Raw genomic sequence first — 144,179 nt, 5'->3', positions numbered from 1 at the left:
TATTCCTTCTCTTGCTCTCTCTGCCACTTGTTTAGCAAAATACGTGATGTAACTCTGGGTTTGGAAGTTTGACCTTTCTTGGTTTAGCTATTCTGAAACCGAACTCGTTGCTGCAGCTCTCTACTGGTGACTTGCCGATCCGGGTCAACAGCACCACTTTCCTTTGCTCTATCAGAGGTCAACACCTTTACCTTGCCTTTACCTTTGAGATCATTGGCAGAGATCATATTCACAGAGAAAGAAATCATATTTTGTGGAAAAAGGCTGATCATCAATTTTCATCTTGCCATCAAACTTCAAATGTCCCTCTTGGATATCTTTCTGGATTCGTATTTTGAACACTCGGCAATCATTGATAGAGTGAGAATTAGTGTTATGGAAGCCACAATACTTTTTGTCTTTCACTCCTTCAGGCCGTAGCATAGGATGTCCTTCTGGCAGCTTGATGCGTCCTTCCTTTATCAACAATGCAAAAAGCCTGTCTGCCTTAGTAACATCAAAATCATAGGTTCTTTTTTGTTGTTTCAACCAGCGTTGACTAACTTGAGTGGGTTCCTTTGCCCAATTCAACTCAGCTGCAGCTATCTCATCTTCATCAATATACTCAGTCGCTTCCTCCAGAAAACCTTGATACACCTCATTAGTGGCATTGTTCTTCTGAAAGCAATTATCTCTCCTGAATCCTTGGGCCTGATTACTCATAGCTGCTAAACGCTGCGCAAGTTGGCCAAGATCATCAAACTCCATGCCGAACAACTTCTCCCTGATATTCGGCAACATTCCTGCTATAGCTATTCTAGGTAGTTGATCATCTGGTAAATTCAGAGAATAACACATATTCTTGGTCTCCCTAAATCTGCAAAGATATTCCAATGGGGTCTCATTTGTTCTCATCCTCAGACTCATGAGATCAACCAACTTCTTCTCATTAGTACCCATGTAGAAATATGAATGAAATTTCTGCTCTAGTTCTACCCACGTACTGATGGAATGAGCTGGTAAAGACGTGAACCACGTGAAAGCTGGTCCTGTAAGAGACAAAGGAAAATATTGAATCCTCCAAGCTTCATCTAAAGCAGCTTCTCCAAGCTGCATTAAGTACCGACTGACATGCTCTATGGTACTAGTATCATCTTGACCAGAAAACTTGGTCAAATCTGTTGGAGGCTTCACCCTTGGAGGTAATGCCACTCTGTTGTACCATTCTGGATAAGGAGACTTGTATGAATAGGATTGATTTTTTGGCTTCAAGCCAAACTGATTCTGCATCATATCAGCCATCCTGTGCATCAAAACATCAATGCCTGAATCCTGATTTCCTTGTACTTGCACTCCAGAAGGCAATCCTGAAATACTCCTATACCCTGGATTTGGTATAGCATTGATAGCACTGTAATCAGTAAATTCTTGATACCCATCTCCATACATATTCTTCTGCAATCTGTTTGATGCTGGAGAAACTCTATAAGCTAAAGGTGGCACTTCTCCTGTGGTACCAAATGTCACCTAGCCATAGGTGGGATGTGATTGCTTTTCAGTGTGAGTCAATCCACCTATATTTGAAGGCGACGCTACTTCTTTTCCAACAGGCTTCTCTTGATGCTTTGGAACATTGAAAAGCATCGGTCCACTAAGTGGTCCAACATTTTCCTCAAAGTATTTATCAACCATTAGACCAAAAGTACTGATCATGATTGCCCGAAAGGTATTCAGAAAAGCTATGTGATGGTTTGTCATGGTTTCTCCTATAGCTTTATATACTAGGGCTGCCATCTTCTGAGCATCCTCCTCTTCAGTGTAATCAGTTTGATGTGGAAGAAGAACCCTTAGCATTGACTGCTTTTGAAACACTTTATTGCTCTTGTTTTTGGAAAAAGACATCAAACACTTCCGTTGGTATTGCTCACATGCTTGTAGCACTAAATTCCTATAATTATCTGGCAATTCTGCCATGCTCACATCCAGAATATGATCATTGTTGATCTCAGACGCCATCTTGAACTAACAAATTGTCCCACCGGGCGTGCCAAAAAGTGTGTTGACACAAAATGTGACACATTGTGCCTCACACACAGCAAGCCGGAAAGCGTGGCTTCAATCGGGTTCCCGGGTGCTTCGTGATCCGGAAGCATGCCAGTTAGTTTGACCTGAAAACTAACAAGGGATAAAACAATTAAATGCCAAACCGGAACATGTCGGGTGAGACCAGACAGTTCCACATATATGGCCCTGAAGCCACTTACAACGACATATGGCTATAGAGAGCTGTCTGCCAACAAGTTTATAAACCATTCAGCTAATCGTAAGATGAATGCACGTAAAGACCTGATTGCCGAATGCATGTGCATGGGAAGACATGTTTGAAACAAGTGAAATTAATTATAAGTTAATGCATAACCAAGCTCAGCAGTCCAGCCGAATTGGGGTCCATGAAGAAGGAACGTGCAAATAAAAATGATTAAACTAATCTAAAACCTGCATCTGCCGCATGACACCTGGTTTCGTTAAAGCTTAAACGTGATTAACATGCATGAACCCGCGACATGTGACAATCTAGATTAAAATAACTCAGCCATTGTGAGCATGTTATCTATTTGCAAAGGTAGTATGAAAAGCAATGATCGTCGAAGCACGAATAAAACCATAAGAGAGAGCCGAACAATATCAATCTAGATTGGGCAGAAGTGTGTTACAAATATATAAAATATTTAAAAACATGCAACACTGGATAACTTAATGAATCTATTTAGATTTGCCATATCTAATAGAGCCGATAACTATCTTGCTTTCACTAAGCATATTGAGCAAACGCCTGCCGCACGGTATCTACCCATAAACAAAGCATAAGCAAAGACTTCTTGATTGTCAAGCAAAGATCCGCCGCATGACCATTGAAAACAAACAAGACTACTTGCATCATGTTTAAATCCACCGCATGATACTAAACATGATAACAAGGTTGTCGGAACTTACGGAGGTCGACGAATCGATGACTCCTCTCGAAGAACTCGACGACACGACAAAAGGACTCGAAAGTTGGCACGGGGCTGGTTGTATTGATTTGGTTGTGAACCCCCATTACAATGGTCGAGGGTCAATATTTATACCCTAGACAAAACACGAGTCCTAGAAGACTACGATTTACAAAGGAACTTTTAAACAAACTTGGAAACTTACGATTCCTTACCCTAAACTCTCAGAGTCCTTTATTATTACAACTTTCATCTTTTCGATCAGCCTCGCCTGCCATCTTCTGCTTTCCCGAATGGAGTCACCGCCTTCTGGAGTAACCGACCGCACAAGCATTTAGCCGACCGCTTGTTTTGTTTGCCGAATACCCTTCTTCCCGCATGTGGGTCCACCTGTCATCCTCCAGAATCGACCAAAATCTAGTGTTAACACAACCGGACGCGGCACAGCGAGGATGACCGGACACTGCAACGCCTGAGTTCGGTCATTTCTAGAGAGCTCCCCAAGCCTCTATTTTGAGATGGGACGTGTCTGCTCCTGCACAACCAGACACAGACCAGCCAGAGTCTGATCATTTCTAGAGAGCTCCCCAAGCCTCTGTTTTGTGACCGGACGTGTCAAGTCAATCACGATCAAACAAAGAACCTGAGTCTAGTTGTTCTCTGACTACCACACGTCACTGTTGTTCCTCACACCACCATGTCAGCGTATGTTAGCCTGACCAGACATAGGCCCTGCGTGTTCGGTCACCCTTCATGCCAGCGTCCGGTTACAAGACTAAGACCACGCGCTCAACTGTTCCTCTGACAGGACACTCCGATCCTACCAAGGCCAGCGTCCAGTCACTCACTGTGACCTCCTTTCGCCTCCTTTTCTTCATCGAGTTGATCCATATCAACTCCAACTTCTTCTCCTTTGTAAATGTGCCAACACCACCATGTATATGTGTGTTAGCATTTTCACAATCATTTTCAAAGGATTAGGCACTCAACTTGCCACACCCCTCGATCCTAGCAACGATGCAAAGTTAGATCACTCGAGTGGCACTAGATGACCGATATGCAAACAAGTTTGCCCCCTTGATAGTACGGCCATCTATCCTAAACCTGGTCATCAACTTCTCTACACACCTATAACCGGTGAAATGAAATGCCCTAGGTTATACCTTTGCCTTGCGCATTCCATTCCATCTCCTCCAATGTCGATGCAACACATGCACCAACATGATCAACAATGATATGATCCACTTCATATCATCATGTGATCATATTGGTTCATCGATCTTGACTTCACTTGCTTTTCACCGTTGCCTTTGTCCACCGATGCCAAGTCTTGCTCGAGCTTCACCGCCACACGGTCCATCGCTCTAAAGCCTCCAACTTGCCCTTCATGCTTGCAACCAGTCCATCAAGCCAAGTCATGTCTTGATCTTCTACACCTTGATCACATGACCCAATGTCATGTCTCTTGTGCAATGAGCTCTTTCATCATCACACGTGTGAGCTTTGCAACATCTCTGAGCCATTTCCACCTCCATGGCATATGTTGCTCACACACATGTACCTATGGACTAATCACCTATATATCTCACATAAACATAATTAGTTCACCTAGGTTGTCACTCAATTACCAAAACCACACAAGGACCTTTCACTATTTCACTAACTAGCCCCTCTAGGGGAGAACTATGCCTTCGATTCTATCCACCAGGTCCTATGAAAGGGGAGTCACTGCCGCTTCCATCTCCTCCAGCTCGTGGACTTCATAGCGAGGCATGAAGCCATGGCTCATCATCTCCAGATCGATGTTGTCCCCATAGTGAGAACGAGCAATCACGAAGGATTGATTGACCTCGACATGAAGGGCATTCCTCTCAAGCTGGCGCACCCACGCCATGATCTCGATGGCATGGGCTACGAGTGAGCTAGTCCCCTCCAACTACACCACCTCAAGGTCATCGTAGACCACTCCGAGGGCGGCGCTCAGGATACTAAGCTCATCGCTCTCCACCTGAAGATTCCTCCTCGCCTCGGCGAGGTCCACGGCCATCTTGGTAGAAACACCCTCGACCTCTAGCTTCTAGGTCATCATGTTTCTGAGCTCGATCTGGAGGGAGCCGACCTTCTGCTATGCGTCATTGTGCTCTTGGTAGGCCTGTTCATGCTCTTGGAAGGCCTAGTCACGCTCCTCGCAAGCTGCGCCATGCTCTGAGCAGAGCCTCTCTATGGTCTAGAGCAGCTCATCCCACTCCTTACACAGCCGGGCGACCGCCATGGCATCCGAGCTTGCCCTCTTCTCTAGGGCCACGAGCTTCTCCTTAGCCCCCAACTTTAGCTCCCTTTCCTTCTCAACCTCGGCCAGAGGGTTGAGGATCCACTGGCGTGTCTCGGCGTCCTTCTAGAGTAGCTCTTCCTGCTCCTTCCTAACCTTGGTTGCCTCCTCGTCGTCCCTCCATGACCTCACCGATAGGGCCTCAAATGCCTTCTCGACCTCGTCAGCGTCCTGACAGGCCTCGACCACCCATGACCAAAGACTGTCTGCCTCCTTGGTGAGGGCAGTTAGCTCGGCCACCCTCTGCTAGGCAGCAAGAAGCTGAGTGGTCACCTCCCCACATAGTCATGCCTCCTCGATGAGGTGGTCCTAGGTTTCCTTCTTTTCATGAAGGAACCAAGACTTCCCCTGGCTACGAGCGATGAGGGACTGAAGGGAGGTGACAGTTAGGATACAAAAATATATAGAGAAAGAAAAGGGTGAGAGGCAGGATCAAGCAAATACCCAGCTAGAGGGAAGGACAACGTCATGTAAGGCACCCCTAGCATGGTCCAAGGCTTCCAGCATGGACACGATCCCCGCATCGAGGCTCTCCTGCTCCATGCTCTTAGCGACATCGTCGAGGGTGAAGAGCGTCGACGCTAGATCCTATGGACTCATCCACTGAAGTAAGGGCTTGCCCCACATGGGCGAGTCATTGCCTATCAACTTTAGCGCCAAGGATGGCTCTTGGCCGGCTCCAAGCACCGCCGACCCTTCTCACCGTGACATCCTCATTGGTACACTCCCTCTAGTGATAGAAGAGGTCAATGGTACGACCACCAACTCCTCCCCTAGCACCACGATGTCTGGGGACCACTCGACTGCATCCCCCTCCATCTGGCCCATGCCAGGCGGCGTCGCTTGGGCCACCAATGGCATGGGTCGCACCGGTGCCTCAAGCGCCGCTGCGGTTGTGTCTGGCTGTGGCCCACCTATCATAGCTACCACCACCTCCACCTACATCAGTGGGGCCTAGACCGGCTATGTCACACCCACCACAATCGGCACCACAAGCGTAGTCGGTTGCCCCATCCACCCCATCGTCGACAGCGGTATCACCGCCATCACCGGCTACTCTATGACCTCTGAAGGCGCCCTTTGAGCCCCCGCATCACCTGTCCCACTGAGGGCACGGGCGTCACCATGGCCAGCACCTGTCTGGCCGGAGACACGGTCACACTGGCGCTGCTACCGCATCGCCTAAAGAGTGATGTTTTTCTTTGGCGCCAGCGCCAAAGGATTCCGCTGCCTGCCAACACTACAAGGGAAGGAAAAATAGAGGAGCTAATAACTCACCTCTGCGCCATTGGGTGGCAGATATGTTTGGGGGCAAACCTCTAACCTCTGCTCGGCCTCATTAGGGTGAGGCCATTTCGAGCCCACCCCCTGCTCCTGGGCAGAGGGGCTCGCTCCCCTTGACTCTTAGGACACGACGATAGAGCCTCCCACCTCCATCGACATCTTAGGTGTGGTAGCAGAGCTACCTGCCCCTATGGACTCCTGAGGGAGGCCAACGATATGTCCTGCCTTTGTCGTCTCCTCGGACATACCCTCCCCTCCATGGAACAGGAAGGGTCCCAACTCCTGCAAGGACAAACCGATACCTGTCAGTGCATCCTCATTCTCTAGGATGTCCCACTCAACATCATCGGCTACCTAATCATCATCGCCATCATTATCATTGTCGTCGTTGTCGGTGTCCACCCCCTATTCCCGTGCCTATACCTTCCGCTGCCTCTTCCTCTTCTTGTCCTCCTTCACCTTCCTCAGCCGCTAGCCCTCGGCACAATTCACCGCCCTCATGGATGAACCCCTTGGCAACAGCGCTAGGTGATCCATGAAGATGAGGTCCCTCGGCTAGTCTCGCCCCTCTCAAAGTTAGTATTAAGAGGTTTGGAAATCGATTGAAGAGAAGGCAGGAGAAGGGGAAACTTACAAAGATGATGTGGCCTGGTTCCGACCGCATCAGAGGATGCCTCGGCACTAGAAAGACAAAATTGAGGGGGGCACCTGCATCATCCCATGAGGGCTCCATGGCCTCCTTGATGCGTTGCACAATCTCAAAGTTGGGGAGCACGTCGTTCCATCGAACGACGCCTCGAGCACCATTGCATATAGTGGGAGCTCACGCATCATCAACGGCACCACCCTCCTTGCGTGGTAGGCCCCGATGATGCCCGACCCCTTCAGGCCATTCTCCTTGAGGATGTGGATGGCGGCAATGTGGTCTCGGATCTTCTTCTTGTCCTTCTCTAGGAAGCCCCACTTCCTCCACAACTCCGAGGCCTCTTCGATCAGGCGCCCGATAAACTCCAGCAGAGGAGAGGCGGCATCATTCTTGAGGTAGAACAACTACGAGTGCCACCCCTTGTTGGACGTCGATAGTCACATGGGCGGGTACTCGCCGACCCAATTGTTCCGAAGCTAGATGCCAGCGCACCCCATCGGCATATGCAGCTCCTGCCAACCGCTCTTCTCCCTCTTCTTCTAGAGGGTGATAGCAAAGAAGTACCTCCACAGATCAAAGTGGGGGATGATCCCTAGGAACCCCTTGCACAGGGTGACGAACGCCACCATGTGCTGGATCCCATTGGGGTTGAGATGCTACAGCTTGATCTTGTAATAATGCAGCAGCCCCAGAAGAAATTTGTGGACAGGGATCACAAACCCACACTCATGGAAGTGGGCAAACAACACCACATAGCCATCGGGCGGCGACGACAGATCCTCCTCGCTGGGCAGCAGCTAGTCCTCAGCTAAGGTCCACGTGTAGAGAAGACCACGACAGACAAGGTCTTCCATGCACTGGAAGGTGATGTTGGAACGACACCATGGATCCATTGGAGGTGGGGGCGGATGGATGCGAGCTCGATGGCAATGGGGATGCGAAGGTAGGAAACCTAAGCGATTGGAGGTGGTAGTTGTGGCTATGGAGGCAAGGATGCAAGGTATGGAACCCTAGGGGTGAACCCTTTTGGTTTTATAGGGATGACAGGTGTGAGGAAACCAACCGCCCACCTAGATCGCCGCGCCTACCATGATCTACCACCATGTCCTGCCATGGGACATGCGCACGCAATCTGTACCTGTTCCCTCAGAAAACTCGCCAAACGTTTTGCATCTCTAGATGGGCCACGACTCATCGTGAGTAAAAGGAATACGGATCTAAAAGTGCCTCTACAGCCCGACTGTGCCTAGGAGTTCATAGGTCAGCCCATCAACGGGTTTGACAAACGCTCCAAGCATCTTTAGGGTGAGAGGTGGAAAGGGATGGGCCCACTAGCGGCTAGTACCTAGGCGCATGAGCGCCGTGGGCATTCTGACCCACGTTTGACTCTCGGCCAGTTACGATCCATGGTTTTTCTTTGAAGAAAGGTACTTAGACCTCGGGACTAGTCGAACAGACCCGAGAACTATAAGGATTGACCAGTGAGAATCTGGGGTCAGTCACCAAGCTGACCTAAGCCGGATCCCCATGAACGGGATGCTAGGGGCCCCACTTAGACTAGCCCATTAATAGCTCACCGAGTGCCATAATTCATCCTTAAAGGAAAATAGTGGTACGGCTTGGCCCGTCTGTTTTTATCAGAAAAAACACTTAAGGGAAGACAATCGCAAAGACGAACCGATCCTCGACTAGGCCCCTACTATGGGAGGGGGCTCGAGGAAAGGGAATCACCACCCCCAGGTCATGCTGTGGGCAACAAAAGAAGGTCGATGCCTTCAGAGTCCTCCCATTCAAAAAAGCCTCCGAAGGAGTATTCTACTCCTCCACAGGCTCGGGGGCTATTGGTGGGGACCAACACTAGGGTACCTAAAGAGGAGTTAATAACCAACAACATTGATTCATCCGAGCAGTCAAGAGTGCAACTACGGCTCCAACTGACCCCTAGGTGCGCAAGCTCCACCTCGCCCAGCCTCTGTGAGTGGGCTCCGCCTCACCCACCACCGAGGTCATGGGCTCTGCCTCGCTTGGCCTCTGGGGCGGGCTCCACCTTGCCCAACACCAAGGCCGTGGGCTCTACCTCTCTTGGCCTCTAGGGGTGGTCTCTGCCTCGCACAACCTCTGGGGGTGATGTCGAGGCCATGGGCTCCGCCTTGCCCAGCCTCTAGGGGTGGGCTCCACCTCGCCTGACACCGAGGCACGAGCTCCACCTTGGTTGACCTCTAGGGGTAGGCTTCACCTCACCTGACCCTTGGGTTTGCACTTTGTCTCACCTAACCTCTAAGGATAGGCTCCACCTCGCCTGACATTGAGGCCTTGGGCTCTATCTTGCCTGACCTTAGAGGGCTAGCTCCACCTTGCCTGATCTCTGAGGGTGGGCTCCGCCTCACCCGACACCGAGGCCATAGGCTCTACCTCGCCTGGCCTCTAGGGGCTGGCTCTACCTCGCCCAACCTTTGAGGGTGGGCTCTGCCCCACCTGACCTTTGAGGGTGGGCTCTGTCTTGCTCGACCTCTGAGGGTGGGCTCCGCCTCACCTAACACCGAGGCCATGGGCTCCGCCTCGCCCAACCTCTAAGGGTTGGCTTCGCCTCGCCCGGCCTCTGGGGGACTCCACCTCGACCAACCCTGAGACTGGGGGATCCATCTCGCCCGACAAAGACCCATACCGCTGCCAACCACTCTATGTCCAAGTGAATGGGCCTAGGTCAAAGCTCTGACACTAAGGAGGTGATTGGCATGCCCTGATATAACCCATGGCTATGACGGGCCATACTTGTGGATTCATATTAGGAACAGCGTTGGGCATACTGGTGTTGTTCTGCCTAACCCTCATATGAGCACTGATAGGTCCATCAGTTCACCATGACACCTACCAAGACAGAGTGGAGCGCCATGACCGAGAGACGACCCCTGTGCATGGCACGACACCAATGATGGATAGGGCCACGATGTGGAGCTATCCTTGTTGAATTCTACAGGGTCGGCAGGACCCACGTGAAGGAAAAAGAACGACCCGATGATCCTGGGGGACTTCTTCTCTTTCTCATTCTCCTCTTTTCCCCCCACTGTAACCCGTGTTTTTCCTTGACCTATAAAAGGGAAAGCAGGACATCCCATAAGGGGAATCGCAACACATCGCATCAATTCTAACTAGAACCGATCAGAACACACAAGCACCTAGCTGGGAAGCGACCGAGCTCTCAGCACCCATTCGCTCCTCTCATCAGAGACTTGGGACACGTCCCTCTCTCGACCATTTATAACCCCTACTACAAACTTTTAGTACTAGTAACTTGAGCAGTAGCAATGAACTGGACATTGGGACATTCTGCCGGAACCAGTATAAACCTCGTGTCCTCTTAGCACACCATCTGAGCTAGATGCGCAATATTAGAAATTTAATAGTCAGTGATAACACGAAACATCGACAGAATCACTCCCCGGCTGCCAAACGGTTTTTTTAGAGTGAAGTGATTCTCTGTTGATTCTGTGAAGTGATTCTCTAAAATGAACTAAGAGTCTGAGAGCAAAAAAAGTAGCTTCTCCTGATTCTATGAAGTGATTCTCCATAGTGATTTTAAGAGTTTATGCTAAAAAATCAATGAGAATTATTTTCAGCCTTAGAATCACTTCACCAAAAAATCAGGGAGCATAGCTAGAGAATTAGGGAGCACAGCTCTGCCAAACGGACCCTAAGATAGAGTATGTATGTTTTACAATACTACCCCTTGGGCGATTACCATGATACGCACATGCCTCATTAAAAACTCTATCCGAAAACCTAGTGGAAAAAAGCGGTTCTTGGAGAAAAGAGTACATCGCATTCATTAATTGCATTGCACATGTTGTCTCATTAAAAACCTTGCGTGAGAAACCTTCAAATAAAAACTCACATAGGAAAAAAGAGTACAACATTTAACCTTCTTGGTCATGTATTCTTCAGGATATTCTATTATTCATGAATAGATATTTATCTTCATGATCTATGCATAAACTTCAATGTTTTAGCAAGTATGATCTACATGATCTTTGTAATTCTAGTGGTTTTAATTACCTTCAAGGTAGATTTACTCAAATTGCTCCCCCTTATAAAGCCATCCTTTGAACTTCATTGTTCAGTCCACACTTTTCATAAATATGTGCTTAATAATGGTATGCAGTACCATAATACCAAAATGTTGGCTTACCATTATTCAATAAATTATAATATGAGTAAATAAGAGCAATATGCTTCATACATAAATAACCACTTATTAGTTGTGCAAAACAAATAAAATTTATCCTTTAGGGTAAAAAAATCCTTTCAAAGGATTATGGGGGTAAATAAGTTACAATATTCAATATCTTCTAGATAGTGTATAAAACTTATACTAGAGTTTGAATACTTATAATTCTTTCTTAGTGGATTTTCAAATTATATGTTCTTCAAATCTTTAGGATTTTAATTGTACCATGAACTAATAAATCCAGTCTTTAGGGGATAATTCAATTGCCAAAATCATCGTTATTCTTATACCTTCTATGGTATTTAGAGGATATCAACACTTCATTTGCTAGCTTTTGATATGCACTTTCTAAGTGTTTATATGACACCTTTCATGCTGTTTAAGATTCCTCATGTTTCTTTCTCTTGGGTCTATATTCACTTCAGGGATCAATGGTGCTTATTCAAGAATCGACTGGTAAATCCTTCATGGATTAGTTCCTTCAAGGATGTTCTTATTTTCGGTGAATTACATTTCTCTTCCACGAGATATATTCTCTACTGCATGAGAGATTATTCTAAGATATACACAATAAGATAGTGTTATTCACTATAAAGTCATTCGATGACTCTATTACTTCTAGGACATGCTCTTCTTGAGACTTCAATATTCATATAGGAATATATATTCTACCTTATACTTCTTAATACTTAGTATGAGATTGAATTTCTATATGTTGCGATTTCTATTCTTCAGGAACTATATGGATTTTTAGAATCCACTTACTAATTGCATATTCATATCATTTCATTTGCCAGAGATATAGCAGAACATTTATTTCTTCATAGTAGGAGATTCAACCTCAATTGCTTTCTTCATTGACCTGATATAATCGCTACCGATGACTTTGCCATGGACTTTGTTTTCTAGACCTAGGTTCTCATAAGAGAAACATTTGCAATTATAAAGGTAGCGTTGTCGACAACTATTATTTTCTTCTAATATTCTCATAATGTGAGATTATTATATCTCTTTGTTATTTCCCAAACAAGAGATTATTTATTGTTCTGCACATCCAACACTAATCATGCACATGCTTAGTGTGTTGGATCTCATCTTCATGATGATCCTCTTCATGAGGTACCTAACCTTTTTCATGAGGTGTTCTCTTCATGAGAATGGAGGAGTTTGTTCTTATTTCATTTCACAAGTATGCACTAAACTAGAATCCACATGCGTCCCCGTAGATTTTAGCTTGATAGTATACAATATTTAGTTTACTACTAGCAAACACAACTTCTGGTTTATAACTTCAAGTTACTCTTCTCATTTTTCAAAAATATCTGGCATATGCTCTGCTTCATGCTTCACAAGAGCATTAGTCAAACTATTGTTTGATTTAGTGCGTGATATTATTTCTGCTTCAAGCTTCGAGGAATATTTTCTTTAGATCATTTTCCTTCTATGGAAATAATATTTGGCATTCAAAATAGGCTTTCTCTCTCTCCCCTTAATGCCAATATTAGATCTTTAATAGCATACTTCAAAAGATATCCCCTATCATGGGCTTAAAATAATTCAAAGTCATGTATCTCCATCTACAAGTGGAGGCCCATTCATGTATGCTATGATGAAGTTTTATGGGAAATATTCACACACAATTTAAACAGGGGTTATTATTCATTAAATGCAGCGAGCTAGAATACATATAGTGCACTTAAGAATGTTCAACATTCCTACAAACTCAGGGATGTTCTCCTCGGATTTGCACATATCATAGTTTAGAAAACTATTTCATTGTCTAGCTTCTTTATTGTTTAGCCAAAAAATTGATCCAAGTACTCATATATTAAAAAAATGGACCATACACTTCAAATGTATAAAATACGCAACATTCAAAATCACATGGAATGTCGTCTAGAAATTTCTAATTGCCATTAATACAAAATTTTCCAAATGCCTTTTCTTCAAAAAATCCCAAATCATCTAAGTGTGTTATCCACCATCTTAATTCCATAATCATTCATCCCATCAATTGGGTCACTTCTCCAATTAACTAATTTCAAATTAACCAACTCCCCCTGATCTTAGGCTACTTGGCCATAGACCAATATAATGCTTGTGCATGCAACGCATTGAAAGCAAAATATTCCTTAGTTCAACGAGAACTACTAGCGTGCTAGCTAGCTAATTTAATTATGAGGAAAAATATAGTAGCTATAAGCTACAAATATAGCTTCTATACTAATATTATGTAGGAGTGGAGATAGTTGTAGCTCAACAAGAGCACAACATAGTGATACACATTAATGTGTAACGTGGAATATTGATATTCAATCCAATGTAATAGATAACAACAAAATGCAAAGCTACAAGCTTACTTGCAATTAGTGCAATGTAGAGAAAATTAACTCGGCCGGAAGGGAGCGGCTAGAACTTCAAGTCCTGATATATGCACTTAAAGATAGATTTAGGAAGGCTATGCCTATTAAATATATATTACCCACATTTTATTATGCCTTTACCCAAAATTCCTCCCCCTTTTCATGCCATAATTACTTCAAGTAGTAATAAGCTTCATGCATCTATGAATAATCATTTTAAATATTCCATAGAGTTCAATCATACTTCTAGTATTCAATAATTATGGCATGAAATTGACATATCTAGTATACTATTATGTGCACAAAAATGGATTCAGGGTAAGACATAAACTTCTAGTTTCTAAGCTAAAGTATTAGATACTTAGTTTTAGGATTATATAATTTCTTGGCTAAATAGATCCTTCTAAGATCAGTTCATATGTCAGTTGAAAGCTATAGTTTGGTTTTGGTGAATTGGTGAAACCCTAAGTGCTAACCTAGTTTATCAAAGTGATTATAAGATAGGTAGCACTACTCCAAGTGGTGAAGCAAATGAAGATCATGACATGATGATGGTGTTGCCATGGTGATGATTAAGTGCTTGGACTTGGAAAATAAGTAAAGGAAAAATAAAAGGCTCAAGACAAAGGTATAAGTGGTAGGAGACACTTAGTGAGTGTGATCACATTTAGTTTTGATAGTCATACTATTAAGAGGGGTAAAACTCGTATCGAAATACGGTTATCAAAGTGCCACTAGATGCTTGAACTCATTGCATTTGCATTTAGGATCTAGTGGAGTGCTAACACCCTTGAAAATGTTTGTGAAAATATGCTAACACATGTACACAAGGTGATACACTTGGTGGTTGGCACATTTGAGCAAGGGTGAAGAAGATAGAGTTGAAAAGGAGTTAGTCGCGCTGGTCACAGAGGTATTAACGACCGGACTCTGGTTCAGTGGAGTGATCAGATGCTGAGGAGTTACTATTCAGTGTTCGGTCAAAGTGATGTGGCTCGGTACTTCATTATAGAGAGTGACCAGATGCGTCCGGTCGCCACACCGGACGCGTCCGATGTGAATCAGCGAGCCTTGGGTTTTTAGTGTTAAAATTAATCGAACTCTAGGAGCGTCCAGTCTAGTGTGACCGGATGCGTCCGATCATCCCAAAGCGGCTCTGGGAGCTCTCTAGACTCGACCGGACGCTAAGTCTCCTGCGTCCATTCCGGTGTGACCAGACGCGTTCGGTCAGCCCAGAGCGGCTCTGGGAGCTCTCTGGACTCGACCGGATGCTGCCCATCCTATGTCCAGTCGTCCACACCAGACGCGTCTGGTCACAGCTGAGCGTGGTACTCATGGTAGTAATGGCTACTTAGTTTTAATGAGACACGTGGCGGTCGGGCATCGACCGGACGCGTCCGGTCACCGACCAGACGCGTCTAGTGCACACAACCAGCACATCCGGTCAATGCGCAGTCAGCCCAATAGTTGATCCAACGGCTCTATTCATGTGGGCTCTCTATTTAAGCCCATGGCTAGTTCAAGCTCACTCTCTTGGCCATTTCATTGACATAGCAACCTTGTGAGCTTAGCCAAGAAGATAGATGAAGCATTGAAGGATGTTGATTGGGTGAATGCTATGCATGAAGAATTGAATAACTTCACAAGAAATCAAGTATGGGAATTAGTAGAGAGACTAAAGGGACACAATGTGATTGGAACCAAATGGGTTTTTAGAAACAAGCAAGATCAAGATGGGATAGTAGTAAGGAACAAAGCAAGATTGGTAGCACAAAGCTATACACAAGTTGAAGGATTGACTTTGGAGAAACATATGCCCCGGTTGCTAGATTGGAAGCAATTAGGATCTTGCTAGCCTATGCTTGTACCCACAACATTAAACTCTATCAAATGGATGTCAAGAGTGTATTTCTCAATGGTTACATCAATAAAGAATTATATGTTGAGCAACCTCCTAGTTTTGAAGATGAAAAGAATCCCAACCATGTGTACAAGTTGAAGAAGGCATTGTATGGCTTGAAGCAAGCACCTAGAGCATAGTATGAGAGATTGAGGGACTTCCTACTCTCTAAAGGGATCATGATGGGCAAGGTTGACACCACTCTTTTCATCAAGAAGATTGAAAAATATTATTTGTGTTGCAAATCTATGTTGATGACATCATATTTGGATCAACCAATCAAAACTTTTGTGAAGAATCTAGAAAGATGATGGCTAATGAGTTTGAGATGTCCATGATTGGAGAGTTAAGTTACTTCCTTGGTCTTCAAATCAAGCAATTGAAGAATGGTACATTTGTGAGTCAAGGAAAGTACATCAAGGACATAATCAAGAAGTTTAGCATGAGTGATAGCAAAGCCATTAGTACACTAATGGGAACAAATTGCAACTTAGATAGTGATGCAAGTGGCAATATGGTGGATCAAAAATTGTATCGATCTATGATTGGAAGCCTACTCTATATGACCGCATCAAGGCCGAATGTCATGTTTAGTGTATGCATGTGTGCAAGATTTCAAGCCTCACCAAGAGAAAGTCATTTGAAGGCTACAAAGAGAATATTGAGGTACTTGAAGCATACACAAAATGTTGGTTTGTGGTATCCCAAATGAGCAAAGTTTGAGCTAGTTGGTTACTCCTACTCAGATTATGCGGGATGCAAGGTTGAAAGACAGAGCACCTCAGGCACATGTCAATTGTTGGGAAGGTCACTTGTTTCATGGTCTTCAAAGAAGTAAAATAGTGTTGCACTATCAACCACCGAAGCCGAATACATATCCGCCGGTAGTTGTTGTGCACAAATACTTTGGATGAAGGCCACCTTGAATGACTTTGGAATCAAGTTCAAGAAAGTACCATTGCTATGTGACAATGAGAGTGCAATCAAGTTAACCAACAATCCGGTTCAACATGCAAGAACAAAGCATATTAATGTCTACCACCATTTCATAAGGGATCACCAACAAAAAAGGAGACATTTGTATTGAGAGTGTAGGCACCAAAGATCAACTTGCCAATATATTCGCCAAGCCATTAGATGAGAAAAGGTTTTACAAGCTAGGGAATGAGTTGAACATATTGGATTTCTCAAATATGTGTTGATGCACCCCCACTCATATGACATGCCTCTCCTTCAAGCAATCAAAGGTAAAAGTTGATTGGCACGGCATACATCCTTGCTAAGGACATATTTAGTGCATCTAGATATCTTTCATATTTAATAGGCTCATTCATGAAAATCAAATGAATTTGATGATTGTATGGTACCACTATTGCTTCTATGATTAATTTGGTCTAGTGGTAGCATATGACATGTTTGTGGGTTTGTAAACCTAGTGTTAGATCTAGAAAATGAGCTCTAAGTGTTTAACTCAACATGGTACAAGATAACCCTTATTTAGAGGTGTGAAGAAGCTTGTCCTTAGATCAAACCGAGTTAAATATCTTTGGTAAATGATCTAGATTGGACCAAATTTGGGAAAATGATCCTCACCACATTGATTGACATTGATAATCTCAACTTATCTACATTTTTAATCTTTGTGGTCATTGATTACAAAGGGGGAGAAAAACAAAGGGATAAGTGTTAAGGGGGAGAAATAGTGTACTAAGATAGTGAAAAGACAACAAGGTGTACTAAGATAGTGAAAAGACAACAAAGGGGAAAATTTGACATAGGGGGAGAGATATTGGCAAAGGAAGGGGATCAATTAAAATTGTGAGCACACAAGTAGGGGGAGCAAGCTCATGAACTTGTATGGTGCATTTAAATGTGTATTTCATATGTTTGCTTGCATGGCACAAGTTTTAAATTTCAATATCCATGCTTGTGTGACGTATGCTAGTTGTAGGTTTGGATGATGAAATGAAAAACTAGCATGCATAGGTTAAGTAACTTGACTTATGCTCACATTATGAAAACTAGACCCTTACTTCTAATGTTGATCTCATGGGGTATTCTAGTTTTTGTGTATGTCTAGTTACTAATGATGCTAAGGATGGTATATTGGTGCACTCCGATTAGTATCACGCTTCAAAGGTCTATCTTTTATACCTTAGCATCATTTGGTAGACATTGTCTCCTATATTTCCTATCTAAGCATATGTGCAAGCTACAATTCAAACTCTTAGCACATATATAGGGGAGCAATTGCTACCATTTGGGGTTCATAAAACTTATCCATATCTTTTTACACATGGTAAATATGCTTGGGCAAGCAACATGAATTCAATTAAATTTCAATTCATATCTTTGTGTAAGGGTTGTCATCAATTACCAAAAAGGGGGAGATTGAAAGCTCTAGTTTGGTTTTGGTGAATTGATGAAACCCTAAGTGCTAACTTAGTTTATCAAAGTGATTATGAGATAGGTAGCACTACTCCAAGTGGTGAAGCAAATGAAGATCATGACATGATGATAGTGTTGCCATGGTGATGACCAAGTACTTGGACTTGGAAAAGAAGTAAAAGAAAACAAAAGGCTCAAGGCAAAGGTATAAGTGGTAGGAGCCTTTTCATTTCTGTGATCAAGACACTTAGCGAGTGTGATCACATTTAGGTTCGATAGCCGTACTATTAAGAGGGGTGAAACTCATATCGAAATGCGGTTATCAAAGTGCCATTAGATGCTCGAACTCATTGCATTTGCATTTAGGATCTAGTGGAGTGCTAACACCCTTGAAAATGTTTGTGAAAATATGCTAACACATGTACACAAGGTGATACACTTGGTGGTTGGCACATTTGAGAAAGGGTGAAGAAGATAGAGTTGAAAAGGAGTTAGTCGTGTTGGTCATAGAGTGACCGGACGCGTCCGATATTAACGACCGGACTCTGGTTCAGTGGAGCGACCGGACGCTAAGGAGTTACTGTTTAGCATCCGGTCAAAGTGATGTGGCTTGGTACTGCATTGCAGAGAGCGACCGGACGCGTCTGGTCGCCACACTGGACGTGTTCGGTGTGAATCAGCGAGCCTCGGGTTTTTAGAGTAAAAATTGATCGAACTCTGGGAGCGTCCAGTCTAGTGTGACCGGACGCATCCGGTCATCCTAGAATGGCTCTAGGAGCTCTCTAGACTCAACTAGACACTAAGTCTCCTACGTCCGGTCCAGTGTGACCGGACACGTCCGGTCGACCTAGAGCGGCTCTAGGAGCTCTCTGGACTCGATCGGACGCTGCCCGTCCTACGTCTGGTCGTCTACACTGGACACGTCTGGTCGCAGCTGAGCGTGGTACTCATGGCAGCAATGGCTACTTAGTTTAAATGAGACACGTGGTGACCGGACGTGTCCGATCACCGACCAAACACGTCCGGTGCACACGAACTGCGTATCCGGTCAATGCGCAGTCAACCCAATAATTGAGCCAATGGCTCTATTCATGGGGGCTCTCCATTTAAACCCCATGGCTGGTTCAAGCTAACTCTCTTGACCATTTGCATTGACATAGCAACCTTATGAGATTAGCCAAAGCCCTCCTACTCATCTCCATCATTGATTCATCATCTTTGTGAGATTGGGAGTGAATCCAAGTGCATTGTTTTAGTGTTTGCATCTAGAGGCACTTGGTGTTCGTTTTTCGCTATGAGATTCGCTTGTTACTCTTGGTGGTTGCCGTTACCTAGATGGCTTAGAGCAGCGAGGATCATTGGTATTCATTGGTATTCATTGGTATTCATTCTTGTGATTGATTGGTTCATTCCTCGACTCAACGGTATAACCATTTTGCTCTCTCTCTTTACATTAACGCAAACTAGTTGTCAAGCTCTTTAGTGTAGCTAGTCGTGAGAGTTTGTTAGTTTGGTTAGTGTGGCTCTTTAGTTAGCTTTTGAGAGCACACTAACTTAGTGTAGTGACATAGCCATTGTGTGGATAGAGACTATAGAAACTAGAATTGAGGTAGGTGGCTTGCATTTTTAGTAGGCTAGCGCAACACTCGCTTTGCCTCATATTTGTCTAACCGATTTGTTAAGTGTTGTTGTAGAAATTTTTAATAGGCTATTCACCCCCCTCTAGCCATTAGGACCTTTTATCAGTATAGTCCAATTATTCATGTGTTTCTAGGAAATTCAGTTTCCTTTCTACCTACAAGGTAGTAGTGCATAAAGAACTATAACCTTCAAGGTTAATTGAGGCTTCTTTGTGGATAAAATTAATGCAAAATTTGTTTAGATAGGCAATAGGCAAATGTTTATATGTAAAACATATAAATCTAATTTAGTCCATGCAAAATTAACATATATTACTGCAAGTAAAAATTGCAACTAAGAACTTCATATTAGTCTTCAAGCTAATAAAGTAACCATTAACTCTTCTACGAGTTTACATAATTCACTTAATTCAATGGGAATTAAAACTTAAAGCACCACCACCACTACTATCAATACTTCAGGATATGAATTTCAAAAGCAACAAATCTATAAGCACAAGGTTTAATTTCTTCAAGAGAAACTTTAAATATTCTATTTTCTATCTATTCTTACATGTCTTAGCTTCAATGCTTGACATTTAGTAGCTTCATGCTTGCTTGATCCTTCTAGGAGTATAATATATGCAAGTCACATATTCTGATTTATAGAGCTATCTAAAAATTCTTAGTCAATTTCTACTTGATATTAAGTAATTCTGGATGATATTGGATACTTCTAGTATTTCAATGCTCTTGATCTTCTATTTCAAGAAATATTTCTTCTGGAATTAGACAAATTTGTCTTTATCATCTCGTTTTCTATGACTTCTAAGACAAGCTTCAAGCTAATTGTATTTGTTTATAGAGTAGCATTTATATCCCATATGGTCTTATAAGCTTGAAAATTCAATTTTCAATATTTCTAATATTATACAATCATCATAATATAGGATATCTTCTAGAATTTCTCATACAGTGAGTCCCATAAGACCTTTAGGATTTAGCTTGGTCACATATTCATTCTTTGAGAGTAATATCAGGAACTATAAAGCTTAAGGTCCACTCCACTTCAGTGGTAGTAGAATATCCTACTAGAATTTAATAAATGACCATATGCTATATAATTCTATCATTCAGAACAAGTTCAGGATATTCCTTCTCTCGTGAAGGGATGCATATATTATTATTATCGTAATCTTCATGTGCGTGTGAATTTACTACATGTAAACAAGTGGTAAAGTGCAAAAAGATAGCGGATGGTCATACAAAATACTCTTAGAAGCATCCTATCATTTTTTAGGATTATAGTATATGCAAATTTTCAGAATTAATACCAACCATTTATTCACCCCAAAAATTCATTATGCTAGAAAAAATAAATATGAGCCTCTCCAAGGTGATAAGTCTAATATCTCTAGGATTTAGAGAGCCCATACACCTTATATCATGTTTCTAATATAATCATTCAAGATTTTATTCTTGCAATTACATGGTATATAATTCATAATGGGATTGCACTAGCATTTTTCAGAATTAAATTCAAAATGTAGCAATTTTCAGAATTAATCTACTATTTGATTCGGAAAAATTAAAGCTAGGCAAAACAACAATTAAACTGCAAATTTAATGTCGTATACATGCAGGTATAAGAAAATATAGTAAATATGCATAAATGGAGGGTCTAGGTTAATTAATCGGAAAATTGCTTTAAAACTAAAATTTCTAAGGGTTTATATTCAAAAACACCATCAGTTCACAGTTACCAGAAAATAGGCATTATTCGGCCAAAATACTTGAGTAATGATCAATTCTGCAAGAATCGAGGTCTTGTTCATAAATTTCAGATTTATCAAACTCTTTCTTAATATTGCTGGGTGTTATGAAAATTTTTAGCGGCCTAATTCCTTTTAATTCTACCCATATTCTCGTACACGGTCCAAAATCCTTCAGGATCTCATACTACAAATTTTTCTTGATCTGTAGCTTTTCTCTTCCTGAGTTCTGAGTCCTGATGGCCGCCCATTGCCTTTCTTGGCTTCTTCTTGCTAACCATGGCGGCGGCAGCGGGACACCGAAGCCTAGACGTGCAGGTCCATCTTACGGTGGCAGGTGCGGAGACGTGGGCTCCGATGGTGTACGACGTGCCAACCATGGATGGCTATTGTGAGTCGTGCAGGCTGGTTGGCAAGCAGACGCATGATATGATGTTGCCTATAGCTTGCGGGCTATGTCCTCATCAACGGGATTCAGTCCGAGGTGAGTGGCCAGCGACGTGAGGTAATCGATACGCAGCAATCTGAGGAAGAGTCGAGTGCTGGATGGATTCGTGGCGTGCAAGCAGTGGCAGAGCCAGGATTTATACTCAGGGGGGCCGGCTCGGTCTTTTTCATTGCGATAATTTTATTATATAGTTGTGTTTTGTATGATTATATTATCTAGAAGATATTAATAGGTATATATGACAAGAATTTTATATAATCTCCCTCTTAATATAAATAAAAAATATTAAGTCATACTACTAATTTTTTTTGTTGTGAAACATTGGGGGGGCCATGGCCCCTGCCAGCCCCCCCTTGGCTCCGCTAGTGTTTGTTACAATCTCTCCCCCTTTGTCATTAATTTCCATAAAAGGTATGCTTCTTATTGGTACAAAGATTTGCAATTGGGGTAGATGGTTTAGGCTTGAATCTTGCATTTTTTATGGACATCACTTGATTATTGGAATGACACCACATGTAGATACCACTTGTAGGACTTCTTGAGATACCCCACATAGGATCTTTGATCTTGATACCAATTGGTGGGACACCTCCCCTAGGTCATTTCACGGGTCATCTATTTGATAGACTTGAGCTCTTGTTGGTGAGGGATGCATTCTTCATTTGATGATCACTTAAAGTTGATGATCACTTGTGAAACCATTGTCTTGCATGATTGATACCACTTGTAGATGTGATACCACTTGAAAGAATCTTCTAGTATGGAACCACTTGTTGGATTTATCAATAAAAACATTTCTTGAACCATTATCTTCATGAGTATCACTTATAAGATATCACTTATGAGTTGATCTAGACATCACTTGTGAATTCTTGATAAAATACTTGAGTTTAGATACCACTTGAAACAAACAAACTAGATATCCATTTGCATTGTTACTCTTATCACTATCATGAGATTCTAATTTTAACTTGACTAAATTGATTTGCCTAAGCTTCCAAGTTTGGTTTGAACCAATGACAAACTTCTTCACACCTCTTATAAGGGTTATCTTGCCAATGTTGTACTTATCACTTGTTTAACAATCCAAATTAAATCAAGTACTTGGGTTCACTAGCTCATGAATAAACTTATATACTACCATTAGATCAATTAAATATTCAAGCAATAGTGGTAGGCTATGAATTAAAAACATTTCATTTGTTATGCATGATACTATAAAAGCATGTACTATATGCACTAATCGCATACTAGTAAGGGATGAAATGATCATGCACATTACAATAATACCTTTGCTATGTTAGAGTAGAGGATAGTCACATAGATTCCAATTTATTACTCCAATAGCAATGTGAAATCCAATTATAAGCTTGGTGAAGACCAATCATGAATAATGAAAACCATTCTTCACCCATATGATTTAAGAACCACTAATAATCAAGTGTAATTTCTTATTATGGTTAGCTTGCTTCTTCATTTTATCTTTGCTTGCATGAGAGCATCAATGTGAGAATATCACTTGAAATATCATGATTAACTCTCTTTTGGGTGTTCCTTACTTTTCTTGATCAACCATTTTGATTGCTTCAACTAAGCATCTCAAATGTCCCTTGGATCACCACTTTCATGTTGGCCTTCCAAGTACCATACTTGGTTTACCTATACATAGGCGACAAGTCCCTATACTAGGAAGAAGTGACCTCTCTTTAAGAATCATTCTTGAAACTCACTTGAAATGAATTTATTGATTGACCCAAGTGATGGACTTAATTTGATGAGTAACATTGATTCCTTCTTTAAGTCCTTTTCTTTCTACTTGTTTAAGTCATTTTCTTTCTATCAAATGATTTTCAATAGTCACTAGAACTTAAACTCCATCTTCATCTTGAGTTTGATATTGATCTTTGAGTATCAAATATGTGCAATGTATACTCCACAATCAAATACCCTTGTACTCTTTGCTTGTCATGCTTCTAAATCATTTCAAAACCAAACTTAGGTACCTCAAATACTTGTAAACATATTTCTAACTTAAGGACCTTTCAATCAAAGTGACTCCAAATAAATTCAATAATTGTCACTTTTCTGACAGATTCTGTACTCATCAAAGAAAAATATATATCTCTCAAAGTACAAATCCAAATATCACGAAATTTTGTGGAGATGTGATTGACTAAGTTATCTAGTAGCTATAAAAATTTGAGCTTCATTTGACTTCTATATTGCTACCAGATTTCAATTCTTCCACCACTACTACATGCTGAAAACTGCTGCACTATATCTGTCAAGATCCACTCCACAACCGAAGCATCTCTTATCCAATTATCATGAAATTTGAACAGAATATTATACAATAAGTCTAGAGCATGTACACCAATTTTTATACCAATCCAGTAAGTTTTGATTACTCAAACATGGCTTAGATCACAGCTAGCTCAGATTTTCAATATAAGACAGATTTCAATCACTCAAGCTATACTTCATCAATTCTGAATCAAACTTGAAACCAACTTGTTTGAATACTTTCACAAGATATAAATACATTCAATCCACTCACTAAAAGTCATCTCATGAATTTATCCAACATAAATCAATCCAAACTTGATTACTAAGCAATTATCCATTCAATCATCTTATAGCAAGCAACATTGCATATTTATCCAATTCAATCAACTCATATGCACCCAAATGAAATGATCAACAAGAGATATACCTTGATTAGCTCATGATCATCCAACTAGCAAGCTTCAACTCAATTATTTGCAAGCCATCAAATAATCCAATAAATCATCACAAAAGTTTCTTCGCAGCGTCGGGCACTGCAAGAACCTACCCCAAAAGTGAGGGTAGCTCAATAACACGCTCGACTAGAGTTACTCTTCGCAGCTCCCGTGGGGCGAGCACAATACCCCTCATAAAGCTCTTCTTCGGAGCACCGCACAAGCTTCTTGCGGGCTTCAACGGAGACCACCACCAAGCCATCTAGGAGGTGGCAACCTTCCAGAGTAACAAGCACCACCGGCTTGCAAGACGACCACCTAGTGTCACTCGATGCAACCTCACAATGCAATCGCACTAGAATCGCTCACTCACTCAATCGGATGAACACTATCAAGCTAGAGTGAGCTAGAGGGCTCCCAAGCACCACCACATAAGCCACCAAGGCTCTAGTGTGCTAAGCTCTACAAAAGTTTTTGGCCAAAGGTCAACCACCACTTCTATTTATAGCCCCACGGGCTAAAGTAGTCATTACCCCTTCACTGGGCATTTTTTGGGACGACCGGATGCGCAGGTCGTGTGCACCGGACGCGCCCGGTCACTATGTCCAGTCGCAGCTATACCACCACGTGTCCCATTCAAATGAAATAGCCATTGCCACCCAACTGTCGATCGGACGCGTTCGGTGTGTCGACCGGACGTAGGACAGGCAGCGTCCGATCGAGTCCAGAGAGCTCCCAGAGCTGCTCAATTCCTACCAGACGTGTCCGATCACACCAGACCGAACGCGGAAGACGCATCGTCCGGTCGAGTCTAGAGAGCTCCTAGAGCCGCTTTGGGCCGACCGGACGTGTCCGGTCACACCGGACCGAATGCTCCCTGGGTCTGATCAATTATAGCGCAGAAACCCGAGACTTCCTTGTTCATAACGCGTCTGATCGCTTCTGTGCAATCCTGTGTCGGGCTATATCACTTTGATCTGACGCTGAACAGTAAGCTTACACATATGCATAGATTGAAACTGTGAGAGAGTAATTACTACCAAATGATGCTAAGGTGTATAGAATAAACTTTAAAGTGTGATACCAATAGGAGTTGCACTTTTAACACCATCCTTAGCACAACACTTGGAAATCAAAGCATTAAATATCTCGTGAGATCAACATTAAAAGTAAGGTACTAGCATTACTTGAAAAACATACCAAGTGTCTAGCTATCATCCTATGCATGCTAGTTTTCATTTCATCAATCAAATTTTATAACTAGCATATACCACATAAGCATGCATATTGAATTTAAAAACTAATGCAATTCAAGCAAGCACATGAATATGCACATATCAAATGCAACCAATAAAAGTTCATAAGCTTGCTCCCCTTACTTGTGTGTTTCTTTTGTTCAAAAATTTTGATCCATCTCTTTTCTTCAATGTTGCTCCCTCTTTATCCATATCCATATCCAACCTCTACTTATTTGTCTCAATCTCTCCCAAAGCTTTCATATATTTGTTACCAGTGGCGGAGCCAGGATTTATACTCAGGGAGGGCCGGCCGTCAGAAATTATACTTAGGGGGGCCGACTCGGTCTTTTTCATTGCGATAATTTTATTATATAATTGTGTTTTGTATGATTATATTATCTAGAAGATATTAATAGGTATATATGACAAGAATTTTATATAATCTCTCTTAATATAAATAAAAAATATTAAGTCATACTACTAATTTTTTTTTTTTTTTTGTGAAACATTGGGGGGCCCCTGGCTCCGCCAGTGCGTGCAAGCCACATGGCGGGGAGGCCGTGGCGGCGCTCAGTGGTGGCATGCAGGCCAATACGTGGAACGTGCGCACGTAGGCCGGACAGCTACGGAGGCGAATCATTGATGAGCTGCTGCTTTTTCTTTCCTGCAGGAAGGCTGGCGTGTGCATGGCTTCTGTTTGTACAAGCACAGGCATCAAAGATGGACGATGGCTTCGACGGCGACGTCGACGTCGACGTCGAAGAAGAGCTCGTCGGCTGATAACGTGTTATAAAACATGTTGATAGTGGTTAGGATCTTTTTCTCTTCATCTTTTATGACCATAGATGAAAGTAGAATATATAGACACAAGAGATATGTAGATTATTATTTATTTCTCTAAATATTGATGATTACAACATAGAGCTTCCATATATATATAGTCCTATCAAGGCCTAAGAGTTTGGTAAGAGCCCATATACAAATAGACTACTATTAGGATTCCATCTTCTCCTTTTCTTCTAGAATAGAGTCTGTATGTTTTACAATAGTATATACAGAGCGTGCTAGCCCGTGAATCTATTGACTAAATAAGTGGTAAACACGTGAGTTCACGGGCGAATTCGCTTGTACAACCTCCGTCCCTAAAAGAATGCAATTCTAGCACAGTGTCATATTTTAGTATCTTAGGTTTAACCAATTATAGATAAAAAAATATCCATGTTTATAATACCAAATAAATACCATCGGGTTAATTATGAAATGTATTTTTATAATAAATTAATTGAAAGACATAACTTTGAATATTATTAAAAAAACTGATCAAATATGAACCACTTATAGTTGTATTTTTTTAGGACAGAGGTAGTACGTAGGTATCCCTACTCCGGATAGCAAATGGTCACTGATGGCGTCATCTTTGCAGTAATTAATGTCATCAATTATCATTAGTCTTCTCGTGGATGTGAAAGCAAAGCAAAGCAAGCGAAAGGAAAGAATGCAGCAGTTTCCTCGTGGGGCCACAGCATCACACGTGGGTTTGCTTAGGCGAACAACTAAGAACAATGCTTCACCCAAGTCATGACGTTCAGCATAGAATAACATTCCAGTGAGATGGTTCGGTTGATGCTCTTTCTTTCCGGCCTTGGACGGTTTCAGGCCGTTTTCTGGTCCCTTTTCCCCTCCTCCGTTTTCATCTGCATTTTGTCAAATAATTGCTGCGTCTCTTCCCATCTTACCGACGACAGGACAGGACAGGCTCCATGTATTGTTGACGGATTCATTCCGACACCTGCATGTATTACCGGCTGGCCATTGAGTGATTCGTCGGTAATAGACGGCAGATAGACTTTCCAGTTTTCCAATCGAAGTCTACGATACCAGTATTTTTCCTTTGTTGTTTCGTTTTACGGTGGCTTTGGTACCATGATGTCAAAGAGTTTGCGTAGTTGGTATCGGATAAATACTTAATTGACTGGAAATTGGCATACTTTGAAACGCATTCAATTTAGTATATGCATTTTTGACCATATGACTTGAACGGGTAGCTTACTTGCTTGATAGTTGATATGTATGCATTGACGCACGCCAAATGCTTTACTCGAATCAAATGATCGTACAAGGTAAGCTAAGCTGCCGCGTTGCACGGGTAAAAGGGTCAATGCTAATATATTGTCCCCTTGGAGACCAGCCGGGAAAAAGGCAGCAGCAAAGCTCCGAAACAGAGGCCATCATCATGTAGTGGAGTACCGAGTGTCTAATTACCATCTAAACAGGCTGACTCTGCAGGCCAACAGATGCACGACACGACACGCTTCTTTCTCAAGGCTGCTCACATTTTGAATGACAGCAGACGCTGACATACAGAGGCACATTTTGACAAGAGAGGAAACATTGTAATGGCAAAATGTCAACACAGTTATGAATGGCTTCGGGCGAGTAGGTACAACACATCTTCATTACCTCACAAAAGAAAGTAGCGTACATTGTCATGAGGCCATGTTTTTGCGTGTATAGGAGAAAGCAGAGCAAAAAATGTCCTTGCCTGGTTTGATCATCAAAATCCCTCAACAATGCTATAGCCTATAGGACAGGAGTTACAACACGGTACGCTTATTTGTCACTTGTGGGGGAAGAGGAAAGCTGTGCCTGAGTTTTCATTCGAATGGAATGGGCGTGCCCTGCTTTTTGTTGACAATGGCCATGGTCAAGTACCTGGTGCCCATTCCAATTGGTGTCTGGTCCTCAGGGCCTTCCCAGAATGGGGCTTCCCCGTCTCCAACTAGTCGCCAGTAGCCCGTTCGCAATGATTCGGCCTGCTCCTCGGTGCAATTCTGCAGGAGAGCTTCTACCCTGAAGTTGATTTCAAGAGAACCCAAGAACTGGGATTGAGTCATTGGCCCATGGACTGAGATGTCATCTGCACATGTTATGAGATAATCTCATGTAAGAACTGGTAATGTTGCCAACAAAAACTATAGCCACGAGTTAATAACGCCAGTGCAGACCTGAAGCTTCCTCAGCAGAGTGCTTGATTGAAGCAAAATCAACATAGGCACTCAAATCAGCAGAGCCAGGATCATCTAATATGTCGACAAACTTGTGTTTACGGATGGCCTGCATTTATTATAGTTTACTTAGTGCCCAAACCATCCATCCAGAACAATAGCTATTTGCTATCATACAAGATATGTCAACCAAAAAACTCCATAAGGCTAGCTCTCTATGTGCCAAATAATGCATAAGTTCAGGGCCTTGAATTTAGCTATTACTCTTTCCAGTCTCCAAAAAGTAGTGCTTTATGAATCAACAGTCCCCAAAGCACAACTTTGATCATTTACTAATGCAGTATATTTACACAATCTATTAAAATCACAATATTGTCTTCAAATACCATTTTCCATGTACCCACAGTAAGTATTGTAAAATATTCACAACATCAGCATTTTTTTTTGTGTGATTGTGAGAGCATGTGCCTACGAAATCAACAAAGACTAGCTACTAGGCTTCAAGAATTTATGTTACAGTAGTACTAAACAGGCAACATTTTGAGTTTACTTTAGATACAGTGAAGTGATTTAAAATCCAAACCTGGAGACTATCAGATACTATTCCGTTTTTTCCATAGTCAATAATAAGAGCACCTCCGCCATCTGAACTAATTCTATCCGCAATTTGTTCAGTAAGCTCCATCGCTTTGGGGCAGACTTCAATATGCTCAATCTTCTCAAGCTCCTCAGAGCTAGCCCAACCACAACGCTTGGCGAGGTAAATTAAAGAGGGTGTGGGATGGGGAGATAGAACAAACCGAAACCTGCTGCAAAGTAAGCATTACACATTTCCTTATGGTTAAAAGTACATAAATGTAACCTGTAAAGCTTACGAGGAATCTTCTGCAAGATCCACCATCTTTTCGCACCAGCCACGTGATGCTTTCTGCAAAAAGAGAGAGAGAAGGATTGTTCAGCGCAATGACTATAAACTCAGTTGGTGAATGGATAAGCACAACAAGAAATTGTGGTAATTAATCATGGGAACAAACCTGAAACTGATGGATCGGTAAGGCATCATAGAATTCATGTGCAATGATTATGGTTGGTGCTGCATATAAGATAGTTACAAATACGAGAAACATAAAAGCCCCCAATCAAGAAGTTTAAAAAGAAACGAAGTTGACAAAAGGCAAATACACGAACTTAAACAGTTTCAAAATGGAACACTGTCCGATACTTGATACAAAGGGCTTAGACCATCATCAGGTTGAACAATTATTCATATTCCATGCATGAATTAATTAAACTAGCCGATCAGCAATGGCAAGGTAGATGCTTTAGACCAGTGACAAGGTGTACCAACACTTGTGTTCAAGTCTCAATTTTACCTTTACCTACAACTACAAGAGTGGGTTAAGTTTACTCCCATCAAAACTGAATTCGTTAACAGTATTGCACAAGCAAGGGTAAGGCTTGCCACTGACACTCTTCCCCAGACCCCGCACAGAGCGGGAGCTTTTTGCACTAGGTACACCCCTTTAAGTTGAGGCAAATAGCTGTTATTGTCGGTAGTCCTTAGAAAAGTAAAACCGCAGTTTCATAAACCAATATTGCTGCTCCTTGTCATATATGACGGCAGATTCCATACCCCAATAAAATATGTATGGGTGTCTGGGCATGTTTGAATTACCTACTTGTGATTTTTCATATTAACTATAGCTAGGGAATCGACTGACTCTGATTAAATAAGCAGACCCTAAAATTGTCACTAATCTCATTTGGTAAATGGCCTCAAATTTTTACCCAATATACCTTAAGATGAATGGTTGTGTAGAAGTCAATTATACAAGTGTTTATAACAATATCAACTTCTATAGAGATCATTAATTCAAAACCAAAAGGTTGAAGGTGAAAGAGCCAGTTCGAAATGAAAAGAGCCTCATACATCCTGAAGGAACCTGTTCGAGGGAGGCATGCCAACAAACGGGGGCTCCACAAAGCTTGCTAACTGTTCTCTTGCCATCATCAACAGGTTCATCTTCACATTTCAGAGTATTATACTGGATTTTTTGCAATGTAGGGCTACACTCGACTAAGTTAATGCTGAGTGCCTTGGTGAAGTCAACAAACTTTGCTGAGGCCTGTTGAAATAAGGCAACCGCTAAGAAGTAAGAACAACACAATGAAACTTCCATACATGATAGAAGCTAGCAATAAAACATACCCTGAGTAAATCAGCCAAGAGTGTTCCTCGTCCCGGGCCAAGCTCGATCAGATTCACCTTTGCTGGTTTTCCCATTTGCTCCAAGAGGCACATTGCCCATACACCAATCATCTGTGCCAAAGAAATGCAATAGCAGCACAATTGGTACATGAATCTCATTAATGCTTCGTTGGTTTGAAAAAGAGAGAGAGCACATCTTATGGTCGCAACGTTATACTTGAAACACACAGTTCATTACTGGATCGTGATTAAGTAACAAAATACAGCACAGCGCAATGTTCTTCACAATAGTGTTGACAAAGCAATTGATTAGTGATAATTAGTTTTACCTCTCCAAACATCTGGCTGACCTCCGGCGAGGTGATGAAATCCCCTGATTCCCCAAACACATCACGGTTGATATAGAATCCTGACTGTGGGTTCGTCAGCACCTCCTCCATGTATTCGGCTATGCTGATTGGCCCACTCCGAAACTAACGCCGCCATAATCACATCGAAATAGATAAATAGCATTTCCCCAATGCGAGCAACAGAGTCTAACATAGAAACAGAAGCTGGCACCTTTATGATGCTCTTGATGTGCTTGACGAGCTCGGAGTCCGACGACGGCTCGTGCGAGTGCTCTGCCACATTTTGGCACAACACCTACTATCAGAAACCCCAAACAGACACCAGTGCTCGTGAAAGAGAAGAGGCGGACGGAGCGGACCTGGAGGGTTGTAGAGGCCGGAGCGGTCCACGGAGATGCTGAGAGAAGCGCCTGCATCACCATTGGAGATCTCGGGGAGCTCTCTGTCCTCCGCCTCCTCGTCGTGGCCGAAAGCTGAGGACGAAGAAGACGGCGAGGAAGAGGTGGTCGGGGCAGACAAGAAGCGGACGTGGAGGAAGGAAGCGATGGGAGGAGGGAGGCGCCGGTGAGTGGTGTTTCCGCAGCCACCGCCCGAGACATGAGGGGCGAAGCGGCGGAGGAGGGCGGCGGAGCCACGAAGCATCTCGACGGCGACGCGGGCGAGAGAGAGAGAGGTGGATGTGTGAACGGATTGGGCCGGAGCGGGAGGAGAAGAATGCGTGGGTTTCGCTCGGGCCAGTTCACCGTCCAATTGGCCTGGCCCAGAGAGAATTTGCACATTGAGGTATTTCAGAGCGAAAAGTCCACGTTACCTCATCAATTTTTACGATAGCCTGTTTTTCCTCCCTAAACCCTATAACTAGATAAATCACTTTCCTAAACTTTTAAAAGAATTTGTTTTACCTCCCTAACCGGTTATAAGCGGTTTTCAAAGGCGGTTTTGTCTTTGTCTTTTTTATTTATTTCGGCTGAATATTTGAAAATCATAGTAAATCACAGAAAAATCATAAAATGAAAAATCCAATTTTGTTGTCGCAAATAGATCGTCGACCGCTCGGGCAGACACCACCGAGGCAGTCGTCTCCACACCATTAGATGGAGGAGGAAGGACAACTCTCGATCAACATTAAAAGATGCACAACCTCCACATAATTAAATTATTTCCAAAAAAATGTAATAAAATTATTTATGCAAACAAACAAATTGAATCAATTCTAAATAATTTTTGCATGCAAAAAATGGGAAGCTAACTATTAGCCACTTTAAAACTTGCTAGATAGTACTTAGTAGAAAGAAGATTAGGACCTCGTGCTATGAAATGAATGTGAATGAAGGAAACGATGAACTCCTTTTGTTTTTCTTCATGTAACTTTTTATGATGCCATGGGGAAGTGGTTTGATCCCCTACCCATTTTTGTAATTTCAAAGAAATTTGGGTATTATTAAGTTTAAAAAATTATAAACTAACTATAAAACATTTAAACTATCCGTCCAAATTTGTCTATTGTATTAAAATTTTAAAAATTACTCATATATTTATAAATATTTCTTTATATTTTATTTAAAGATTTTTTGTAGTACATGTTGTTCTAACAGGAAGTAATTCCAATAAATGGTAAAAATACATATAAATCCTCATAAAATATTATTTAGCAAAAAAAATATAAGTGGTTTATCTTGAATTTATATGAATTTAGGAAAATTAACTAAGTCAATCGGAGTTTGATGTGTCATATATGAATTTTAGAAGTTGGGTTATTTGTTTAATTAAAAAAAAGGAACGTGGGCTTCAAATCTGGAGCAAGCCTAAAATTATCGGGTAGACTTGGGACACAACCAGAGCATGCTAGCTTCGCCAGGGCCTAGAAGATTGAGCCCAGATAAGATTGAGATTTTCGTATTTAATTTGGCATCAGAATTTTATTCTAGATATCCAAAATATGTTTTTAATATATTTAGAATTTCGCGGAAAATCCTACGAAATTCACCAACATTACTTACCTATTGTGGTAAAGTTCGGATATTTATGGTGTTACAATTTTTACATAACATTTTTTCATGAAAAATGACATGTTATAATGCATTACTTACCTATAAAAGTTTTATTTTCTCAATTTTATTTATATAAGTGCGTAGGTTAATTTACATAGCATTTAATTTTGGAAATTAATATTTTCTTTAATAAAATTCACTTAAAACAAAATAAGGAAACTCGAGAGAAGGGGCTTGACTAGGCTGTTCATGGAGCTAAAGCAAAAAATAACGGCTTCTGGAGCCGTACTAAACGGGGCCTTGCACAATATTGTCATTTATATATTTTTTTATGAAAATAATTACTAGATTATGTGATAATCAGCCAAAAGTCATAAGAGGTAAGTTAGATGTATTATTGGTATGAAATGCATAGTCTAAGTATCCAACCCATGATTAAATTAGATTGGGAAAACATGCCCCTCTTTTCCCTAGATGAACACTTCATCAAACATGTTTTAATTTTTTTTAAAGCTTGATTTTTTTCAGGAGTTCGACTTTAGTGGAATGGTAAAATAGATGAACAATAGGGCATAGTGGCTGCAGATATCAGAGATCTGTCGAGTTGTCCACCATAGATGGGAAAGACTAGAGGAGCCAGGGAGGCAAGGGAGAGGTGATGACTTTGGTGAAGAGGGGTGAAAATGGTGTTTTTGGGAAGGGGGTGGAGTGAGTATGGGTGTGGTACCGACTTATATATGCCCGACACTAATAGCTTTTTACAGAAGATAGGGTGCATGTTCGCTTGGGAAGGAGGAAGGGATCGGGCCCTTAGCGGCCTTACCGTTAATAGTGCCGTGCCCATGCCAGGGTTGCAGGATGAAAGAGCAGTCGAGGGACAACCTTTTGCTTGGGCTGGAGCCTGATAGAAAATAGTACTAGGTCTTCAAGGGTTCAGTGTTTAGTAGGGTTGTGCCTTGTGTTGTCCATTAGACCGGACCCCTTTGACCATCTATAACATTGAGTACACCGTGACTGAACTAAAATCATGGTCACCCTCACAACCATATAGGATTCTACATGAGATGGACGTCTATTGTTTTATTGTTTTAGTGCATCTCACAACAAGCATAACCCACGAGTGTAGCACACAAACTCCGGAATAATGGTAACCATCGTGCTATCAAGCTCGACCACCGCACCAGACCAGAGGAGACAGGAACAGTCCCTTTATAGTTAAGTTATCTATAGCTATAGTTAACAGTAGGCAAGCCTATAACCAGATCTATGAGGATGAAAACAGATGGAAATGGAGAAAACCCCTCTCCCATCGTAATCTCTATATTTCTTCGGCAAAAATAGGACTGAGTGTGGATCGAAAAAGCCAGGATCGAAAACTAAATTGGGATACAGGGACATGCGGAAATAGACAAGTACGCAACGAGAGCTAAAAAATTAAGTTAAAATCACATGATTTAATATTTTCAACTATGCATGTATAAAGCCATATACCATTATACACATATGAGGATCGATATAATATATTCACTTGCATGCTATGTGTGTCAACACACTAACATGCATAATTGGTGGTTAGTAGGACATGTAATTGTTAGGTATATCCTGCATAAATTGAAAACATGATAAATATTGGTCCATTCTGGATGAAAACTGGATTCCGTAAAACGGTTAGAAACCCATTTTTTCTGTTTTCTCTTATACTACACAAACAAGAGATCCCGCAAATAGAAACACGGACAATAGAAAACGGGACGAAAATTTTCTTTTCATCCCATTCATGTGACAGTGACCAGCTACGAGGAGACTCGTCCGCGAGACAGATATAATGGGGAATTGGGGACCAACGTGTTTTTTTTTTTAAAGAAGAGGCCGGAGCACAGACCAGAGAGTACGAAAATTATTGGTTTCATCTTGATGGAGGTGTTTCGATTAACATATAGGTTAAGCGTCAAAGTGGTGTCTTACCGTACGGTAACCGTCTCTCACTCGCTTGGTCGCTCCTAATGACTTGTGCACACACGGCCGAGCACTTTTTAGTCAGGAAAAGGATGCTGCGTAACAGGATGGTCTGAAATACACGTTATGTTTTGGACTGTTCTGAACTTCTGATCAGGACGAGCTTGATAGGATTTCATTTTTCTCTTTATTCCTTCCACTTGATAGAAAACATACATGGCAACATAGGGATATAATTAGTCGCGCCATTAGCAATATAAGTTTTCTAGTCCTCTGGCAATTGAAATTTGTAGTTTTGAATAAAATTCATTCTGATTTAATTTATGAAAGAATCTCAACGCTCATTTGGATAATTTCATTTTGGAGAAATTGTAATATACTTTTGTGGACTAGGATATTTGGCTTGAAATATGACATTTAATTTCCCAAAGTTTAGATATAGACCTGTCTTAAATTCATGGAGTGAGAGATAAAAATAGACCCAAGGTCGGGTGTTCGTTCGATCGGACACCGCTTCCCGGGCCTACGCGTGCTACCGGCCCAACAAGCCTGGCTCCTCCTCCGTACGTCTCTCCCATCTCTTTCAAAAAATATCTTCCTACTCGCTCGTCCATCGCACGCTTCACAACGACGTGAGGCCGTCAGCCTACCCCACTCCGCATTCGCCGCAGCGGCCATCTCCTCCCGCGTGCCCTCATCCTACGCAACTCGCTCCACGCTCTTGTCGGTCGCGTGCCCCACCCGCGCGCTCTCGCTCCTTGCTCCTGCAGTCCCACCCACCGTGTGCCCACCCGCGCCGTCGAGCACGCTGCCCACCTCTGCTGGCGCTGGTGGTGCCGTCGCGCGCCTTAGGTTGGTCCCCATCAAGCCAAGGGCACCCACGAGCACGGCCCGTGCTGGTGGTGCTCGCACGCTGCCATTTAGCGCCGGCTCCCACTCCAAGGTTGGAATCAACCGGCCCTAGCCTCCCCCTCCCCCCTATGTTGCAAATGTATGTTCCAAGTGTTTCAGATGCTATCAGAGGTATATTGTAAGTGTTTCATATGTATGTTGTAAAAGTAGATCAGGATGTTGCATATGTTGCAAGTATTTCAAAGGCATGTTGCAAGTGTTTCAGAGGTTTGTTGCGAGCGTTTGTTCAAAGTGTTTTTATCTGTTTCAGACGTATGTTGCAAGAGTTTTTAATCCGGATGTTGCACGTGTTTCACACATATGTTGCAAGAGTATGTTCAAAATGTTTCAGCAGTTTCAATCTTATGTTGCAATAAGTGTTTTCATGTTACAAGTGTTTTATCTGAATGTTGCGTATGTTTCACACACATATTGCAAGTCTATGCTCCAAATATTTAATCTGCTTCAGACATATGTTGCATTCAAATGTTTCATGTTGCAAGTGTTTCATGTTTCAGAGGTATGTTCAGAGTGCCATGGGGGAACGATCCGGGCTCCGGGGGAAGGGGCGCGGCGAGCCGGGAGCCGGCGGACGGGGCGCCCGTCATGCCTGGGGTCCTACAGACGGGGCATGCTCGTCCTCATCCCGGCTCCAGGGTCCCGCCCGTGCGGAGAGAGAGAAGGTGGTCAGGAGAAAGGAGCGCCTAGCGCGGGGCGGGACGGGGCGAGGCGGACGGGGGTGGGGTACGCGTGCAGGGCGGAACGAGGCGGGTAGGGACAGACGTGCGCGTGCAACAGCGAACGGCGCAGCGCCAGGCGTGGGCGGGCAGGCAGGCGACCGAAGCTCGGGATGCGCGATGACATTTTCTGATGGACCGTTCTGCTAAACCGTTTCGGTGGGAGTGTGCCCAGGTTAACGTTCGACGAAATCATATCCCATTGGACGTCCGGACGCTGGCAATTCCCTTATGTTGATCCCCATAGTATGTTTCTGCCTCTTTGGTTCGCTCACCAACGTCATCAGTGCGGCGTATAAGTATCTTCCTATGTGATATGTGACTAACAACAGCATAAATGTATTCATCCATACCAACTTAAAGGATCCATGCCCAAATTATGATTATTAAAATATATTAGTATGTTTCGAGAGATCCAAACGGGACTTTCTATTTACGAAACACTTGAGGCATATATGTTAAGTAGATGCACCCGGAAGGATGGATCATTGGGACATTTCTGTGACCAAATGTTTGAAAATGGATCTCTCTCCCAGACTTTGTTACAACAATACAACATTATACAAAAATAAAAATACAAAAATCTATTAAACAACACTTACACTCCCCATCATATGTCTTCATCTCTTCTATTATAAAAAACAATCAAACTTGCGGTAGACTTACGGCGCATTAGCACACCCGTCCAAGTCCAACTAGAATACGTGAAGCCGATATAAACGAAACTAAATCTCGTTAATGCCGTATTGCAGCAACTAATTAACCGCGTACATATAGATAGATGACGCCATTTATCTAGTAGCAACCTTGGACTTGCGTGCCATGGTAATCACATGGACAAAGCGCTGTGCGTCACAGGGGACCTTGAGCACCCCCTGTTGCCCGTACCCAAACTGCTGCTCGGCCATCTCCAGCAACGCCTCCAAGCATGGCTCCTTGAGGTCTCTCACGCGCACCAGGACCTTCGTCTCCGAGCCACCTTGGTCGTCGTCGTCGCGAACCAGCACCAGGGGGAGGTACCCTTTCGGGATCCTCTGCTTGCCATTGTCGTTGTCACGAATAGCACCGGGCACGCAGCTGGCCAAGGCCTTGGCGCTGGCGGTGGCCTTCCTTGTCCAAGCGGCCATTGTTGTTCCTGTGATATGGACTATGGAGTACTGGTGCTGTGGATTTGCAATGTGGATTCTAGATAGGCTATGCGCCGGCCTGTTGTGTTTGTTACGATGACTTGATGCTCAAACTCGATGATGATCAAGAGATGCAATGCAGGGGTTTTTATACGGGAGTGCTGGTGGTGGGGATTCAAAGCCGATTCTCGGACTTTTTCCAGATCAGTAGACAGACGTGACTTGTGTCATTGGGCATCGTGACACTGACTTGTACGTGCGTACGTGTAGTGTAAAAATTGATGAATCCCGGTCTGTGTTATGTATTTGCTGTCCCGGCCCCATCAAACTTCGATAATCAAATTCAGTCAATGAAAGGCTCCTATATTGTATTCCTCTGTCATCCGTCAGTAGAAGTTTCACTCGACTTTCATCCCGTATTTACTAGATTTTTACATAAACATAAACATTTCTGATGATATGTATCGTTTTTAAGAAAAGAAAAAAATAATAATAATGGAGTTCCACGTAAATGAAACTCTCTTGGGCCGGTTTCTAAGTCTGAGTCATATGTTTATGAATAATAACAAAATGAAACCATATATTGAAGGTGGTTGCTTTATTCACATTTTATTGCATTCTACCTGACAGGATATTTTTTAAAATAACGCTATGAAACTCTCCACTAAGAGTGAAGCAGTCCCAACTAAGAAACCAAGATGGTTTCTATGGCCATTAATTAGGATGTCAACTAAGAAAAATAGTGATGTAACATTAGAATTAAGGAAGAAAAACTATGTCTACAAGAGAACTAATACAAAAAGAGATGTGGTAGGTGGATGATAGGAGAGAGAAGGCAGGTGATCGGACAAAAATCTATTTTGGATAAACTATCTATTGAGAATATGATTTTTTAGTATAGTATCTATGAGTTGGTAATTGCAGAAGCTATCTCATAATTTTTAGACCGGAACTGAATGCAGTTCTCGTTTTTTAGGGGTTATAAACAGTTCTAAATTTAACCAAATCTATATTAAAGAAGTACTAACATTTCAATTTAGTATTAATAATATGAAATATATTTTCATAATATACCTATTTAGAGTCATAAGGTAAATTTAAAGAAGCCTAACTCAATTTAAACTTAAAATTACATCTTTTTTGAAACGGATGTTGTAATGAAAACTGTGGTTTTAATTTTTTTTTCGTGAAGAAAAATTGCGTTTACACTTGTACATATGAGCAGTAGAAATAGCTGCTAGTCAGTCAAGGGACATCGTCTAACTACGATACTGTTGGGCTGTTGGCTGACTACCAATTCAGGTTAAAATTGAACGCTCCAATACAACCTGTTAGAAGAGAAATAAAGTCTGCTGATCTGTAGAGCTGGGAACCCCAATACTCGTACGCACGCCTACCAAGCAGGCCTTTGTTCTGAAAACGTTAAGCACACTTCTGCCGTGTCGGTCGGTTTGGTTTGATCAACGTGTACGAGGACCGAACAAGGACACACGTACGCACGCGTTGTTTAGCATGTTGAGTACTACGTATCTGTCAGTGAAGCCGTGAAGGGACGCTGCCTACCAGGATTGAATAGGTTCCATTTGTGTGGTTGAGTTGACAAAAGGAATATCACTTCATTTGTCTTCTCCGAAAAAAAAATGATATAATGGGTTAATTTCGGCAACATATCACAAAAGTAATATTAAAAATGCACTAAAAATATTTTGCATATACTAATTATTAGCCTGTGAGGAATGAGGTGACGATGGATCAACTCATTCCATTCCACGTAACAAATAAAAAAAGCGGAGTGAGAAAATTAACCACCTCATTCCTCAAACCAAATACGCCCTCAAAGATTGGCTGCATAAACAAGCTTGTGAAACGCTGTTTGATGTACAAACCGCAGTTTGAACTTTCTGCAACTATCATTTTTACAAATGAAGTCTTAACACTTCCAGATATCCAACAACACAGCTCTACCTGGATAACCCAGATTTGTAACAGTCAATGCTTGCTGTTGAGCCATTGACAATCAGAGATTTGTGACAGATATGATGTACAATGATGGCACGATGCCACGGTGGTTTGGGGAACTATATGTCAATAATCCTCTGGTATAATGATGACTGATACAGCATTGGCAACCAGGACTGTCATGGCTTCAAGAGGGGGTGTCCTTATTCACTATCGTCGCTATCATAGTTCTGGCATAGGGACTGGAGAACATTGGTTTGCTTTGCAGATTCACTTTTTTGTTCATCATCTAGGCCTTTCCCGTTGTCTTGGACAGCCATGGATTCAACCTTCTGTCTCTTATGAGGATCTGCGCTAGCAGACTTTGGTTTCACAATAAATTTGGGCATCCAGCTCTTGCTCCCTGCAATGCATGCCCAACAGTGAGTTTACACATGAAAATATGTCGCAAAGCTGTAAATAGAGGGGGCGAGGAACAAAAATATGGAGGCATAAATTTAAAAATTAAAAGATGACTGTTTTTAACAGGCAAAGGAGAACATAGCAGATATTCATCGTGAAATGCAAAATAAGCAGGTTTTATATTGACAATTTAGAATGATCATTGGCCATGGCCAAAACTTCCTAAATTCATAATATGACATCACAAGTTAAATGTGTAAAGTAGTACAACAGTTTACAGCTCTCCAAAAAGAAAATCAGAACCCTGTAACAGAGTACCTAATTTGTCAGTAGAATAAAATTCCAATGTAACAGAGTACCTAATAGATGTATGATGCATCCCAGTTTCAATTATGTATTCAATATAGGAAGACTGACGAAAACTCTGTTATATGGGGCGCTTGAGTCAGACTGATGTTACATAGAAAATTAATAATAAATCTGCTTAGTGCTTACCTTCTTTATTGGCACCCTCCGATTCGTTAGTTTTGCTTAAAACATCTGTTGGCTTTGCCACAGATTCAGAAGATCCATTGATCTGCAAAAAGTTTAGAATATTAACCAATCAAGAAAACAAACTCAAGACTTCATAAGTGAGGTGCATAATATTTTCATATGAAATGGTAGTGATAACTACTTGGCTAGCTACTCCACAGCAGCAACAATTCATTTCTAGGCTACAATTTGCATATTGCGCATTGCTAAATAACAAAGTTTACTGTTATCATTTATATGTTGAAAGGATGTTCACCTTTTTAGCTCTAAGAAGTTCCTTCAACCTAAAGAAAACTAGATATTCTAGAAACCTTACGCAGGACAATGTGTCAGTTTCAAAATCTAACATGTTAGCTTCTAATCGATTAAAAAATTAAGTGAAAAACTGCAAGGGTAATTTACCATTAACAGAAAATATGTGATGTAGGAAATGGTAAAACAATGCTTTTTTAGGTTACAAGTAATTGAACTGTAAATTAATGGTACACATGGCCATTTTGGCATAGCTCCAGCTCCGAAATCCAAGTTAGACCTATAGTTTGTAAACTAATAATAAAGTGTATTAAATATTTGTATTTAGTCCAAACTATAAACAAAATGGTTCATCTAAATATTCTCAAGTTACCTCCAGCTCCAGATCCAAGATTTCTTGGAGCTACAGAAACAAGGGCCGTAATATATATTATCCTATGCAATCTTAGGCCAGTCTCAATGGAGGTTTCAAAGGAGTTTCATTTTCAATTAATGCTGTGACACATCAGCAAATCTGCTGAGTTGGCAAGGTATTGATGAGAGAGAGGAAACGAGTTTCATCTGGATGAAACCCACCCGGCACCGATACCCAGGCGATGAAACCCGATGAAATCCCCACTGAGGCAGTCGAGTTTCATTTCATCACGTTCGATGAGATCTCCTGCAAGCTGCGACGCGCGCGATTCTCCGTCCCGCCGCCACCTCCCGCCTTCCCCTTCCTATTTCACGCCAACTCCCTCAATCCCCGACACTATATTTCCATCTCCTTTCAATCCGGCTGGTCCAAGTTCTTCAGGTGGGCGGTGGATCTCCATCGGCAAGCCGGAGGGGTAGGAGATATCGGCGAGCCGTCGCCAGTGCCAGTGCCTCGCGTGGCCGGCCGTCATCAACAACTGGAGGTCCCTGCGACGGCGCTCGACAATGTCGTCGCGCGGAGTTAAGAAGGGGGTGGGAACGAACGCAGCGGCGAGCGGAGGTCTCTGCGACAGCGCTCGGCAATGGAGACTCCACCTCGCCTTCCTCTTCACTGGGAGTTCCACGACAATCAGCTGCGCCACCACACGCATCGTCTTCCTCTCCACCTGGAGCCTCGCAGCCGCCATCTACGCCACCTCAGGCAACCTTCCCCAACTCTGCGACAGGGCTGTGGCCTGGATTTGACAACGGTGCAGGGCATTACCCACATGGAAATCAATCCACAAATCCGTGGTAAGCTCGTATCTTTGTGGATTTAATTCCTGTATGAGTAGGATTGAAATCCCCAAATCTTGTGAGATTGAATGTATGTTTATTTGAGGGAAGTTTCTGATATGTTTTAGATCAGCCTGTTGATCTGTGTTAGATCTAAAGAGAATGTCAGGAATTTCAATTTGTAGCCATAATTTTTTTCCTGTAATTGAAAAATAGTTACTGCAGACACACGCTTTAAGAGATGTATGCATTTAGATTGTCACTTAGATTGTTACTGCAGACACACGCTCATTGAGAACTAGCACTGGTCATTCGGAGACTAGCACTGCTCATTCAGAGTGGTGCATGAACATCCATTTGTATACAGTTAGGCTGCTACATCCAATGTGCTTTGTTTGCTTTGTATACATCCACTGCTGCTCATTCAGACTAGCTTTGTGTGCTTTGTATACATCCAGTGCTGCTCATTCTGCTTTGTGTGCTTGTATACATCCAATGACGCAGCAAGAGAAGGCTAGTCGAGATATAGCACTGGCTTCTATAACACAGAAGCTGTTTGGAACATGAAGAAGCGGCATAAGGTGAGTTCTGTGCAGGACAGAAGTAACCTTTTTTATTCGCTACATCTTCTAGATGACAACAGTAACCTTTTTTATTCACCACTTCATTTTCAGAAGCTGGAGTGCAAGCTGTTTGGGACTCAAAATGTGTCCTCTGTTTATTTGAGCACTCTGTAGTAACTGAGAACTAAAAATTGCATTGAGGAAGTTTCTGAGATCAACCCTATGAAGGTCCTGATCTGAAACTTAGTTATGGCTACATAGTTTACTTGGTACATTTGATCACAACACCATACATACATTAAATGCTGCAGGTTGTCTATGAAACAGTGAAATGAAACCTTCCATTGAGAGAGCCAGTTTCATTTCTTAGTCCCAGCCCACAAAGCTGACGTGGCAATCTTGGAAACAGTGAAATGAAACTCCCCATTGAGACTGACCTTAGTATCTTACCCTAATTGATGAGTTGGGATATAAACATCAACACAAAATAGCAGTGAAAAAAAAATCAGATACCTTTATTGTTTTACTCGATTGGCCAGGGACCAAATCGTCATCGTCATCATCGTCATCGTCATCTTCTATCCGCTTTACATAAAATCCAGAGTTCTGCATTAAGCAATAGAATCACGTCAAAAGGAGTTGCTTTAATTGCAAACACTTAAAAAGGTGCAGTTTCAGAAGGTAACACCCTCCATGCACATGTTATGCATGATGGCACTAATCGACATTGCGATGCAGAGATAGAGAATTACTCGAAAAGTGATTGATTTGATAAGTTCTTCATCTTCTTTATCAAGCTCTGCAATTGCTTTTTCCTCCTGTTATTGCATGAAGAATATCGATGTTAGTGAGCGTAGGAAACTACACTGTTGCCATAAAGTTATTCTAAACAACGAAAATGTGAAATGTTTTATTTCAGACATTTATTAAAACATGATAAAGCAAACAATGTTTTTAAGGTCTTACCTTCTCATGAGCAGAACACTTCAAAATTTCAAGCATCTGGTCAACAGAGACACCAGCATGTCTAGACTGTAGACAGCACAAGAAAACAATATTAGTAATCAGCAAAATCCGATGAAATAAGAACTACAGAACATCTAGTGGCCTAGAACTAGATCCAACCTTCATGGACCGCATCTCTTCCAAAGCAGCAAGAATGTCCATATCCTGCTTTGAATCCATTGCTCTATTTTCCAACACTTTCATTGCATCACCCATCTCCTCAGCATCTCGTTTCCTCTTTTCTTTGTCTGCTGCCTGAACAAAAGAATATGCATCATGGTGATCAAATTGAAGATTATATGCTTGGAACATGGAATTTGTCCTTCGAATATGCCCCAAAATCACTTACCTCATCCTGTTCCCGCCAAGGTTCAAAATTGCGACTAGCCCCCGATTCCACTGTGTAGTCAGAATTCTGAGGATCTGTTTTGAATGTGATCTCAGCAGAGCACTTAGTACACTTGAAGTAAAACCTAAATATTTGTATTCCCAAGTATGTCTGCGCCCAAAAGAAGGAACTAGCATTAGCAATGGGTTAGCATACAATCAGTAATCAAAATACCCACTAGTTGATACATATGAAATTCCACAGTTCCAAGACAACAGACAACCAAATAAAGCATTATGCCAGGCCATACAATGATGAAAAATAAATTCAAACCATGGTTGTAAATTCAAAAGCACAAAGATGCCTATGAAAAGGCTATAATGCTTAGTTAAATGAAGAGATGCAAGCGCTGAGCAGAAAGAATATAGGATGCAGAATAGCGAAGCTATCAACACTGCAGAACCTAGAAGAGCAGGCAGAGCACTTTTAGAAATAAGGACTCAGGACTGACAAAAATTCCGATATAAACTGGCATACATAAACTCAAACTACTCTAGAATAAATATAGAAGACAGGACATGTAGCTAGGAGACCAATGGGAGATTGAAATGGATGCCAGCTTTTGTTCAGATTTCATGTAAGCATATACACTGGTGGACCAAAACTGTGAATTGAATAGTACAAGAGTCTAATTTTGAAACCCTTTTTAGTAATTACCTAGAGAATTTATACAGCTAGAATCACAATTACATGCAGCATCTTCATAGTACTGCAGTGCTGCTACCATGTTAATTCTATCACCTCTTATTTCTGCCATTGTTATTTCAGAGTTAGCATATGGTTCAGATAGCTTATAGCAATAAATTTTGTGAAGCCGGGAAGTGTTTTACTGGAGCTCATGATACTTCATCTGCTCTACTTGCTTGTACTCAGCAAGCAATGGTACAGCCCTCTTCTTATATACACCGAACCACTCTAATAATGATTGTCCACAACCCATGTGTAGAGCACTAGATACCCTGTTGATTGTTGAATCATCCACAACCGATGCATGTACTAAAACCGAACTCTTGTCACCAGGATTCCACAATCACTGCCAGTTTTTAGGCACTCATTTCGTTTCTGTTTGTGTACAGCTAGATCTTGGAAGAGAACATCAACAAAACATACAGCAGATCACCAGCTAACACAATGACTTCATTAAGAAAAATGGTGTGGATATGGTGGGTAGCAAATTAGTTGCTTAGCAGCATGAAACTACCAGCCACAGATACGCATGTGATATATGTATCCTAACAGTAGCGAGGGATCCAACAATCTGCTCCTAGCGCATTTGGCCCTGATCAGAACAAGCAGGGCCAGGCATACTATTTTTCCCTGATGACCAATGCAGAATTTGCAAAGAAATTAGGCACCAACCAGTGCCCACAGAGATTTCAATTAGCGACCGTGCTTGTAACTAGGTCTGGGCGAGTATCCGGCCTACCTCTCCGATGACGTCCTCCTTTCTGGAGTTGAACTTGGTGCCCTTGTATATGTATGTCCCGCAGGTAGCGCACTGGATGCTCATGGGGAGCATCATGCGCACCTTGATCTGCTGGTTCTTGGGCTGCCGCCGTCGCGGGATCTTCGACGGGTCGAAGTCCGGCGGGTAATACTTGTTCAGAACCTTACGTTCACCCATCTTGCCGGAACCCTAAAGCCTAACCCTACTTAGGTCGGCGGCGCGGGATACGGAGATGAGGGGGGAGTGGGAGGGGAAGGGAGGGGAGGCTGGGGGCTGGGGAGGGCGGCGCTCGGACGCGTGCGGGAAGACGACGACAGGGCACAGGGGTCGCGCTCGCGCAGGCGCAGCGCCGTTGGGTAAACACGGAACAGGGTGGATCTGGGTTGGGTCGGTGGTTCGGAGGCGCGTTGGGCTCGGCCTTTTTGTGTGTGCGCGCGCGCCCGCTATCGAGTGGTGGGCGACGATTATTGGGGTCCTCGGACCCGGGCCCGATGGCGGTTTTGGTTAGGTGGGCCGGACGGGACACAAACTAAAACAAGCAAGCACTGGAACGTTTTTTGCTCACAAAAAAAAAAAGCACTGGAACGTTTTAGACTTGAATACTTGATTGAGAGTGACAGGCAAGAAAGGCGTATTTGGTTGAACGGCTAGGATGCTTAGGTCTGACATTATAAAAAGTTTGTAAAATAAATTAGGTGGTGTATAAACATATCCATTTGATCTAAGATAATAACCGGCATTTAATCTATAAAATAATAACATTTGTTCATCCATATGAATACCATGAATTGTAGAGCTAGTCATCGTTCGCTCTGAAAATTCCAGAACTGGATTGTCCCAAACAGGTGATCTATTAATAGATGGCGGCCTCAGGTGCTAGATTTGACTCCTCATATAACAAAAGTTCTAGAATTTAATGGTTTTGTGCTTTCAGTGATATGATAGGTGACATTTCTATCAACAACAAGGTGATTGTGGTGACTAGGAGTATGTATATGTGTGTTCATAGGGGTGAGTGTACGTATATTGTGAGCATCTACGCTGTATTATATTGTTATAAAACATGTTGCCAGCGGTTAGGACCTTTTCCTCTCCGTCTCAATATAGTTGATGAAAGTAGAACACATAGACACAAGAGATAGGGAGACTATTCTTTATTTATTTGAATATTGGTGATTACAACATAAAACTCCCATGTATATATAGCCCTGCCAAGGCCTAAGAGTTTGGTAAGAGCTCACATACAAACGGACTAGGATTAGGATTCCTCTTCCTCCTTTCCTTCTAGGATAGAGTCCGTATGTTTTACAACACTCCCCTTGGGTGATTACCACGATATGCACATGCCTCGTTAAAAACTCCATCCAAAAATCCGGTGGGAAAAAACGGTTCTTGCAGAGAAGAGTACATCGCATTCGTTAATTGCATTGCACATGTTATCTCGTTAAAAACCTTGTGTGAGAAACATTCAAGTAAAAACTCATATAGGGAAAAAGAGTACAATATTTAATTTTCTTGGTCATGTATTCTTTAGGATATTCTATTCTTCATAAATAGATATTGATCTTGATGATCTATGCATAAACTTTAGTATTTTAGCAAATATGATCTACTTGATCTTTGTAATTCTAGTGGTTTATCTTCAAGGTAGATTCAATAAATACATGCTCCCTCTCATAAAGCCAAAATTTGAACTTCATTGTTTAAACCACACTTTTCATAAATGTGTGCTTAATTAATGGTATGCAACACCCAATACTATATCTTTCAAAAAGTTAGCTCATAATTCTTCTATGAATTATATATGGGTATAAACAAGAGGAATATGCTTCATACATAATGACCACTTATTAGTTGTGCAAAATAAATAAATTTTATCCTTCAGGGTAATAAATCCTTTCAGCGGATTATGGGGGTAAATAAGTTAATATTCAATATCTTCTAGATAGTGTATCAAACTTATACTAGAGTCTGAATACTGATAACTCTTCTTTAGTGGATTTTTAAATTATATATTCTACAAATCTTTGAGATTTTGATTGTACCACTAAATAATAAATCCAGTCTTGCATTTGGCATTTAGGGGATAATTCAATTGCCAAAGTCACCATTATTCTTATACCTTCTATGGTATTTAGAGGATATTAAAACTTCATTGCTAGTTTTACAATATACACTTTCTAAGTGTTTGTATGACACATTCATGGTATTTAGGATTCCTCATTTTCTTTCTCTTGGGTCTACATTCACTTTAGGGATTAATGGTGTTTTTCAAGAATTGACCATAAATCCTTCATGGATTAATTCATTCAAGGATGTTCTCATTCTTAGTGAATAACATTTCTCTTCTATGACATATATTCTCTACTACAAGAGAGATTATTATATGATATACACAATGAGATAGTGTTATTGACTACAAAGTCATTCGATGACTATTCCTTCTAGGACATGCTCTTCTTGAGACTTCAATATTCATTCAGAAATATATATACCTTAGACTTCTTAATACTTGGTATATGAGATTTAATTTCCATATGTTGTGATTTATATTCTTCAGGAACTATATGGATCTTCATAATCCACTTATTAACTGCATATTTCATATTCATTCATTTCATTTGTTAGAGATATAGCAGAACATTTATTTCTTCTTAGTAGGAGATTTAGCCTCAATTACTTTCTTCATTGACCCGATATAATCGCTGCAAGCGACTTTGCCATGGACTTTGTTTTCCGGATCCAGGTTCTCTCAAAAGAGAAACATTTACAGTTATAGAGGTAGTGTTGTCGACAACTATTATTTTCTCCTAATATTCTTACATTGTGAGATTATTCTATCTCTTTGTCATTTCCCAAACAACAGATAATTTGTTGTTCTGCATACCTAACACTAATGATGTGCGCGCATAGTGTGTTGGTTTTCATCTTCATGATGACCCTCTTCATGAGGTGCTTAACCTTAATCATGAGATGTACTCTTTATGAGAATGGAGGAGTTTATTCTTATTTTATTTAACAAGTATATACTAAACTAGAACCCACAGGCATCCCCTGTAGATTTTAGTTTGATAGTATACAACATTTAGTTTACTACTAGTAAACACAACTTCTGGTTTGTAACTTCAAGGTACTCCTCTCATTTTTCAAAAATATCTGACATATATGAAAGGTCCTTATTTGGTTTTAGTAATTGAGTGACAACCTTAGGTGGACTAATTGTGTTTATGTGAGATACACATGTGATTAGTCTATAGGTACATGTGTGTGAGCAACATATGCCATAGAGGTGGAAATAGCTCGGAGATGTTACAAAGCTCACACATGTGATGATGAAGGAGCTCATTGCACATGAGACATGATATTGAGTCATGTGATCAAGGTGGAGAAGTTCAAGACATGACTTGGCTCAACGGACCAGTTGCAAGTGTGAAGGGCAAGTTGAGTGATGACTTAGAGCCGATGGACCGACGCAACAGTGAAGAGCAAGTGAAGTCAAGATCGATGAACCAATATGATCATGTGATGATATGAAGTGGATCATATCATTGTTGATCGTGTTGATGCATGTGTTGCATCGACATTAGAGGAGATGGAATGAAATGCGCAAGGCAAAGGTATAACATAGGGCATTTTATTTCACCGGTCATAGGTGTATAGAGAAGTTGATGACCGAGTTTAGGATAGATGGCGGCACTATCAAGAGGGGCAAACTTGTTTGCATATTAGTCATCTAATGTCACTTGAGTGATCTAACTTTGCATCATTGCTAGGATCGAGTGGCGTGGCAAATTGAGTGGCTAATCCTTTGGAAAAATGATTGTGAAAATGCTAACACACATGAACATGGTGGTGTACACTTGATGGTGTTGGCACATTTGTAAAGGAGAAGAAGTTGGAGTTGAAATGGGTCAACTTAGCGAAGAACAGGCGATAAGTGGTCACTGGACGTGACCGGACGCTGGCTCTAGGGGGACCTACGTGTCCAGTCATGCTCGGCAATGAAGGCATAGGCTTCGGTCTTCGACCAGATGCTGGCGTTGAAAGCGTCCGGTGGTTGTTGATGTACGCTGACATAGGCAGACACGAGAGGCCAGAGAGGATCAGACACACCTGTGCATCCGTTCACATGCGAACGAACGTGTTCGGTCGTGTTTTGGAGGCTCTAGGAGCTCTCTGTTGTTGATCGGACGCTAAGGTGTGGTGAGTCCAGTCAGGCTAAGCAACGCGTCCGATCAGTGGATGAAGGCGCGCGCACGAGATAGCCATTAGCGGCTACAGCTATTTCAAACGGCTAGTGCCATGTGAAGGTGGTACAATGACCGAACACAGGGATCGGCACGTCCGGTCGCCCTGAGCTATGCCTAGTGAAGAGGTACAACGACTCTATTTTTTGGGGGACTATAAAACCAAGCATTGCCGGCCTTGGGCTAGTTGCTAAGCACATTAGAGCCTTGGTGGCTTATGTGGTAGTGCTTAGGAGCCCTCTAACTCACTTAAGCTTAATAGTGTTCATCCGATTGAGTGAGTGAGCGATTCTAGTGCGATTGCATCGTGAGGTTGCATCGAGTGGCACTAGGTGATCGAGTTGTAAGCCGATGGTGCTTGTTACTCTTGGAGGTTGCCACCTCCTAGACAGCTTGGTGGTGGTCTCCATTGAAGCCCGTAAGAAGCTTGTGTGGTGCTCCGGAGAAGAGCTTTGTGAGGGGCATTGTGCTCGCCCTGCGGGAGCTACGAAGAGCAACTCTAGTTTAGCGTGTCATTGAGCTACCCTCACTTTTAGGGTAGGTTCTTGCAGTGCCCGATGTGCGGGCTTAGTGGGTGATGCCAATTAGCCACCGAACCACCAAGTGAGCAGTCGACACAACGGGGACATAGCGTGTTGGCAAGCACGAGAACCTCGGGAGAAAAATCACCGTGTCAACATTATTCTTCCCATTGGTTTGCAATCCCCTTACATAAGCTTGTAATTACTTTCATATACATTATGCTTGTGTAGTTGCTCTTGTAATTAGTTAGCTTATGTAGCTCACTAGTTACGTTCTTACTTGTGTGGCTAATTTGGTTTGTGTAACCTTATTAGTCATATTGCTTAGTTTGTGTAGCTAAGTATTTGCGCTCTCTAATTTAGCATTGGTTGCCTTTGTTAGTGAGCATTGTTAGTGAGCTTAAGAGCTTTGTGCTTTTGCTTACTAGAATTGTGTAGGAGCTCCCCAGTGTGTAAAATACTAGTAGCATAGGTTTATGTGACCTTGCTCCTAGAATTGGATAGGTGAGCTCTAGCTAGCTTGGCACCTTTGTTGCTTAATTAGGATCTTTGTAAGGTGCTAGAGAACATAGATAGAGGGGTGTTGTAACACCCTCGGTGTTACACTATAAATCTTTTGCTAAAACATGTCATGAGCATTATGGTTATGTGTTAATGCATGTGATATAGTATGTAGATCAATTTCTATCACTCGAAACGATCGTCGGAAACACGAAACGAAAGCTACATTTTAATGTCACATTATATCACTTAGGGTTTTAAATGAATTTTTATTGAACGAAGATGCTATAGAACACATAGACAAAACTTTAATAAAGTTTGTAGCACAAACTTCATAGGTGATGATGAAATACCTACGATCAAGAAATGAATTCCTTAGCTAGCATGGTTGGTAGCTTGGAAATCAAAGTTGATGCGAATCCGAGCAGGACTTAGTCAAATTTCTTAAGTCGAAAAATGGTTCGACAAGGCCAAGTTTGGCAATTTTTGTAGGAGATTCGGGTTAAGTAGTGGGGTGGCTTTAGGGCTGATTTTAATAGCTCAATATGCCCTCTTATGAATGTCATAGGTGGTTTAGCATTTGAAGCATCGAATTGGGTTTTTGGAACGCTTTTAAAAGCATGCATGGAACATTTTGGGCTAAGTCCTCATGTGGGCGCGGTCACCTACCTTAGCGCTCAGTGTCGCATGCATGCCCACACGCACACATGCCACCAGCACTAGCCAGGTCTACCTTTGGCTGCCGCGAGCCGGCTGTGCGGCTGGTGCAGCGCTGCTGGCCCTATCCACCCCGTTGCCCACTGCCTACACGCACCGCGCATGGCCCAGCTATAGCCGCGCTACCACCACGTAGCTAGCCTTGAATGCTATACTCTTCTTCTTCTTGTCTTTGTCTTCCTTCTTGTTATCCTTGTCAACCCCTTCCTTTTCACACGGTATGTCTCTTGTGTCATGACATCACCTAGTACTTAGTTAGGGGTAATCTCCTTTAATCCTCCTCTTATGATAAGCAATCTCAACATCTCAAATCTTGGAGGTAGGCACATCAAGAACCGATGAGAGACATCATCATCCTTGATCTTCTCTCCCTAATGCCTTCAAATCATTGATAATCACTTGCAATCGATGGAACATCTCTAGAATGCTCTCATCATCCTTCATCTTGAAGCTTATCAACTTATCCTTGAGGATGTACAACTTGGCACTCTTCACCACTAGTGTGCCCTCATATGTTTCCTCCAATCTTCTCCACACCTCATTAGCTCTTTTATAATCCTTGATTTGCTCAAACACCTTGGAATCAATGGCATTGTATATGGTGTTGAGAGCCATTGTATTGCATTGCTTGTTGGTCTTGTCTTGGTTGGTGGGATTGTCGGGATCAATGATAGCATAGTCATTCTCAGTCATATCCCATACTTGATCATTGATTGAACCAAGATATATCTTTATCTTTCTCTTCCAATAATCATAGCATGTGCCATCAAAGAACTGGTGGTTTGCCCCCAACTTGAGCCTATAATTTGACACCGTGGTTGTTAAGACTTCAATTAAACAGTGACCACAGCTCCTGATACCACTTGAAAGGTCCTAATATGGCTAGAGCGGGGGTGAATAGCCTATTTAAAAATTTACAAACCAACTAGAGCAATTTAATTAGTATGACAAATAGCGAAATGCAAACTTACTCTAGCTCTACAAGGGTTGCAAGCCACCTATCCAACAATTCTAGTTGCTATGATCACTACACACACAATTTGCTATGTTACTACTCACTAAGAGCTCTCACACTTGCTACACTAAAGAGCTCCACTAGATGAACTTAAAACAACAAAGCAAGCTCTCAATTCTAATTACACTAAAGAGCTTGCTATAACTAGTTTGCAAGAATATAAATGAGTGAGTAGAGTGATTATACCGCCGTGTAGAGGAGTGAACCAATCACAAGATGAATACTAAATCAATCACCGGGAGAATACCAAAGGGCAAGAGACAACCAATTTTTCTCCCGAGGTTCACGTGCTTGCCGGCACGCTAGTTCCCATTGTGTCGACCAACACTTGGTGGTTCGGTGGCTAAGAGGTGTTGCATGAACCTCATCCACACAATTGGACACCGCAAGAACCTACCCACAAGTGAGGTAACTCAATGACACAAGCAATCCACTAGAGTTACCTTTTTGCGCTCTGCCGGGGAAGACACAAGACCCCTCACAATCACCACGATCAGAGCTGGAGACAATCACCAACCTTCGCTCGACGATCCTTGCTACTTCAAGCCATCTAGATGGCGGCAACCACCAAGAGAAACAAGTGAATTCCACAGCAAAACACGAATACCAAGTGCCTCTAGATGCAATCACTCAAGCAATACACTTGGATTCTCTTCCTAATCTCACAAAGATGATGAATCAATGATGGAGATGAGTGGGAGAGCTTTGGCTAAGCTCATAAGGTTGCTATATCAATGCAAATGGCCAAGAGAGTGAGCTTGAGCTAGCCATGGGGCTTAAATAGAAGCCCCCACAAAATAGAGCCATAGGCTCCTCAGTCCACTAAAAAAACAGGGCGATCGGATGCACTGGTCGCACGATGTGTGCCACGTGGCCCTTGCTTCAAACATTGATCGCTTGATCTCAATGGTCATCAGTACATTTAAGTTGTGACCGAATGCGCTGCTTAAAAGTGACCAGGACATAGGACCTTAGCGTCTGGTCGTTTCCAATAAGCTTCTATTCATGAAAAATCATGACCGGTGCCTAACCAGACTCATCCAGCGTCTAGGTCACTCGGCGCCTCCTCTGTGCATGACCATGTCAGTAGGACCAGACACACCCTATCAGCGCCCGATCATTAAGTGACCCAGCGTCTGGTCGAAGACTGACGCCAGCGTCTTCATGCTTCCACTGATCAGGACGTGTCGGTCCTACCGAGACCAGCGTCCGATCACTTATAGTGACCTCCGTTTTTTTGTATAGTGCACCGGTGGCGCTGTCGGACTATCCGCACTCTATGGGCGGACACTCCTGTCAGTGAAGTTTCTAACCCTTGCTCAAATGTTCCAACCACCAAGTGTATCACCTTTGTGCACATGTGTTAGCATATTTTCACAAATATTTTTAAGGGTGTTAGCACTCCACTAGATCCTAAATGCATATGCAATGAGTTAGAGCATCTAGTGGCACTTTGATAACCATATTTTGATATGAGTTTCACCCCTCTTAATAGTACGGCTATCGATCCTAAATGTGATCACACTCTCTAAGTGTCTCGATCACTAAAACAAAATGGCTCCTACCACTTAAACCTTTGCCTTGAGCCTTTTGTTTTTCTCTTTCTTCTTTTCAGGTCTAAGCATTTGATCATCACCGTGTCATCACCATCATCATGTCATGATCTTCATTTGCTTCATCACTTGGAGTAGTGTTACCTATCTCATAATCACTTTGATAAACTAGGTTAGCACTTAGGGTTTCATCAATTCACCAAAACCAAACTAGAGCTTTCACCTACCTACACCATCGCCTTGCCGCATGTGGGGCTGCCCCCCTTGCGCTGTGCCATAATTTCACCATTTATGGCATCGAAGCCGTTGTCTACGTCCCACCTAGGTAGGACAAGCCGACCTCCGACCGATCCTCCCCTGCTCCTTATCGTTTCCACCCGATGCGATGCCCCCTGCGTCTGGTAGGGAGGAGTCACCATCACCTAGTGACCTAGCTTCTCTGGCTCCACATTTACTCCTCTAGCTAGCTAGATTTGCCTCTCCCTCCCTCTCTTGGCTCGTCGTGGCCATCGGCCAGTCTTAAGCCGAAGGTATCCCCATTGGCGCCAACTACCCCCTCCATCGAAATTCATCGCAATCTGATCACCTCCGTCCAATTAATCATGAACCCAACTAGCTCTAGTGGTTAGCTCATGATTGGAGTCGACCCAACAAGCCTTCATCCTCTAGTGAGGTACTGTGGAGCATTTCCCCATGGCGGTCCACCATGGCCATCGGGGTGGGTGCTCGACCAGGGAGTCGCTCCTTGCTCCTTTATCTCAATTGAGCGGTGCTTTTGCGTCTCCTTGACTTGGTTGCCCCTCTTCTAAAACAGAGTCACTAGGGGTGCAGTGAGTCATCGAGAACATCGTCGCCGTGCTTACCGTGAACCAGAGCAACCCCTGCGCACATGGCCAACCACCTTGCCTGAGCCTCACGACTTCGTCTAGCCTATCCTACACAGTCTATGGTGAGGCCCTCGTACTTCTAGGGTAGGTGGTTGAATCGGTTAAGGCCTAGGCTCGCCTGAAGGCGCATGGTCGTCATCGATGAATGCAGTTTAGGTGCCATTCCCATGGCCAGCGCGTTTGGGTGTTGTAGCGATTCAAATAGGTTTTCTAGTCTTGTTGCCTATAGCCTATAGATGGATAAAAGGGTAGCGGTAGAGGCATTGGGCTAGGTGATTTCCCCAGCGCCAGTGTTGCCATGGCCTAGACCCCGCCACGGCACATGGTACACATCTATGCGCTGCACCATTTTTAGTGTTTGATACCTCGATCGGTTGTGCTTTGCACAGTAGAGTGCTATGGAGGTGATGGTTGAGTCTGGGGAGGTCCGTGCTCACTGGTGTTTGGCCAGAGATGCTACGGCCTCTAATAAGATCTGGCCAGGGACCTTGAAATGGGAATTTGACTAAGGGGAGGGTGCTAGATGCAAATCCTTGACTCAGTTGGAATAGCATTGAGTTAGCTTCATAAAAAGGAAAGTGAATGGGGGCTCTTTAGCAAAAGGGCCAGCTCGTGCGCAGGCTCCGCCGTGGGCCACGTAGCATGGGCCACGTCCGCACGCCGTGCGCCTAGGCCACATTGGTGGCTCGCACACTATGTGAGCATGGGCCGAGCTATGATGGGCCACGTCGGGCTGTGTTGCCTTTCTTTTCTAACTAGTATTTTGCCTGTGCTAATGCTACGGTGATATTTAAGACAACACAAATTGAACAACCAAAATGATGTATATGCTTTGATGATTTTTGAAAAATCATCGATCACATATTATAATATTATAATAAAAAACATGATTCTGATGACAACCTGACATACCAAATAAAGACTACTTGCATAACAACAATGATATCAAAATATAGTGGATAGATACATAGGTCTTTACATGACAACAAAGATAGAGAATTAACATCAGCCAAAATAAACTGAAATTGTCATTAAAACTATAACAAAAGAGTAATACAGGCAAACATAGCTTGAAATACGCAGGCTAGCATAAGTCCAAATATATAGTCTTCAATTTGAGAACGATGAAGTACATCTCAAGGGTTGTGTTGCTGCTCAGAGAGCCCCAGGTGGCATCCCTACAAGTATCATCAAGAATTAAAGCCTGCAATGAAAGAGAAATACCATGTATCTGTCTCATATCCCCCCTAGTTCGATCTTTGTGATATTTCTCACCTTTGTGAATTCTTCATGTTCCCATAAATTGGCTTCATGCCGCTCCTCCTCATGTCCTTGCTACCAAAACAATTGAGGTCAAATGAGCAAGAAATATTTTTTGAACTGAATGCACAGAGAGGTCATGCTTCAACTAACATTCAGATAATAAATCTTCACATAACACTTAAGTGAAAATAGTAAATGTGTGATGAGACAGGAAAATTAAGATCATCACAAGCCACATACCTTTCTCCATAAGCCAGACACCTTAGAGCATCTCCAACCGAACCCTCAGCTCAAATTTTGACCGCCTATCCTTCAAAGTAGGGCTCCCTCATCCAGATTCCACCCCCTACTTTGTTGTGAACTCCATCCGATCCCTCATATTTGCCTCCCTACTTTCTCCCACCTCTATTTAATGCATACAATATCTTGTAACTAACAAATGAACCATTTTTAAAAGCTATATTTCTAACGTTTATACTTCTAATGTCTACATTCCCTCCTCTAGCCATGGCAACACCAACGTATTATCCTCTTTTACACTGAAATCTTTTGATCTCTTCTTGCTTCCTTTCGTAGACTGAGAGGCTTGTTCAACAACATTTTGTCCTTCAGGTGAGATACCAAAATAAGACATATCAAAATCAACCTCAGTGCTGTCCACATTGCTCCCAAAAACATCATTGAAGCTGGGCATTTCCATCTTCCTGCACTGCAAAGTACATTGCAAATCAATTCAATAAGGGTTACTGAATTAAACAAGCCAAATCAATTTATTATTGCAAAATCAATTTCAATATACGATGTTCGGTTGCACAAACCGTAAAAACATTTATTACATAAATGCTCTCACTCTCTCTTTGACCCTATATGCTCTCACGAAAAGGTTAAAAATCATTTGCCATGTGCTTTTAGCTACTTGTCTGAATTCTATGTCTATCATGTTTAATACCTACCTAGTGGCACAAGCAGCAAGCAGTCGTACCCTATTTTTTTCTGCTATCTACTTCCTGCTCTCCCTCTCTATCAAGATGGATGGCATAGTAGCACAAGTAGTAGATCCCTATCATCGCGTGCGGTGCTTGCTGCTCAGACTGATCGTAGCTTCTCCAACTGATCGTAGCTGCTCAGACTGATCGTAGCTGCTCTCCCTCTCCAACCAGCGTGCGAGCAGTGCTTGCTACTCCAACTGATCGTAGCTGTGTGGATCTATAATGTCCTCCCCATGATGGGATCTAGCAGATACGGTCTCTCTCTCTCATCATCTCTACTAGTACTCATCGTCTCTACTGATACTAATGTGATTGGAGGTTTGGCATACCTGGTCGATGATGTAGCTAGACGGCAGCGTCAGAGACTGGCAGCGTCGACGCAGAGTAGGCATGAGCGGACATGTTCGAGCGCGCGCGTAGGCTTGCAGTGGGTTTCCATCACCACCGTCTTGATCGGGGAGGGGATGTCATGCTTCCAGTCGGCGATGCTTCAGCCCACGGTGGTGTGCGTCCAGGTAGTGGAGCAGTGCCCGGACATGACCGACGCTAGTAGGAGGCGTGCCCCAGGCTGCGATGGGCATCGCGCGTGGATTAGGAAGGAGCGGTGGAGACTATCGCGTGTTTGTTGGGGGGATGGGGAGGGCTGAGGTCGGGGGCCTGGTTCGAGGTGAAGGCCATGGATCCTGATGGAGTGACGACGCAGATCGGGACAGGGAGGTTTGGAGGTAGGGGCGGCGCAAGGAAGATTTTTTTCTAAAAAAAGCAATCAGTGAAAAGGAGGGGGAGGGGATCGAACTATGGTTGCATGGGAGCGGGCGTGTGGGGCTAGGCGCGGTGTGGGAGGACATGCGAGCGATCCGTGGGAGGGTGATGGAGGGTAGACACACTAAACATGAGCCATCGGATTTGAATGAGTAATAAGAGAGAATGGCTAAGAGATAATCTGGTGCACCCGTTTTGATGGTGTTATATTTTCTGAGTGCATTCATGGGTGTGGATGTTTCATAGGTCATGACTGTGGAGTAGGCATATATTGTGTGGCTATAGATTTATTCTAACTGGTGTATTATAGGGTTGGGTAGATGAATTAGTTCATGCTTTTCTAAATTAAGTTGTGAACTGATCTTTGATAATTAGTATAAAATTATGTAAGTATCCAAAAATCATAAAGTAAATTTTGTTAGTCTCCTAAATTCATGATCTAGCTATTAGTGTATTTAGCTCATGCAGTTCTATGGTATCCTTAAGGTTACTTTATTTATTGTAATATGCTTGTCGTTGTTAGGATTATTTAGAGAAAGAGTTTATTGATGAAATGGTAGAAGTGCTAGCTCTGAAAATTTTACAGCAGACTCATAACATTATTAGGCACTCACTATAATTTTTGTAGCCCTAGAGTAGGTTGTTAAATAGAGTAGCTAGTACTCCTTATTTTATCATATATAGAGTAAATCGATATTAAGAATAAGAATGCCTTTAGTTGCTAAGATAATGTATGAAATGTCTCATACCTGTTTAGGAGAAATGATAAGTAACATAGCATCTTAGTCTATAGAGCTAGTTTATAGCTTGACAGATGTATTTTTATTTTAAGAGTTGCTATTGCCGTATTACTAAGTGTTGCATCATCATTTCATACATGTACATAACGAATTAGCAGAGTTCATTCCTGCGGGCGAACAGAAGTTCGAGGAGATCATTGAGGAGTACGAGGAGGAGATTCTCATATAGGAGAGAGCCCAAAACCATTTGTTGCTGACTTTGTTGACACACCGCCTACCCAAAGCAAGCCCCAGTGCATAACCCCTATTTTTGAATGATCATTGAATATATATATATGATGCACATTTACATTACAGGCATTTTATGAAAACTCCATGCATAGATATACTTACCTATGAGTCCTACTAGTATAGGTCGGGTAGCTGCTATGCTCAGGGTATCGGTAGCATGAGTAACCTACCGTTACTCACGATAGGTGAAAATTTTGATCACTCATGATAAAATGGTGGAAAGGAAAAATAGAGACCGAGCAGGGATATGGTTTAGGTATTGGTGGGTGTAAGAGGTTATGTCCTATGGCCAACAGGGCATAGCTTGGTTATACTTTTTCCCTGTCTATGTTGGTTAAGGACCGGCCATTGCATTGGGTTCTAGGCAAGTCACAGACTTATTATCCCGAGCACATACTTGGGTATGGGATTAGGGAAGACTTGTTGTTCTCTTGTCGTGGGTTCTGGCTCTTTCTGAACTGACTAATTGGAGGCAGTGATGGTGGAGGTCTAAGCACCACACTGAGTCCTAGGACTTAGGAGCGGGGGCTTGGAGTCCAAGTTTGGATGGGGACCTAGACCCCATGATAGGAGAGTGATGGGTTGGTCTTGCTTGTGCCTAGGGTACAAGCAGGCGTGTGTTTTGGGGTACCCAACTAGGCATATTGATTCGTGAATCGCTGAGCAATCCGGTATGGCTTGTCTACAGTCTAGCACCTTAGTAAGAACTAAAAGATGAAAGGTGATGAAATGGAACTGTTTACTCAACTCTTGCTTGAAAGTAGAACAGGTGCTTACATAGAATGGCTAGATAATGAATTAATCATGACTGCTAATAATAACATAAATAAGGATCCACTATTAGTATTGCTTTCTGCAAAAAGGAACCTAATAAACCATAAAGCTTATCATATTCCTTGGAGTCAGGAAATTATTCCTGCTAGTCAGATAAGTCTTGTGAGTACATTGTGTACTTAGGGTTTATTTACCCATATTGTAGGTACTACTTAAGGAGTAGCCGTTGTGTGAAGGATTTTTCTAGTGGGCACAGACAGATCCTTGTATACTATCGATAGATGTTTCGTTTCATTCCGCTGTTAAATTTTTGCACTCTGAATTTGGTAATGTAATAATGCATTTCTAAGAAATCTGGATGTATGAAATGAACTAAGTATTGTAACTCGTTCTCATTATTGGATCATTGGGGAGAAATGTGGATTATTCGGGCTCTCCCTTGGGGTGTGCCTGATGGAACTCGCCCGATGTAACTTGCTTTCGGGGTGCTTAGTGTCTGGTGGAAGACGAGCGCCTCTGAAGGTGTGTTATTTCGGGCAGTTCTGCCACAGGTGTAGTCTTGGCTAGACCGATAGTTTTAATTTCGCACTTATTTCGGTTAGCCGGTGCGATTAAGTTTTATAAAGGACTATTCACCTCCCCTCTAGTCCGCCATCTCGACCTTTTCAATATGCTCCGCTTCATGCTTCACAAGAGCATTTGTCAAACTATTATTTGATCTAGTGTGTGATACTATTCCTGCTTCAAGCTTCAAGGAATATTTTTCTCTTAAGATCATTTTCCTTCTGTGGAAATAATATTTGACATTCAAAATAGGCTTTCTCTCTCCCTAATGCTAATATTATTAGATATTGAATAGCATACTTCAAAAGATATCTCCTATCATGGGTTACAAAAATCAAATTCATGAATCTCCAACTACAAGTGGAGGCCCATCCATATATGCTATGATAGAGATTTATAAGAAATATTAATGCACATATTTAAACACAGGGGGTTATTATCCATTGATGAAGCTGAGCTAGAATACATAAAGTGCACTTAAGAATGTTTAGCATTCCTATAACTCAGGGATGTTCTCCCCTTATTTGCACATATCATAGTTTAGAAAACTATTTCATTGTCTAGCTTCTTTATTGTTTAACCAAAATAATTGATCCAAGTACTCATACATAAAAAATGGACCATATACTTCAAAAATATAGAATACACAACATTCAAACTCATATGGAATTTCTTTTAGACTTTCTAATTGCCATTAATGCAAAATTTCCCAAATGCCTTTTCTTCTTAAATCCCAAATCATTATAGGTGTGTTATCTACCATCTTAATTCCACAATTATCCATCCCATCAATTGGGTTGTTGACAGAATATCATCGGTAGCCCTCCGAGGGGTATCCCACGAAGGTAAATTGATTGGCAGAGAAGCGTGTGATCAAGAACAAGAAGGCAACAGAGACACACGAGTTAGATAGGTTTAGGCTGTCAGTATGATGTAATACCCTACTCCTGTGGTCTATTGGTTTGTACTAGCTATCGTATGATATTGCGTGCATTTGGAGGGGGTCCCTGCCCACCTTATATAGTCCCTGGGGGTAGGATTACAAGTCAGTTAGATCTAAGAGATAACTGGAAAGTAATAACAGATTACAGGAATCTTGGGATCATACATATCCTAACAGATCTTGTAGTATCTTTAGGATATCTTCCCGGTGTCTTACGGGAGGCGCCGAGCAGAGTCAGTGCCCCGCAAGGCTTTGTCTTGTGGGTTGGGCCACCCTAGGGGCGCAGCCCATGTGGTCTGGCATGGATATCTGGGGTTGTACCCCCCATAGCTAGTCCCCAAGCACCTTGTACTCATTGTGCAACACCGTCTTGAGCTTGTCCGAGCATGTGCGAACAAAGCCAAGCGGTCAAACTCATGGTCCAACCACCGCGATGAGTTGCTAAGCAGTTGTGAGTAGTTCTCGAGCAGCGTGAACCATAGTCAAGCAGCGTGAACCATAGCCAAGCAGTATAACCCAAGTACGGCTTGCCATAAGGGTGTAAGGAGCTCAAGTTTAGAATCAAAATTTCTTCGTAGTGGATCAAGTGTGCCCACTTAGAGTCCGACCACGAGAAAAGGCGATAGTCTTCTTTAGCTTCAAGAGGCGCAGAGTTCTCTAGAATAAAGCAAACACACTCACCGTGAGGTGAAGTGTGCCCACTTAGTCCCCGAGCCTGACAGTAGATGACATAGTCATATGGTGCCAGGGTCCAAAGTAGAAGAAAAATAGAAGACCAGCCGAGCAGGTGGCCAATCCCCGAGCGTAGCCCTAAAAATCACATTCCCTGCAAGGTGAAGTGTACCCACTTAGTCCCTGAGCCTGATAGTAGGTGATGTAGTCACATGGTGCCAGGGTCAGAAACAGCAGTCAACTTGGAAAAAAAAATAGAATCGTAGAGGCAAAACCCCAGAGTAATGGTTGTACAGTAGTAATTATTGAGCCATAACGGTTGGTAGAGATGTTGATGAATATTCGGTGAGCCATAACAAATTGCGGAGATAAATCAATGATATGAGCTAGGGCTATGCAAAGGCCCAGGTAACGGACCCACCTTCAGTTGTGGAGAATTCAGAGAAGCACAAATCGTGGGAATAGTTTCCCCCAACCCTCGAATGCAAAAAGGTGGGGGGAGTGCTTTATAACTGTGCCGCTGCACCCCACGCTCATACCTTCACCCCTTTGCCATTTCATCTTCTTCCTCAGCCATCGCATTTCTAGATTCACATTTGCTCCTACTTCTATCGCCAAACCCTAACCAAATATGAGAAATGAGGCTGAAGAAGGGAGCCATGAAACCAAAGAAGACGAGCCCCTAGAAGGCTGAGCGCCTGAAATCTGGCATGACAAAGAGTGGGTGCTATCATAGACAGGAGAGGCAAAGCTCAATAGATTGGTGGAGGTGGGCATTCTGCCAGACTGCAGTCATCGCCGGATGGCGTCTGGCCCTTGGTGAGCCCTTCCCCATGCCTCATACCGACAAAGTGGTGGTATTTGAGGATTATTTCTAGCGTGGGTTGGGATTTCCTGTTCATCTATTCCTGAGGGATCTGTTGGAGCTCTGGGTGGTTAGTCTATGCAACCTCCACCCAAATACCATATTACACATATCTATCTTCATCTATTTCTGTGAGGCGTATCTCAGAATCCTTCCACACTTCAATCTCTTCCAGTCACCTGTTCTAGCTAAAGAAGAGAGGCGGCGGTGGTTCCAAGGTGGTTGGTGGAGTGTATCTTCAGCTACGCTGATGGGATGGTGGGGGAATACCTTACTGTTCCACTAAGCACATCACTGAAGGGGTGGAACACCTAGGTGGTTCTACAAGTAGAGCCACCCTGCTGTCCGCTACAACACCGACCACATACCAGAGAGCTAGAGGAGCTGGTCGGAGATGCCAAGTAGCGTTGATATAGAGCAAGTGAGGGAGCTCCTTGGCATAATAAAGGGTGTGAAGACCAATGGTGGATTAGTGGTGGCAAGCTTTATAGTGTGCCGTATCCTAGCCCTGCAAGGAGAGGGCCCACCCTACCTTTGAGTTCAAGGGGGAGACCGATGGTACCCAGGAGAGGTCGGAGATGCTATCGAGGAATGTTGTGCAGGAGCAGGCCATAGAGCTGTTCACTCCAATTGCCTCATTCAACTTGCTAGGGTAGACGAAACTCTTTCACTACAAAAATCTGCCTCCTTAGGTAAATATCTCAGTTGTGTATTCCTGAAGCTTTTGTATCTTTTGTCATTGCCTAAGCAGTTGACTGATTTACTCATGCAAAAATCCATTCACAGGAAAGAGCAGTGTACTTCTCGGGCATGCCGAGGAGTGATTGGCTGAAGGGATTAGATTCTTGGCCACCGTTGCAACCTGAGGAGGAAGCCATCAGCATCTCGTCAGAGAGTCCATCCCTGGTGTTAGAGAAAATTTAGGGGAAGAGGGTAGCTGGCAAACGAGCCAGCCCAAAAGAAGAGAAAGATGGTAGCCGCTGCTCCCCTCAAACCGAGCGGCATCTCGCTTGGTGGTGGCTAGACCACTCGAACGTAAAGGACCACGGTGTTCGAGTGGTCGGATGACGACGAAAATTCTGGTGGCTCCTCTACCGAAGCACTAAAGCACCTCTACGCATAGAGGAATAATTGAAGAGAGGCAAAGAAGTCCCTAAGCAGCGGGTGAGGGGAGTCCCTACGTAGCAGGTGATGGGATCCCCCGAGCAGCAGGTGATGGGAGTCCTCGAGCAGTAGGCGATGGGAGTCCTAGAGCGGTGGGTGGAGGAAGTCCTAGAGCGGCGGGTAGAGCAGAGGCTAACAGTGGAGGAGGTGGGACCTCCACTCCAAAGCACGGAAGTCAACCCCACGGCCGCTCCTAGGGGCTCGGGTAGGCATCGCTAGTTCAAGAAATTATACCGACAGACCAAACCATAAGTATCTTTGCCTTGGAGTTACTTTGCTATCGTTTCTTAGCTTTTTTGATGATTAACAAGATGATCTGATGCAGTGCAAAGCATGCGGAGGATCTGGCCTCGCCCATCCAGACTATTGAGCAACCTAAGGCTGGTCCCCAGAGTAGAAGAGGTGCTGGTAGACCCCATCCTAGAGTCCCTGGTTGCTCGGCGGCCTACAGAGGAGTCAACCATAGCTGCTTGTGGACTTGATAACGGCGAGAGGTTGGCTTCGATGGCAAGAAGTTGGCTTCGACGGCGGATGGGTCGACGATGGTGTCAGAGGTGATAATGGAAACCATCGGGTCTTCGGGGGCAGAGGCTAGAGCCACCGATGCTGCGCCGATGTTCGAAGCGGAGGGGCCTACGGTGTCGGTGGGGCAGACGATGTTGCCTAAGGCATCAGAGGGTGTGGTCGGACATGCTATCCAGTGACTGAGCCCCTAGGTGGTGCCTCTAGTTGTGGCAGAGGAGGATGAGGTGGAAAAGATCGAGCGTGCTGAACCTCAACCCCTAATCTGTCCGAATCCTCCATAAGCGCGGCGATGAGGTGGTGGTTGTTGAGGAGGAGGACACCACCAGGGAGATAAGGAGACTGAAGTCCGCCCTTACTGGAGTGATGAAACAAATCGAGGTCAGTACTGCATCTGGATTGCTTGTCTTTGACGTTGGAGATCGAAGTTTGTTATTATCATTATGCATTTGTAGGGGATAACTCGGACTACCGAGTAGCGGCACTAGGTGATAAAGAGGATGGAGCCCCTCGCCGAGGAGAACAAAAAACTTAAGGAGGCGATGAACCTCACGAAGAGAAACATCTAGAGGGCCCAGCGCAAGCGAGACCTTGTAGAGTCCAACCTGGACCTGGTATACCAGAAGGGCATCCTATCCGAGCAGCTAGTGGCCATGTCCGAGTAGCTATAGAGCAAGTCCGAGCAAATGGCCACTATCTCCAAGCAACTAAGGGGTGCTTCTGAGCAGTTGGAGCAGCTGTGAAAAGTCTCCGAGCAGAAGAAAGGTATGTCCGATCGGCAAAATTGCTTGGCGTTGCTAAAGTATCATTATTACTGATGACTGTTGTGCTTGTAGAGCAAGATGCAGAGCTCGGTTAGCTACGCCAAGACATCGAGCAACTCAGAGAGGAGAAGCCGGATGAGTCTAGGCGAGCAGACAAACTGGCCGAGGAGCTAAAAGGTGAGTACTTCCTGGTCAGAGTTACTATTGAAGTAGTTTTCTTGCTTGATGGAATCTTGTAATGCTTGCAGACTACCGTTGGAGGGTCAAGGCATAGTTTGATGAGCTGGTGCAGGAGGCTAGGACCCAAAGGGAGAAGCTCAATGCCATAGTCATCGGAGCTAAATCGGTGCTCGACTACGTTGACCTAGAGGTGGCTCCTCAGCCCGATGGTAGGCCACCGCATTTAGACACTATCATCTAGAAGTGCAAGGCGGCGTGGGAGATCTTCAACCGCAACACCGTTGTTATCGCCATTACTCATGCCCTTACGGTGGTTTGGTCCCACTATCAATCCATTGACCTTTAGGCAATAGGGGCTAGATTCACCGAAGGGATGGGCAAGGCGGAGACCCAACAACTGGAGGATGAGGTAGAGGATGCAGCGAAAGAAGCTGGCCGGTGACATAGACTTGTTCGGCAAGATGGATGGCGATGGTAGAGGTCGGTGATCTGCTTGAATAATATTATCTATAACATCTGGAGAGGGTAGTTAGAGTGCGCGGGAGCATAGAGAACATTTATGTAATTGTATAAATGTTATAAAGTGCATGTTTATGTAGCTTGCTAGCATTTGTGGTGAAAAATCATTGTAGTAATAACCCTAATGCAATTATACGTAGTATAAGTAGCATCCAAGCAGTTAGTTCGTTACTGAGCTCTTTGGCCTTAGCTAGCCCATAGTCCATAACATTAAGCGCGGAGCCCGTGCACGTGTAGGAGGAATAGGCGTCACCAAGGAACCGTAGGCGACCACCCATAACATAGAGCACAAAGCCTGTAGCATGTGTAGGGAGAGATCAGAGACAAGATCTTCTCCATAGAGCGTAGAGGGAAACGTGTGCTGCTCAGCGATTGGTGAAATAACTTGGAGATAAACGTAGTATAAGTGGCATCCGAGCAATTAGTTCTTTACTGAGCTCTCGGCCTTAGCTAGCCAATAGTCCATAACGTCGAGCGCGGATCCCGTGCACGTGTAGGAGGGACATGTGTGACCAAGGAACCACAGTCGACCACCCATAACGTAGAGCGCGGAGCCCATAGCACGTGTAGGGAGAGATCAGAGACTGGGTCTTTTTCATAGAGAACAAAACAAAACGTATGTTGCTCGCTGATTGGCAAAATACCTTGGAGATTTGGAGAAACGTGTTCGATGATTTGGAGAAACCTGTTTGGCGAAATACGATGGCGATTTAGAGAAATGTGTTCGGCGATTTAGAGAAACATGTTCGGTTATTTAGAGAAAACTATTTAGTGAAATACGATGGTGATTTGGAGAAACATGTTCAACGATTTGGAGAAACGTGTTCGGCGATTTGGAGAAACGTGTTCGGCGATTTGGAGAAAACTATTTGGCGAAATACGTTGGTGATTTGGAGAAACGTGGTCGACGATTTGGAGAATTTGTTCGGCAAAATACATTGGTGATTTGTATTGGAGTTAATATGGAGTAGCGTAGAGCTCGGCGACCGTGAATGGAGATTAAACTATAATGGAGAAAAAGTGGAGACAAATTATGGAGACCAAAACATTATTCATCATAAAGTGGAGAGTACATATCTAGGGGCGTTTCAAGGATAAAAACACATAAGGTGCTCGATGTGCCATGAGTTGGAGACATCGATTCCGTCTAAGTCACATAGGCGATAAGACCCTGGTCGGGTAACCTCTTTGATGACTGTAAGGCCCTTCCCATGGGGAGGAGAGCTTGTGCATCCCTTCGATTTTTTGTTTTGTGCAGATAACGAGGTCGCCGACAACAATGAACGACCTTTGATGTTGTAGTTGTAGTACCTCCATAAGCCTTCTAGATATTTGGCTGTGTGGACATAGGTGATTAGGCGTTCTTCCTCGGCCCTATCGACGTCCTCTATCCGAATAGCTGCGGCTTGCTCTTCATCATAATTTTCCACTCTAGGTGCTCAGAAGGAAATATCCGCTGGTAGTATGGCTTCTGAACCATAGACCAAGAAATATAGAGACACACCAGTGCTGCGACTAGCTTGAGTGCATAGTCCCTAGACCACAACTCATAGCTCTTTGAGCCATATGCTTGGATGCTTTTCTTCTTTTTGATATAGCATCTTTTTGAAGGCATCAAGGATCATGTCATTTGCCCGTTCGACCTGGCCATTGGCTCTAGGATGGGCAACAGAGACATATTTGACGGAGATGCATCGGTCTTCATAGAAGTCCCAAAAGTGATGGCTAGTAAACGTAGTTTTGAGGTTGGTGATGATGCTGTTTAGGAGACCAAATCTGTGGATGATATCTTCGAAGAGCTTGACTGCTTTCTTTGCAGTAGCCGAGATCAGCGGTTTATACTCGATCCACTTGGAGAACTTATCGATGGTGACATATACATACCAGAAACCACCTAGCGCTGGCTTGAAAGGCCCAATCATATCTAGTCCCCAGCATGCGAAGGGCCAGGAAGCTGGGATGGTCTGCAACTCTTATGTCGGCACATGTATTTGCTTGATAAAAATTGACATCCTTCACAACATCGGACGAGGTCTTCTACATCGGAGATTGTTGTGGGCCAGTAAAAACTAGCTCAGAAAGCTTTGTCAACCAGTGTTCTTGAGGCCGTGTGGTTGCCGTAGGAACCAGAGTGAATTTCAAGAAGTAGCTTCACTCCTTCTTCTTGGGTGATGCATTTCTGTAGTATAACTTCCTTGGCACTTTTCCTCATCAAGTTACCGTCCACCAGCATATAATGCTTGCTTCAATGGATTAGGCATTTGGTTTCAGTCTTGTCGGTGGGTACTTCGGCGCTAGTGAAGTACTTGATGAACTATTCCCTCCAATAGGCGGCCGACGAAGGTACCATAAGTACCAACTGCTTGGCGAGCGGAGTTTCCTAAACTTCTTTCTCTTCCTTAATGGATGGCGCCAAGAGATCTTGAATGAAGACCCCCAGTAGAATTGTGGTGCGAGAGGAGCCTAACTTGGATAGGTGGTCGGTGAGCTGATTTTGATCTCGTACCACGTGGTGATACTCAATACCATAGAACTTCCCTTCAAGCTTCCTTATTTTGGCGCAGTATGCATCCATCTTCTCACTGGAGCAGGACTAGTCTTTGTTGAGCTAGTTGATGACTAGCACAAAGTCCCCATATACCATGAGGCGTTTGACGCCAAGCTCAACGGCTATACGAACTCTGTGGAGACATGCTTTATATTCGACGGCGTTGTTGGAGGCTGAAAAATGTATCTAGAGAACGTATCGAAGCTTATCCTTGGTCGGCATAATGAACAGAATGCCCACACCAGCACTGTTGATGTTGAGAGCACCGTCGAAGTACATCACCTAGTGCTCGAGGCAAGTGATGACAATGGGCTCTTGGATCTCGGTCCACTTAGCGACGAAGTCAGCGAGCGTCTGAGACTTGATGGTAGGCCTGCTTTTGAATTCAATGGAGTAAGTGCCGAGCTCAATCGACCACTTGATGATGTGGCTGTTGGCCTCTTTGTTGCAGAGAATGTCCCCTAGAGGGAACTTGGTGACCATGGCGATCTTGTAATACTCGAAGTAGTGGCGGAGCTTGCATGACGTAATCAGGATGGCGTATAGCAACTTTTGGACATGAGGATAATGAGTCTTGGGCTCGTTAAGAACCTTGCTGATGAAGTATACCGGACATTGCACCTTATAGGTGTGCTCGGCCTCCTCACATTTGACCACAATGGCTGTACTGACGACGTGAGAAGTAGCGGCGATATAGATCAGGAGGGTTTCATCTGGTTGTGGCACCAGTCATGATCGGAGGCTTTGTTAAGAACAACTTGAGCTGCTTGAAAGTTATGTCTGCCTCCTCTAACTAGGAAAAATGCTCAGAGGCCTTGAGGAGTTAAAGAACGGTAGCCTCTTTTCATCGAGGCACGATATGAAGCAGCTTAAAGCAGTCATGCAGCCTATAAGCTTCTGAATATCCTTGATGCATGTTGGTCGTTTCATGTTGGTGATAGTGAAGACCTTGTTGGGGTTGGGCTCGATGCCATGTGCGCTGACAATGTAGCCTAGCAGTATACTAGATGGAACTCCAAAGATGCACTTTGAAGGGTTCAGCTTCCATTGGTACCTTTTTAAGTTGGCAAAAGTTTCCTCGAGGTCGGCGATAAGATTGTCGACGGTCTTAGACTTGACGACCACATCATCGATGTAAGCTTCGACATTGTGGCCGATTTGTTGATCGAGGCACATCTGGATGGCCCTTTGATAGGTCACCCCAGTGTTCTTGAGTCTAAAGGATATGGTGGTGTAGCAGTACATACTGAAGGGAATAATGAACGATGTCTTGATCTAGTCTTCTTCCTTGAGGGAGATCTGGCGATAGCCGGAGTAACAGTCAAGGAAGGAGAGCAGTTCACATCCGGCAGTGGAGTCTACAACCTCATCGATTCGAGGCAAACCGAAGGGGTCCTTATTGTAGTGTTTGTTAAGATCAGTGTAATCAATATACATTCTCCATTCTTTATTCTTTTTTTGAACAAGAACAGGGTTTGCTAACCACTTAGGATAATACACTTCTTTTATAAATTGGCAGCTAGGAGCCATTTTATTTCTACCCTAATAGCCTCCATCTTGTCTAGCATGAATCGATGGAGTTTCTGCTTGATCGGTTTGGCGGTCGGTGAAGACATTCAAGGAGTGCTCGATCTTCTCTCGTGGTACCCCTGGCATGTCTGTAGGTTTTCAAGCAAACACATCATCATTGGCACATAGGAAGGAGATGAGCGCGCTTTCCTATTTGGAGTCGAGGTGAGCCCCAATCTTCATGGTCTTAGAGGGGTCGTTGAGGCCGAGGCCGACCTCCTTTATTTCCTTAGACTTGGTGGAGGCACGAGGAGGCTCTAGCTCTAGGATCTCCATGTCATCGGTAGGCACCATCTTGGTGTCGGTGACCACGCTAGCCATCTGGATGGAGAGGTCAGTGGCTTTGGCGAGCACGAGACTCTGTCTCATAGGCGTAGGTGATAGAGAGGTTGGCCCACAAGGTCAGGACTCCTACAGGCGAAGGCATCTTCAGCACCAGATAAGCGTAGTGCAGTACAACCATGAACTTGGCCAGAGCTGGCCGACCAAGTATAGTGTGGTAGGCGGTGTTGAAGTAGGCAACATAGAAGTTGATATGCTCAATGCGGTAGTTGCTTGTCGTGCTAAACTGTACTGGTAGGGTGATCTCTCCAGGCGGTTTGGATGCCCTGCCAGGTACCACACCTCAGAAGGAGGAGTCTGAGGGTGTGAGATCTGCTATCCCGAGGCCCAACTCCTTTAGGGCTTCGACGAAGAGGAGATTTAGAGCGCTCCCACCATCGATGAGCACTTTTCTAAAAAAGCACTTTCTAGACGGTTGCATTGAGGATGAGGGGGAAACGTCCTATGTAGGGGATGCCCGCCCACTGGTCGGCCTTGCTAAAGGTGATTGGGACCTTCGGACCATGGGCGATAGCTAGGGTTAACTGGCGGCATCTTCCATAGTGACGGCGAGCACCCACCGTGCGGTGAGCTTCCATTCTCTTCTACTCCCGGTAGAGGTGAGGCCCCCAAAGATGGTGGCAACCACCTTGTCAGTGGTCCTAGAAGACATTGTTATTGCCCCTAGGTGGTCGGTGGCCTTCAGCTCCGTCGTTGGTGTTGTCATTTAGCTTCTTATCCTGGAACTCCTTAGCCAAGCCGATGCAGTCCTTCATCTTATGTCTGGTGTTCTTATGGAGGGGACATGGGCCATTGAGGATATTCTTGTATTGCTCATCATAGTTGCACTTGGCGTGAGGTTCATTGACGGTGGTGACGATGTGGTCTGGCTAGCGGTGGTAATTTTGACCAGACTTGGGTCCTTCTAGCCAATCATGACCGCTGTCACGATGGTAACTATGGTCGTCGTAATGGTGGTCATTGTGGTGATGGTCGTTGGGGCGGTCGTCGTAGCAACGTGTTGGTCGATGAGTGCCCGCATCTTCGTTGAAGCGCACCTCGGCTTCCTCAGCGTCGGACGTACTGGTTGGCGGTCATGATCATCTCACCAATCCCTATGGGCAGCTTGTGGCTGAACTTGGAGTGAAAGCTCATGGTGATGGAGTCCTCTGATGAAGGCAGTGATGACCTCCACTTCCATGATGTTGGGAATAGAATTCCTCATCTCAGAAAAGCGTCTGATGTAGCTGTGGAGGAACTCGGATGGCTTCTGGTTGATGTGGTTGAGATCGTGCTTAGGTGCCCGGCCGAGTACACGTAGCCATATAGTTGTCAGTGAAGACTTTTTTTAGCTCTTCCCAGGATCTGATGGAGTCTAGGGCAAGGCTTGTGAACCAGCTCATGGCGGCTAGTGTGAGCATGGCGGGAAGATAGTTCGCCATGACATTAGTGTCTCCTTTGGTGGTGCAGGATAGCAGTGGCGTAAGCCTGTAGCTAATGTGTCAGGTTCATCCTTCCTTCGTAGGGCTCGACCCTAGTGATTTTGAAACCACGGGGTCACTGAAGTGTTCGGAGCACCCTTGTGAATGCTGGGGGCCCTTTAGGGTTGTCGGCGCCATCGTCTATAGTGTTGCTAGTGGTGAGCGACTCGAGAGCTGAGTCTGGGTTATCATACTCTTGCTCATACTCCTGGCGGTGGCGTACTTCTTCCTCATGGCGACCGAAGTGGCATTCATTGATACGCCATCGTGCATCTCAGAGATTGTTGATGTGCACTCGGACATACTGGTTGACCTCCTAGGTCATGTTGGCGGTGATGTTCGATGCGGTTGTCCTTAGCTCTACCCTGGAGGAGTTGCCTATCATCGCGGTGCTGGTCGGTGAAGCGATTTTGGCGGCAATCAGTTCTTGTTGTGGCTGATCGGCTGAATCGAGGTTAAGGAGTATGAAGGTCTCTAATCTTGGCGGATCTCATTGACCTCACAGTGTGCCTGCTTTAAGCATGGTGGCGACCTTGGCAACCTTAGGTGTTTGTAGGAGCCAGGCGAGCTTATTGGCGGCCACTACGAGATTAGTGCTTGGGGTCTTATAGACGTCGTGGCCGTCAACTGTGGACAAACTTGTCATCGAGGTTGTGTTGGAGTGGCTTTCCTTATGAGTCAAGTTGCTACTCGACCAGTTGCGAGAGCAATCTTGTTTGCATGGCACTGTGCATGGTTGATGTTTCGGTTCTCACGGGCGGTGTGTTTCTCCACTGGTTTCACTATTCTGAGGGGGGCTGTTGACTCTGATGTTGAAGATTACGCTACCATGGAACAGAGGGGGAAGAAGTAGCTCGGTGGTCCTTTCGGCGATGGTCTCTGTAGAGCCCTAGGACTCAGAGTCCAGATTCTCCTCTGGGATGGTCTAGAGGGACGCTCCAGAGCATCAGGCCGATGTGGAGCATGTTGACTGGTGGGCAAAGGCTGGTTCAGTGATCTGGTCGGCGAGAGGATGGACATTTCTAGCCTGGTCGACTGAATCTACCCATTAGGGAATTTTGGTAAGCGTCGATGGCGTTGGTGAACCCAAAGGGTAGGGCCGTAGCCCCTAGAGTTTTCTAAGTAGCCTCTGATAGATCTGGATCGGAGGGATGGTCAGCATTGAACCAGAGTGTCCTGAGCCAATTCGATGATGGAGAGGCAACCGGTGAGCTTCAGACCAACCTGATCGATAGATACAATCAAATCGTCATTGTTGATCTGCCTCTTCTAGTAGTGAGGAAGCTGGCAGCGAGTTGTTGATGAAGACGACCTTGGAGGTGGTTCTGAGATCGGTTCTGCAGTCGTAGGTGCGGGGGTGATCGGCACAAAATTGATCTACACCAGTTCGAGGAGCTCTCCGACTCCAGTCAGCGTTGATGATCCACAAGATCGATTCCGACTGTGAAAATCTAGCCGGACTGCTGGGACGGACAAAGTGCCTACGGAAAAAGCCATCTTGTTCGACAAGGAAACAGCATGCACACCCCTACCTAGCGCACCAACTGTCAATAGAATATCATCGACAGTCCTCCGAGGGGTATCCCACGAAGGTAAATTGATCGGTAGAGAAGCGTGTGATCAAGAATAAGAAGGCAACAAAGACACACGAGTTAGACAGGTTTAGGCAGTCAGTATGACGTAATATCCCTACTCCTGTGGTCTGTTAGTTTGTATTAGCTATCATATGATATTGCATTTGTTTGGAGGGGGTCCCTGCCCGCCTTATATAGTCCGGGGGGGGGCAGGGTTATAAGTCGGTTAGATCTGAAAGATAACCGGAAAGTAATAACAGATTACAGGAATCTTGTGATCATACATTTCCTAACAGATCTCGTAGTATCTTCAGGATATCTTCCCGGTGTCTTGCGGGAGGTGCCGAGCAGAGTCGTGCCCCACAAGGCTTCGTCTTGTGGGCTGGACCGCCCCTGGGGCGTAGCCTATGTGGTCTACCATGGATATTCGGGGTCATATCCCCCACAGTCTCTATTGAGCTAATTTCATATTAACTCACTCCCCCTGATCTTAGGCTATTTGGCCCTAGATCAATCCATTGCTTATGCATGCAATGCATTGAAAGCAAAAGATTCCTTAGTTTAACGAGAACTATATAGACATAGCGTGCTGGCTAGCCAATTTAATTATGAGAGAAGTGCAAAGATAGCTACTAGCTACAAATATAGCAGCTTATGCTAATATTCATATAGGAGTAGAGGCAGTTGCAGCTCATTGAGAGCACAACATAGTAATACACATTCATATGTAATGTGGAATATTGGTATTCAATTCAACGGAATATATAACAACAAAAATGCAAACCTACAAGCTCGCATGCAATTAGTGCAATGTAGAGAACGACCGGAAGGGACGTGGTTGGGACTTTAAGTCCTGCTACATGCACTTAAAAATATATTTAGGAAGGCTATGCCTATTAAATATATATTACCCACATTTTTGTGCTTTTACCCAAAATTCCTCCCCCTTTTCATGCTACAATTACTTTAAGTAGTAATATGCTACATGCATCATCTACGAATAATCATTTCTAATGTTTTATAGATTCCAATCATACTTCTAGTATTCATTGGTGCTTGCATAAAATTCACATATCTAGTGTACTATTTAGTGTACAACAACATATTCAGGGTAGGACATAAACTTTTAGTTTTTTGGGCTAAAGTATTCAATACTTAGTTTTAGGATTATACTATTTCTTGGCTAAATTTATCCTTCTAAGATCATTTATTATGCCAGTATAGTCCACTGTTCATGTGCTTCTAGAAATTCAATTTCCCTTCTACCTACGTGGTAGTAGTGCACAAAGAACTATAATCTTCATGGTTAATTAAGGCTTCTTTGTGGATAAAATTAATGTAAAATTTATTTAGATAGGCAATAGGCAATTGTTTATATGTAAAACATAATTCATTCCATGGAAGATTAACATATATTACTGCAAGTAAAAATTGCAACTAATAATATTAAATGCTTCATATTAGTCTTCAAGCTAATAAAGTAACCATTAATTCTTCTATGAGTTTATATAATCCACTTAATTCAACTGGGAATTAAAACTTAAAGCACTACCACCACTATATCAATACTTCAGGATATGAATTTTAAAAGAAACAAATTTATAAGCACATGATTTAAGTTCTTCTTCAAGAGAAACTTTAAATGTTCTAATCTCTATCCGTTCTTACATATTTAGCTTCAATGCTTGACATTTAGCAGCTTCATGCTTGCTCGTCCTTCTATGAGTATAATATATGTAAGTCACATATTCTGATTCATAGAGCTATCTAAAAATTCTGACTCAATTTCTACTTGATATTGAGTAATTCTAGATAATATTGGATACTTCTAGTACTTCAATGCTCTTGATCTTCTATTTCAAGAAACATTTCTTCTGGAATTAGACAAAGTTGTCTTTATCTTTTCGTCTTCAATGACTTTTAACACAAAGCTTCAAGCTAATTGTATTATATAGAGTAGCATTTATATCCCATATGATCATATAAGCTTGAAAATTCAATTTTCAATATTTCTAACATTATGCAATCATAATATAGGATATCTTCTAGAATTTCTCCTTCAGTGAGTCTCATAAGACCTTCGAAATTTATTATAGCCACATACTCATTCTTGAGAGTAATACCAGGAACTATAGTGCCTGAGTCTATTTCACTTCAGTGGTAGTAGAATATCCTACTAGGATTCAACAATCACCATGCTATATAATTCTATCATTCATATATATCATTATAACTAGGAATCATTATGTGCATATAGGTTTACTGCGTGTAAATAAGTAGCAATGTGTAAAAAGATAGGGGATAGTTATACAAAATATTCTTAGAAACATCCTAGCATTTTTCAGGATTATGGTATATGCAAATTTTTAGAATTAATACCAAACATTCGTTCATCCCAAAATTTTATTATGCTAGGAAAAACAAATATGAGCATCTCAAAAGTGATAAGCCTAAGGTCTGCAGGATTTAGAAAACCCATATACCTTATACCATGTTTCTAGTGTAATCATTCAAAAATTTACTCGTGCAAATACATGGTATACATGATGAGGTTGCTCTAGCATTTTTCAGAATTAAATTCAAAACGTAGAGATATTTTCAGAATTAATCTACTATTAATTCAGAAAAATAAAGCTAGGCAAAACAACAATTAAACTACAGATTTAATGTTGTATACAACCTCTTATATATTCAATTCAAAATATAAGGGGTACAGTAAATATGCATCAACAGAGGATCTAGGTTAATTATTCAGACAAATAGTTATAAAAACTAAAATTTAGGGTTTTCAATTCATAAACACCCTAAAACTAGAAAGTATATGAACTATTCTACTAGAATATATTTAGTACATATACTTAGATTCTGCTAGAATCATGGGCTTATATATAAATTTCAGATTTAAAGAGCCCTTTCCTATTTTCTGGTTTGTTTCTGATATCTCGGATTTTAATGCGACGAACACAGGAGCAGTAGTGGCATGCAAGCCGTGGGTGAGAGCAACTTTGTTTCACGGCGTCTTCAATTCATAATTTGGGTTGCGAAGCCTGCAGGACCGTTGACGACAAGAAAGCGTGCGTGTCGCTTGCCGGAGATGGCCATGGTTGCGTGTCAGCGTTCAGGCCGTATTCAAGGCCGCGTTTAGTTTGGACCGGATTCGGCGCCGGCCGAATTTGGTAGCACTGTAACAACACTTGTAGCATTTTATTTTTATTTGGTAATAATTATCTAATTATTGACTAATTAGGCTCAAAACGTTCGTCTCGCAAAGTACAACCAAACTATGCAATTAGTTTTTGATTTCGTCGACATTTAATACTCCATGCATGTAACGTAAGTTTAATGTGATGAGGAATCTTTTTTTTATATAGTGTTAAAGTTTGGATTTTGGATGAACTAAACGTGGCCCAATTATGGCTCCGCAATCTTACTGTGCACGGCTAAGCCTTGTGTGCCGTGCTGGTGTCAGACTTCTTTCATACACAAGCAAGAAAACTAGAAAAGGAAGCTCACGTGCTCTTCTTGGAAATAAACACACAAGAAAATTTCCTTTTTTATGTGCGTTGCTGTCGGAGTGTCGGTGGTTGCTCTGTTTGACTGCGAGTCTCGGCTAAACGCCTAGACCTACCAGTACCGCAACGGCAAAAGGCCGGGTGAGTGCGTTGGTGTGCGAGCCAATGGTGACCGGGGAAGAAAATGGGTATGACTGATATTACAGTTGTTTTTATATTTTTGTTCAGATTTATATTCGAATACGGATAGTGTCAACTATATCGGATAGGATATAATTGGATATTGACATCATAAATATGTGATTTGAGTATTCGAATACGGATACGGTATCGGATGTTGAGTATTCGGACTCAGATACAAATAGATCTGAACCCCTTTAAACGAATTCAATCTCGAATACGATCGAAAAATATCCGTACCATTTTCATCTCTAACGCTGACACACGATCGTAGTCGTGATTCGGCACGACAACCTTGGCGATGCAGCTCGTGGGCCGCAAAGTGCGCTAGATATGGTCAACATTCAGCCGCAAGACAAATCAATATCGTACTCCTGTTTTACCTTTTTTTTTAAAAATAATCTAGATGCAATCCGTAAAGCATATACTATCCATGTATGTATATACTGCATGTACGAGCATATATGTACTTTCGTGTACAATGTTAGAACAGGAACAATTGCATAACTTGATGGCCCAAGACAGTCATATGTCACGTGCGACACTTCCATACCAAGGATGTCAATTTGATCTACGTCACGTACCGCGTAGAGCAGTGGTTGGTAGATACATACCGCGTAGGACATTTGACATTGTCTTAGAACTGTCTGCTCGACAGCAACGGTGCATATCGATGTAGTGCAGATCGGTAGCAGGTAAAAGTAGCAGATTCGTTCCGCTAACAACGTTGGGATGTCAACGTCGTCGAAGTAGTCGCGACGGTACATCGACGCGAGCGTTGGCATCGAAGATCGGCGGCGGCTTCAACGATGTCGACGTAGAGCTTGTCGTGCTGATAACGTGTTATAAAACATGTTGCCAGCGGTTGGGACATTTTTCTCTCCGTCTCTCATGATCAATATAGTTGATGAAAGTAGAACACATAGACACAAGAGAATGGAGACTATTCTTTATTTATCTGAATATTGATGATTACAACGTAGAGCTCTCACGTATATATAGCCCTGCTAAGGCCTAAGAGATTGGTAAGAGTCCAAATACAAACGGACTTGAATTAAGATTCTCCGGTTCTCCTTTTCTTCTATAATAGAGTCGGTATGTTTTACTACGCGTATACTCTCTCTAAAAAAAAAGGCAACATCGGGTTCGTGTTTTGTTGCTGTTTTTAATAGTACCATGTAAGCTTTACATGTTCAGATCTATAAATAAAATAATCCTCGTATTCTCAGTGCACAATTTTATCTTACAGTTTCATCGTTAAGCCAGAGCATTAAATTGTTACATGGTGTTGTGATCAAATACACCATATGAATTATGTAACCACACATGATTCGGACTTAGAGGCCGTTTGGTTCGCTGCCACACATCGGCACACCACAGATGTGGCCAGCCACAGAAATCAAAGCCTTTGTTTGGTTCCTAACACAACCGTGGCAGCCACAGCAGCTCACAGAAGCAAACTCGCCATAAAATGTGGCGTGAGAAAACATCGTCCCACCTGCAGCTCGCCACAAGTTGCCGCACCTGCGGTGTGGCCAGCAGCGGCCCACATCCAAACATCCTCTTACTAAAATTTACTTTTGGGAATAGTCAATCAGTCATATGCTTCACCGTTTTTACTTCTGGGAATAGTCAATCAGTCATATGCTTCACCGTTTGGCAAACGGCTCATGCTGATTTGACATGAGAGAAAAATATTTTTATTTTGCTAAAATGGTACTGTTAATAAGTGGAAGCGAACAAAGCCTAAAACTTATGGCTGGACTGAAACCCCAACAGAAATTAAACAATCAAACTCAGATTCGGCCGGTATTAAAGCTGGCTAATAAATCGGCTGAAGCTGATTTATTGTAAGAGAAAAATACTATAGGATTCTAACTGATAAGTCGGCTGATAAGTTCAAGCGAACAAGCTGTATCAACCCGTTATGTACTTATTAGGTGGACAGGTCGAAACAACATGTACAACAATTTATTCGGCACATATCTGGGCCACCATCCTGCAGGCCCCGAGTACTAGAAAGAACAGTAGAGATCTGAGATGCAGCAGCAGTTCGTCGGCTCTAGAAAGAAGAATTTTTCACACAACAAAGCACAACATGCACACTCAGCCTCATATTAGAATGCAGCAGCTTTTGCATGGTAGCCATCATCAGCCTTTTCTTGCTTGCTCCGCGGCAGATAAGACCAGACACATCACCGGCATCAGCAATAGCGATAAGCATATCTTCTATCTGGAGAGGCGTCATCCATCAGGAGGCCTCGATGGAGAGGCTCGAGTGTGCATGCCAACTTCAAGGATGCGTACGATGTCGCCGGTGGCTTCAACCTCGGGCTACCGCGGAGCAGCGGCAGCGAAGCTCCTGGTCTCTGCGGCTGACCCCAATGGTGCCTGCAAAGGAGACGATCGAGCAGGAATGCACCGGTGAAGACTGGCTGCGAACCGTATGACATAGGGCGTGAATGGGTGAAATGATAGCGCCTCAGTGAAGTTTCACAGGATTACCAAGATGTTAGAAACATAGTTTCATCCTGATGAAACGGTACGGTTGAAGAAGCTGATGTTTTAAATAAATTGTATAAAACTGTTAATCAACGTTATAATACAGTACTATATTTACGCCTAGATATTCGAAATTGCTTGATTGCTTCGCAGCAAGAGGTAGAGAGTAATCACCATCAGTCATCAGGTCTCCTCTTGGTCGCTGTCGTAGCTGCAGCAGAGCACCTGAAGAGCGCCACTGTTCGCCTTGGTGTCCCCGGCAGATGCTTTACCCTCCGACTTGTCGGCGTGACCGCCGTCGTGTGACTTGTCCTCTGTTACCGTCATCGGCACGCATCTCCTCTTGGAAACAATAACCACGGGAGCTTGCCGCCGCTTCTCCTCCTTATTCTCATGCGCTTGGTGGTCGGGCATGGTTCTGGGCAGAGAGACCGTGAAGGCATCCTCCTCCTCCTCCCGATCATCGTCCTCCTCGATCCGCTTGACGTATCCAGCAGAGTTGCGGAAATGGACGGATCTGACGAGCGCCTCGTCCGCGTCCTGCTCCTGTTCCTGCATTGTCTTGTCCTGGCTTCGGCGGCACAGCAGGGCCTCGAGGGCCTGCTCCGGCGCGACGCGGGCGCGCCTGGCATTGAGCGAGTGCGCCTCCTCGAGCGCCGCGTCCGCCTCCATCTCGCGCCGGCCGTCGCGCGCCCGGCGCTCCAACGCCGCCATGGCGTCCCCTCCGCCGTCCCGCCCCAGCTCCTCCTCCTCCTCCACCAGGAGCGTCCGCGTGGCGCTGGCGCCGGACTCGAGCGCGTAGCCCGAGTTCCTGGGGTCCGTCTTGAACGCGATCTCGGCGGAGCAGCGCGAGCACTTGATGTAGAAGCGGAAGACCCGGATCGCGCCCAGGTACCTCTCGCCGGGGACGTCCTCCATGCGGGCGTTGAACTTGGTGCCCCGGCCGAGGTACTCCCCGCAGGCGCCGCAGCGGACGGTCATCGGGAGCATCGTGCGCACCTTGGTCTGCTCGTTCTTGGGCCGCCGCCGCCGCGGGACCTTGGACGGGTCGAAGTCGTGCGGGTAGTACTTGTTTAGCACCTTGCGCTCGCCCATCTTGCCGCGCCGGCGAGGGAGCTAGCCGGAGGACGACAAGATGGATCGCGCGAGGCGGTGGATACAATTCCGCCGGCCGGCGCTTAATTGTTGGACTTGAAGGCTGTATGGATTGGTGCACGTTCGTAGTCAGTTCCGTAAAGCGCGTCGGAGTCGGTTCCGCGCGTACGTGGGCTCGAAACTCGTCCGCATCGTGATCTCCGACGCACTCCGTTATTACATACTATCCTCAACTCAAATCGTCATTAATAATAAATCGTCATTAATAATATTAAAAAATACTTCCTCCGTTTCTTAATATAAGCCATATAGATTTTTAAAGAAAATTCCAAAATATAGGTACGTATCAGTTCCCACGCCGATTAGTTTGGAAACCTTCCCACCGTACATAGCACATGCCCCAACCAATCCCTTAGATTTAGGAAGCAATCTGATTGCAGAGAGAAGATGGCCTGATTTTCCTTTTTTTCCTCGGTCTCACATTTTTCCTCGAACCGTATATTAATATTAGTGCTAAAAATTATATGGCTTATACTAAGGAACGGAGGAAGTAGTATATACAGGTAATCGTCAGCATAGCAAGTGGGGCGGACCGGCGACAGCTCCAGAATGGATGGGGGTTGGGGCTATTGCTATTAGGGTCTTGTTCACTTTGCAAATTTTTTTTGAACTCGATGAATAGTATTACTTTCGTTTTATTTGGCAAATATTGTCTAATTGTGGACCAACTAGACTCAAAAGATTCATCTCGTGATTTTCAACTAAACTGTGTAATTAGTTATTTTTTTTATCTACATTTAATACTCTATGTAAGCGGCTAAAAATTGATGTGATGGAAAGAGAGTAAAAATACTTGGAATTTGAATGACATCTAAACTAGGCCTAGAGATGATAGTGGTCGTGTTCTGGGCGAGAACATTTCCTTCTGGATTCTTTCCACACTGAACTGCTTGGTTGCCTAGCCGGGTTACACACAAAGAAGAGGAAGAAGAGAAAAGAAACTCAGAGACCTATATAATGTATATGTTTCTAAAGATATTCAGCGTTTTTAGCCGGGTCCCATATTGGTCGACGCTACCGTCAATGTCCAATATACAAATATTCTTGGACATAATTTTGAAAAAATAAATATTCTTTGCATATATATTCTATATATAATTTCATGAGTCAAGAGATTCTCTGTGAAGAAATCCACCCACATTTCATTATTCGATCACCAAACATTGTTATTGTTAGTCATCATTGACAATCTTCGAAAATAATAGATAATAAAACTAACCAGAGACTAAGAGTATCTCCAAGAGTTCCCTAAACCTCCTCCTATTCCTAAGTTTTTAGAAAGATCCTATAAAAAATCCATCTCCAACAACTCCTAATATTTTAGGAGTTAGAAAAAAACCCCCTCATTCGTGTAACTTTACGTGCTGCAGCCTCGCACGTATCCTTCGACTTGCTGGTTGTACGCCATGGGCGGTATCCCATAGCCACCATAGGGCACGATGGCCATGCCGGCGTTGAACCCGGCAGGCTGCCCCTACATGCCGCCCTGCCTGTACTGCGCCCACATATGCTGCTCCTGCACCAGCAGCTGCTGCTTCCGCTTCATCTCCGCCATCTGCACGTACGACGGCGGCGGCACCGCCAGCGACGCCGCGAACGGGTCACCGCCCACAGTCTGCACCGTGCCGTCGGGGGCCGGGAGCCTCAACACTGGAGCCACCGCGCCGTGCCCGGGCAGCAGCGCCACGCTACTCGCGCTCCCGGACACGGCTTGCGTGGCCACCTGCTGCCGCACGGCACCCTGGTCATACATCCCGTCCAGCAGCAGCGTGTCCATCCCTCCCCCAGCGACGTCGCCTGCTTCGAGAGGTTGCTCGCCGTCTCCACCAGCGCCAACTCCCAGTCCGCCTTCCCGGGCTCCGCCGCAGGCATCTGCCATGCCGAGGTCACCGCTGGCTCTGCTGCGGCGTCCGAATCCGATGGGAACGTGACCCAGGTGCCGTTCGTGGCTGGTGGCGCGGAGAAGAGCGCGAGCGCCAGCTTGTTGCCCTGCTCGTCCACGGTGGCAGCCGGTTCTCGCAGGTCCACCAGAACGCTCTGATCGGCCTCCTTCGCTGGCACCACCACCGGTCGGGCGCGCTCAGCGGCGCTGGAACGCGTTGGCAGCGCCGGGAGTGCCTTGATGCCGTTCATGTCGTCAACGTGGTGGTCGTCGTCGCCTTGCGCATTGACAGCAGACTCGCAAGCTGATCGTGGCAGCGAGGCGCGTCCAGCACGGCCGCACTCCCTCAGGAACTGCTCCATTGTCTTGAGGAGCTTGTCGTCGACGCGCCTGACGCCGAGGAAGTCGGACGAGCGTGCGACACCGGCGTCGTCGCACCAGGCGTAGAAGGCACGGAGCGTGTCGATTTGCTTGGCGGTGCCGACGTAGGTCTCGAAGGTCGTTGGGGCCGAGGAGGAGCCATGGCCTGACAACCAGAGCGCCATCGTTGCGGTGGCAGCGCTGGACGACCCACACGCTAGGCCTGACGAGGAACGTGTGTTGGACGAGGCGGCGGGTGGGGAGGAGGAGCACAGGGTCTCCGCGACGGGCGTGGAGGCTGTGAAGGACAAGGACGGTGGCCACGTGGCCGCCGGAGACAACGAGGCCGCCAGTGCTCGCGGCGGGGAGGAGTTGGAGGAGAAGGAGCGAGAAGCAGCCGTGCTGGAAGAGAGCAGCCGCGAGCAACGAGAACAGGAGCAGGAGCCGCAGTTGGAGATGCCGCATGAGCGGGCCTGGGCCGCCGCCGCTGCCGTCGAGGAGAAGAACCTGGACGGCGGCATCGAGGAGGAGAGCAACGCGGGGTAGAGGCAGCGAGAGGAGGAGCAGCAGGCCACTGCCAGAAACCAGTTGCGTCGGGAAGCGCAGGAGGACCCGCAGGCCGACGGCGGCGACGAAGGGATGGAGGAGGAACAATGCGGCAGGGAGCAGCCGCAGGGCGAAGAGGAGACGCGCTCATCGTCGGTGTCGGGGTCTAGCTGAGATGCCGACGGCGTCGATGGCGACAAGTCGGCCGTGTCGGAGTCGGAGCACACGAGGGGCGCGTTCCGTAGTTTCCTGTGATGGAAAAGAAAAAAAAAGTTGCAACATAATTTATTTATGTGGATCCTAAATTTGATTTTTTAGAAGCTATTTATTAGAAACTCTTGAAGATAACCTTCTTTTTTTCTCTCCAAATCTTTTTAGAAGCTGCGAAACTACAGATTTTTAGGAGATAAAATAGAGAACTCTTGGATGCTCTAAGAGCAAGGCTAATAATACAGCCGGCTTGCTGGCTGTAAGGTTCCTTACAGCCTTTTCTCAGCCCACTCATACAGTAGTTAGCTCTTTGCAGTTAATACATGGCCCACTTATTTCTCTCACAGATTTTCTTGTTTCTTGTGTCCAAGCCGACTGTAAGCTTATAGCCTGCTTCTTCTCTCTCCTCCCCTCTTCCCTCTACCTCAGCATTTAGTCGGCTTACAGCCTACTATTATACTTGCTCTAAGAAAAACTATTCGCTGACCATTCTAACGCTCCGCAACAAGCAATTATTTAGTGACAAGTCACAGGCCAAAGCTTGGACTCCCACTCTCACATAACTATTATTTTTGGGGAAGTTAGCCGCTCACCTGGACAATCTTGATCGTGTTCAGACGCAACAGAGTTCCGAAGCTATCTGCGTCATTCTTTATACGGTTATTCCAACCATCGTTTTGTTGGTTCTTTAATAAAAAGGAAAAAAAAGAAATCGATATTTTATCGTGGTGACTCTAGAATTCGCATCAGAAAATCTTCTTGTAACTATTAGTTTTTCTCCAACAATATAACTAAAAAGACTAAAAGTAAGATTATTTTTGTGTGTGGCTTTTTTTAGGGTCGCTCCTCCCTTCCAGCCATGCGATACCCCGCGTGATAGAAAAAGAAATTATCATTCCTGCGATCTCCACCTGTTTTGAAGAAAACAAATCGATCACCTGAGGCAACATGCATCCGCTCGATGATCCTTGCTGCTCCCATCTAGGTTATGGCAACCACCAAGAGTAACAAGTGAATCCCGCAGCGAAACACGAACACCAAGTGCCTCTAGATGCAAACACTCAAGCAATGCACTTGGATTCACTCATAATCTCACAAAGATGTTGAATCTATGATGGAGATGAGTGAGAGGGCTTTGGCTAAGCTCACAAGGTTGTTATGTCAATGCAAATGGCTAAGAGAGTGAGGTAGAGCCGGCCATGGGGCTTAAATAGAATCCCCACGAAATAGAGCCATTGGGCTTCTCACTGTACTGAACACGGGGCGATCGGACGCGTAGGTCAGATCGACCGAACGCTGGACCCCAGCGTCCGGTCACGCGATGTGTGCCATGTGTCCCCTGCTTCAAACGCTGATCGCCCGATCTCAACGATCATCAGCACATTTAAGTTGTGACCGGACGTGCTGCTTCGAAGTGATCGGACACAGGACCTCAGCGTCCGGTCGTTTCCAGTAAGCATCCAGAAGTAAGAAATCACGACCGGACGCGTTCGGTCATGCTTGACCGGACTCACCCAGCATCCGGTCACTTAGCGTCTCCTTTGTGCGCTGCCACGTCAGCAGGACTGGACGCAACCCTCCAGCGTTTGGTCACTAAGTGATCCAGCGTCCGATTAGAGACCAACGCCAGCGTCTTCGCTGCTTCTACAGACCGGACACGCCGGTCCTTCTGAGACCAGCGTCCGGTCACTCACAGTGACCTCTGTCTTTTCTATATAGGGCGTCGGTGGCATCGTCGGACTGTCCGCACTCTACGGGTGGACACTCCGCCGGTGAAGTTCCTAACCCTTGCTCAAATGTGACAACCACCAAGTGTATCACCTTGTGCACATGTGTTAGCATATTTTTACAAATATTTTCAAAGGTGTTAGCACTCCACTAGATCCTAAATGCATATGCAATGAGTTAGAGCATCTAGTGACACTTTGATAACCGCATTTCGATACGAGTTTCACCCCTCTTAATAGTACGGCTATCGAACCTAAATATGATCACACTCTCTAAGTGTCTTGATTACCAAAATAAAATAGCTCCTACCATTTATACCTTTGTCTTGAGCCTTTTGTTTTTCTCTTTCTTCTTTTCAAGTCCAAGCGCTTGATCATCACCATGGCATCACCATCATCATGATCTTCACAATTTCCTCATCACTTGGAGTAGTGCCACCTATCTCATAATCACTTTGACAAACTAGGTTAGCACTTAGGGTTTCATCAATTCACCAAAATTAAACTAGAGCTTTCAATCTCCCTCTTTTTTGTAATTGATGACAACCCTTTCACAAAGTTATGAATTGAAGTTCAATTGAATCCATGTTGCGTGTCCAAGCATATTTACTATGTGTAAAAGGATATGGACAAGTTTTATGAACTCCATATGGTAGCAATTGCTCCCTCTACATATGTGCAAAGAGTTTGGATTGAAGCTTGCACATATGCTTAGATAGGAAATATAGGAGACAATGTCTACCAAATGATGCTAAGGTATAAAAGATGGACCTTTGAAGTGTGATACCAATCAGAGTGCACCTATATACTATCCTTAGCACCATGGTTAGCTCGATACCACTTGGAATTGAAATCACTAGATAACCTATGCATGCTAGTTTTTCATTTCATCATTCAAACCTACAACTAGCATACACCACATAAGCATGGATATTAAAATTTAAAACTTGTGCCATGCAAGCAAACATATGAGATGCACATTCAAATGCATCATACAAGTTCATGAGCTTGCTCCCCCCTACTTGTGTGCTTAAAATTTTAATTGATCCCTTTCCTTTGTCATATCTCTCCCCCTATGTCAAGTTCTCCCCCTTTGTCATCAATGATCACAAAGGCTTAAATTATAGATAGGTTAGGATTATTAATGTCAATCAATGGGGTGAGGATCAATTTCCCAAATTTGGTCCAATCTAGATCATTTACTAAAGATATTTAACTCGGTTTGATCCAAGGACAAGCTTTTTTACACCTCCAAATAAGGGTTATCTTGTACCATATTGAGTTAAACACTGAAAGGACCTAGGATGTCGTCTAGAGGGGGGGGTGAATAGGTGTTTCTAAAAATTAACACCTTTAAATGTGGAAATAATTAGAAAAGGGAGTTTCCAAAATGGAAACTCCAAATTAACACATCACCTTGCTAGTGCTAACTCCATTTGTGGTCTTCCTAAGCATAGCATTATAAACAAATGTGTTCGGCTTAGGTGTGTTACCGTTTGGGCATTCATAGCTTAAATGCCCCTTTCTTCTACAAGCATAGCATATGCGACCTTTGTTTACTCTATGCTTGCTTTGCTTGTATGGACATCTATCAACCTTATGGCCCATCTCATTGCATCCATATCATCTTCTTATTGCAACTTGGGCTTCCTTTCTTGCCTCTTTGTACATTGGGCATTTCTTGGTAGGATGCCCCAATTTCTTGCTCATGAGACAAGTGCTTTGTCCATCACTTTTCTTTTGGTTGGCCAACTTGTTTGGGGCCTTTTGTTCGGCCGCTTCACACTTGTTGGCCCAACTCTTGTGTGGACACATAGCCCACTCATGTCCATATAATCCACAACCATAGCATAACCTTTTTCCATGTTTCTTGCTCTTGGTTGTGTTGGCCTTACTTGAAATGTGATTCTTTTGTTGGGCTTTGGAGGAAGCAAGATTTGAACCCTTCTCAAGCTTCTTCACCATGTTATCACGGTTATCTTGAGAAGGTTGTGCTTTCTCCTTACCCTTCAACCGAATCACATCCTTCTTTAAACTTTTCACCTCTTCTTTGAGCTTTATGTTTTCTACAAGATTTAGCTCAATCGAAGATTGGCTTGCTTGAGGAGCACACTCATTAATACAAGAAATATTTAATTAAGATGCTGTACTAGTGAGTGAATGTGTAAGAGGTTGAGAAAAATGTACCGATGTGATCACAACCTCATGAGCTACCTCAAGCATGAAGCTTGATTCTACTACTTCATCAAGAGAGCACTTTAGATGAACATAGTTTGCTTGTAGCACATTATACTTGCTTGATAGTTCATCTAGCCTTGCCTTGAGCTCAAAGTTTTCCTTCTCTAGTTGTGAAACACTAGAAGAGAAGTTAGTAACTAAAGCATGCTCAATTGACAATTTTTCATACCTTTCACTTAGAGCCTTTAGTTCTTCCATCTTGGAGATGAGAAACAATTCTTGCTTTTGAAGTGATTGCTCTTGCTTCTTAATCTCTTCTTCAAGCTCATCATTCTTTTCAACTATCTTCATGATGATGAACTTGTCTTTGCGGTTGAGATGATCAAGGTTGTAGTTGTCTTCAACTTCAACATCACTCTCATCTTGATCATCTACTTGTGCTTTCTCCTTTTCTTGATCTTTCTTGTTACTCTTCTTCTTGCTTTTCTTGGCCATGAGACACAAGTGATGAGTATCATGAGATACTGAGGTTGACTCATCACTTGGTCACCACCGGGCTTGAGCATCGTTGCAAACAGCTGCTTGCTGCTCTGCTGCCTCAGCCATACCAGACACGTCTGGTAGGCATATCGGACACATTCGGTATGTGCAGGCAGACAGCATGTCATGCGTTGCTTGCACTTCTTGCTCTGACTCGGCGCTCTTGAGGTCTTGTGAGACTTCTTCGCTGCATGAAGACACAATGGACATACTTTCCATTGACTCGATCTCAGGTGCATCATCACATTTGGATTTTCCATATAAATTAAAAAGTCTAGTCCAAATGAGATGAGCACTCTCCAAAGGTGGTTGTCCATTGAAGATTGCCTCATCTTGAACCTCTACACTTAATGTACTCAAAATGACATTAATAGCTTGAGCATTGAGTTGCACACATATCTCTTCCTCTTTTGACAAATTTTTATAGTTGCTCCAATCAACTATAGGAAGAGGTATGCTTGCATCCACAATATGCTCAACAAGAGGACTAATATCTCTAAAAGTATTGAGTACATGAATTGACCAAGGTAGAAAGTTTGAACCATCATTTTGGAGAAGCATTGACTCCAACTCAATAGGCGTCGACATCCTTTTCTCACGGCAGTGAAGCTTTAGGTGAGAACCTCGCTCTGATACCAATTGAAATGACCTAGGATGCCGCCTAGAGGGAGGTGAATAGGCGTTTCTGAAAATTAACACCTTTAAATGCGGAAACAATTAGAAAAGGGAGTTTCCAAAATAAAAACTCCAAATTAAGAGTAATACCACCCCTCACAAGTTAGCCACAGAGTAAACAAGGTATAAAGAATATATCTAGAAGCTACAACCCTACAAAACAAAGTTAGAACAGAGATCAAATAATATTTAGCCCTGAGCTCTAATACCGAATGTGTCCGGTATGAATACCGGATGTGTCCGGTATACATGATTTCTACAGATCAGCCCTGAACTTGCTCCTTTTGATTTTTATCTTCAAACCAAATTGCAGGCACCTACTAGAGATAACAATATACATAGAGAACCTGCGCAAGAGCTAGAGCAACACAAATATCAAATGAAATGTGAATTAAGACATGATATTTGTTTTACCAAGTTTGGACTCGTTCGAGTCCTACTCTCCATTGAGGGGGCTACGGGCGACCCAACGAATGTCAGCCCTAGAGGGTACCATGAAGGTCACTCTAGCCGGAGTCTTTTCTAACTCCCTTTCCTCCTTCCACTAGTTGATTCCGAGGCGACGAAATCTACCATTACAAACTTTTCGAGGCACACCACAATCTCTCAGGTGCTCTCTGGCGACGCCTAGCCATCTAGGACCGAAGAGTCCAAGAGTAACAAATGCAGATCACGATATTGATAATATGCACAAGTGCTCAAGTGGTTGGATTGCTTTCCTTTTGAATTTCACTCAACCCACAATTTGATTTGGCAAATTTGATCAAACACTCACTAAGAGAGGGTTGGGAGAGTTGGCAAAGCTAAAAAATATGCTAGATGATCAGCAGAATCAGCAGCCTTCAAAGGTGGAGGATTGAGGGTATTTATAGCCCCCTTGGAAAAACTAGCCGCTTTATAGCCGTTGCCATACCGGACACGTCCGGTATGACTTACACTGCCCCAACGGTAACTAAGTTACAGTGACAATGTGAGGCGTCGGAACTCCCGATGAATGCCAGAACTCTCGACTGTCGGAACTCTCGACTCATGTTGGAACTCCCGACCCTCAACATATTTAAAAACTAAGTAACTGAGTTGAAGTTTATGAGGTGTCAGAACTCCTGACGCATGCTGGAACTTCTGACTGTCGGAACTCCCGACCCTCAAGGCATTTGAAAACTAGCCATTGGCCTCTGGTCATCCATACCAGACACGTCCGGTATGACCAGGACACTGAACCATCTAAGTCAGTTAAGCACGAGATGTTGGAACTCCCGACCATTGTCAAAACTCCTGACCGTCAGAACTTTCGACTCACATCGGAACTCCCGATGAACCAACCCGAGAACAACAAGAATTTTATCATGGCTGGGCACATACCGGACACGTCCGGTATCAATACCAGACTACCAGATCAGCAAAACATATGTTACCTCTTTTGTCTCTCAAATACTCAAAACTCATGTGGGTTGGCTTGAGCACTTACGAAACATTATCTATCAACACGATGCATCCCTCTTAATAGTACGACATTCCTATTAATTCAAATTTAAAAGTATAACGAACTTAAACCTTTTGAGTTGATCTCGCTCAACCGAAGCCGTGTATTCCAATCTTCATCAAGTGAGAGTGCCAACATGTCAACTTTGATCTTTTTTACTTGAGCATAGCCATCTTGAGCACGTGGCTTGATTCCATTCATCAAATTCTTGAATAATCCTAAATGTATCAAGTCACTTCCATCAAATACTCCAATAGTGATTTGATCCTTCACTTTAACATGACCATCATAGCTTGATTAGTACCTCAACTAAATGCAAGTACTTCCTTCTTCACCCTAGCTAGGTTCTTCAGCCGCCAAGCCGTCGCTTGCCCTTCACCCTTGCTTAGTACCTCGAAGCCTTTCCTTGCTATCTTCACCATCTCAAGCCATCAAGTCACATCTTGTGTTGAATCATCCATTCATTTGTATTGTTATCTTTTTCATTTCAATTTAGCAAGCTTTAAATATGAGACCATTCCATATGCAATCCCTCATGTCTCATTAATTAATTCTTACGAGCTTGCTTTCACACAGTACATGGAAATCCCACAATAAATAAGCCTTTGCATGAATTCCATTTGCATTATTGTCTTGTGCTTGAACTAGATTGTTTATACAACAACACATTATTTTGGCTTTCATTAAGTACCTGTGAGATAACCTATTACCTATCCACACTTAGCAAACTGGGTTAGACCTTTAATCACATTGTCATTCAATCATCCAAAACCCACTAAAGGGCTAGATGCACTTTCAAACACTTATAACTTATTTTCTAGATCAAACACTAGGTTTACAAGCCCACAAACATGTCATATGCTACCACTAGATCAAAATAAGCATAGAAGCAATAGTGGTACCATACAATCATCAAATTCATTTGATTTTCAAGAATGAGCCTATTAAATATGAAAGAGGTCTAGATGCACTAAACATGTCCTTAGCAAGGATGTATGCCATGCCAATCAACTTTTACTTTGGATTGCTCGAAGGAGAGGCATGTCATATAAGGAGGGGGGTGCATCAACACATATTTGAGAAATCTAATATGTTCTACTCATTCCTTAGCTTGTAAAACCTTTTCTCATCCAATGGCTTGGTGAATATATCGGCAAGTTGATCTTCGGTGCCTACACTCTCAATGCAAATGTTCTCTTTTTGTTGGTGATCTCTTATGAAATGGTGGCGGACATCAATGTGCTTTATTCTTGCATGTTGAACCAGATTGTTGGTCAACTTGATTGCACTCTCATTGTCACATAGCAATGGCACTTTCTTGAACTTGATTCCAAAGTCACTCAAAGTGGCCTTCATCCAAAGTATTTATGCACAACAACTACCGGCAGATATGTATTCAGCTTTGGCGGTTGATAATGCAACAGTATTTTGCTTCTTTGATGACCATGAAACAAGTGATCTTCCCAACACTTGACATGTGCCTGAGGTGCTCTTCCTTTCAACCTTGCATCCCGCATAATCCGAGTTAGAGTAACCAACTAGCTCAAACTTTGCTCCTTTGGGATACCATAAACCAACATTTGGTGTATGCTTTAAGTACCTCAATATTCTCTTTGTAGCCTTCAAATGACTTTCTCTTGGTGAGGCTTGAAATCTTGCACACATGCATACACTAAACATGACATCTGGCCTTGATGCAGGTCACATAGAGTAGGCTTCCAATCATGGACCGATACAATTTTTGATCCACCATATTGCCACTTACATCACTATCCAAGTTACCATTTGTTCCCATTGGTGTGCTAATGGCTTTGCTATCACTCATGACAAACTTCTTGATCATGTCCTTGATATACTTGCCTTGACTCACAAATGTACCATTCTTTAATTGTTTGATTTGAAGACCAAGGAAGTAACTTAACTCTCCAATCATGGACATCTCAAACTCATTAGCCATCATCTTTCTAAATTCTTCATAAAAGTCTTGATTGGTTGATCCAAATATGATGTCATCAATATAGATTTGCAACACAAATAAATGGATTTCCAATCACATTGTGTCCCTTTGGTCTCTCTACTAATTTCCATACTTGATTTCTTATGAAGTTATTCAATTTTTCATGCATAACATTTACCTAATCAACATCCTTTAATGCTTCATCTATCTTCTTTGGTTCAATGGATGGCATAAATGAGAAATGCTCACAACATGAAGCCAATCTTGATCTAGTTTGCACACCTCTTGAAATATCACTAATGATAGTGTCCAATGGATGATCCCTTGCAATATTGGTTGGTTGGAGGATTGAAACTTGATTGCATGCACTTGCTTGATCATTGGGTTGAGATGATGTAATAGCCACTTGATCTTGTTCATTTTCATGAGAACCACTTGTACTAGCTTGATTTGTATCATCTTGCACATTTGAGTTAGTGTCGACATAGAATTTTTGTCTCTGTGCCGAGGACACACGCAGCAAGTTGGAAGGGTCCGCTCGATGGAGCAGATCCACCTAGCTTCAGCGCAAGGGTTGTCGATCCTGCGCAATCCTCCCGAGACATGCCAGTCAATTTGATCCTACAATTGACAAAGAGATAAAGCTCATCAATAATTAATGGCAGAACGTGCCAGTGTTGCCAGACAGTTCCGAATGTGTGGCTCTAAGAGCCGATATGAGAGGAGATCGACTAAATAGTCGATTCCAGCATATTCATAAGAATAAATCGATTAAAGCTCATGGGGTCGTATAAGAAGAATCGGTTATCATTTAGAATAAATATTATTTAAGCAAATATTAATCAATGGCAATAAGATATCAATGATGATTGGTTTATACTGAGCCAATGATTACAAGTAACCGAACTCTTTTTTATAAAGAGATAATTCAACACCACTTAACCATTTAATAAAGATAAATCTAATGAACATGTTAGATCTCATCCATCGCCATGACCAGTGGGGCATGATGCAGAATCATGCAGGCCGTAGTAACAACAATAGACTCAATGACCCTTAACTTATTACTAATATCAGTGGGGCATAAGACAGAATCATGCAGGCCATAATAAAATAATAAGATCATGGGGCTAACGTATCTTTCAACTTATCTCTACTTCAATGATCTCATAATATGAACTGTTCGTGAAAGCGCTCGATATCGGCTAAACAGCCGATTTAGGCATAGCGCACAGTTAAGGTCATGCCTTCTCAGGAACGGGTCTACCAACTAACGATCCCCACTCCACGGTGCCAACAGTGGGGTGAGAGGTAGAAACCCACATGCCGTGATGATGGGCCATGGAACGGTTTTCATTAACCAATAGATCTACTTAAGATCGGACATGCCTTAACCACACGCTATGCACGATTAAGATTGACGCAAAACAACCGATAAAAAACATAACTTATCGCTTAAGATATAGATTAGATCAGTTTTAGATTAGCAAATGATGAGTTAAACAAGATATAAGACCGATCCAGATCAATCTCAATCGGGCAAAGTGATATTGTTGTAATTAGATAAACAATGAAAGCAATAAGCAATATCGGTAACTTAATGAATCTACCAAAGACTGCCATACTAAGGTAGAGCCGATAACTTGACCTTGATCTAATTTAAGCAGTGGGGTGTGAGGCAGAATCACACAGGCCATACTTGAATTAGACAAGAATCGATAACTAGCCTATACCAGAGTCGCAGTAGGGGGTCGACCGGATCGATGCAGCCATACGAACAGAGGTATAAACCATGATGGTACTTACAGACAAGTAGTGGAGGTCGATCGGATCGATGCAGCCGTACTTGCTGAAGAACTCGCCGAGATCTACTCTACTCCTACTCCTAAGGGTGACCGGAGCCGAAAAAAGTAATTGACTTTGTATTTGATTGATTGTTCCCTTTACAATGGCGAGGGGTATATATTTATATCCTGGACTAAGGACCTCTGATAAGCTATGTACATAACTTGGTTCAAAAGAAATATCTAAACTAAAGGAAATACTAAGGTACGTGGGCTCTAATTTTCCTTGTGTAGAGTCCTTGTCAACAAAGCTTCCTCGACCGACCGTGTCCTTTCTTATTTGGTTCAATCGGCAAAGATCCTGTGAGCATACACATCTCGCCAAGTACATATACGAACATGACACTAGCCGGCCTTGTACATGCACGTACATGATACGACATCCTTGTTTCTTCCTTTGTTGAGTTGCACCTGGATGTCATGTTTTTGTCCCAAATAATATAATATAATATTCCTTTTCCTTCATGTACGAACTCCGGCGCTAGCAGCGTATATCCATATATCAACTGAATTGGCCAAATATGCTAATTGGCCGTATGTGGAAATAGCTAAACGTGCAAGTCTGGGTGTTACACGTGTATGCATATCTCCTTTCTTCTAGCTTCTCTTGCTTTTCCTTTATCTTTACGGGAGGAATTCCTAGACGTCATGCATCTCCAAAATATATTAAACAATATTTCTTGGCTGGCGAAGACCCTTCTTGGCGTCAAGTATTTCCAAATATATTGAAGCATATTTCCTGGCCAGTTTGCAAATATTTATTGCTTTTGACACCATCAGTTGATTCCTCTCTGTCCTAGGGTCAACGTGCCAAATTTTGGTGTAAACACAGGCCCCCCTAGTTCGGAGTATGAATTTTCATGCTTCGAACTATTTTGATCTGATGGTCCTTCCTCAGCCGATGTCATCTGGTTGCAATATTGAAGACTGCATCGGATTCATATCAGAAAAATTACAAGTCCGACCATGTTTTATGTCTGAATAATTTCAAACCGAACAACTGCATGCTTAGCTACGTCATTGCTTAAGGCCGTTACCATCATGTGAACGTGCAGCTCTCTTTCTTCATAATGGTAAAAGCATAACTGATGACCTCCCTTTTACGTTTTCCATCGGCTATTTCTGCATCCTAAACCGACGTCATACACATTTCATTTACCACTTGGATCGGATCTGATGCTATGAGGTATCAACAATGAGCACTAGCAGCCGTTTCATTGCCCACAATAGGATCTAGTCTCATCGGCTTTTATAGAAGTTGTACCATCACCGTCACCACAAAAGGTACTTCAGCCTGATGATATACATATACCTCATGATCTCGCTTTGTTTGGTATAAGCCCAAAATTCTCCAACTCAACATGATGCGCCTGGACTTGCTGACACGTGCATGCACAACCTTCTATTTTTAGTCGGCTGATGATCCTTTTCCAATTTAATTTCCATGGCGCCGATGAATTAACTGGCAGCAATAATATCTTTATTCCAAACTTCACCCATACATGTGAACTTTGAGGTATCTATCATACCATCTTGGGTGGTTGAGGAATGGAACGGACCAGAATCCAGTCATCCTGACTTCTCCTGCTCAGAAAACTTGGGTTTTTGAAAGATTTTTAAATTAAAACATAGCTTTGCTCCTCAAATGATTCTCTCAGATTGCTCAATGTGTATAGTTCCTCCCTAAGGCATTGCTTCGCCTCAATTTACCCTACTCCTAAAAAGCTTATGTGGAGTTCAGGTAGGGACAAAGTATGTAGCATACTTACCTTGCGTGTCATAAAGTCAAACCCCGGATCCATGGAGAGAAGTGTCATACTCTTAGATCAAGATGTGCATATGTGTGGAATATTCAGTGGCTAACCTAATTTTACTATGCTCTCTGAAATACATTTCTCTCTTGTAGAATATTTTTGCGAGAACATGGGTTATCTTTATTCTCATCTCTTTTTCTTTTCTCTTTTTCTTTTTCTTTTTTTACTTTGGACCCTTATATATATATTTTTTTTTGCATAACCCATATATCTATTCACAATAACTTTTGAGATAAATATTATCAAGAACTTGGAGCATTTATTCTGATAAAACCTAGCAAACATATTTTTGTCTTCTCCTAGTGTAGGAGCAGAACATTTTGAGGTGGATGGAAAGCATGTTTTTGCGTACTCCCAGTGTAGAAGCAGCACACATATATAGCGTGTACGTGATCTTGATCTTGGGAGCATGATAAATCTCTCAACAAGGGTCAACGAGTCTTGACAAAATTCAACACAAAACAAGCAGCTTATGTGGAAGGTTTTTTGATGATAACATATGGCCTTGGTAGAAAATTCAATATCATCGAGGAGACAAGCTATTTTTTTTTGATTTTTTATAAGAAAATTTCCCAAGTACTTTGCAAAAAGAAGCAAGCTTCCCTTCATCACACCATATCTCATTCGTCACCATGAACTTGCCAAATCTCTTTACAAAGAGAGACATCTTCTCATCATCATCATCATCCCATGAGACATCATCTTCACTTGATGTTTCTTGCTTTGCCTTGCCCTTGGATGATGTGGCCTTGAATGCCACACTCTTCTTCTTCTCATCTTTCTTCTCATCTTCTTCCTTCTCATCATCATCTCTATATGTATCATCGGTCATAATATCTCCCAACACTTGGTTTGGTGTCATGGTGTCCAAAACACTCCTCACTAGAATACTGACCAATGTGCCAAATCTTGAAGGCAAACATGTCAAGAACTTATGGGAGAAGTCCTTGTCCTTCACCTCTTCTCCAAGTGCTTTAAGATCATTGACAAGCACTTGAAGCCTATGGAACATCTCCGGCACACTCCCATCCTCCTTCATCTTGAAGCTTGCAAACTTCTCATTGAGAATGTATGCCTTTGCATCCTTCACGGCTTGAGTGCCCTCAAATGATTCCTCCAATTTCTTCCATGCCTCATGAGCTCTATCAATGTTCTTGATTTGCTCAAAAGTTCCTCTCATCCAAAGCATCATAGATGACACTAAGAGCAATGTCATTATTTTAGAGTAGCATTTCTTCAGCGGCGGTGGGATCCTCTTCATCTTTAATCTCAATTTTTGTCTCTACCACCTTCCAAACCTTCCTATTGATTGACTTGATATAAGTTGTCATCTTTGCTTTCCAATAAGGTTAATTTGAGTCATCAAATTAGGGTGGCTTCTTGGTGTTGTTGATTTGAGCCATTTTTACACTGAAGATTGTTAATCCTCAAATCACGGTGACCTTGGCTCTGATACCACTTGAAAGGTCCTAATGGCTAGAGGGGGGTGAATAGCCTATTAAAATTTTCTACAACAACACTTAACAAACCGGTTAAACAATTATGAGGCGAAGCGAGTATTGCGCTAGCCTACTAAAAATGCAAGCCACCTACCACAATTCTAGTTTATGTAGTTTCTATCCACACAATAACTATGCTACTACACTAAGTTAGTGTGCTCTCAAAGGCTAACTAAAGAGCCACACTAACCAAACTAACAAGCTCTCACAACTAGCTAACTAAAGAGCCGCATGTGGACCTCTTCTGGCGGGTCTTCAGTGGGCGAGCCCTATCCAAGGGGAAGCCACCTAGAATCGCGCTGGTTGGGGGATTCACTTTGCAGAAGAAGTCGAAGCCATCGGCCCCCTACCCTACATACTCTCCCTATAACTCCAATCGGGGGTGGCACGGTGAGTGGTTCTACATCAGGAACCCGGCGGAAGCGCCATTCCCAACATTTACCAGAAGAAGGCTAGAGAGGAGGGAGAGTTGGTCATGGGGTCCCGCTAGACTGCAGAACAAATTGGAGGTTATCGAGACGAAGCTTTAGGGGCTTGTGCAGCATGGCCTCGATGGGTTGTGGGTTTTCCATACCTTCTTTCGCCGTTGAGTCACCCCGTTGGCGGAGAGAAGGTGGACGATGTGGGAGTACTCTGGCCCGATGGATCCCGACCGTGCGTCACCGGAGGAGTTGCCAAAAGATGAAGTCTAGAGTCAACTTGATCAGGTGCTGCAACTAAGGGATAAAGACTCCCTCAAAGGGACGCCCAGACCTTTTCACACCGCGAAGCTATCCAATCTGGTAAGCCCCCTTTTCCCATGACCTTATCCTCCTTGTTTTGATGTTTTGATTGATTTTGAGTCGTCCATTTCGAAGGGACTCTCAGGCTATAAATCCTAGCTGCATCTTCTAAGGGGGCCAAAGGGCATAGCTCAACAAGCTACCCAGAGGGAGGCGGCACTTGCCAAGAAGAATAAGAAAGCCGAGAAGGCCCGGAGGAGGTTCGAAAAGGAGAAGGAAATCAGCCAACGGGTCTATGGGGGTGAGAGCCGGAGCGACTGTGGAGGCAGAGCTCAAGTCAAAGGAACCTACGGAGATGGGTGGCGACACGAGTGCCTCTGAGGATGAAGGAGACAGGGGCGCTGTCATGACCTCAGTGGAGCACCATGAGCCTACGGCCACATCCGTCGGTGGCGGGCGTGATACGAAGACACGTGGCGATGTTCCTAAGTCAAGGAAGCATGCTACGAGCGAAGACACCGCCCTTTGGAGGTGTCGTTGGCTCCACACCCCTGCTCTGAGTGTGGTGGAGCATGTCGATTGGTTGGGGGATGTGATCGTTCCCCTGCATCTTTGGGGTCGGCGCACGTGCGTGACCCCCAACGAAGAGATGCTCCATTAGTTACTCTGGTGGTTTCCCCACAAGCTGGCGGTCGTGGCCATTCGTGGGCCGTTCAGGGACTGGCTAGGTCAGCTCCTAAAAGGTCCTAATGGCTAGAGGGGGTGAATAGCCTATTAAAAATTTCTACAACAACACTTAACAAACTGGTTAGACAATTATGAGGCGAAGCGAGTGTTGCGCTAGCCTACTAAAAATGTAAGCCACCTACCACAATTCTAGTTTATGTAGTTTCTATCCACACAATAACTATGCCACTACACTAAGTTAGTGTGCTCTCAAAGGCTAACTAAAGAGCCACACTAACCAAACTAACCAGCTCTCACAACTAGCTACACTAAAGAGCTTGACAACTAGTTTGCGGTAATGTAGAGAGTGAGCAAGATGGTTATACCGCCGTGTCAAGGAATGAGCCAATCAATCACAAGAATGCATACCAATGAAGACCAATCACCTTAGAATCAAATGATGACACAATGATTTTTTTACCAAGGTTCACTTGCTTGTCGGCAAGCTAGTCCTCGTTGTGGCGATTCACTCACTTGGAGGTTCACGCGCTAATTGGCATCACACGCCAAACCCTCAATAGGGTGTCGCACAACCAACACAAGATGAGGATCACACAAGCCACGAGCAATTTACTAGAGTACCTTTTGGCTTTCCATCGGGGAAATGTCAAGAACCCCTCACAATCACCACGATCAGAGCTGGAGACAATCACCAACCTCCGCTCGATGATCCTTGCTGCTCCAAGCCATCTAGGTTGTGGTAGCCACCAAGAGTAACAAGTGAATCCCACAGAGAAACACGAACATCAAGTGCCTCTAGATGCAAACACTCAAGCAATGCACTTGGATTCACTCCCAATCTCACAAAGATGTTGAATCTATGATGAAGATGAGTGGGAGAGCTTTGACTAAGCTCACAAGGTTGCGATGTCAATGCAAATGGCCAAGAGAGTGAGCTAGAGCCGGCCATGGGGCTTAAATAGAAGCCCCACAAAATAGAGCCATTGGGCTCCTCACTGTACTAAACACGGGGCGACCGGACACGAAGGTCAGATCGACCGAATGCTGGACCCCAGCGTCTGGTCACGCGATGTGTGCCACGTGTCCCATGCTTCAAACGCTGATCACCCAATCTCAACGATCATTAGCACATTTAAGTCATGACCGAACACGCTGCTTCAAAGTGACCGGACGCAGGACCTCAGCATCTGGTGGCATGACCTTCCCTACCAGGGGTTGCGTCTTCCTAGCCGATCGCGAGTATGGTGGGAGCAACGGCGGTGATGGTGGCGATCCCCATGGTAATGGTGGGGGTTGAGTCGAAGGTGACTCTCATGGTCCCTTGCCTAATGGTTGCGAAGGAGGAGAGGAGGGAAACCAAGCTCTCTGCCTTGCCCAATGGAGGAGTGCATGGTTTGTCCACCTGGTCGAAGCTAGAGGGGTCCGGTGGAGCCACGGCTAGGCTAGAGGTAGTGCATCCACCAGTGAGCCATGGAGTCCTAACGGTGGATATCCCCTTCTCCAGCGAGAAAGACACCAGGGTGGAGCCGCCAGCCATCCCATCGTTCTAGGAGTTGGTGATGATCTGGTCATCGTATGATATTACAATGGCTAGATCTTCTAGCAGGGTCAGGGGCAACCTGTGAGCTAGTGTGGCCTTGCCCTAGGGGAGCCAGGAAAGGCTCGGTGCATCCTTTGTGATGAGAAGGAGGTGAAGCTCTAGCACTTGCTCAGAGAGAGGACTATCGATGGAGTCTAATCTCGCCCTTACCAAGGTGAGGCTCAAGGAGGCCTTGGAGAGGGTTGAGCTCGTCCATCAGGCTATGTCAGTTGACCTTCCATGCGTCACAAAGGTAAGTTATCTACATTTTTGGTGTTGTCCTTGACTCCTTGGCCTATCAATGGTTGTCTTAGCATGTCTGCTTCTTGCCTCACAGGATTTAGAGATGATGTCAATCTGTAAGTCCTTATTTCTTTGGAAGGAGCATGGTCAGATGGATCAGGAAGCAACGGCATCATGGTGGGTCAACAAGCTCAGGCACTAGCTAGAGTCCACCCACTATGAGTCCCAAGACTGGGCGGCTGAGGTGATGGGAGCACGGGAGGCGGAACTGCATGCGGTCGAGCAGGTGACTGCTGTCGAGTGGGAACTCGACACGGCAAAGGTCTACTTGGCGGAGACCGAGGCGGTGCTTTAGAAGTCCTTGGAGGCTCTAGAGGTGGAGCGGAAGGCCCGGTCGGACACTGAACAAGAAGTGGTTGCACTCTGGGGGCAGATGCTCAGGGCAGAGGAGTCGAACGCTCGACTGGTCGAGAAGGTGATCTGGCAAGAGGAAGGGCTCTCCATTCTCAAAAGCGTTCATCTTGGTATGTATCTGTTCTGCTCTCGGTTGATGCCTTGATTTCTCCTTTCCCTTGTGTTTGAATTTGTCATCTTTTTCTAGAATTGTGTGGAAAGATCAGCTCTCTGGAGCAAGAGCTAGAGACAGGTCAAAGCCATGATCGGTTAGGGCCTAGAGGCGCTAGCCTAGTCCTTTGAGGAGTGATGTGCTCTCGAGGGGGAGCTCAACCAGATTCATAACATTGCACAGCTGGTCGTCTCCGAAGTGTTCAGGTTAGGACCGAGCACCAGTACACCCTGATGTCTAGCTGGCGGAGGTCCTGAATGAAGTTTGGGCACTTATCTCCTGATGGCTTGTTCTATGAGACATTAGGGGTGCTGACCTTGGTGGTGACCCATCACTTTGATCTAGACTTCATGGCCATCTGTAGAGGGTACGCCGATGGTTGGAGCGCAGACAAAATCCATGGGCTGGGGGAAAGTTCATTGCCATATGCATAGATGGTCGCCGAACAAGTCACTGCACAGGGGGTGATGGAGGCTCATCGTTTGAGCATAGCTGAAGAAATGTGCCAGGAAGAGGGAGTGGAGACACCGTTGGAGGCGAGCATCGTCCCGACCAGGAAGCAAGCTACATTCGTCCTCGTCGACTGTACCATCAGCCGATGTCGCCGGGGGGCCATAGTAGAGTTTAGAGTAGAAATAGTCAGTTCATGTAAAAAGATGAGTTTATGGGGGAACCCCCGTGTGAGTAGTTTTACATTCGTGAATATTTTGAGTTTGTTTTGTGATGAAATCACTCATGAGGGGAAGCTTGTCCCATCCACCCTTGTTTTTACCCTGGCATAGCTTTGTTTTTTGTTCTTTCTTTTTCACACCTACCCGTTGACCCATAGGTTGCAACCTTAAGAACTCAAACATGGCCTGCGAGGCTGAGTTGCTCGTAACCATAGGTCGTGGTAGGGTGTGATTGGTCGAGAGGTTAAAATGTAAGTTACAGTAGGGTAATCAAAGGAACGGAATGCCCTTTTGTTTGGGTGGCGCCCTTTTGTTTGGGCAAAAAGTATTACTATATGATAGTAAAAAGGGAGGGTGGTGCCGCACCCCTGTGGAGCCCCTGAGCGACCTAGGCCAAGAGTGCTCGAGCTAGGGGTGCTGTAGGAGGAAACGTTGAATGGAAAGAAAAGGTAAGACCGAGCTTTAGGGGAAGAAACGACGTAACTGTTCGATGTTCCATGTGTTGGTGAGAACGTTGTCATTATTGTCCTTCAGTCGGTAGGTGCCTGGTCAGGATCACTTTGGTCACCGTGTAGGGTCCTTCCCATGACTGGAGAGAGTTTATGTTTCTCTTTGGTTGACTAGGTCCTTCGGAGTACAAGATCATCGACCCCTGAGGATCCTCCTCCTAATTTTTCTTTTATAGTACCTATAGGAGAGTTTGCTGGTAATGAGCTGAGCGGATGATGGTCGTCTCACGAGCCTCCTCAAGCAGGTCGACCATGTCCTACTGAGCCTCTGTGGCTTGGGCTTGGTCGAAGGCCGTTACTCTCAGAGCACCATGATCGAGGTCGGAGGGCAACACTACTTCGGTTCCATATGTGAGAAAGAAAGGGGTGAACCCTGTGGACTGGTTTAGGGTCATTCTTACGCTCCAGATGATCGCTAGGACCTCTACAACCCATCGCCCGGTATACTTTTTGAGTCGGTCGAAGATGCGGGGCTTGAGTCCTTGGAGGACCATTCCATTGGCCCACTCGACCTGACCATTGGTATGTGGGTGTCCGACCGAGGCCCAATCGATCCTGATGTCGTATTTGTTACAGAACTACAGCAACTTCTTCCTGGTAAAGTTTGTTCTTTGGTCGGTGATGATGCAGTTTGGAACACCAAACCGATAGATGATGTCGAGGAAGACTTTGAGCACCTCTTCCGAGCGAATGTTGGTGATGGGTTTCGCCTCTATCCACTTGGTGAATTTGTCCACCGCTACGAGTAGGTGAGTGAAGCCACTCGGGGCCTTTTTGAGGGGTCCAACCATGTCGAGGCCCCAGACCACGAATGGCCAGGTGATGGGGATGGTCTAAAGCTCCTATGGTGGTAGATGAGTTTGCTGAGCATAGAACTGGCATCCTTCACACCTGTGGACAACCTCCTCTACATCTCGTAGCGTAGTGGGCCAGTAAAAACCTTGGTGAAAGGCTTTCCCGACCAATGACCTCGTGGCTATGTGATGTTTGCAAATTCCTGGCATGGACTTCAAGGAGAAGTTATTTCCCTTGGTCGGTCAGGATGCACCTCATGAGTACTCCCTGATGGGCTTCGCTTGTAAAGTTCGTCACCAATGGCGACGAACATCTTGGTGTGCCAAGCGCTTCATAGCGCTTCAGTCCTTTCTGGTGGGACAACCTCCTCAAGGAGGTAGGTGAGTAGTGGTGCTCTCAAGTCGATCTAGATTGAGCGCCATTATGGTGATGTCGGCGGACGATTTGCCATGAAGGCACTTGGGTCGGAGCCGTCGAGCACTTGGTCGAGGTCAGGGCATGTTAGAAGGTTAGAGCCCCTACGTGCCAGATTAGTGTTGGAGTGCAGTCTAGATCAGATCCTCTAGAACGTGGGTAGACATGTCATGGAGATCATTGATGAAGACCCCATCTAGAGACTGGCACCTGCTTGGTAGCCATTTTGTGAGGAAATCAGCGACATCATTGTCCTTTTGGGGGACATGATGTAGTTTGATCCCTCGGAATTTGTCCTCGAGCTTGCGCACCTCCTGGCAATATGCTGCCATGAGAGGGCTCTTGTAGGAGTACTCCTTCATGACTTGGTTGGCGACCAACTCTGAGTTGCCATGGATGTCCAGCCATGTAGCGCTGAGCTCAACGGTGATGCACAGTCCATTGATAAGGGCCTCGTACTCCGCGGTGTTGTTTGAGGCCGAAAAATGGAGATGGACCATGTAGCGGAGCCTACTCCCATCCGGGGAGATTAGAACCACTCCAGCCCCGAGCCTGGGCACCATAACTTACCCATCAAAGTACATTTTCTAGTACTCATGGGCGAACGTCTGGTGTCGGGTAGCTAGACTTCCGTCCATTCGGTGATGAAGTTGGTGAGAGCCTGAGACTTGATAGCAGTGCGAGGGACATACCTGAATGTCGTGACCCATGAGCTTGAGAGCCCACTTGGAGATTTGTCCTATGGCATCATGGTTGCAGATAATGTCTCCCAGCAGGTACGAGGTGAAGACCATGACCAGCGTGGTCGGTGAAGTAGTGCAGGAGCTTCTAGGTCACCATCAGCATGACATATAGAAGCTTCTGCACCTAGGGGTATCGAGCCTTGGCATCGGTGAGTACCTCACCGATGAAGTACACTAGGTCGTTGAACCTTCAGGGGGTGTCCTGGCTCCTCCCTTTCGACTACAAGGGCAGTGCTCATGATGTGGTTGTTTGCCATGATGTAAAGGAGGAGAGGTTCTCCCTGTTCGGGAGCAACAAGGACTGGGGCTATCAGTCAGTGTTGCTTTGAGGCTTTCCAAGGCCCAATGTGCCTCTTCTATCTAGATGAATGCATCTATCTTCTTGATAAGTTTATAGAGAGGCATCCCCTCGCTTGCCTAGTCGGGAGATGAATCGGCTCAGGGCGGTTAAATAGCCGATGAGCCATTGTACATCCTTGACATTGCATATAGGGATTCATGTTGGAGAAGGCCATGATTTTTTCGGGGTTGGCTTCGATGCCGTGTTTCGGACACAACGTATCTAAGCTGCTTCTCCTTCGGAACCCCAAAAACACATTTTTTGGGATTCAATTTAACGCTGAACCTTCGGAGGTTTGCGAATGATGCGGCCAAGTTTACGATCAGGTCGCTAGCTTGAGCCGTTTTCACCACTATGTCATCTACATAAACGGCGATTGTTGGCTTCGACCACTTGACTTGGTTAGGCTGGTCGAGTGGGTTGATTTGGTCGGCTGAAGCATCACTACATGCATCGTTGATAGGTGGTGCCAGTATTCTTCAGACCAAAAGGCGTGGTTACATAGCAGTACAAACCATACGGGGTGATGAATGAAGTCATGAGCTGGTCGGACTCTTTCATTGTGATCTGGTGATAGCCTGAGTAGGCATCCAGAAAGGAGAGGATGTCGCATCCTAAGGTGGAGTCGACTATCTAGTGTATGTGTGGCAAAGGAAAATGGTCCTTTGGACACGTCCTTGTTGAGGCCAGTATAATCAACACACATTCTCTATTTCCCAGTCTTCTTTTTCACAAGAACAGAATTAGCTAGCCAGTCAAAGTGGTATACCTCTTTGATGAATTCGGCTGCCTAGAGTTTGGCAATCTCCTCGCCTATGGCCCTACACCTCTCATCGGCAAAGCGACGCAGGCATTGCTTGGTGGGCTTTGAGCCTAGGACAAGGCGTAATGCGTGCTCAGCGACCTCCCTTGGTATACTCGGCATGTCAAAAGGTTTCCATGCGAAGACTTCGCGATTGGCGCATAGGAAGTCAGCGAGCTCGCTCTCCTATTTGGCTGGGAGCTTGATCTCGATCCACACCAGTCTTGGTTGGGTAGGTAGGGTCGATCTCCACCACCTTGGTTTCCTCAATCGGGTGGAAGGCACTCGATGAGGTTGGCTCGTTGCAGTCTAGGACTGCTGGAGTAGATGAATTCCTGAGCTTCAGGAGCTTGACGGAGTTGATGACAATAGTGGCAAGCTCATAATGCTCAGCGGTCGCACATGTAGGCGTGCGAAAAGGTGCTACCCACGGTGATGATGACAGTTCGGTCCTGACATCTTTAACTTGAGGTAGGTGTAGTTGGGGATCGCCATGAACTTGGCGTAACATGGTCCCCCAAGATGGCAGTGGTAGGACCCTGGAAAGTTCACCACCTCAAAGGTGAGGTCCTTCGAGCAGAAGTTGGCTTGGTCACCAAACATGACAGGCAGGTCGATCTGCCCGAGTGGGTATGCCTATGTTCCCAGGATCACGCCATGGAAGGGACAGCTCACTGGGTAGAGCTCTGATCGGGGGATGCGCATGGCATCGAGGGTATCAATGTAGAGAATGTTGAGGCCACTGCCTTCGTCCATCAGCACCTTGGTGAGGTGCTTCTTACGGACGATGGGGTCGATGACAAGCGGGTAGCGACCCGGATCAGGCGACATAGGAAGGATGGTCTCTCTGATCAAAAGTGATCGGAGAGTCCGACCAGTTAAGGAAAGAGGGGATGGCCGACTTGGTGGTGCATGCCTCTCTATAGCGTACCTTGTGCTAGCGCTTGGAGTGGATGGCATTGGATCCCCTAAAGATCATGAGGCACTCCTTGGGATCAGGGAAGCTATCATCATCCTTGCCCACTGTGCCTCCTTTCTTGGCCGCCTCCTCCTTGCCTTTCCCTTTCTTTGGCTTGCCGGCGTGCCACAGAAAGCACTTGAGGAGCTCACAGTCCTTGTAGAGGTGCTTGATAGGGTAGGCATGGTTGGTGCATGGACTCTCCATGAGCTTGTTGAAGTGGTCAGGCTGGCCCTGCTAGGGGCTGCTTGCCTGCATGGTCGACTACGGCGACCAAAGCTGGGCTGGCCGGTCGGTGCCGATCCTTCTTGTTCTTCTTGCCCCTTTGTGTGGAGGGGCCTTCGCCTTAGTCCTCGCGCTTGGCCTTTCCCCTATCCAACCACCGCTAAAGACCGCTCTGGCCACCTCCTCACCGGAGGCGTGGTTCGTGGCGACATCGAGTAGGTCGCTGGTGGTACGGGGCTTCAGACAGCGGAGCTTGTGGATCAAGGACTCACAAGTTGTCCTAGAGAGGAACACGCTGATGACGTCCACGTCAACGACATCAGGAAGGGAGTTGCACCGCTTTGAGAACCTGCGGATGTAATCCCGTAGGGACTCGTTGGGCTCCTGTTGGTAGCTCTTGAAATCCTAGGAATTCCTAGGACGGACAGATGTCCCCTAGAAATTTTTGACAAAGACCCTCTTGAGATCCGCCCAGTCATGGATGCTGTCGGGTGAGAGGAATTCAAGCCATGCTCCCCCACGCAGATGGGGGAGATACGGAATGATGAAGTGGTCATTATCCACTCCTCCGACTCGACAGGTGAGCTAGAGGTCTTCGAGCCATAGGTTTGTTTCCCTGGTGTATCTAGCGATGTTGGTGGGTGGTTGGAAGCGTTGTGGGAATGATGCTTTCTGGATGCGACGACCAAAGGCACGTGGTCCCGGGCCGTCCGAGCTAGGACTCTGGCCATTTGGTCGGCCACCAACCCTAGGGTGCGTGTCCCCACACTCCTCGATGGTCAGGCCGAGGTCTATATCGCCTACTCTCGCCGCCACTCGATATGCGTCATCATCGTGCTAGGCATGGCGTCGATTGTTGATGACGCTACAAGCATCATGGTTTGGCCTGAGGCATTCACGCATAGGTGGTTAGTGTGGAGCGAGCACCGGGTCAGGCTGTGGTGCAGCCGTGGTCTCCTGCCCCACCCCTGGCAACAATAGTGGTGAGTGAATGGAGTAGTTCGACTGGTGCGGCCCTAGTCCTTCGGTTGGGCAAGAGGCCACGAGCTGGTGTCGCGACGTGGAGCTCTCCGCCTGTTGAACTGACGGCGGTCTCCGCTAGCGCCCGGAGGTTTCGGTGGATTGCTTGCTCCTGGGGGTTGGCCGACTCAGGGAGGCCACACAGAAGCATCGTTGTAGCAGCGATGTTCTGTCCAGCTCGAGCAAACTGAGGGGGGGTCGTTCCCTTCATCCAGGATGTTGCGCTAGACCTGATGGGCGTGACCCGGTGCCACTCATCAGGTTACACACATGTGGTGCAGCGCGCTACGTCAAGCGCGCCAGCATAGGTGGTGGCTGGCTCTGCCATCTTTGTCGTAACTCCTCACCGTGTTCTGCGCACGCGCGAGGGCCTCCGCATGAGGGTCCGGAGGGGTGAGTCTATAGAGACTCCGCTACCACCGGTGGCTGTCCCAGAGCATCCGCCATAGCGCACTCCTGGGATAGAGGGTGGCCAGGTGCCATGATGTCACCGATGCTGGAGCCATCGCTTTTGACCTCGTCATCCTCGAGGTCGTGAAAAGAGGCGGGAGCGTAGCCCGTTATCCCCACGAATTCAGATGTGAGAGGAGGCAGCATCAGCATCCTTCGGAGCCCCCACGCATACGCGTCCATGGGGGACATGAAGTCGTAGGGGAACCGGTTGCACGGCGGTCGCGGTGGGGACAACGGGGTCCCTCCGGAGAGTCGGCGGAAGGTATTAAACAGCGAGTAAAGAACAACATGTACATTACTCATCGTTGAGTTTGAGCCCAGTATGGACTCAAGGCGAAGCGCGAGTGTCTAGATGTTGGGGTCATCGAGAGGCCCAGGGCCGGTGGAGGGCGCTCCTCCTCCAGTGGACGCAGGGACAAGCGCCTCTTCGCGGAGGCGCAGTACGCCGAGCAGGTCGACGACGAAGTCCTAGACTCCCGAAGAGGAAAGGCTGGAGCGGCTGGAAGACGGGAGGAACCTACATCCCAACAGGTGGGAGCGCAGGAAACTCCAGTGAGCCAAAAGCGTGAACGCACGGCGTCCTCCCCACGGATGGTGCCAACTGTTGGTGCGAAAAGTGATCAACATGTAAATATTTATAGTTTTGCCGTGCGTTGTGATTGGATGTGGCCTAGCACTCAATGACATAGGATTTATACTGGTTCATGCAACGTGCCCTACGTCCAGTTTTAGTTGGTCGGATGACTTTATTCCTGAGCCCAGGTGCTCGAAGTTTGCTGTAGGGGTTACAAACGAGTAGGAATAAGAAGGGGGATGCTAAAGGCCCGGTCGGACTCTGAACTGAAGGGCTGAGAGTGACACGGGCTCTAACATGCGCTAAGTATTGGATCGTATGCTCTGTGTAGCTTTAGAGTTCTAGAGCTATTTAGATCCAAAAATCAGATCCTTTTTAGGAGAGAGCTCATCCCTTTTATAGTCGAAGGGGATGGGCTCTTACAAGTCAGAGAAAGAGAGAGAAAGTATATGTGTGCTACCTAGTCTTGTTGCCCACACTGTTGGGTATGAGATGGTCGTCGGCGCCCACAATACTGTTTATGTCCAGATGCATGCGGCAGGCTCTACCGTGTTCGTCTGGTATGGCGAATGTCAGCGCCTACAATATTGTATGGCAAATGTCGGCGCCTACAATACTGTTTGGGTTTTGACACGTCTGGAAGGTTGCATAGTGCCTATCTGGCATGCCTGGTGACACCGTCCTACAGGTGCGCAGGGTATGGCAGGGTACGGTCCTCGGCATTGCGGTTTGACTTGAGCTCCTTACCTTATCTACTCCGCCTAATCCCCGTGCCCTCACCGAGCGGGCGTCCCCGATCGGTCGTTCCCAGTCGGCCCCGACCGTGTCGGTCGGGGAAGAGCTGCAAACAGAGGTCTGGTGTATCCCCAGTTGAAGTATTGTGTCGTGACTCGTGAATAAAAGGGATATGTCATTTTGCAGCAAAGGATCTGTCAACCAATCATTTTGTTGTACAAAAAACACTTAGAAAAAAAACCTAGGCGCTAGGTAAGTTAGCTCCACCGAGTGTCGGGTTCATAAACTCAGGGTCCCCAATGGACCCACTTCTCAGTAAAAACTTGGCCCAGCAGACGACGTAGCGACGACGCGCGCCTCCCTGGACCGGCCCAGATACCTAATGACAGGCCAGGAGAACGATCCGGTCCCCGACCGAAGGGCCTGGTCAAGATGGGGACATAGTCCGACTCCGACCTCCTTTTCCGACCGATCATGTTCTACTTAGAACTCTCTTTCATGATCGCTTTCCTAGTGTCTAGCATTTTAAATAAAGAGCTGTTGGTCATATAACCTTTAACAAAAAAAAATGTGTATTGTCATTGCTTGCTATAGATCTTGAGACAGCAAACTTGGAACAGGAAACTATATACTAGAACTCTCTACCTTACGTCTGAAGGCAAAGCTCTCTCCTTTTTGGTGCGAGAACATACATATATTGATGTTCTTTCATTGCAGGCATTCTCCCATCAGGAACTCATGACCAAACTTCTCTGTGGTTTCACGCAGATTCATTGGCCACAAGCATCAACTCTGGAAGTCACAGAATTAGGTATAGAAACTACCTACCGTGCCTAACTCAATCAGACCGTAGATCCTATCATTCTATCCAAAACGAAACACCCGAAATAATAAAGCCTTCTGCTTTACTTCTTTTTAGAGGAGGACCAGTAGCCGCACATCATTTCCTTTTTCTGCTCAGTGCTCATATACCTCTGCACGTACTCGGCCCCACGGGGGATGCAATGCACGCGAGTGCCGGGGCCCACCTGTTGCGGCGTTGTCGCTGCCTCGCTGGGACCTGTGACTGTGAGAAATATTTTTTCGGAGCGCCGCTGTGGGGGACACAGGGCCACAGCCCACAGGCACAGCGGCGCGGCGTGAACAGGCGGGCAGCGTGGGTACCCGTCCGATGGCCGCACCGGGGTTCTTCGCGGATTTGGATTGGACGGTGGTTTTGTGGTCGTACCATAAAACAACCTTGGTACTGCAATCAAACTTGGAAGTATGATGACTTCGCCGTGCTGAGTTGCTGGTTTCTCATAGCAAAGTGCACCAGTGTCCAAAACTTCAAATGCCACCTCTTGTTGCCCAATTTTAACAACCCGTTATTTATATTACCACTACGCCTGTCAGGTCTCACGTAGATCCTACGCGCTTTGTTTTTTTTTTTTGAAAGGGTTAGGTGAGATATATTCCAATTTATATAGAAACTTTGGCTTTCACAAATTAAAAACAACACCAGAACTTTTTAATTTAATAAATTAGATCACAAGCTGTATAAAGTTAAGGTGCCTTTTTGTTGCAAAACTATACATGTAAGAAATTTCATCTCAAAGTATAAACTTAAAAGATGCCATTTGCTATAGATTTCGTTTTGTCATACTAAATCTATAGTTTTATGATAAGTTGCACATCAAGTATGTAGCTTTGCAATGTAATACATGTTCACGACATACATAGTTTTGTGATACATTGACCAAAAAGTATCTTTGTAATGCAAGTTAATAAATCCGTTCCAAATTATAGTTCGTTTGACTTTTTTTGACCTCAAGTTTGACCACTCGTCTTATTCAAAAAATTGTGCTAAATATCACTTTCTTTTGTTGTGGCTTGCTTTATTAACAAAAGTTCTTCAAGAATGACTCAAATTTGACTATGTTTGCACAATTTTTTTTTGAATAAGACGAGCGGTCAAACTTGGAGCCAAAAAAGTTAAACGAGTTATAATTTGAAATGGAGGGAGTATTAAATATGTAGATAGTTCTCTCCAATATTGCACAAGTTATAACTCTATGTGGGTTGTCAAGCTTATCCTAGGCATCCTAGGCATAAGTAATTATGAAATAAAATAGGGGTCCCAATAAAGTATAATTCCTAACTATTTTAATCTAACCAACCTTTTGAGGTTTGCAAATGCAATATGTTGTACTTGACTAGAAGCATGTCAACATATTATGGTTTGACAAATACTTTTATATTATATACACTATGTTCAATCTTGACTCTGTATTGCCCTATTCGCTTGGCTGATAGGTCATGACTGAAAGTACCATTGGCTGATTTGTTGTGAGAGAAAAATACTATTCGTTGGCTGAAAAGGTACGACTTATAAGCCAAACGAACGGAGCGATATATATCTTTCTTTGACATTTTTTTTGAAAGTCAACGGGGGGGGGGGGGGGGGGGGGGGGGGGGGGGGGGATCCCCACCTGAATTTTATTGATCATGACTCGCCAATTGGCGTTTTAGTACAAGTTACACCATTGGATTTTTAAAAGATGGAGAAGGAGAGACTGAACGAATGAATATCTTCCTTTGACATATTGTGTGAAAAAGTCAACATTGACTAAAAAATGAAGAACATTTGAAAAAATAATTAGACAATCATAATTAAGTGAGTATATATAGAAAACAAATTCGGTGAATATCGAAGATGGTACATCTGTTATTTTGCAATCAAGGGTTAATAGACAAGTTAGGACATTGAACGCAATCATTTTGCAGCGAAAATATGAGGACTTCCGACAGAGGGGGCTGTTCTGCAAATAACGGCCTCTGTCCCTGCGGACGGGCGTCAAAAGACCCTGCCCCGTCCTCGCCTCGGTCAGTCAGTCCCGTCCCGTTCCCGTTCCCGGCCGCGCGGTCTTTGCCAAATTCCCACGCCCCTGCCCAGCCTGCCCGAATCCTCGCGCTTTACCCTGCCCGCTCTGCCCCCCATTCACACTCTCGCTGCTCCGCTCGGCTCGTCGGGACGCGCCCCCGCCTCGCCAGCCATGCCCGCCCACGCACTCGCCGGAGGCCGCGCGCGGCGGCTTCCCATTCCGCCGCGCTGACGAGGGGGTCTCTCAGCTGGGGCGTTTCAGGTGTTCATTTGGTTCGGGACGGGGAGTGCGGCGATGGGGAAGCAGCAGGAGGGGAAGCGGCGCCGCGGGGAGAAGGACGGGAAGCGGAAAGGGACGGGGAAGGCGGTGGTGGCGGCGGTGACGGTGCCGGAGGACGCGGCGCCAGTGACCGGGTGCTGGATCCGCTTCCCGCGCCTCCGCGGCTGCATGTCGTCGCGCGCCAAGGTCGACTCCTCCACCAGCGCGCGTGGCGGCGGCGGCGGTAAGAACTGCTGTCGTATTTGCTAGTGTCCTGGTACTCGCTTGTTTGTTTAACTGGTCTCTCTTCGCGCTTCTCTCGCTTGCGCCATCGTGGGATTTCACATGCTCGCTCGCTCGCCTGTCTGTGTGCACGGGCACGGCTGCCAGGGGAAATCCGTACGGGCGCTGCAGAGGTCAGAGAGATGGTGGAAACATGGATTGCTTTGACTAGTATTTCTTTTTGGTTGAGTTGATGTTGATCGGACTATGGGCGGATTGCATTATTGGAATTGGATGTGCGTTGGTGTGCACTAATGCTTCGGGTGGGTGGTACAACTTAACCGTGCGACATTGAGAGCTGGACAGAGTGGGTGGTGTCGGGTGGGATTGGTATGCCCCCGGATGACATGTGGTTCATTCCGTTTTACTTTCCCGCGGTGGTAGATAAGCTGACGTGATGTCTGCTGCCTACACTGTGCTCTTGTCTATGAGCTGGAGTGCTGCCATTGATGGGCATGGGTCAATAGGCGTGAGGAGCTTCGTGTTCTCTGTGCCGAGTGTTTGGTAGGTGGGAGTAATCGTTTTTGAGAGAACTGTTGGCTGTAACCTGTTGCCGGCTGGAGCAGGCTTTGCTTTTTGGGTTAAACTCTGTGCTGTAAAACCGATGGTCTTTTGATTTTAATTGAAAGGCCGAGGCTATCTGCCCTTGAACTCTAAAAAAATAGGCGTGAAGTTGCTTCAGTGCTGGGGGACTTTAAATGGTTCAAGTAGGAACAGCTTGGCTGAAATGCTGGGCACTGGTTTGGTTGCTACAAGATGGGTGGATATTGGCGCGAGCCGGAGAGAGGCTCAAATTGGGTTTAAATTTAACATTTGTCTTTTTCCAGTTCGTTTATTTGTAAATGTGTATAATTGCTGAATTAGTTGATTTGCAGGCACATGTTATGGCTGTAAATAAAATAGTTAGGACCCCTTTTTTGACAGGATCCAAGGATTTCTATTATGCAGTAAATATTGGTTGAGCACACTTGGAATGTGGACAAACGATTTCCTTTGAATGGAGTGTCAAGTGAATGTCGAGTGGGATACCTTAGTTTTGGTTGGGAAACCAAAATTGAAAGTGCTCTGATTGGTTCGCTATACAATATACTTTGTAGTTAGGAGTACTTAGTACTAAGCCACACCGCATAGAGCATTTATGTGATACACACTAAAATTATCAGATGTAACATTGAACGATACTCAATGCTGATAGTTATGCATATTTTCCAACTGGACTACCGGAGGACAGTAAACTTAAAAGTTGCCATGGTGTCTAGTACAGTACTGGGATGTAGAATCTGTCTCATGAATTATGCATGCGGTTGATTGGTTCCAGATTCACTATCTGTTAATGGAAAACATGGATAGTTATTTTATTAGTACTATTTACTATTTAGGGTTTGTCTGGATCTGAGGATTTGGATTCATATCCTCAGGATTTTGAGATTTGGTTTGAAAAACTAAATCCTAATTTTTTTCATAGCAACTGTGCTTTAATCAGCGTTTTCATGTTTGAATCATCCTTAAGTGTTTATCACCTAACAGATAATATATCTACATGTGTAGAAACCAAACCAGCAACTGATGATGCTTGCCAGGACCAATCAGTCCCACCAGCCTCTGGTTCCACAACAACCAGTAACACTGGAAGTATCTCACCTTCTTCCATAGTTGGAGAGGAGCTAAAACTAGCTTTCCAACTGCGTAGATTTACTTTTAGTGAACTTAAGTGTGCCACGAGAAACTTCCGACCTGAGAGTCTTCTTGGTGAGGGAGGTTTTGGCTGTGTCTTTAAAGGATGGATTGAGGAGAATGGAACTGCTCCTGTTAAGGCAGGCACTGGATTAACTGTTGCTGTCAAGACACTTAACCATGATGGGTTGCAGGGGCATAAAGAGTGGGTGGTATGTTTTTGTCTTTCTTTGGTATTACTTAGTTGAAGAGAGTATTATTCAGCTTTCTGCTAATGCGTCACTAAGCAAAGTATCATTGTTTGTCTGCAGGCAGAAGTTGATTTTCTTGGAAACCTTCAGCATCCACATCTAGTGAAATTGGTTGGCTACTGCATTGAAGATGACCAAAGGTTGCTTGTGTACGAATTTATGCCCCGTGGAAGTTTGGAGAATCATCTTTTTAGAAGCAAGTATCTTTTAATCTTACCTTTATTAGTTTTATGTAACATATATGCTATTGCTATCTTTTTTCCCTTTCTATCGGTTAATCCATGTTAGCGTTTCTGTTCTTGTGATGATAGATACAGTGTGATATTCTAACACATGTGGTACAGTCACTTCTATTTTGGTCATCACATGTGCACGAGCACTTTGGTTTTGGTTAACACAAGTGGTATGGACACCTTAACTGACCAGGGGATTGTTTGTCACAAAGTTTCCCACTGTGCAAGGGAAATTTTTTTTGGCCCACAGAGTACATTTACTAACATCTTGATCTGGTACTTCGGTATATAGAAATTCACGAGGAAATGATTAAGGTGTTATGTTGATTCTCGCCTAGTTGTTTGATTTAAGCTTTAACCATTAATATGGGCTGTAGGTGGTTTTACATGTTTCCGTTTTTACTTTTTCTCTTGTTAGAGTGTTACTATTTTTCTTAATCAAATGATTTGAGTGCTATTTATTGGGTTTCGACTTCCTAATAGTTCTGTTACTGAGATTTTTTTTTTGCTGCTATTGCTGAGAGGATTTTATGTGCCAAATTTGACCAGTGTTAAGTTGTTTTGTCATAATTTCATCTTGAACTTTCACATACCCATCTAATAACAATTTTTTTGTATAATTTTGTATCAAATAGGGTCATTGCCTCTCCCATGGGCCATTAGAATGAAAATTGCTCTTGGTGCTGCCAAAGGCCTTGCTTTTCTTCATGAAGAAGCTGAAAGACCAGTAATATATCGGGACTTCAAAACATCCAATATTCTTTTAGATGCGGTAAGCAACTATATTGAAATGTTAACTCTATCCGTGCATACAATTGTATTTGCTAACATATTCTTTCAGGACTATAACGCAAAACTCTCTGATTTTGGACTTGCTAAAGATGGCCCTGAGGGTGATAAAACGCATGTGTCAACTAGGGTCATGGGAACATATGGATATGCTGCGCCTGAATATGTAATGACAGGTGAGTTGATAAATTATGATATTGCTTAATCTATGTTCATATTTGTGGTGGATATTTCATGTGGTTGTTTATTAGGTGTTCTGTAAACATGTCAGCCAGCCCTATATATTTTGTCAAAATAATGTGCAAAAATGCTGTAAACTTCAATGCATTCTAAGGTCTGGAGTTGTGTGTGTAGCACACAACACAGACATGGACATGTGTGCACACACAACTTCAGAAAACCTAAATACTCACATGTGTGCGCTCACATGGCAGACAGAAGTTGTGTATGGCACAAATGCAACCTGTTTGTTGTCGGTTGAGGTTGTGTGTCTCTGTCTGTATGTGTTGTAAGCTTGCTTGCATTCTAGTACACCGAACTTGTGTATGTGACACACAGAAACTTTGTGTGTGACACACATGCACATACGATAGGGGTAAAACTAAAGTTGTGCTCGACACACATAAAACCTGTGTTGTAGGTTGAGGTTGTGTGTCTGTGTATGCATGTGTTGTAAGCTTGCTTGCATTCTAGTACACTGAACTTGTGTATGTGACACGCAGAAACTTTGTGTGACACATGCACATACGATTTGGAGTAAACTGAAGTTTCTTTTTCTTTTTTAGGTGCTAGGTAGGCTAAATACTACTCCCTCCGTTCCAATTTATAGGTTGTTTTGGCATTTCTAGATACACAACTTTTATTATGTATCTAGACACATTGTATATCTAGGTGCATAGCAAAATCTATGTACCTAAAAAAGCTAAAACGACCCATAATTTGAGACAGAGGGTGGTACTACTAGAGATGATAAATTTCTGTGTTTCCTACTGCTTATAAGTTCCTTTCTCGTCCAGGTCACCTGACATCAAAGAGTGATGTATATAGCTTTGGTGTGGTACTACTAGAGATGATGACCGGTAGAAGGTCAATGGACAAGAACAGGCCAAATGGAGAACACAACCTGGTTGAATGGGCACGCCCTTATCTGGGAGAAAGACGCAGATTCTATAAGCTTGTAGATCCACGTCTGGATGGGAACTTCTCCATAAAAGGTGCTCAGAAGACTGCTCAGCTGGCCCATGCCTGCCTCAGCCGTGACCCCAAGGCTAGGCCTCTGATGAGCCAAGTGGTGGAGGTTCTGAAGCCTCTCCAGAACCTCAAGGACATGGCCAGCTCTTCCTACTTCTTCCAGTCCATGCAACATGAGCGGCGCACAGCCCTTGCCAACCCACATGGCAGTCAAAGCATGAAAGCGCAGAGCACCTTTGCGCGGAACGGGCAGCAGTCCATGAGGAGCCTCTCGTATGGCCCTCATGCTTCCCCGTATCGCCAGTCGCCAAGGCTTGACAGCAAGCGGCAATGAGTCATGGTGCTTGGCTGTCGACCATAATATATTTCAAGACTGGAGTTGTAACCAGAACTGGTGTTTGAACTCAGCCATCCAGCACCTCTGTAGTATCTGAGCTCCCTACTATTGTGGATGAAGCAGCAACAATGATTCGAATTTTCCATATCATCTGTGGGTGTGAATTTTTTTTCTTGTTATCGCTTAGATTTTAGCTGTCCTATCTTTATAGCTCTAGATACCTTGCCTTGAAAGGTGGGACTAAACAGGGTTTTGATCTGTCTTTGAAACAATTCTCAGGCACCAGATGCTTGGGAATGTTCCATCCTGGAAACCATCAGTAGGTAAGTCTGATAAATCTGTTTTGTGACTCTCTGATCTGTTATTTAAACTGTCGGTTGCTTTGTAATTAATTGTCATGTGGAGAGAAGCAAAAAGGAGCAATGGATGAAAGATCATCGGTGTCGACATCATCGTTCCATAATGCATGTTTGATGGCAGTAGCTCATCTGCTCACGCTCAGTTTAAGGCCCTTGCATGTGCCATTGATGTTGTGACAGCTCTCGCTTTGAGGCGGTGGTACAGATCTGCCAGATCATAATCATGCTTGCTTATGTCTGCCATTACTTCTGGCATTTACGGTTCTTTCGACTTCGATTGATGCTGCTGGTGTTATGCGCTGCGGTCATGGTGGGCTGTTGGTCAGAGGCTGGCAGCCTGGCTGTGGCGGCAACATGGTAATCAACTGATTGTGGATGCTGAGAAATGCGTGGTCAATCTTTCGTCTGGTACAGTATGCTCAGGTGGCGGTTGTCGGCCTGTTCGCTGGTTGATTTCTAGCCTGATAAGTTCGGTTGGTGTTAGTTTGTTGTGAGAGAAAAATATTGTTGGCTGGCTGATAAGCCCTGGCTGAAATCAACAAGCGAACAGGTTGTGTGTATAATGTGCAGTCTAGTACTAGTATCTCAGGTTGTTGCTAATCTGGTTCTTTTCTTGGGTAAAGCCGTCAGAGCCAGGTTCTATATATCATCGTGTTCTAGTCACATTATATCTAGTCTTTATCTATATATTCTATATCTACACCTGAGAGTAACTTAAAAGAGACTCTCTATGTCCTTCCTAATAGTAACGAATAGAAAATTTGATAGGAAAAAAAACTCTACAACAAATTCTTTAATTAGTTATCTATAAATCTAAATAAATATAGTGATCCTTTATTCTGAATTTCTTGCTAGCCAAAAATAAAGAGCGAGAATGGCTCTCAAATGTGTAAAAGATATAGAAAAACTGTTGGAGTGTGGAAAAATATAGAAAACGATTTTTATGCAAATGAGTCTCGAAGTGATGATTTAGAGAGTTGATTTTAGAAAACTCTTGGAGATGCTCTAACAATAACATTAAAATTGAGATGTTTCTTCCAACCTCTTTTTTTTTTTATTCTACTAGCATATATCTAGTATAATAAAAAATTATATATAGCAACGCCTGTCATTTTTTTTAAAGTAAAGCTGGTAGGAGTTTTGCCAAGATTATATACTAATAAATGAGGCGAGTTCAGCCTATAATAAATCCCAAAAAGAGAGAAACATGAACAAAAAAGAAACTAACGGCTAGCGAAACCTGAGTAGAGTTGTACTCACACGACACAGTCTATCTATTATATAGCTACATACATACATTTGTAAGACTAGCACGGTTAGCGCCCACGACTTGAAAGGGTATACATAAGTCAACTTTGGGCGCCCATTTGTCTGATGAGTTTCTGCAGCCCAAATTTGCCACCAAACCGATTCAGCAGATCCTGAGGGATGGCATTGGCTATGTGATTTATGTCGTTGGGTCTCTTGACGTTTGGCAACTTGGTCATCATTTTGGCCATTCGCTTGTGCTCCTCCAGCATGTCCACCACTTCCCTGACGGGCCTGCCGGAGCCCCGAGCGACTCGGTTGATCCGTGACTGGTTCATCAGCTTCGGGCTGCTGCTCCCGTCAAGCTCCGCATCAGTCATGGAGTCCATCATGGTCATGTACCTCTTCATCTTCGCTTGCCCTTCCTTGTCATTGAACTTGTCGCTAATGAGTCCACCAGGTATCATAGAGACGAGCTGCCCAAGAGGGCCCATACTCTGCACTGCCCGGAACAGCTTGCGCAGATCTCTGAGCGTGAAGTTTCCCCTTTTTATCAGCTCCTCCAGAATCTGATACGGTGATGTGTTGTCATCAGCAGGACCAGGAATTACATCATGGATCTTGTCCATGAAGCCAGACAGGTCTCCCAAGCCTAGCAGACGGCTCACGAAGGACTTGGCGTCGAAGGCCTCCAGGTCTGGAATATGCTCTCCGGTCCCGACGAAGATCACAGGGCTTTTCGTGGCCGCGACGGCGCTGAGCGCGCCGCCGCCCTTGGCGTGGCCATCCATCTTGGTGACGATCACAGCGCCGACCGGGGCGCTCTGCCTGAACGCCTGCGCCTGCTCGAACGCGGCCTGGCCGATGCTGGCGTCCATCACCAACACCACCAGGTCCGGCCTCGTGGCGCCCGCGACCTGCCGCATCTCCTCCAGGAGCGCGGCCTCCTGCCTGTGGCGCCCGCTCGTGTCCACCACGATGAGGTCGCACCCCTTCTGGTGTTATGAACGACGTATAAGAATATGAAGTAAAGAAAGCCACAGAGGAGATATACGATTTAACGTGGAAAACCCTTTCGATGTGAAGGGGAAAAACCACGGGCACCAGCCAGCAACAATCTCACTATCTCAAGAGTTTTGGGTTACACGCCTATGGCGGCTTACAAGAGAATCAAGTCTCCTTGGACATACAGATCGATTCCAGTTTCAGCCATAGTTCTGCAGCAGTTTTCTCTTTCAGACACTCCTGCAAAATATCATTATGAAGATGCAACTGAATTAGGGCCAGCGCCTTTTGATCCTTGCGGATCTCTTCTGGAGTCCACTCGGCCTTCCTCTTTCCGAAACTATCCGGCCCAAGCCTCCGGCGACGGGCCTCCGCTTCGCTCCGTCAGAAGCCTGGCCTATATCCTGGAGTGAATTTGGAACAACTCCAACAAACTCCACCTTGAGACAAATTCATCTTATATCATAAATCAACCCTTCATCCTGAACATAACAAAGATAGAAAAACCACTGGTGCCAACAATAGTCTCTTGGACTATCCAATTAAACCAACTAAGCTTGAGCACAGCTCAAACTTAGCAACAGGAACAGGTTTTGTCATCATATCAGCAGGATTATCATGAGTACTAATCTTGCATACCTTCAGCTTACCTTCTTCAATCACATCACGCACAAAATGATACTTGATATCTATGTGTTTAGTTCTCTCATGGAACATCTGATCTTTAGTGAGGTAAATTGCACTTTGACTGTCACAGTGCAAACTTATGCAAGATTCAACTCCACAAAGCTCAGCGTACAAACCTTTCAGCCAAATTAATTCTTTGCACGCTTCACAAATAGCCATATATTCTGCTTCAGTAATAGACAAAGCAACAACTGACTGTAAAGTAGCCCTCCAACTCACAGCACAACTGCCAACAGTAAACACATAACCTATAAGTGATCTTCGCCTGTCCAGATCAGCAGCATAATCAGAATCCACATAGCCAATAAGACCCTTATCACCTTTCAAGCAAACAAGAGAACCTTTTGATACCTTCAGAACGCCATCTAAACCGGAATATTTGTAACCTTCTTCATCAAGCGTGCTCAATGAGATAAGATTTCTGGACATCCCTGGTATATACCTGACATTTTTCAGCGTGCGTGTCATGCCATCATCAGTCTTGATCTGAACTGATCCAATCCCCACAATGTCACACGGGTTATCATCTCCCATCCGCACAACATCCCCTTTCTGCACAGGCTTATACGAGCTAAACCAATTTCTGTTAGTGCAAATATGAAATGAACATGCGGAATCGAAAATCCATTCATCATGACCAGCAACACAACCAGCAAATACTACCAGACAATCTCTAGAATCATCATCAGACGCAGCAGCAGCAACAGAGACCTTACCAGCCAACTTGTTTTTCCTCTTCTCCTTATTCTGTACTTTTCTGCAATCCTCAACATTATGATTTGTCAGCTTGCAATAAACACAGAACTTTTTATTACCATGCGGCTTGGACTTTGAACGGCCTCTCCTTTCGTAGTTCTTTCTACCATCATTGCCATCATTGAAGGATCTGTTTTCAGTTCTGCCTCTCACATGCAAAGCATCGCCCTTGGAGGACGACGTCCCGTCATTCTGCACCATGCCTCTCATCTTCTCCCTAGACTGGAGAGCCTCATAAACTTCCTTTAGGGTTAGTTCATCACGGCTCAAAAGTATGGTGTCACGAAAATTTGTATACGAATTTGGCAAAGAACATAGCAGCAAAAGACCTAAGTCCTCATCATCATACTTCACCTCCATCGACACTAGGTCGGCGACGATCTTCTTGAATTCAGCGATGTGGCTCATCACTGAATCCTCCTCCTTCATCTTCAGGGTGAACAGCTTCATCTTCATCTGCATCTTACTGGTTAGATCCTTGGACATACAGATCGATTCTAGTTTCAGCCATAGTTCTGCAGCAGTTTTCTCTTTCAGACACTCCTGCAAAATATCATTATGAAGATGCAACTGAATTAGGGCCAGCGCCTTCTGATCCTTGCGGATCTCTTTTGGAGTCCACTCGGCCTTCCTCTTTCCAAAACTATCCGGCCCAAGCCTCCGGCGACGGGCCTCCGCTTCGCTCCGTCAGAAGCCTGGCCTATATCCTGGAGTGAATTTGGAACAACTCCAACAAACTCCACCTTGAGACAAATTCATCTTGTATCATAAATCAACCCTTCATCCTGAACATAACAAAGATAGAAAAACCACTGGTGCCAACAATAGTCTCTTGGACTATCCAATTAAACCAACTAAGCTTGAGCACAGCTCAAACTTAGCAACAGGAAAATGTTTTGTCATCATATCAGCAGGATTATCATGAGTACTAATCTTGCATACCTTCAGCTTACCTTCTTCAATCACATCACGCACAAAATGATACTTGATATCTATGTGTTTAGTTCTCTCATGGAACATCTGATCTTTAGTGAGGTAAATTGCACTTTGACTGTCACAGTGCAAACTTATGCAAAATTCAACTCCACAAAGCTCAGCGTACAAACCTTTCAGCCAAATTAATTCTTTGCACGCTTCACAAATAGCCATATATTCTGCTTCAGTAGTAGACAAAGCAACAACTGACTGTAAAGTAGCCCTCCAACTCACAGCACAACTGCCAACAGTAAACACATAACCTGTAAGTGATCTTCGCCTGTCCAGATCAGCAGCATAATCAGAATCCACATAGCCAATAAGACCCTTATCATCTTTCAAGCAAACAAGAGAACCTTTTGATACCTTCAGAACGCCATCTGAACCGGAATATTTGTAACCTTCTGCATCAAGCGTGCTCAATGAGATAAGATTTCTGGACATCCCTGGTATATACCTGACGTTTTTCAGCGTGCGTGTCATGCCATCATCAGTCTTGATCTGAACTGATCCAATCCCCACAATGTCACACGGGTTATCATCTCCCATCCGCACAACATCCCCTTTCTGCACAGGCTTATACGAGCTAAACCAATTTCTGTTAGTGCAAATATAAAATGAACATGCGGAATCGAGAATCCATTCATCATGACCAGCAACACAACCAGCAAATACTACCAGACAATCTCCAGAATCATCATCAGACGCAGCAGCAGCAACAGAGACCTTACCAGCCAACTTGTTTTTCCTCTTCTCCTTATTCTGTACTTTTCTGCAATCCTCAACATTATGATTTGTCAGCTTGCAATAAACACAGAACTTTTTATTACCATGCGGCTTGGACTTTGAACGGCCTCTCCTTTCGTAGTTCTTTCTACCATCATTGCCATCATTGGAGGATCTGTTTTCAGTTCTGCCTCTCACATGCAAAGCATCGCCCTTGGAGGACGACGTCCCATCATTCTGCACCATGCCTCTCATCTTCTCCCTAGACTGGAGAGCCTCATAAACTTCCTTTAGGGTTAGTTCATCACGGCTCAAAAGTATGGTGTCACGAAAATTTGCATACGAATTTGGCAAAGAACATAGCAGCAAAAGACCTAAGTCCTCATCATCATACTTCACCTCCATCGACACTAGGTCGGCGACGATCTTCTTGAATTCAGCGATGTGGCTCATCACTGAATCCTCCTCCTTCATCTTCAGGGTGAACAGCTTCATCTTCATCTGCATTTTACTGGTTAGATCCTTGGACATACAGATCGATTCTAGTTTCAGCCATAGTTCTGCAGCAGTTTTCTCTTTCAGACACTCCTGCAAAATATCATTATGAAGATGCAACTGAATTAGGGCCAGCGCCTTCTGATCCTTGCGGATCTCTTCTGGAGTCCACTCGGCCTTTCTCTTTCCGAAACTATCCGGCCCAAGCCTCCGGCGACGGGCCTCCGCTTCGCTCCGTCAGAAGCCTGGCCTATATCCTGGAGTGAATTTAAAACAACTCCAACAAACTCCACCTTGAGACAAATTCATCTTGTATCATAAATCAACCCTTCATCCTGAACATAACAAAGATAGAAAAACCACTGGTGCCAACAATAGTCTCTTGGACTATCCAATTAAACCAACTAAGCTTGAGCACAGCTCAAACTTAACAACAGGAACAGGTTTTGTCATCATATCAGCAGGATTATCATGAGTACTAATCTTGCATACCTTCAGCTTACCTTCTTCAATCACATCACGCACAAAATGATACTTGATATCTATGTGTTTAGTTCTCTCATGGAACATCTGATCTTTAGTGAGGTAAATTGCACTTTGACTGTCACAGTGCAAACTTATGCAAGATTCAACTTCACAAAGCTCAGCGTACAAACCTTTCAGCCAAATTAATTCTTTGCACGCTTCACAAATAGCCATATATTCTGCTTCAGTAGTAGACAAAGCAACAACTGACTGTAAAGTAGCCCTCCAACTCACAGCACAACTGCCAACAGTAAACACATAACCTGTAAGTGATCTTCGCCTATCCAGATCAGCAGCATAATCAGAATCCACATAGCCAATAAGATCCTTATCAGTTCTTCCAAACTTTAAACAGGAATCTGCTATGCCTCTGAGGTACCTGAAAATCCACTGAACTGCCCTCCAATGTTCTTTGCCAGGATTAGACATATATCTACTAACAAGACTCATAGCATATGACAAATCTGGACGAGAGCAAACCATGGCATACATCAAAGACCCAACAGCACTAGAATAAGGAACCCTTGACATGTATTCAATCTCTGCCTCTGTACTAGGACACTGAGTAGCTGACAACTTAAAGTGAGGTGCAATAGGGGTACTAACAACCTTAGCATTTTGCATGTTGAAACGCTGAAGAACTTTCTTGATATAATTTTGTTGACTAAGAAATAGCAAACCAGATTTTCTGTCTCTACTAATTTCCATACCAAGAATTTTCTTAGCACTACCAAGATCTTTCATATCAAAACCACTACTCAATAGCTTCTTTAACTTAGTGATTTCAATCTTACTCTTGGCAGCAATCAGCATATCATCAACATATAACAGCAAATATATAGGTGATCCATTAACATGCTTGATGTAAACACAGCTATCATACTTAGATCTTTTAAAACTGTGTGCTAACATAAATGAATCAAACCTCTTGTTCCACTGACGAGGGGACTGTTTCAAACCATACAAGGATCTCTTCAACTTGCACACATATTTTTTCTTGCCAGGCACTATGAACCCTTCTGGTTGGTCCATGTATATGTCTTCCTCAAGCTCTCCATGCAAAAACGCAGTCTTCACATCTAACTGCTCAAGCTCAAGATCATGTGAAGCAACAATACTAAGAAAAGTACGAATTGAACTGTGTTTTACCACTGGAGAGAACACATCATTGTAGTCAACACCCGGAATTTGACTGTAGCCTTTAGCAACTAACCTTGCCTTATACTTTGGAGGCTCGCTTGGAGATAAACCCTCCTTTCTCTTGAAGATCCATTTACAGCTGATGGTCTTCTTATTCTTAGGCAAAGGTACAATCTCCCATGTACTGTTCTTCTCAAGAGACTGCATCTCCTCATGCATAGCAGAAATCCAATTCTCAGTATCACCACAACGAATAGCTTCTTTATAGGTTGCTGGCTCATGAACATTCTCCACCTGTTCAGCACAACTCAAAGCATAGTAAGACAAATTACACTCTTCAATAAGACGCTTAGGTGGTGCAATTGTCCTTTTTGACTTGCGTTGAGCAATAGGTAAATCCTCCTCTAACTGCAAAATAGGAGGAGTTTGCTGAACATCATCAGCAGCATCATCCTCAGCAACTTCATTATCAGCGACGGGCCTCCGCTTCGCTCCGTCAGAAGCCTGGCCTATATCCTGGAGTGAATTTGGAACAACTCCAACACCTGGTTCCTGAACCTGTCCACGCCCTCCACGGCCACCTTCACGGGGTCCGACTCGGTGTGGCTCCCGTAGAACGGGATGCCGGCTTTCGCCGCGCTCTGCTTCAGCTGGTCCAAGGCGCCCGCGCGGAACGTGTCGGCGCAGACCAGCGCCGGGCTGAACCCCTTCGTCCGGCGGTGGTAGTCCGCGTACTTGACGCAGGTGGTGGTCTTCCCGGAGCCCTGCAGGCCGACGAACATCACCACGCTGGCCGGCTTCCTCCCTTTGCTCGGGGTGAAGGACGGCTTCCCAGTCCCGGGGTCCAGCATCCGGCGCAGCTCGGCCACGACGGCCCGATGGATGACGCGGCGCTTGTTGGTGCCGTCCGCGAGCGCCTGCAGGTTGACGGTGCTCTTGATGCTGGCCTGCACGCCGCGGACCGTCTCGAAGCGGACGTCGGCCTGCAGGAGCGCGCGCGAGATCTCGTTTACGCAGTCGTTGAGCACCTTCTCGTCCACCACCATTGCCTTGGACATCCGCGCTAGCGCGCCTTTGATGCTCCCGCTTAGCTGCGACATCACCATCTCGTCGGCTGGGGTTGGGCGACGGGCGTGCGGCGGATCCAGCCTCCAACTTTCAGGTGGGTTTTCAGGCGGCGGTGCGCTTACGTATTTGTTTACCACACCACCTGAAAAACTAATCGGAATCGATTCTGTACCGACTTGGCCGTGGGGTTATGTTTGTCGACAGCTGTACCGACTTGCCGCGCGCGTCCTGCCGGTCCCCAGCCAATCCAATGTCCGAATACCTGGGAAGAGACGGGCCCAGAATTAAAAAAAAAAGGAAACGGACTTGAAAAGAAAAATTAACGGAAAAAATACAGAGAAAAACAGAACGAAACTTATATATACAAAATAAACGCAAAAAATACAAAAAAAAAAAAAGAAAACCATGAAACTCTTCAGGGTTTAACATTATATAGTAAGATTCGTCTAATCTCTACTTTTATCTTTTTTTATTTGGATTAGTAAATATGTCCGTGTTGCAACGGAAAGCAAGTTATCAAATATTCATATAAAACAAGGATGAGAGAATGTTACATATCTATTTGTGTTTTACTTTTTCTACAAAATTTTAAAATTATATTTTATTTTATGATGATAATGACATCCATAATATAAGTTTATGTTGGCAATAATATGATAATACCTAGTAAGTCTATATCGAATTAAAAAACATCATTGACAGTGTATCGCAATTCGCTAGCCCCCCCCCCCCCCCCCCGCAGAGCTCTGGCGTGCACGATGCACTCGGCTGCTTCTTAGAGAACGCGCCCATCATCGGCAGCCTCACCGTCCGGTTCACGGGGTCAAAGAGTTGGATCGTTCGTCGCTGGAGGTCCTGCACATCCACGTAGCCCATCACCCGGTTACAGCATTGCCACCTGGGCGCAAGATAAGTTGGCAGTGGCAGCGATCGACGTTCCAGCACCGTCATCTCAAGGAGCTTGTGCTTGCCGGGTTTGAGCGGATGCTACGGCAGATTTCCTTGGTGAGATACCTAGCCAGGGTGTGCAAGTCGCTGGAGCGTGTGGCTCTTCTCAAGGACTGATGCGTGCGAGAGATGGGGCTCTAGGACGGGGAGGTGACGGACATTTAAGCTACAACGTCATCTTCTCCTTTCTTCCCCCGAGCGCTCCCCTAGGGCGATCGCCGCGGCGCCCCTAGGCCCCCCCTCCTGGCCCTCCCCTCCGGCCGTCGTCATCGCGCATCGGCGTGTGGCGGCGGCGGCCCGCGGTGGCCCAAAAAAGGTGCCCGCCGCATCCTCCCCCCCTCCGCCTCTCTCTCCCCCTCCCAATCCTCCACCACCATGACTTCCCCGGTGCTTCTCCGAGTTCCTCTGGACCGAATCTGGCCTCCTCCTCGTCGGTGCGACGACGAGGGCTGGGCGGTCGGGCCTGAGTGGCGGCTTCTCCGACGAGTTGGTGCGGCCGGCCAGGTGGCGGATCAAGGCCCCCCGTGTGCGGATCCGGCGCCGGCGGCTCCAGTGGCGTGGATCCGGCGCCTGCTGCTGCTGCCGTCCAGCGGGGTGCTCGGCATGGGCGGCCTCCATGGCCTCTCGTTCCGTGTCGGGCCCCCATAGCCGCTGCTATGGGGCACCGGTGGACGTGGCCGTCGCCAAGGCCGCGCTCGACAGGCGGCCAGTTCCGGGGTCGCCACCGGCCTGGCATGCTGGCGTCCGCGCCACGGGGGCCACCGGTCACGGGGCCGACAGACACCGTCAGGTGACGCGCTGTGACCAGATCCAGCTGCCGCTGCTCGCCCTAAGCCCAGATCCGCGCAGTGTCGGTGTCTCCGCCGCGGCTGTCACCGGCCATGGGGCCGGACTCGTGCGGGGGTCTAGTCTGCCGGACATGGCTCTGGCCCGGTCGGTCCATCCCGTCCGCGGAGCCACATGGATGGTTGGCGCACTGGGGGCTGGTGCGGCGGGGCTCATGGGACTCATGGTGAAGCGACGGTAGTTGCACGGGTTCTAGGCAAAAGCTCAGCCCGATTTTAGTCAGGCGGACGACGGCGATGCCTTAGGCGCCACATACCTCCTTGGAGGTGTCGCTTTTGAACCTCGTGCTTCTGCACCAACATCACCAGATTCTGGGCGAAAGCCCCGCCTTAGAACCCTCTAAGGACAGCGATGATGGCATCTAGGATCGTTCCCTTGGGTGCCACCTCCTTCCTGAAGGCATCACCGAAGAATCCCGTGTGGTCGTCGTCTTTTGTGGTTCCTGCCATTCGCTCCTAGAGGAGTTCCTTGCTGTGCCTATGTGTGCCTTCATTCTACTCGCTTGGGTCTGTCTTGCAGCTCTTGACCTTGCCGTCGTCGTCTTGCTTATCTGACGGATGCTTTGTCGTCGTTGTCGTTGGTCTCCTCTCGGGCATTTGGTGCCGAGAGTGTCATGGCCGCTCCCCTCTGTGGATTCTTTGTTGTAGGGGGCCGCTTCTTGCCCGATGGATGCTTGGCCGTCGGCGGAACTCTTGGCGGATGCTTTGCTGCCGTTGGCTCTTGGGTCCCCTCTCTAGTATATGCTTTGTTGCCCGGACTGCTGCGTCCGTGAGCGCACCTCGCCGCCCGCACCCTCCCGCCAGCGGGGATGGCCACCGCTGCCGCAAAGGGGAGCGTAGACGCCGCCGGGCCCGGATCTCGCCTCCTCCACCGCCATCGCCGGATCTACGTGGTGGCGGTGTAGGAGCCCGGCAACCCTCCTTGTCCTCCTCCACGGTGTCATTCCCCGTCATGGCTGCTGCCTGGATCGCCGCGTCCGCGAGCGCACCTCGCCGCCCGCACCCTCCCGCTAGCGGGGACGGCCACCGCCGCCGCGAAGGGGAGCGCGGACGCTGCCGGGCCCGGATCTCGCCTCCTCCACCGCCATCGCTGGATCTACGTGGTGCCACTGTTCGCCAGGGACTGCTGAGGAGGGATGGCATGCCCCGGAAGCCACAACCCTGCCCTCGCACTCGCCGCCACAGCCACCGCCCTTGTCCTCACCCCGTCCACCGCCGCAACACACAAAGAGAAAGAACAGAGTGACTGAGAGAGAGGGGCCGGGCTGGTGTGGTCCGAATGGAATTATACGTGAAAAGACTGTAGTACTTTAATCATCCCTACTACTCTAAACATTATTTTTCTACCATTGATTTACTGTTCTACCCTCGATTACGTAAAATAATTTCAAAAATATAAAATTTCCCACTTTTTTTATGTGTTGATCCGATCAATTTTAGTATGCACCCGGTGCGTATAGTCCCACCATTTAGTACGCACTTGGTTCCTCCCGGTACCTCTTAAATTGGTTCCTTTTGGTCCTTTGCCTTTTTAGCCGTCGGATTGGTCCTCGTGAGCTGTCCATTTTATGACAACTATTGTAAAAATTCTTATATTCTATACCTACACCTGAGAGTAACTTAAAGAGACTCTCTATTTCCTTCCTAATAGTTAGGAATAGAAATTTTGATAGAAAAAAAAACTCTCCAACAACTTCTTTAATTAGTTATCTATAAATCTAAATAAATATAGTCATCCTCCATTATGAATTTCTTGCTAGCCAAACATAAAGAGCGATAATAGCTCTCTAAAGTGTGTAAAAGATATAGAGAAACTGCTGGAGTGTGAAAAAATATAGAAAATAATTTTTATGCAAATGAGTCTCAAAATGATGATTTAGAGAGTGGATTTTAGAAAACTCTTGGAGATGCTCTAATAATAATATTAAAATTGAGATGTTTCTTCCAACCTCTTCTTTTTTTATTCTACTAGCATATATCTAGTATAATAAAAAATTATATACACGGTGTAAGCAACGCCAGACAGTTTTTTTTTAAAGTAAAGCTGGTAGGAGTTTTGCCAAGATTATTATATACTAATAAATGAGGCGAGTTCAGCCTATAATAAATCCCAAAAAGAGAGAAACATGAACAAAAATAGAAACTAACGGCTAGCAAAACCTGAGTAGAGTTGTACTCACGACACAGTCTATCTATTATATAGCTACATACATACATTTGTAAGACTAGCACGGTTAGCGCCCACGACTTGAAAGGGTATACATAAGTCAACTTTGGGCGCCCATTTGTCTGATGAGTTTCTGCAGCCCAAATTTGCCACCAAACCGATTCAGCAGATCCTGAGGGATGGCATTGGCTATGTGATTTATGTCGTTGGGTCTCTTGACGTTTGGCAACTTGGTCATCATTTTGGCCATTCGCTTGTGCTCCTCCAGCATGTCCACCACTTCCCTGACGGGCCTGCCGGAGCCCCGAGCGACTCGGTTGATCCGTGACTGGTTCATCAGCTTCGGGCTGCTGCTCCCGTCAAGCTCAGCATCAGTCATGGAGTCCATCATGGTCATGTACCTCTTCATCTTCGCTTGCCCTTCCTTGTCATTGAACTTGTCGCTAATGAGTCCACCAGGTATCATAGAGACGAGCTGCCCAAGAGGGCCCATACTCTGCACTGCCCGGAACAGCTTGCGCAGATCTCTGAGCGTGAAGTTTCCCCTTTTTATCAGCTCCTCCAGAATCTGATACGGTGATGTGTTGTCATCAGCAGGACCAGGAATTACATCATGGATCTTGTCCATGAAGCCAGACAGGTCTCCCAAGCCTAGCAGACGGCTCACGAAGGACTTGGCGTCGAAGGCCTCCAGGTCTGGAATATGCTCTCCGGTCCCGACGAAGATCACAGGGCTTTTCGTGGCCGCGACGGCGCTGAGCGCGCCGCCGCCCTTGGCGTGGCCATCCATCTTGGTGACGATCACGGCGCCGACCGGGGCGCTCTGCCTGAACGCCTGCGCCTGCTCGAACGCGGCCTGGCCGATGCTGGCGTCCATCACCAACACCACCAGGTCCGGCCTCGTGGCGCCCGCGACCTGCCGCATCTCCTCCAGGAGCGCGGCCTCCTGCCTGTGGCGCCCGCTCGTGTCCACCACGATGAGGTCGCACCCCTCCTGGTTCCTGAACCTGTCCACGCCCTCCACGGCCACCTTCACGGGGTCCGACTCGGTGTGGCTCCCGTAGAACGGGATGCCGGCTTTCGCCGCGCTCTGCTTCAGCTGGTCCAAGGCGCCCGCGCGGAACGTGTCGGCGCAGACCAGCGCCGGGCTGAACCCCTTCGTCCGGCGGTGGTAGTCCGCGTACTTGACGCAGGTGGTGGTCTTCCCGGAGCCCTGCAGGCCGACGAACATCACCACGCTGGCCGGTTTCCTCCCTTTGCTCGGGGTGAAGGACGGCTTCCCAGTCCCGGGGTCCAGCATCCGGCGCAGCTCGGCCACGACGGCCCGATGGATGACGCGGCGCTTGTTGGTGCCGTCCGCGAGCGCCTGCAGGTTGACGGTGCTCTTGATGCTGGCCTGCACGCCGCGGACCGTCTCGAAGCGGACGTCGGCCTGCAGGAGCGCGCGCGAGATCTCGTTTACGCAGTCGTTGAGCACCTTCTCGTCCACCACCATTGCCTTGGACATCCGCGCTAGCGCGCCTTTGATGCTCCCGCTTAGCTGCGACATCACCATCTCGTCGGCTGGGGTTGGGCGACGGGCGTGCGGCGGATCCAGCCTCCAACTTTCAGGTGGGTTTTCAGGCGGCGGTGCGCTTACGTATTTGTTTACCACACCACCTGAAAAACTAATCGGAATCGATTCTGTACCGACTTGGCCGTGGGGTTATGTTTATCGACAGCTGTACCGACTTGCCGCGCGCGTCCTGCCGGTCCCCAGCCAATCCAATGTCCGAATACCTGGGAAGTAGGTACGAAAACGCACCGGATACGGACGGATATCACCGATATTATATTTGTTTTTATATTTCTGTCCGGATTCGGATTCGAATATGGATAGTGTTAACTATGTCGGATATGATACGATTGGATATCGACATCATAAATATACGATTTGAGTATTCGGATACGGATACGGTATCAGATGTTGGATATCCGGACTCGGATACGGACATATCTCAACCCCTTTAAACGGTTTCGGTTTCGAATACGGTCGAAAAATATCCGTACCGTTTTCATCCCTACTGGGAAGAGACGGGCACCGAATTTAAAAAAAAGGAAACGGAATTGAAAAGAAAAATAACGGAAAAAAATGCAGAGAAAACACACAACGAAACTTATATATACAAAATAAACACAAAAAATACAAAAAAAAAAGAAAACCATGAAACTCTTCAGGGTTTAACATTATATAGTAAGATTCGTCTAATCTCTACTTTTATCTTTTTTTATTTGGATTAGAAAATATGTCCGTGTGTTGCAACGGAAAGCAAGTTATCAAATATTCATATAAAACAAGGATGAGAGAATGTTACATATCTATTTGTGTTTTACTTTTTCTACAAAATTTTAAAATTATATTTTATTTTATGATGACCATGACATCCATAACATAAGTTTACGTTGGCAATAATATGATAATACCTAATAAGTCTATATCGAATTAAAAAACATCATTGATAGTGTATCGCAATTCGCTAGCTTAGAGCCACTCCAAGAGATAATAGAAATTTAGCTCTCTAAACTGGCTTTGTAAAATAATATAGACTCTTAAAATAGATACGGTTCGCAACAGACTCGTGAAATTAGACTCTCTATTTTTTTTAAAGTGACCACGTCATCACTAATTCAATCAATTTTGGTCGGATTCGTCACTCTTTTTATCCTTCAAAACAACACGATAAGTGATTTGTGTTGCATTCTTCATCACCATCACCAGATGCCAAGACATGCATGATACGAGCAATAGAGCGGTCACCTGTGCCACGCTTGATTGCTTTTGATCGGACACGTGAGTGATGAACCGTGCAGCAAAAATTAATTGTCCTTGTCAGCCGAGTCGAGGTACAGAGCGAGGGGAAAAGGAGGCCACGAGGGCGTGAGAAATGGCCGGACAAGACGTATGGCTAGCGAAGCCCGCTGGCTTTTGTTGACTGAAAAAATAAGATAGCTAGTATGGCATTTTACAAATGCTGATAGCGAGTCTCTTGGATCCTCTTTTTTCTTAATTTTGCTAATGACGAGTGAGATACAGTGTCTCTTGGAGTTGCTCTTTATCCTGTTATAAGAAGCATCATGGTTGGTTGTCAACAATGGACCCCCCCCTATGTCGATTTTCTGCCTCCCACTTACTACAAAAAGCATTTCTAGGGGCGGCTAGTAACTCTTTGTAGGGGCGGTTTGCCCAGCCGCCCCTACGCAAGGGTCTCTATAAATCATGCATTTGTAGGGGTGGTTCTCAGGTCGCCCCTACAAATCGATTTGTAGGGGCGGCTGGAGTTTTCAGCCGCTCCTACAAACAGGTATTTGTAGGGGCGTTCAATCTAGAACCGCCCCTACAGTATATTTTCCTGCCAAAAAAAATTCAAATTTACAATTCAAAATCGCGTTGTCGAACGTCCTACGACCAACGTTCCGAACCGCGTTCGCGTTGCCGAACGCCCCGCGACCAACATTCCGAACCGCGTTCGCGTTGCCGAACGCTCCGCGACCAGCGTTCGTGTTGCCGAACGCCCCGTGACCACGACTACAAGCACTAAGAGTATTCTATAAACTACAATTACAAGTCCAATTCACAAGAATATATACAATCCATCATTAAATATATAAATTCCATACACATTGTTATCAATGTCCTAGAGCTAGTCTTTCAGTCTCACGAAGGTGTTGGTACTGAGGATTTGTACCTAACTCAGACTCTCGGTCATGGTAGGCGCCTCTGACGTGTACAATCTGGTCCAATATGAAGTTGCAAAGGTCGCCGACGAGCTCTAAGAGTTGGTCATCCTTGTATGGGTCTCTTTTCATTCCTTTCTCTTCTCTCCACTACAAGAGAACAAGTTTTAGTTTAGTATTTCATACCATTTACAAAGTTTTTATACTACGAGTGAAGAGGTTCAAACTTACCCTTAAGGAGTGTCTCATGTAGGCACCGGTGTTACTCATTATAGAACATATATAGTATCCACAATGTACACTCCCAGGCTTCTGCTTGGGGCACTGTGTGTTTTGCATATAAAAATGTTAAGTAATGCTTTTGACAGCCATGTAATGGAGTACTGAAGAAGTAAGTTACACTTACCGCACATAGTGTTTTTATAGCCAGCTTTTCCTTCCTTGCTGGATCATGCCTTCCATGATGATTAGTGACATAGAACCTAAATGCCATGTTTGAATTATTTTAGCAAATACAACTTGTTAGTATCTAAAAGTGAACGTTACAAGTATGTATACAAACATATAAGCTAATGAGGATTGTCGATATGTATACGTCTTGAGAATCGATATGAAGTCTTTGTATGTCACCATGTCCTTATCTAATGAATCAAAGACACATGCCATGCTCCTCCCGACATCGACGGCTATATAAATCCAGTGGTTGCTGTATGGATTTAATCATAGAACTAGATAAGCTCTTTTGCATCGAATAAAATATATCGAACAAAGCTTTAAGTATAGGGTTGAGCTTACTCGAAGTTGTATGTTAGCCATATAGTAGAGTGTTGTCGAAGATTTTTGAAAGCCAGGGCAATGTATGCCGTAACCTTAAGGGACTCTTCCCTTAGTTTCGCCGTACGGATGTGCTCTTTCTCCCGAAGAGTCTTTACAGCAGCTAGCTCTTTGGCATCAAGTGTATACCGTTTAGGGTAATTGAAATTTGTTTGGGCTATAGCTTGAGGGTCCACATACCTGACTTTTACACTTGGCATTTGTTTGACAATGTGCACTTGCATTCTACAAATCACGGCGTGGGTTAGTTACAACAAAATTCAAAGATTATATTCATATCATATCGAGAGGACAAGGACTTACAGGCACCACGTGCGAATTAGATTCATCTCCATTTCTCCTAGGTGAAAGCATATTTGCATGTCATTGAAGTCAAAGACAATTTTCCTGGCTGGGCTTCCAAATGTGTTGGTGGGAAAGCATGCTTGTATGTTATTTATGCTCGTTGGGAGAACACGCAAGAACCAATCATGGAACCTTCTCATTCCATGTGGTAGGCGCTGGATGTCCCAGTTTGGTAGGAAGGGCTTGCCTCTTTTATATGTTTTCAAGCAATCCTTTGACCATTTGATGGCATCAACATTTGGATACTGCTTTGCAATTTGGTGGAGTTTGCTAGTGATGGCCTCCTCAGAATCCCATGATGGGACTTTTTAACTTGGTTCTCAGGCTTGAACTGGTCATGGGAATACCACTTGGACACCGATGAGACATCTTTGATCGGAACATAAACTGGCCTTATGGTGATTGGATGCTTCTTTCGAAGTTCCCATTCAGGCACGTCCTCATCTTCTTGTGCTGCAGCTTCTTCAGGAGGTACTCGTTGTTCATGTATCGGCTGTGCTTGTTGAGAAGACTATGGTATCTCATGATGCACTTGCTCGGTACGAGCTGGAGAAGGTTGTGGCATCTCATCAGGCACATGCTCACTAGGAGGCGGGGAAGAATGTGGCATCTTAGGAATGTGGGGGTCACAAGATGGTGAAAATATCTTCTCGACCTCAACAACTCGCTCCAAATTTGGGAGAGGGGGAGGCGGTGAAGAAGTAGTCAATATAATGTTCCGTTTGTGCCAGAGGATGAACTACCCATAACGTCTTCGAGTAACACTAGCCCCTCGGGAGTTGCGTAGTCTATCCTCCACTGCATGAACTCGGGCTTCACTGTATGCACCTCGACCCTAGTATAGTCCGGAGGTATTTTATTATTATGGTGTAAGCCACTGGGAGGATGTGCCACACCTGTTGCCACCTCCATCACAGTGTTCTGCCGACCGCTGAGAAACACCAAGGTGCAACTAATTGGTTCCCGTATGCAATCGACTAGGGGTTGTGGCTGCAGTGGAACCTTAGCTGCTAGGAACTTTCGGAGGACTACCAACTAATGCCAGTTCTCCCAGCGACGTCTCTAATATTCATGGCTTCGTAGATAGTCCTTGCTCCTCCAGCGCCTTCGCAACTAGAGCCTTCACTTGGAGCTCAAGACTAGTCTCCCGGTCTTGGCCATGTTTCTTATACATGTGCCTGTCCTCTTCGAATCCTTGCTTCCAGGTCGTCCTTTTCCCTAGCCTCCTAGTGTGGCCTGTGTGCTCCTTGTTTCCCAAGCCAAGGCTAAGTTCATCCCTCTCTCTAGAAGGATTGAATGAGCCCTTCTCCTTGTCTTCAGTATATTTCAGTATCCTTAATACCGTCTCTTGAGTCTCTGGCTTATCAAACTTAAGATTACTGCCAGATGATTCTATACTCCTCGCATATATCCAGTTCCTTGAGCGTACCTTCACATTCATCACATCGATATTCCTAGCAGCTGCGGCCTCTTCGTCCATCTTCCTAAACTGTTCTTCCTTAGCATAGTAGCCACCGAGGCCTAGATGGTGGTGGTGTTTGTTCCTCTTCGCCAGCTCGGTGTTATGGGCACTGAGCTCCAATGCCTCCGATGAAGTCTTCTGAGCCACGAGCTCCTCCCATTGACTAGGAGTTATTTTGCCAAACTTATTGAAGGGAGTTAACCCCTTTTGGATATACTTCGTGTTGAGCTCCGACCTCCAACGTCAGAATGACTCTCCCATCATCCTGATGGCATTTTTTACCAATTCATACTTACCCTCTGAAAATCTAAAATTGACCTTCAGCTGCCTATCCCATAGTGCATTCTTTGTGTTCTCTGGTACCTCTTTCCAGTTAGGGATTGTTGGGTTCAATTTATCTCTTACTAGGGCCCCGATTGCATTACGGATTTTTTCTCTAAATTCCTTCAGCTCAAGGATCTCCCCTGCTAGCCCGACCTCTGTTATCACATAGCATGCCTTATCTAGATATAGATTTCCTTTTCTATCCCCTCGTTTCCTCTTAGGCTTGGTAGTCATGGTTGTGTCTTGAGTTTGTGGAGCAGAGGCATCGTGATCCGTCTCTGTGGCTGTTGCCTCTGCTCTCCTTTCCTCTACTCCGTCTTGTCCAGCGAGATGTCATGGACAGTCGATGTCATCTTTTCAAGTTTCAGGAGGGACCTGTATATACGACATGTCAAAGTGTTAGCAGAGGTAACACATCCAAAGCTTTAGCAAAATTTACAAGCTAAGGCTTTTTCCCTACCTCCTCATTCGGGTCAAAATTCTTGTCCAAATCTTCCTCTGTTGGCCTCCTTCTGGCTTCATGTGGGAAAGGATCCTCAGGACTTTCATATCCCTCTTCTGAGTCATCATCATCATCATCCTCTTCTTTGCCTTCAGTAGCCTCTCCTGCTCTTCCTTCTGCTCCCCCTTCCTCCTCATCACACTGCTCCTGAGTAAGCATCACTTCTAGATCCTTTTCTAACTCATTATCGAACTACTCCTGAGTTCACTGGTCCTCTAGTGCTTGCTCCTCATTGGTTGGGTGCTCATCATGCTCGGGGCATCGGGCTGCACTGTCTGGTGTTCACGACATTATTTCACGCTTTGTTCTAATAGATGCAAGAAAGTATGCTTTAGGTACGCGAGAAGGTATAAGAAATCAAAAAGGGCTATAAACCAAAGTAGTCCTATAAAACAACAATATATCAAAAAAAAGAGTAGTAGTAGTGGTAGAGGCCTAAGAAACTTGTCAATCATCATCTGATCTTGAACTTAGGAGCATCAAGGCATCATAACAGAGAAGAGAGGAGAAGGTAATTTAGGGGCGGTTGCTAATGATGTCAAGTTTCTTACAAGTTCTTGATCATCAACTCATATTCCATATAATGTATGGACATGGACAATTTCATCATCGGCAAAACAAAGGAGAGGAGAGGGGAGATTTGGCAAAAAAAACTAATAGCTGCTTAGCAAACAAAGTGCAGTAGCTGATGGCAAAAGACAGGACAACAAGTCCTGGGCGAGTCCTGGGAGATTTGGCAAAAAAAGCAACAGCAACCAACAGTTAGTAGCTAGAAGTAGCCACTTAGGAGTAGTAAGTAGAAAGTAGTTGAGTAGGGTAAGTGTAGCAGTAGAGTGGTAGTAGTAGAGTAAGAGCAGCAGCCACTTAGGAGTAGTAGTAGGAGCATCACTGAAAGAAGAGCAGTAGTAGGAGTAGCAAGTATAGGGAGGAGTAATAGGAGTAGTAAGAGGAGTAGTAGGAGTAGTAAGAGGAGGAGTAGGAGGAGGAGGAGTGGTAGGAGGAGGAGTAGTAGTAGCAGCAGCAACAACAGCCACTACACACCAGCAGTATATAAGCAAAAAAAAATAAAGGGGTAGTAGTAGGAGCAGGAGGAGTACTAGTAGGAGTAGTGGTAGGAGTAGGAGTAGTAGTAGTTGTAGCAACAGCCACTACACACCAGCAGTATATAAGCAAAAAAACAGAGAAGGAGTAGTAATAGGAGCAGGAGGAGTACTAGTAGGAGTAGTGGTAGGAGTAGGAGTAGTAGTAGTAGTAGCAACAACCACTACACACCAGCAATATATAAGCAAAAAAATAGAGAAGGAGTGGTAGTAGTAGAGTAATAGCAGCAGCCACTTAGGAGTAGCAAGTAGTAGTAGTGAGTAGAAAGTAGTAGAGTAGAGTAAGTGTAGCAGTAGAGTGGTAGTAGTAGAGTAAGAGCAGCAACCACTTAGCAGTAGAGTGGTAGTAGTAGGTGCTATAATGACAGATTATATATATAAAAAAGAGTAGTAGTAGTGGTAGAGGCCTCAGAAACATGTCAATCATCATCTGATCTTGAACTTGGAGCCAGCTAGTACCAAGTAGTAGTTTCTAAGAGTATAGGGAAGAGGGCAGAGTAGCAGCCAACACTAGAGTAGTATAGAGTAGTAGTAGAACAACAGCAGTAGTAGGAGGATAGTAGTTTCTAAGAGTATAGGGAAGAGGACATCAGCAGTAGTAGAGCAGAGTATAGGGAAGAGGACAGCAACAAAGTAGTAGTAGTTTCTAAGAGTATAGGGAAGAGGTAGTTTACACAAGCCAACTTGAGACAATTTACACTGGGACCGATTAGAACTCAATACCTCACACGGAAGCAAAACAATAGTTCACAATTTCCAAAAGATTTGACTGTATGCTATGGCAGCAGTTGGATAACAGTTCAGGTCACAAATATTTAGCAATGAGGACCAGATACATGTTCACTTAATCATGCAAAAGAAATAGACTAATCCTTCAAATATCAGCTAATGATTACTTGAATAGAGTATTCACTGTTGCACAAAAGTGACACTTCACTTCACAAATTCAAGCCAAGCTGCTGCACCATCAAATTGCAATAAAACATTGTTACTCCTAACTTTCACATTAAAAAAAGACAAATTGCTATTGGTCAGATCTTGCTAGCATATGTACTACTAAGCTAAACAACAATACCTACCAAGCCTGGCAGGGCGAAATCTCTTGGGTGACTACTGCGAATGATGAGAAACCAGCCTTATCATTAACATCATGGACATATGAATTTACCAAACAGAAACATAACTATAATCACAACTACTGGCTGTGTGGATAGATAGACCCAATTTCAATCACACCCTAGAGATGAATAAAACAGCTGTACATGTGAGCTCAATCCTAGACCAAACCACAAAGGCCAAAAATCAAACAACATGTTTTCACAATTTCACTTAACAGACATGTCAATAATGCCAACACATGTCAATAATGTCAACTTAGAACTTAACTAGACATGTCAATAATGCCAACAACTCAGAACTGATGCACAGTTGAACATTCTGATTCTATACAAAAGGTAATTACAAAATCAAGAATTTCATTCCCGAAACTAACATAGGGCTATTTTACATATGTATGCATACGAATTTGTAACTTACAGAAGCTGCATACTTGTGAAATTATTGAAAACCAGAAAAACAAACTAGCTATCACTAATACCATCACTGGTATAGCTCACCTAACAATGTGTATAAATGTAGACAACTACTGAATTCACTGAAACTTAGAAACAGACTACTTTGTTTTTAAGAAATATCATACTCTATAAGCCTAGGCAGATGTCATAATCGAAACCATTATCTACCTACACAGAGTATGTAAGTAACAAATAAAAAAAATACATGCCAACCTGTGCAGAAGATGAAAGAGGTACTTTGCAGCTAGACGTAACAGGATGACAGGACCTGTACCTATATGTCTATGACACACACATATATAGATGTGCGCACTCATATTTAATTAATTTGCATACTTTGCCTCATGTCAATCGATGATAACAATGCATATATGTATTTGGTTCGCTGAAAATTAAGAGGCATTAGTATATAGCCTATATTTAGATTAGTGGTGTCATTGTCACTCTAGCTAATGGTTGCCTATGATAACAAGCATTATCGCCAATGGCAGCAAGTAGGCCAATCATCAACCGAGGTCAGTTGAATTGGAGGAGGAAGTGGCCCTTGGGGGGTTCCATGATCCATCCTGATTCCTAACTCTCTCTCTTGTTGTCACCATGTCGCTTGAGAACGAGGGGGGGGGGAACAAAAACAAAAAGTTCAGATCGGGGACGACCTCACCGTTGCTTGCACGTCGACGACACTCGTCGTGGTCCCGCGTCCCTCGCAGCCGTAGGTTTCAGGTCTCTCGCTTCGGATTGGATCCTCCACCGAGGCTGGACCACTGGAGGCTGAAAGCTCCTCGCTCGTCGGCGGTATCACCGCTCCTCTAGAAACCCTAGGGCAGGTGCGCGGGAGGGGGCGAGGGGGCGTGGGTGCGGGGATGCACGGAGATGGGGGCGGGCGACGGGGGCCGGGTGCGCGGGAGGGGGCGAGGGGGCGCGGGTGCGGGGAGATGCACGGAGATGGGGCGCGCGGGTGCGGGGAAGGGGCGTGGGCCGGCGTCGGCGGGGCAGCCTGACGACGTTGGATGAGAAGAGAGCGCCCAAATGAAGACAACACCCGTGCGCCCTCTATTTTATAGACGAGGTGATTTGTAGGGGTGGTTCCTGATCCAGCCACCCCTACAAATGCATTTTTAGGGGCGGTTCCTGATCCAGCCGCCCCTACAAATGCATTTATAGGGCGGTTCCTGATCCAGCCGCCCCTATAAATGCATTTGTAGGGGCGGTTCCTGATCTAACTGCCCCTAGAAATATATTTTAATTTTTTTAAATTGTTAATTCTGTATTATAAAAACAATTATGTATATATAAAACAATTGTGACTAAAATAAAAGTAATATAAACACAATTGTGTATATGCACAAATATAATATTTTGTATTATTCTATATATGAAGAAATATATATATAAACAATTGTACTCAAAACAATATAAAAAACAAAAAAAAACAAAAATTAAAAATTTGAATTTTAAAACTTCGACTATAATTTTATGACATTAAATGAAATAAAATGAAAATGTTGTAAACATAAAAGTTGTATAACTCATCAACATGTACAACTTTTATTTTGGTCATCTTGTCATGTGACTTTGTTTGAACGATTCAAATTTTGAAATTCAAATAATTTCAACTTGAAATAATATTTTGAAAGCGTAAATGATTTCAGATGAAAAACTCATGAATACCAAAGTTGTAGAACTCATCAATATGTACAACTTTTATTTTGATCATATTTTTATTTGACCAAATTTAAATAGTTGAAATTTTAAATTTTAATAATTGGCAACTTCAAACAAGATTTTGAAACCTTAAATGATTTAAACAATAAAAGTCGTGAACATAAAAGTTGTTGAAATCCTCACTATCTACAACTTCTATTTTGGCCACTTCTTCATGTGACAAAGTATTAGTAAACATTGTTCATAAATTCACATATGACTCATAGTTTCATGAACTATACGAGAAACATGTTGATTTGTGAACAATATTTACTATCACTTTGTCAGAGGAAGAAATGATCAAAATAAAAGTTGTAGATCTTGATGAGTTATACAACTTTGGTATTCATTATTTTTTCAGTTGAAATTATTTAATGGTTGAAAATCTCGTTCGAACTTATCATTTTTTTAAATTTGAAAATTTGAAGTGCTCAAACTTTGTCAAATGAAAAGAATGACCAAATCAACACACTAACTTGATAGGGCAAGATTTTAGAAAATTTTAGAAAAAAAATCATCACATTTGGAGTTAGTATGAGGGAGAAAGACTAGTTACAAATTTTAACCAAAGATTAAAAAGAAAAATCATAGCTGTTCATGATGATCAATGATGAATAAGTGTGATTTCTCTTTTTAATCTGTGGCTAAAACTTGTAACTAGTTTTTCTCCCTCGTACTAACTCCAAATATGATGGTTTTTTTCCTAAATTTTTCTAAAATCATGCTCTATCATTTTAGTCTAGTCATCTATCTTTGTCACTAATTTTGAACAATTCAAATTTTAAATTTTAGAAAATAATAGCTTCAAACCTGATTTTCAAACACTAAATGATTTCAGCTGTAAATGTGATGAATATAAAAGTTGTATAACTCATCAAGATCTACTACTTTTATTTTGGTCATTTCTTCATTTCATAAAGTGTTAAGTGATTTCATAAAGTTTTAGTAGTAATAGAGTGGATGTTTAAATAGAGTCATCTGGATGTTGCAAAGGGTAGTCTCACACATGCATAAAATATAGTCTCACACATATAAAAAAATATGTAGTCTTACACACGTGCATAATATATAGTCTCACATGCATGCATAAATGAAGTCTTACAAACACACACTTACACAAACACTATACGTTCAACAACTAGCTAGCCCGCTGTAACGACTTTCCCCTTGACACCTTTTCGTTCCCATGACATTATGTCTTTGGGGAGGTTCTTTTCCACAACACTGATCTTTTTAGGAAAATCAGTGAATAGCGACATCTCATCGTAGTTATTGTAAGATTCAACATCGTCTACGCCATCAACTCCAATAATATGTTATTTTTCGGAGGCAACTGTGTGCTTTGTCTTCTTCTTTGGAGGGAGGTTACTTTGTGGGTCAGACATATAGAAAACTTGTGCGACATGTGAAGCGAGCACCCAAGGGTCATCTTGGTAGCCTAGATTCTTGAGGTCTAGGACTCTCAATCCGATCTCGTTCAGTTGGTGTTGTTTGATCCAGCGTCATCGAAACAGGGCCACCGTTATATCCCTTCCATAGTCAAGTTCCCATATCTGTTCAATGATGCCAAAGTATTGGATCTTTCGCCCCAATCCATCGATAGCCTCTATTCGAACGCCGCTGTTTTGGTTCATATATTTACTATCCTTTGCGTGGGTATAGTACGTATACCCATTGATGTCATAAGCATTCCAAGATGTCACTTATCTCGATGGCCCCTCCGCTAACCTACTGATGGTAATAGAGTCTATGGTTTCTTTATGTGGTATGTTTTGGTCCTTCAACCATGTAGTTAGTCGTTGCTTGTGTTATTTCATGACCCAATCATCTGAATGGCTATT

The 144,179-nt window shown here is 44.4% G+C and overlaps 7 protein-coding genes and 1 pseudogene across 9 annotated transcripts; 1 reads left to right on the top strand and 7 right to left on the bottom strand.

Moving 5' to 3' along the window:
- Window positions 1-28,341: 28,341 nt before the first annotated feature.
- Window positions 28,342-32,191, bottom strand: LOC136458436 (uncharacterized). 2 transcript variants are annotated; one of them, XM_066458372.1, is made up of 10 exons: window positions 31,828-32,191; window positions 31,680-31,741; window positions 31,448-31,591; window positions 31,119-31,229; window positions 30,840-31,035; window positions 29,944-30,002; window positions 29,785-29,837; window positions 29,493-29,718; window positions 28,910-29,018; window positions 28,342-28,821 (listed from the first exon to the last, which is right to left on the bottom strand). In XM_066458372.1, exons 1-10 carry the CDS (start codon window positions 32,108-32,110, stop codon window positions 28,559-28,561), a joined length of 1,506 nt encoding a protein of 501 aa, XP_066314469.1. In that variant the 5' UTR covers window positions 32,111-32,191; the 3' UTR covers window positions 28,342-28,558. The 2 variants fall into 2 exon arrangements, with proteins under 2 accessions (XP_066314469.1, XP_066314470.1); XM_066458373.1 differs by having other exon boundaries at window positions 29,493-29,715; window positions 31,828-32,190.
- A 5,643-nt stretch (window positions 32,192-37,834) lies between these two features.
- On the bottom strand, window positions 37,835-38,170 carry LOC136460735 (auxin-responsive protein SAUR71-like). Its single transcript, XM_066460320.1, has one exon. The coding sequence runs from the start codon at window positions 38,168-38,170 to the stop codon at window positions 37,835-37,837; it is 336 nt and encodes a 111-aa protein (XP_066316417.1).
- Window positions 38,171-40,026: 1,856 nt separating this feature from the next.
- LOC136456191 (uncharacterized) lies at window positions 40,027-46,227 on the bottom strand. The gene is made up of 8 exons (XM_066455974.1): window positions 45,891-46,227; window positions 44,426-44,575; window positions 44,197-44,331; window positions 44,038-44,103; window positions 43,824-43,889; window positions 43,585-43,677; window positions 41,027-41,108; window positions 40,027-40,532 (listed from the first exon to the last, which is right to left on the bottom strand). The coding sequence occupies exons 1-8, from the start codon at window positions 46,086-46,088 to the stop codon at window positions 40,333-40,335; spliced, it is 990 nt and encodes a 329-aa protein (XP_066312071.1). The 5' UTR covers window positions 46,089-46,227; the 3' UTR covers window positions 40,027-40,332.
- A 33,202-nt stretch (window positions 46,228-79,429) lies between these two features.
- On the bottom strand, window positions 79,430-81,320 carry LOC136458435 (uncharacterized). 2 transcript variants are annotated; one of them, XR_010760003.1, is made up of 3 exons: window positions 80,226-81,320; window positions 80,055-80,106; window positions 79,430-79,940 (listed from the first exon to the last, which is right to left on the bottom strand). XR_010760003.1 is itself a non-coding variant. In XM_066458371.1 (2 exons), the coding sequence occupies exon 1, from the start codon at window positions 81,144-81,146 to the stop codon at window positions 80,235-80,237; it is 912 nt and encodes a 303-aa protein (XP_066314468.1). In that variant the 5' UTR covers window positions 81,147-81,320; the 3' UTR covers window positions 79,430-79,940; window positions 80,226-80,234. The 2 variants fall into 2 exon arrangements, 1 of the variants encoding a protein (XP_066314468.1); XM_066458371.1 differs by lacking the exon at window positions 80,055-80,106.
- Window positions 81,321-82,673: 1,353 nt separating this feature from the next.
- Window positions 82,674-104,606, bottom strand: LOC136460734 (hyphally regulated cell wall protein 3-like; annotated as a pseudogene).
- An 8,217-nt stretch (window positions 104,607-112,823) lies between these two features.
- LOC136456190 (serine/threonine-protein kinase PBL34-like) lies at window positions 112,824-118,189 on the top strand. Its single transcript, XM_066455973.1, has 6 exons — window positions 112,824-113,322; window positions 114,909-115,246; window positions 115,346-115,481; window positions 116,154-116,290; window positions 116,360-116,483; window positions 117,324-118,189. The coding sequence occupies exons 1-6, from the start codon at window positions 113,115-113,117 to the stop codon at window positions 117,830-117,832; spliced, it is 1,452 nt and encodes a 483-aa protein (XP_066312070.1). The 5' UTR covers window positions 112,824-113,114; the 3' UTR covers window positions 117,833-118,189.
- A 1,195-nt stretch (window positions 118,190-119,384) lies between these two features.
- On the bottom strand, window positions 119,385-126,894 carry LOC136458434 (signal recognition particle subunit SRP54 2-like). The gene is made up of 2 exons (XM_066458370.1): window positions 126,297-126,894; window positions 119,385-120,434 (listed from the first exon to the last, which is right to left on the bottom strand). The coding sequence occupies exons 1-2, from the start codon at window positions 126,855-126,857 to the stop codon at window positions 119,544-119,546; spliced, it is 1,452 nt and encodes a 483-aa protein (XP_066314467.1). The 5' UTR covers window positions 126,858-126,894; the 3' UTR covers window positions 119,385-119,543.
- A 3,980-nt stretch (window positions 126,895-130,874) lies between these two features.
- Window positions 130,875-132,371, bottom strand: LOC136458433 (signal recognition particle subunit SRP54 2-like). The gene has a single exon (XM_066458369.1). The coding sequence runs from the start codon at window positions 132,332-132,334 to the stop codon at window positions 130,880-130,882; it is 1,455 nt and encodes a 484-aa protein (XP_066314466.1). The 5' UTR covers window positions 132,335-132,371; the 3' UTR covers window positions 130,875-130,879.
- Window positions 132,372-144,179: the final 11,808 nt, after the last annotated feature.

The sequence above is a fragment of the Miscanthus floridulus genome, chromosome 6, assembly GCF_019320115.1.
Source record: "Miscanthus floridulus cultivar M001 chromosome 6, ASM1932011v1, whole genome shotgun sequence".
Taxonomy (NCBI): Eukaryota; Viridiplantae; Streptophyta; class Magnoliopsida; order Poales; family Poaceae; genus Miscanthus; species Miscanthus floridulus.
This window is presented reverse-complemented; position numbering and strand designations above follow the sequence as displayed.

Excerpts from the sequence above, each read along its gene's own strand:
- LOC136458436 (XM_066458372.1), bottom strand. The coding sequence starts at position 32,110 with ATGCTTCGTGGCTCCGCCGCCCTCCTCCGCCGCTTCGCCCCTCATGTC. Across the intron at positions 29,719-29,784 it reads GATCTTGCAGAAGATTCCTC|CAGGTTTCGGTTTGTTCTAT; the intron begins GTAAGCTTTACA and ends CTTACTTTGCAG. Across the intron at positions 28,822-28,909 it reads CTCTGCTGAGGAAGCTTCAG|ATGACATCTCAGTCCATGGG; the intron begins GTCTGCACTGGC and ends TAACATGTGCAG.
- LOC136460735 (XM_066460320.1), bottom strand. The coding sequence starts at position 38,170 with ATGGCCGCTTGGACAAGGAAGGCCACCGCCAGCGCCAAGGCCTTGGCC.
- LOC136456191 (XM_066455974.1), bottom strand. The coding sequence starts at position 46,088 with ATGGGTGAACGTAAGGTTCTGAACAAGTATTACCCGCCGGACTTCGAC. Across the intron at positions 44,332-44,425 it reads CTTGGCGGGAACAGGATGAG|GCAGCAGACAAAGAAAAGAG; the intron begins GTAAGTGATTTT and ends TCTTTTGTTCAG. Across the intron at positions 41,109-43,584 it reads AATCGAGTAAAACAATAAAG|ATCAATGGATCTTCTGAATC; the intron begins GTATCTGATTTT and ends AACTTTTTGCAG.
- LOC136458435 (XM_066458371.1), bottom strand. The coding sequence starts at position 81,146 with ATGGGCGAGCGCAAGGTGCTAAACAAGTACTACCCGCACGACTTCGAC.
- LOC136456190 (XM_066455973.1), top strand. The coding sequence starts at position 113,115 with ATGGGGAAGCAGCAGGAGGGGAAGCGGCGCCGCGGGGAGAAGGACGGG. Across the intron at positions 113,323-114,908 it reads CGCGCGTGGCGGCGGCGGCG|AAACCAAACCAGCAACTGAT; the intron begins GTAAGAACTGCT and ends CTACATGTGTAG. Across the intron at positions 116,484-117,323 it reads GCCTGAATATGTAATGACAG|GTCACCTGACATCAAAGAGT; the intron begins GTGAGTTGATAA and ends TTTCTCGTCCAG.
- LOC136458434 (XM_066458370.1), bottom strand. The coding sequence starts at position 126,857 with ATGGTGATGTCGCAGCTAAGCGGGAGCATCAAAGGCGCGCTAGCGCGG. Across the intron at positions 120,435-126,296 it reads TGGACAGGTTCAGGAACCAG|GGGTGCGACCTCATCGTGGT; the intron begins GTGTTGGAGTTG and ends TAACACCAGAAG.
- LOC136458433 (XM_066458369.1), bottom strand. The coding sequence starts at position 132,334 with ATGGTGATGTCGCAGCTAAGCGGGAGCATCAAAGGCGCGCTAGCGCGG.